Raw genomic sequence first — 142076 nt, forward strand, 5'->3', positions numbered from 1 at the left:
GGCAGCCAGCGGCCGGCACGGGGGTGCCGCGGCCACGCCGGGTGCCGGCACGTCTGGGAGCATCCCGGCGCCATCCGTGGAGTGGGGGGGCGACACCAGAGTGCCCCTTACCCGCTCGCCTTGCCGGGGACGCGGGTGGCCTGGCCCCGCGCTGAACCGGGACACCGGGCTCGCCGGAGCCGTGCCGGTGCCGTGCCGGTGCCGGCGGCGCTAAGCAGCAGATGGCGATTCCCGGGCTGGGGACGCGCCGGCCGAGCCGGGCACGCGTGAGCAAGCAGGACGGGCGTTCGCAAGCCAGGCTACTAGATACGAAAGCGCGGAGCCGCGGCGGCTCGCCGCAGCGCTGCCGCGGCCCCGCGCGCCCCGGCCCGCGCGGCCGCCCGGCGGAGAATCGATTTCCCTGAGTCAGAACGAGCCGTACTGTCCAAACGCATCGAGCTTTAAATGCCAACTTTCCTAATGCGATTTTACAATTTCCTATAATTGAGTCGCAGCGAAACTTCCCCCCCTTCCCTGGTAATTAGGCGGAATGAATTCAGCTCTCCTCGGCCTCCCGCAACCTCCGACGCGACCACAGGGTCGTGCGGCCTGCGTGACGGCCAAGATCCGGCTCGGCCGAGCCCCGGCCACGGAGCCGGGCCGCTCGGGTGCCGGCAGCCGTCGGCGGAGCCCAGCCCGGGCGCCGGAGACAGCAGGACGCTGCGGGGAGCCCGGCAGGCATCGCCTGCGGCTTGCGACATCTTGGCGCCCCACCGGGTCCTGCAAACAGGGCAAATTCAGCTCCCAAGCCCTTCCGAGTGCTCGGCCCTTTTGGGGGGGGGAGGAAAAAGCCTTGAAAACAAGGCAGAGCTTGGAAAGGCCCCCGGCACGGGCCCAGCCTCGCGCAGCGCACCGGGCCGAGCGGGGTGCCACGGGGGCTGGCGGGTGGCTCTGCCCTCCGAACGTCACATTAAATATTACCTGATCTGCAAGGAATTTGCTTATTCATTTAGAAGGATCCCATCATTCTGCCTTGCACTCACGCCAGCTGGGGAATCATAAATCAATCCCGGACGGAGAGGACGGGCTGGGGGCAGGAGGGGGCCCCTGCTTGCCGGGGCTGCGGGCGCGGGGTGGGGGGTCCATGCACGGCTGCACTGCCAGGGCTGCGGGTGCAGGGGGTCCATGCACGGCTGCACCGCCGGGGCTGCGGGTGCAGGGGGTCCATGCACGGCTGCACCGCCGGGGCTGCGGGTGCAGGGGGGGTCCATGCACGGCTGCACCGCCGGGGCTGTGGGTGCAGGGGGGGTCCATGCACGGCTGCACTGCTGGGGCTGCGGGTGCAGGGGGGGTCCATGCACGGCTGCACTGCCAGGGCTGCGGGTGCAGGGGGTCCATGCACGGCTGCACCGCCGGGGCTGCGGGTGCAGGGGGTCCATGCACGGCTGCACCGCCGGGGCTGCGGGTGCAGGGGGGGTGCATGCACGGCTGCACTGCCAGGGCTGCGGGTGCAGGGGGTCCATGCACGGCTGCACCGCCGGGGCTGCGGGTGCAGGGGGGGTGCATGCACGGCTGCATTGCCAGGGCTGCGGGTGCAGGGGGTCCATGCACGGCTGCACCGCCGGGGCTGCGGGTGCAGGGGGTCCATGCACGGCTGCACTGCCGGGGCTGTGGGTGCAGGGGGGGTGCATGCACGGCTGCACCGCTGGGGCTGCGGGTGCAGGGGGTCCATGCACGGCTGCACCGCCGGGGCTGTGGGTGCAGGGGGGGTCCATGCACGGCTGCACTGCCAGGGCTGCGGGTGCAGGGGGTCCATGCACGGCTGCACCGCCAGGGCTGCGGGTGCAGGGGGGTGCATGCATGCGTGCACTGCCGGGGCTGCGGGTGCAGGGGGTCCATGCACGGCTGCACCGCCGGGGCTGCGGGTGCAGGGGGTCCATGCACGGCTGCACCGCCAGGGCTGCGGGTGCAGGGGGGTGCATGCATGGCTGCACTGCCGGGGCTGCGGGCACGGGGGGTGCATGCACGGCTGCACCGCTGGGGCTGCGGGTGCAGGGGGGGTCCATGCACGGCTGCACCGCCGGGGCTGCGGGTGCAGGGGGGGTGCATGCACGGCTGCACTGCCAGGGCTGCGGGTGCAGGGGGTCCATGCACGGCTGCACCGCCGGGGCTGCGGGTGCAGGGGGTCCATGCACGGCTGCACCGCCGGGGCTGCGGGTGCAGGGGGGGTGCATGCACGGCTGCACTGCCAGGGCTGCGGGTGCAGGGGGTCCATGCACGGCTGCACCGCCGGGGCTGCGGGTGCAGGGGGTCCATGCACGGCTGCACCGCCGGGGCTGCGGGTGCAGGGGGTCCATGCACGGCTGCACCGCCGGGGCTGCCGGCGCCCTGCCCAGCGCTGCAGAGCACCAGCGCTGCTCAAGGTTAGTGCTGGCAATTAAGGACTGGAATTTACATGCAGCAAATGACTCCAACTAATTACAGGTTTAAAAGGAAAATGATTTGAGATAGGATTGTTTGCAAAACTGGGGCATGGCGGAGGAGCGCTGCCGCGCTGCTCCTGCGGTTTCCGGCCTTCGCCCAGCACCCGCGGCGCTGCCGCGCGCCCGCTGCAGCGGCGTGCCTGGGGCAGCCCGGCCGCGCGGGCACCGCGGCAGGGGCCGGCTGCCGGGGCCGCCGCGCACCCGCGCCCGCCCCGCCAGGCGCCCGCGCCACCGCGCACCGCGTGAGTTATTAACCAGAAAAAGAAAAAAGGGGGCGGGGGGAAAGAGGAGGGGAAAATGCCAGGGTGCTGGATTGATTCATTTAATTTTCCCTTCTCATTTGATCAAGAGCAGGGTGACATTTGGCAAAAGTTGCTGATGAGGGATTGAATGATTAATTGTCATGACAACCATCCCTGGTTAATGACAGGGATGAGATCGAGCCGGCGTGAAGACGAGCGTGGCCCTGAGCGCGTCGCGGGGAAATTACCGGGCACGTCACTGTTTGTGCTTTTGGTAAAACGTGGCCATGCGTTTCTAATGAGAGGTTAACTGTGTCCCCAAAGTAATTACAACTGATTGAAGAGGTAGTTAGTAATTAGAGGATTATCTGTAATGAGTCTCACCTGCAGCGGTTGCCATAGCTACAGTATTTTAGATGATCGGAGTTAAAATAGGACGGACGACTTGGTGCAGGGAGAGGAGGCGCCCGCCGCCGGCGGGGACGCTGCCAGCGAGGGATCCCCCAGCCCTGCGCTCCGGGGCCCGGCCGGGCCAGGCCGGGCCACCGGCGGGGCGAAACCTCCTCCCGAGCCCGCGGCGGAAGGAGCGGCCGAGCGCCGCCGGAGCCCCGCGGCTGGAGGAGCCGAGCTCGGCTCGCCCGGGCCGGGGGAGGCCAGCGCCCGGACCCTCCAGCGCTGCCCGCGGCGGCGGTTCCTGGAGTCTGTTAAAAAAGTCTTTTTAAATAAAGTCTTTTTAAAAAAGTGTATGTTTCTAATCCTGATGGGTGGCTTGACGCAAGCTGGCTCTTTCCTGGGGGCTGGGGAGAGCTGCCGAGGGGACCCCTGAATCCCCCCGACCCCTGCATCCCGTTCCCGCACCCCCATGAGCCGTTTCCACATCCCCACATCCTGTTCCCGCACCCCATGTCCCATTCCCACGCCCCTCCCTCCCCCATCCCATTCCTGCGCCCCCACATCCCGTTCCCGCACCCCACGTCCCGTTCCTGCACCCCCCATCCCGTTCCTGCACCCCACGTCCCGTTCCCGCCCCCCTCCCACCCCCCCATCCCCTTCCCGCGCCCCCCCACGTCCCGTTCCTGCACCCCCACGTCCCGTTCCCGTGCCACCGGACCGCAGCCCCGAATGCTCGGACAGGGGTCGGCCGAGTCGGCCAACCGGGGCAGTTCGAATCCTGCTTATTCCCACAGCTCACGATTTACAGCGCTGTGTAAAACCTCCAAGTACAGTGTCTTTAATTATTCCATCCATAAATGATAAGTACCATTCATTTCAAGGCTCTCATTACAAATTTATACCCCTGTTTAATGTGCTCGCTAACATCAGCCATCCCACAGCTATCAGAGAACTATCGACCGGTCCTTTCTGGAAGAGCGGAGCGGATGCGGCGCGCGCAGTTTCGGAAGGGACGGGCAAAGGGGCTGCCTTATGGGTTTTTAAGAAGAAGAGTAAAGTCACCCGAAACAAAGCCTGGGGAGGCCTGGAAGAAGCAACGGGCCGAGTTTGGCTCGAAACCGCAGAACGGCTCCTTCGGGGTGCGAGGCGGTTCCCGTCGACGCTTCCTGGGTGAAATTCTGCCACGTTTTCTTTCTTTCTTTTTTTTTTTCTTTCTTTTTTTTTTTTTTTTTTTTGAAATGGTACTGGCGCTTGAAAATTATTTTTTAATCTACCTATCTATATATGTATTTATATATATAAATGTGTGTGTGTGTGTGTGCGCGCGTGCGTGCACATCTTTATATATACAAAAGCTTTTGCAAAGGGTTAATCTGAAAAAAGTGTAATTCCCAAACACACCTAACGACACGGCTTGAACTGAAACAATATTTTTCTAGATTTTTTTCCATTGAAAACTTCAACCCCTCTCCCTGCTGACATGCAGAGCTCCGTTCCCTCCGCCGGCGGCCGTCATTCCTCCGAGGAAAATCCCTCGCTCCTTGCCCTTTCCGCGCCATTCCCGGGACTCGCTCCGAAGGGAGGAGAGAGCCAGGACTTCCCTTCGGATAAAAATAGCAGAGATTAGGGAGATTATGGAGAAAGTGGCTGTGGGACGTGGCCGGTGGGGGGGGGGGCCGGGAACATCGGCCCCGGAGCCGGGGGGCGCAGGGCCGCCGGGCCGCCCCTCAGTTTGGTTGATCCGCGCTCGGTCCGGGTCCGCGGGTCGGGGCTGGCGGCGGCTCCCGTCGCCTCTCGCCCCGTGGGAACCGTCCCCTTCCCCGCGAGCGCGGCGCCCCGGGGATGCGGAAACCCGGCCGCTTCCCCGCAGAACGCTTGGCGGAAATGGCTGCACTACGGTCACTCTCCCCTCCGCTTTTTCCCCCCCTTGCAAGTCTCAGATTTAGAGGCAGCTATTACCCGACAGGGCTCCTTTAGCCGGGAATTAACAGCAGCCGTCGGAACTGCGGAGGAGAAGGAGCCGCCTGCCGCCGGGATAAGCTCCAGGGAGCTGCGGCTGCCGGCGGCTCGCGGCGGCGACGCGCGGGTTAGTCAACGCGTGCGGTGGGGTGACCCCTCTGCGGGACCCTCCCTCCCGGCAGGGACCCCGCCGGCGAGCGGGCAGGGCCGCGGGAGCTCTCGGCAGGGCGCGCGGGCCCCGAGGATGCTCGCACGACTTGGGATTCGGGATTTGGGAGGACACCGCCTTGCCATGGCTCATTAAACCCCACATCGGAGCAGAGGGGGATGCTCGCCGGATGGGAAGCTCCAGGGGTGCTCACCCGATGGGATGCTCAGCGTTGGGGATGCTCCCCGGGTGCTCCCTGGACAGGAGGCTCCTGGGATGGGATGCTTGAGGATGCTCCCAGGATGGGATGCTCCCTGGACAGGATGCTCCCAGGATGGGATGCTCCAGGATGCTCACTGGAGGGGATGCTCCCAGGATGGGATGCTCCCTGGACAGGATGCTCCCAGGATTGTATGCCCCATGACGCTCACTGGAGGGGAGGCTCCCAGGATGGGATGCTCCCTGGACAGGATGCTCCCAGGATGGGATGCTCCAGGATGCTCACTGGAGGGGATGCTCCCAGGATGGGATGCTCCCTGGACAGGATGCTCCCAGGATGGGATGCTCCAGGATGCTCGCTGGAGGGGATGCTCCCAGGATGGGATGCTCCCTGGACAGGATGCTCCCAGGATGGGATGCTCCAGGATGCTCGCTGGAGGGGATGCTCCCAGGATGGGATGCTCCCTGGACAGGATGCTCCCAGGATGGGATGCCCCATGACACTCACTGGAGGGGATGCTCCCAGGATGGGATGCTCCAGGATGCTCGCTGGAGGGGAGGCTTGTAGGATGCTCACTGGAGAGGATGTTCCTGGGATGCTCCCTGTGCTGCATCCCACCTGCCCCCAGCAGCTCGGCTCCCACCTCTGCCCCGGGCTCCTCGACCTGGCCGTTCGGCACAGCTGAGAGGGTTTCAATTAGTATGAGCAACAGTTTTCATTGAAATTAAAAATATCATTCATGAAAGCCCTTCTGCTCATGTTGGGTTTGGTAAACGCTCTGTGCTTCCTCCCCCTCCTTTTTAATAAAGTCTAAACTGTGAAGCTAAACTACTTGACAGAGTCCTTTAAATATGTGCAAATATATATTTGCACTCATTTTTTTTCCTGGAGGCTCTTCCATTAGGTAATATTTGTTGCCAACATTAATTTCATTAGATTTGCATGGCATTTTAATAGGAGCCCCAGTGTTTTTTTGCATATATTAGCATGCACGAGGAAGCTCAAATCGACAAATTATAGTAAAATAAAAATCAGGTTTTAAGGCACTAAAGGGAACTTCTCAAAAGCGATGCGTGCAAGATTTCTTCTTTCCACCCTGCAGTCGGAAAGGGGGAGAATCCCGCTGCCCCGCGCGCACTCCCGGCCGCGGGGGCCAGGCGTCACGGCCGTGTGAGCCGCAGCAAATCCCACTCTCGGAAAGCTAACATCCGACCAAAATCTGACAGCTACTTAATGAAGAGACTTGAAACCCGATGGTCACACGCGCGCGCGCACACGCGCAGAGTCTGGTTACAGCCGAAGACCCGAGTCGAAGAACTCACAAATTAAATATGTGTTGATTATGCAAACTTGATCTTGTGTTTATTTCTCATAAATAAAGCATGAGCCGTGGCTCAGCTCGCCCGTGCACGCGTCCTACGGTGATATTTATTGTATGCAAATCGGGCCGAGGGCTGGGAGGGCAAGTAATCAACTGCTTATCGGCTGGCGCGTGCGAGCGGGCTGGAAATAACAACAGTTTTACACCTATTTGGAGTGAGGCGATACGGGGCGGGGAGCTGGCGGCGGTGCCCTCGCCCCCCGCGGCCCTGGCCCGGCCCCCGAAACCTCCCGGCAGGGCCACAGGCAGCACCTCAACCTCTGCGGCAAGGCGAGTCGCCCAGGCCGGGTGGTCTGCGCGGCGGGACCACCCCTAGGAAGGGACCGGCAGCGATGATGATAAATGCTTCGAGGGCGATTCTTCCTCTCTTTTTTTTTTTCTTTTTTTCCCACATCATTTTATAGGAAATACATGTTGGAAATGAAATTGAAATGAAAATGAATAAATATTTCATGGCATACAATTACCGTGGCTCAGGACCAAGACAACTGCAGCAGATCCCGCTGCACCCAGCGCGTTAGCAATTCAGCGGCAGCGAATTGCTCTGGCAGCTTTTAATCTGCTTTTTTGCTAACACAAACGATCTGCCCAGCTCCCCGGCGGGAGCGCGGGGACGGCACCCGCGGAGCCAGCACCCGCCGCGGGCGGCCCCAGGGCAACAGGGACCCCCCAAATCAGGGCAAACGCAGCTCTAGGCCATGAGAGCCCAGCGACTCGCCTCCCCTGGTTGAGTCCTCACCGTGCTCTCGGCATCGCCGAGGTGGCGGCGGCAGCAAGCTCAGCTGCAAGGATGCGGTGTGGCACGGCACGGCATGGCACAGCATGGTGCAGAGTGGCACGGCACAGCATGGTGTGGCAGGGCATGGACATGGTGCAGCACAGCATGGTGCACTGTGGCTCGGCACGGCATGGCACAGCATGGTGCAGTGCAGCACAGCATGGCATGGTGCAGCACAGCATGGTGCAGTGCAGCACGGCATGGCACAGCATGGTGCAGTGCAGCACAGCATGGCATGGTGCAGCACAGCATGGTGCAGTGCAGCATGGCATGGCATGGCACAGCATGGTGCAGTGCAGCACGGCATGGCACAGCATGGTGCAGTGCAGCACAGCATGGCATGGTGCAGCACAGCATGGTGCAGTGCAGCACGGCATGGCACAGCATGGTGCAGTGCAGCACAGCATGGCATGGTGCAGCACAGCATGGTGCAGTGCAGCATGGCATGGCATGGCACAGCATGGTGCAGTGCAGCACGGCATGGCACAGCATGGTGCAGTGCAGCACAGCATGGCATGGTGCAGCACAGCATGGTGCAGTGCAGCACGGCATGGCATGGCACAGCATGGTGCAGTGCAGCACGGCATGGCACAGCATGGTGCAGTGCAGCATGGCATGGCACGGCATGGCATGGCACAGCATGGTGCAGTGTGGCACGGCATGGCATGGTGCGGCACGGCACAGGCATGCGGCCGGCCCGCGCTCACCGGCGCTCCTCGCCCCGCGGGAGGCGAAGCAGCACTTTAATTTTAATGTTCCTTGAGCATATGAAGGGGAAAGAGAAAGAAAAGGGGGAAAAAAATCAACGCAACAACCTCTCTTCACACACGGTGCCTGGCGGCGGCTCGGCAACCACGGCCCCGAGCCAAATCCCCGCGTCGCCCTCCGCGGCCGCTGGGCGAGCGAATTCCTGCGCCGGCTTCCTGCACCCGAAGCTCTGCCAGGCCCCGCCGGCGGCGAGGCGCCGGCCCGCGGCAAGCGGGACGCCCCGGCGGGTCCCGGGCACCGGCCGTCTGCTCCCGCCGAGGCACCCATGGGCGCCGCGCGCCGAGGGGCCGAGCGCGGCTTTCGCTTTAACGTCCATCGAGCACGGAAAAGGAGGGGGGAGAAACCAAACGAACAACAGCAAAAAAATCAATTTAATAACCTATATTTGCAAACAGCGCCCGGAGGCTGCAGGCACCCGGCGCCCGCGGAGACCCGGCCATCGTGAACACGCACGCCTGCAGCCTGGGAGCGCGGGGCCGCCGCTGGCACCCAGCACCCAGCACCCAGCACCCAGCACCTGCCTCCGGGCTGCCGGAGCGGCAGGAGCTGGTGCCCCGATTGGCGCCGCGGCAGGTTTCCCTCCTCCGTGGTAGCAGCAAGGTGCATTGCTGGATTTTATCAAATTCTCCTTAAAAAAATAATAATGATGATGTTACTAAAGCCAAGCTGCAAAGCGAGAGGAAACGTGCTCGGCTGAGCGGCCTCGCCGCGACCGGGAGCCCGGGCTTGCGGCCGAGGAGCCGCCGGCGCCGTCCGGCGCCGTCCTGCGCCCGCGCGCCGGGCTCCCGGGGCGGCGCAGCCTGCGCCTCCACCCCAAAGCCTTTTTTGGTGTTTTTTTTTTTTTTTTTTTCTGTACGATTTGCTGCCGGCACCGAGGAGCCTTTCGGGGCGCTGCAAGGGGAATTGCCGAAAAGGCGGCCAAGGGGCAGGCTGCGAGGGCACCGCGGCCCCGGCGGCGCCGGAGCTTCCCGCCTCCCTGGATATTCGCGGCTCCGAAGGGATGAAATCCCGGGAGGTGCCGGGATGCCTCCCGCCTCGGTGCGGAGCCGGAGCCCGGGGCACGTGGCGAGGGATGCGCCCGGCCCCGGCGAGCGGAGCAGCACGGTGCGATTTCCCCGGAAAACTTCCAGAAACCGGGCAGGAGCGACCCCGGCGCCAGCCGCTTCCGCGGGCTTCGCGGTAACGTCAAACACGAAAGCAAAGCAATCAATTTCTTCAGATATGATTTGGGATTATAATGATTTTGCATTTAAATAATTATCCACTCTCTAAGCGTTAGCTCTGCTGAGTCGGGTGAAAATTTTGCATCTTATTTATGAATATGGTTTCCTTTAGTCATTCACTGTATTTCTTTCCCCCGCTCATTAAATGCATTTTCAGCACACACTTCAAATGGCACATTTCTTGCAACATGCCTGCCCCAAAGTGCATATTAACAACTGTTTGCTATCAGCTTTTGATTACATTCCTTTTTATCTTTACATTTCAATATCATTACAAATCCTAGTGTTATTCAAATTACATCAATTATTCAATTTCCACTGCTCAAGGAGTGAAGTCAGGCTTCACAATGGCTGAGCCGTAATGATCCAGCCCTTCTGCAAGGATTTAAAATTCAGATGGGATCCATTTGAGTTCCATTAACCTGTACTTTTGGCTTCTGATAAAACCAATGAATTGATTCAAAAACACTTTCAGATTCATTTCAGGAGACAATTTGCAGCGGAAATTATTTGAATAAACTTTCTGTTTACTTTGAGGGCAATTTTTCCAGCGCTGCAGGTTGCAGGTTTTTTATCCTGCTACTCCTAAACTGGGCCCAGCTGGTTCCCAGGCCGGCAGCTCCCCAGTTTCCCATTTCCCAGGCCGGCAGCTCCCCAGTTCCCCTATTCCTGGGCTGGCAGCTCCCCAATTTCCCATTTCCCGGGCCGGCGGCTCCCCAGTCTCCCGATTCCCCGGCCGGCCGCTCCCCGGTTTTGGTTTATTTCGGCGGCGGACGCCGGGGCAGGTCTTGCCCGCAATCCGCAGTGTCGGTTCGTTCCCGCGGGGAGAATGTTTCCCGCGGGGAGCCAGCGCTGCCAGGCGCAGACCCAGGGCTACTCAGAAATTGCCTTGGTTAAATGAAATTGAAATAAAATCAGAGCTGGGTCTGACATGCAGAGGTGGCGGCTCCAGTGGCTCCGGCAGCTCCGGTGGCTCCGGCGGCCCCGGCGGCTCCGTTGGCTCCGGCGGCCCCGGCGGCGCGTCCGCCCCGTGCGACACCGGCCGCCCCGCGCCCGCACCGGTCGCCTCCCGCTTTGCTGTGCCTGGCACAAGTATGATTAACACATCAGCAGGCTGCTGTGCTTTGCTTAACAATATTATATGCTTAAGCGCTTCGTTAATTGAATCAGGGCAGCGTTTGTTTGTTCAGGTTGGTTCCCTTGTAACGACTCCATTTTATTTTGACTGGTTTTGGGTATTATTAGTGTTTTTAATTCCGGCTCTGTGTGCGTCGGCGGGGCTGGGCAGGGAAGCAGCCGGCTGGTGGCCACGGCACGCTCCCGGCTTTTTAGCCGTGAAATCCCAGCTCCCCGGACTTGCTTGGGCTGGCCGGGCCCGGCAGGGAGCCGCGGCTCACACGGAGCCCGCCGGCCCGCGGCCGCGCGCCCGTCTCTGCGCACGGCCTCATCCTCCCCGTCCCCGGGCCACCAGGCAGCGCGCCCTGGCCTCCAGCAGCCGAGAGCATCCCGCTGCCCTGGGTGCCCCTGAGCATCCCGCTGCCTGGGGCACCCCAGAGCATCCCGCTGCCTCTGGTGCCCCAGAGCATCCTGCTACCTTGAGCCTCCCTGAGCATCCCCCTGCCTGGGGCACCCCAGAGCATCCCGCTGCCTCAGCCTGCTCCAAGCCCGGGCAGCGGTGGGTGCCCGCTGCCTCCAGCACCGCGGCGTGCCGGGAGCAATTTTCCTCTCCTCTCCTACCTGGCAGGAAATCAATGGGGGCCGTTAAGTGGAGGTTTTTTTAAGACATGTAACGCCGTGAACAGGAGCATAAATTTCCGAAGGGGAGCTGCGGCGAGGAGCGTAGGGGGAGGGAGTGGGGAGCCAAACCGGCACAGCACAGCGGGGCCGGGGGGCAGCGGGGGCCGCCTGCGCTGCTCCTCTGCACCGTGGGCACCGGCCCCCCGGGCCCCCCAGGCACTGCAGGTGCGCCCCACACCAGGGGCTGCTCCCCTCGGCTGCGCCCGGCCCAGCCCCGGGGGTCCTGCGGAGCCAGGGGGTCCCATGGCGTCGGGGGTCCCGGCAGAGCTGGGGGATCTCTCGAGGGCTCGGCCGGCGCTTGCGTTAAAACCGCCGCCTGGCCCACGCAGCGACGCCTCCGCGGCCCGGCGCATCGCCCGGCCCGGCTAGCCAGGAGCCTTCGCCTAACCGGCACGTTCCTGCCCGGCCCGGGCGCTCCGCCGGCGAGGCGCCCCGCGGCCCCCGGCCGGGAGCTGCCCCGGCCTCGCTCCCCCCTCCGGGGACCTCTCAGCGCGTTTCGGGTGCTGCCGAGAGCAGAAGGGACCGTGTGGGTGCCTGGGGGCCGCCGGCCCCCGCCCGCCCTCGCGTCCCCGCGGACGCCGGCGCGGCCGAGCCGGGGCTGCCGCCGCAAACCTCGGCTGCGGCGCGCTCCGTCGAGCCGCGTTTCTCCCCTCCGCCCTCTCCCGCGGGGGGGACGCGAGGCTTCGCTGCGCTGCGGTTCCCTTCCGCCTCCCCTGCCCCGGGTGCCTCCTCCTCGCCAAAGCCGCGTTTTAGGGGGGAAGACGACAAAAGCGGCTTTTCCTCGGTCGGCGGCGCCCGCGAGGGCTCTGGGCTCTGCTTCCCGGCCCCCGCGGCTCCCAGCTCGCCGCAAAGCGCCCTCGGAGCCCCTTGCCGCGGCTCGGGGGGCGATGGCACGGTGCCTCCAATCACAATTACCGCAAATAAATCCTATTAGAAGAACTTTTACTACAGCATGCGCCTCATTACAATACGCCAAACCCCTGGCTCCTGGGAGCTCCGTTATAATGAGGCCGGGATGTATGTATGCCGGAAAATTAATGTTTATACAAGTTAATTTGTTTTTATTAGCATGCATCGCCTGGCAGCACGGAGATCGGGGGTGGGGGGAGCGCCACCAGGGTGCTGGGTGCGCCGGAGCGGCGCGGGAACCGGGGCACCGCAGCGCGGGAACTGGGGCGCCCGAGCAGCCCGGGCGCGGGAACCGGCCCCCACGGCCCCAGCCCCCGCGGCCCCAGCCCCCGCGCGCCCCGGCCCGGCTCGTGGGCAGCGAAACGTCCCCTAACCCGGCGCTCGGGTCGTCCCGCGCCGCGGCGGGCGAGCGCGGTGCCCGGGGCGCCGCGGCAGCCGAGGCGCTGGCAGCCCTACCTGGGGCGACGGCCGGTCCTTCCGCCTGCGTTAGGAAATATAGATCACACCGTTAATAATACATACATTTATTAAAATTAAACCAGCAGCAGATATTACATCCAGCAGCACTAAATTATGGATAGACCTCATCCCAACCTTTGTTTTTAATTAAAACCCCCCTTTCAGTAATTCCATTAAAGCAGTAGCTTATGTTTTCTTTTTCTTTCTCTCTTTCAATAATGCAATCCGACCGCATTTAGGTTGTGCTGATGAAACGTCTTTGAAGTTTCATGAATTGCTGATGTAATTGAATAAAAATAATATTAAAAAGAGAGAGAGAGAGAGAGAGGCTGCTCTAAACCTAAATCCTAATGAAATCACCTTACCGCACCGAGCAGAGTGACAGCTCGATTCTGGATTTGTGCGTATTCCAATAATCCTAAACCTATTAGCGATGAGACACCACACGAACCACATGTTGCGGATTATAACCAAAAAAAGGCTCCAACAAAAAACCTGAACCTCCCTTTAATTCCTGCTGGGAGGTGCCAAACGAGCCGGGAGGCGCACGGAGCGCGGTGGTGCTCCCGGCCAGCCAGCCCTCACTTCGCCCCCGCGCTGCAAAACCCGGGAGGGGGCTGGCCGTGCCCCGCGCTAACGAGCCGCGCGCTAACGAGCCTGGCGCAGGCCTGGCCCCGGCAGCCCCTTCCTCGCCCGTTAGCAGCGCCTGAACCACTTCGTTAGCGCCTTCCTGGGGAACCACGTGGCCTGCAATTAAGGCGGAGGGCTTTGCAATTATTTTGCTGTGTGCAGTTATTAATGGAAATATCAATTTTACAGAAGTGCCTCTTTCCGCCCTCCAAAAAAAAAAAAAAAGGATAAATGAATAAAAGGAGATTATCTTAAAACCAGTTTTCAGTCTGCAGCGGGGCGAGCTCGAGCGCAGAGCAGCAGCCAGACCTGGGCCGGGACGGTCCGCCTGGCACCCCGGGCGCTCCCGGCCGCACCGCGCACGCCCGCTGCCCCGGCCGCTCGCCCCGCGGCCGCCACTGCCTCCCGCCGAAGCTCCCGCGCCCCTCGCCGGCGCCCCTCGCCCGGTGTCTAAAAGCTAATTGCGCTCCGAGCCAGCGATGGCCCCGAGGATGCTCCGCAGCAACGGGGATGTGTCAGGAGGACCTTTGGCTCGGTTCCTCCATTAGATCTAATTGCAGCTTCCACCTTCGGAGCCGATGGCGCAGCGGCTTCCCGGCCTCCTGTTCTTTAATTGTAATCGCCTTTAATACATTGTACCAGCCGCCGTTAACAAAATGGTAATTGCAACATCGATCTTGCAAAAATCACTGCAGAAAACACCGGCTCCGGCATTGCAGCACCAAGGTGAAGGGCAGCTCGGCCCGGCCGCGGCGGCGCGCGCCGAGAGCATTTTATCACCCGCGTCTCCGCTCCCCGGCCTCGTCCCCTCCAGGGCAGCAGCACCCTGATCCCAGCTGTGCCCGAAAGGCTGGATTAAGCTCGCGGAGCTGCCCCCGCGCAGCAGCCTCCGGGAGGGCGGCGCAGAGGGAGAAGGGACAGACGGAGCTGCGGGACGTGTCGTGGGCAGCCGGGTCCTGCCCGCGGGGATGCTCCGCGCCGGGGAGGCGACGCTCACCCGGGAGGCGAAGCTCGGCCAAGAGGGGAGGCTTGGCCAGGAGGTGATGTTCAGTCCGACTGGGAACTGTCGCTCGTCCGGGAGGTGACATCCAGCCGGGAGGCGACATCCAGCCGGGAGTGATGCTCAGGAAGGCTGATGCTTGGCCGGGAGGCAATGCCCGGCCGGGAGGCGACGCGTGGCCTGGAGACGACTCTCCGGGAGCCTCCGGCGGCTCGCGGCGGGCAGACCGTGGGCACGGCCGGCCGTCCTGCGCGTCGCCCACCTGCAAGAGGCCCGGGCCCAGGGGACGACCTTGCCTTTCCTGCCTTCTCTCTAATTTCTTTCTTTCCAATCTAAACTCCTCTCCAGGATAATGCAATAAAGACATGAAGCACCTAATTTTCATTGGGGGACAACAGACGCAATGGTATATTTACCCAGTCATACCATTATGAAATCCTATAATTAAGGCTTCAATCAGATAAATGCAATTACATAATACGATCTTATACGATATAATTAAAAACATCTGCAATCAAACTGAAGCCGATGGTACAGTAATCCTTAATCAGAAATTACCCACCAGCGGCTCCAGTGGAGTGGCTCCATGCAGGAATCCAGCAGGACCCCGGCGCCGTGGCCCCAGGCTCGGCGGAGCGGGAGGCCGCCAGGTGACGTGGGAAGGGCGCGGGAACGCCCGGCGCGGCGCGGCACGGCACGGCATGGCAGTGCCCACGTGCCTCCGGGCTGCGCTCCGCGGGCGCTGCTCCAGAACGACCATGGAGACGCGGACGGACGCGCTGAGCCTCGCTGCACTGAGGATTTGCCCTTGCCGTCGGCCCCGGATGGGGCAGCTTTGCGCCGCGCGCGGGAACGGGCCGGTTTTGGTTGCACCGGCGTCACTAGCAGCCGGGGTCCGCGGTGGGGTGGCAGCGGCGGCAGCGATCGGCGCCCGGCCCTGGCTCCCGGCCCGGCATCCTGCTGCCTGGCACCAAATGAAGACAAATGGGCTCGGTGACACATTAGCATCCATTAACGAAACTCCCGCGCCGGCGGCCGCTGCAGAAGCGCGCCGGCAGCGTCAGGAGCAGCGACGGCGCGCGGAGCCGCAGGGGAAGCGCCGGGACCCGAGCCGGAGCCTGCCCGGGGCCGGCGCCGGAGCGGGCCGGGGCGGGAGACGGCTGCAAAGGCGCGAGCCGGCCCCGGCCACGGGCAGCGCTCGCCCGGCCCCGCCGCCGCCTCCTGAGCAGCCTCCCGCAGTGCAGCTGGAGGCTGGAGCCCAGCTCGGCTCTGGGGCGCGATCCGGGGGGCGAAGAGTAGCCAGGCCCGTGCCGGGAGCCGAACGCATCGCGTGTTCGCAACCGCGAAGAGCTCGGCCGTCCCGCTGCCTTTCCTCTTTCATCTGAAAGGGAAAAAGCGGCAAAACCGAGCGTTTGCCGGCTCTGACCGGCGGGCGCTGGGGCCAGGGTGGGCGGCCGGCGCGGCCCCGGCTGCGGCCGGCGCGGAGCAGGGCTGGCGCGCGGCCGGCCCGGCCCGGCTTTGCCGCAGCAGCCTGGTATTTCGGCGAAGGGAAACCTTTTGGAGCTGAAATACCAGGCGGTCGTTAGCGCGCGGCGCTCGCAGGGCCACGCACGCCGGGGCCGTCAGCCGGGCTCCGGAGGGGCTGCGGGCAGGCGGGAGCGAGCGCGGCGGCCGGCCGCCCCCCGCCAACCTTTAGCGTCCTCTGACCTTTCCCGAGCCCCTCGCCGAAATGCCAGCGAGCTCCTCACCCGGCCGCACGAAATGTCAGGGGAGGCGCGTGTCCGCGCCGCGCCGGGCGCCCACAGCGCAGGCTCCGCGCTCGGCGCCCGCGGCGGCACCGCCGAGCAGCCGGGCGCTCTCGGTGCTCGGCTGGCTGCGAGCGCTTAAGCAGAATCGACTGTGTATTCAGGCCCTTTCAAACACAAGTAATCTTCATCTGGGAGACGGAAAGTGAAATATGTTATTGCCGGCCGCAGTAAATTACCCGTGCCAGCCCTCGCGCATAAAACATTGCTGTCGCCGGCCAGTGCACTCACTCACCCGCGCCGCCGCCGCCCGCCATCAATTACAGAGTAAACGGCCGCTGGGCAGCGCCGACGGCGCGCCGCAGCCCGAGCGGGCGCCCCGGCCCCGGCCCCGGCCCCCGGAGCGGAGCGCAGCGGAGCGGGCGCCCCGGCAGCCGGCGGGGCCGCGACCAGCTCCCGCTCGCCTGCATTTTTGCCGCCTTCAGAAAACAAAACCGAAAGCATAAAATAAATAAAAATAATAAAACAAATTCCCGCAACTTTAACAATCGTTGTGCTGGATTTGGGAGATGTTATTCCTAGTGACAGACAAGGGCAATTATCTGCTATCCGCCAGCAGTTTTAGCCTAATTTCATTACTGCTGTGCAATTCTTCCCGAGCCGCTAGTCTATCACTGTCTCGCAGAAAGGATTAGCCGGCACTTTCTTCATCTTCAAATAAATTTTAGCTGTCACGGCCTTGATGAATAGAAGGGGAGGAGCGCGGGCGCGGGCGCGCGGGCGGGCGAGGGAGCGGGCGCCGGCGCCGGGCAGTGGCCGCCCCGCGAGCCCCCGGCGGGTCCCCGCCGCTCGCGGACGGGGCCGCGGCTCCGCCGGCGCCGCTGCGCCAGCCGCGGGCTTCCTCCCGGCACCGGGGATGGACGAGAGCGACAGCATCTGCAGAGCAGCGCAATACCGCCCGAGCCGTCCTTCTCCTGCTCCCGGAGATGTCTCTCTGTCAACCCGGGCCACGGAGGAATAAAGAAAAGCAGTTTAAACTGCAGAAGCTGAAGCCCACGAAGCTGCCGAGGATACGGCGCGGCCCCGGCGCCGCGCGGCGAATCGACGCTGCGGCTGGGGAAAAAACAAACAAAACGGACGGCCAAGCGAGCCCGTCTCGACGGCTCGGCTCTCGGCTGGCGGCGGCACGAGGGACCCCGGGCGCGAGGCAGCGAGGCCGCCGGCGCCCCAGCGGCGCGCGGGGCCGCTATTTTTATAAATGTTAATTCCCAACCAGCGCCTCGTCCCGGCAGAATATTTTAGCACCTTTAATGCAATTTTCCTACTCTCTCTGAAATATCATTTTAATACAGCCCCGCCACACCGTATACCTGCTCCCTAATAAACCTCTGCGACTTTAATGAACTAAATAGCAAATTACTTTTTTATTCAAGAATGAAATTTCATCATATTCATAATTCATATTTTATTTCAGACATCTGCTGCTGATTACATTACATTTAACTAAAATTAGATGATGCTCAGAATGTAATTAAGCCCCTGCCAAATTCTCTGGCCCACCAATACCAGCCTTGCTCAGCGGGGGCCGCTTGGAACCTAATATGTAATTAGGAGCTATTTTCTAGCTGTTTTTAAAGTCTGAAAATTAGCTGCCTTTATTAATCACACAGACAAATATAAAGCGGAGCCAACGCTTGCTGAAATTTCTAAAAAGGATTTTTTTTTAATTATACACCACATAGTGCTGAGACTCATTTTGAATGTTGATTTGTTGTGCACTGACATTTTGACAACTAGTTCTCAATTTGTCTGTCGTAGTTAGGCAACAACAAAGCAGACAGTAATACTTAACTTTCAAAACCTTCAGCGCGCCGGGAGGGGAAGGGGAAGGCAGAGACGGAGGGGAAGACGCGCGCCGCGCGCCCGGCCGGTGCCCGCACGCCCCGGGGCGCCCGCGGGCCCAGGCGTCCGGGGGGCCGGCGAGCGTCCCCGCTCCGTCGCTGCGCGCTGACATTTTCCCTCTATCGCTGACCCCTTTTTTTTTCCGTTCTCTCTGTTATCTCAAATAATGTCACTGCCTCTTTAGGATCTACTCATCAGAGCAGAAAGAAGCCGGTGCTGACACGGATTAGAAAAAGGAAAAATGCCATCCGCGCCTCGCAGGGAAGGCGAGCGCCCGCCGGCGCGGGAAAGCGCCTCGCCGCAGCCCCTCGGCGCCCCGGGCCGCCGGCGGGGACCGGGCCCCGAGGATGCCCCTGCCCTCCGGAGCCCCCCGCCCAAATTCCTCAGCTGCTGGGGAACGTGGCCGATCCGTCGCACGGGCGGAGGAGGGAGCCGGGTCTCCCACGTGGGGCTGGCGGCTCGGCCGCCCTCCGCCCGCAGCCGCCCACGCCAGGGCCACCCACCGCGGCCACGTTCCCAGGCGCCCGCGTGCGGTTTTTTTTTCTCCCTTTTGCTAAAGGATGGAGCCTCGCTTCCCCTCCCCGTTCCCGTGCTGGCTATTAGAGGCAAAACTGGGATCGTTAGTCTTTTTGCAAAGCTCATAATGTGAAAAATGAAGCTCAAGAAAAATTAGCCAAATTACCAGGCTAATCCTTCAGCAGCAATCGTTGCTCCACGACACATCCATAAAACGAGACAGGAGAGAGGAGCAGGGGCAGCGCAGGGGGGGAAGCAGCGGCTTGCTCGCAGCGTGGCCCGGGGGAGAGGAGGGAAGGGACCTGCGGGACGGCACGCTCCCCGGGCTCGCTCGGCACCAGCGCTGGGCTCCTCGATCTGCAAACCGCAGCAGGGCCGGGCGGGCCTCGTCCCGCGCCCGCGGCTCGGGCTCGCGTCGCGGGAAGCACGGCCGAGCCGCAGGCGACCTGCGGGACTTGCTCTGCGGAAGCAGGACCGCGCACCTCGAGGAGCCGCGGGAGACGGCGGCAGGTCGGTGCGGCTGAAAGGTGATTTCTGCGCCCTGCGCAAACGCAAGTGCCAGGTACGTGCCAAACCCTCCCCGGTAATCAGGCTGCTTGTAGCGAGGCTCCTATGAAGCCTCCCTGATTGAGCCTGCAAGGGAGGGAGGGAGGGAGGAATAAATAAAGGAGAGAGCGGGCACTCCAGCGCTTGCAGATGGATGTTAAATCCGTGCTTACTTCTAACAAATTGGGACTGGCTCCAGCTGCTGACTTAGGCAGTTCTGCTCCCCGCGGCAAAGGGAACGACTCCAGCGAGGCCCAGGCATCCTCCTCCTCCTCCTCCACGCATGGGAGCTTCCCAGGGGAGCTCCTGGGGCTCCTGTCCCACCAGCCTGGGACTGGGGCGGTGCAGGATGAGGCCCTGCTCCCAGCCCCTCGCCCCAAGCCTGTCCGGGAGGGCAGGGAAGGCAGCGGATGCTCGGCGCGGGCAGAGCCGGTCTCCACTCCCCCCTTGCAGCACGCAGCAGGAACGTGCTCGGCCACCCCGGTGCCGGGGGTGACCCTCCAGCCCACTCCTGCCACAAATCCCCTCCGGCAATCAGGCCGGAAACTTGCACATCTCCACTCTGCCAGGGATCAGAGAAGCACAAGAAGTGCAAGAGCAACAGGCCTGGTTGCGCCTGCTGCGGTGGCGGAGACCGAAGGAAACCTCCGTAGGCCGCTGGAGCCTCCCTGGGAAGAGGCCGTGGCCCCTCGGCACAACCAGGCCACTCGCAACTAGCCCGGCGCGCAGCCACCCTGCACCCCGCAGCGCCCCGCTGCAACTGCAGTCGCTCAGCACCGCAGCCCCGGCGCTCTGCCACCTCCTTCGCGCCACCTCTGCGTCTTCACTCACGAAGGAACCAGAGGGGCCGGCAGGATGAGCGTCACAGGTCTCGAATTTCCGCGGAGCGGTCCTGGGATAGCATGAAGCCCCCCAGCTACTGCCCTGCTGCAGTTAGAAGATGAAATACGAAACAGAGATGGTGCATTCAGCACGCTCCGCTGCGTCCCGAAGCACCGGCACGGCTCAGCGGGCCAGTAACAGCCGGCCACCGCCTAGCTACCGCCTTGAGCTCAGCCTCCAGCACTAGCTGGCTCCTGTTACTGTCAGGTGGCTCTTCGGTAGCTGAGACAAGGCCAGCACTGCTGCTGCTCGCACGGCCACATCAGAGAGTAACACAGCACTGGCTCCCTGAGGATCGGGAGTCTCCTGTTTCGAGGGATAGGAAACACGAGGCAGTTGGCCCATGCTTGTGTTTGATTTGGATCTAGGTGACACTTGGCACAAAGTGGACGGAGACAGAATTACCCTCAGGACAGCCTACAGAATCGGCTGCTGTTGGCTCCAGCCACCGAGGGTCAGCTCAGACCACGGCGGAAGCGAACGGCTACCAGCCAAGCCCATGACTTTCACGGCGCTGCCACATCTGCAGCCTAAGCAGCTCAGCTGCCCCCGAGCACCAGCGGCGCTGGTGGAGGAGCAGGGCCGGGCACAACCCACAAATCCCAATATTGCTGCAGAGGGGCTCTGCACCGCACCGCACCGCAGTTCTGTTTTCAGCACAGATCATTTCAGCAGCTGCTTTCCTGAAGGGCTCACGTGGCCCCTTCCCTAACTGCTGGTAGAAGGGAAAGTTAAACCAAGCTCACTGGGACAGAGGGCACCTACAGCCCGGCCAGGACGCAGCAGGAACCACCAGGAACGCCGGGGCAGCCTCACTTACCGTCTGAGGCGAGCCCCGTAGCCGCTGGGCTGCAGACCAGAGCAAGCCCAGGGAAGCCGAGTGCATACACATTCCTAAAAGACATTTACACAAGGAAACCCACTGGCTTAACTGAGATCATACCTTTGGTTCACCCTCTCCCCCAAGCAAGCTACAAAGACCTACAGTCTACACCGGGGCCAGGCTCCGAGGCGACCCTGGGAGGAGTCGCGGTTAAGGGGAGAGACGCTTCTCCAGCACACGGCCAGTCTGGCAGCTCCCGGCTGCCGACGGGCATCCTGCAGCCCCGAAGCAAGGGGAGGCGACGCACAAGCGGGAGAACCGCTCCTCCGGCGCCGTGACCTCCACCTCGCCCGCCCGCCGGCGCGAGGCGCGTTAGGACCCCGCCGCGGCCGCGCCGGCAGCGCCGAGGCCCCCCGGGCACCAGCCCGTGGCAGCGGGGAGGCACAGCGAGAGTCGTGCCGCGGGGAGCAGGGAGCAGCCCGCTAGCACAGGGAAGGGAACGTATTTCACTACCAGACAAACCAGGTCGCACTCCTCTGGCACCAGCAATATGTTCATTTCAGTGGCTTTTTAATAATTAATTTCACTGCACTGGCTAAGGGCTTGATCTATTTAAATGGCCAATTTTAATTATAATTTAAACCAGCAAACCAAAATTTTTATTCACTTCCTTTAGTGTGTACTCCTTCAGCACTTGTACTGTGACTGCTAGGTCTTCTTCTAAAGAAAACAGCTAATGAGGATCAACAGAAGACATGTTTTTTTGAAGTTAAGTTTCCTCGCACTGAATTTGGCGTTTCTTTGTGCTAACCAGGAGAAACTACAGACACATTTAAGCAGTTTTAGAGTCAACATGCAGTCAGATATTCACATTGATTACACTGTATTAGAAAATGGTAAATTATTTATTAGGCTTTTTGACTTGTGATTAGTGTAAAGCTGTTCTTGGATGCAAATTGGAATTGTAATCAGACATGTAGAAAACCAGCATTTGAAACTTGTTTTTATTGAAGCAGTGTAAGGTACTTTTCTCCTTTTGTATCCAGCATAATTATCAAAGAACACTTTACACTTAAAAAACATCAATTTATTAAAACCAGAGACAGTTTTATCTCTGATCAGTGAACTAAACCTGGTCATCATGACGCCAAGATTTTAGAGCTAGCAGATCTCAGCTTCTTACACTTGGCTGTTTACTCCTATACTGGCAGAGGAAGGCAAGCTTCCCCACTTCTGCCGACGGATCACTCGGCTTTGAACGATGTCCTTTTTGAACAGAGCTATACTTAAATAAACCAGGCAAACAAAACAAAGACAAAATGTCTTTGGCAGGTACAGAAGAAACCACAGCCACTAAAAGACAGCCTATTACTTCAAAATCCTCTGGCTTCAGACACTTACCTGCCAATTCCCTCCAGTTTAGTGGTACCGCTTATTAAAATTTCAAAATTATAAACTACATTAATGTAATAAGTTTAAATACAGTTAGGTTTTACAGTTTGTCAGTTGCAAATTATGGCCAGCTTTTGAAGAGGAAAAAAACTTATTCTACTTGAAAAAAATTATTTTAAACTAAAGCAAGTTTGTGTTTGCTCTTTTACCAAACACCAATTTTTACCTACCCTGATAGATAACATTTTACATACCCAACAACAGGTAGGGGGCTAAGAATGTGCTCATTTATGACTGAAGCACAAGAGATACCAAAATGGCTATTGCGAGTAGAAATTTTAAGGATTCTTTTGCTTTTACTACCCTCCCAGCAGATGACAGTTGTTTGAACCAGACCTAGAGCATGTGAACAGCAACTAGAGTTTCAGACTCTGTTTATCAGCCTAGACAGAAACAGAGATTATGGGAGAGAGTGAAAACAGTGATAATTACATTAGAATTGTATTGTTTCTTCCATTTTAATTATCCAAAACTCTTAATTAGTAGCAAGGAAGAGCTGTATTTAAAGGTTTTCTCTCCATACTCAACTGCAGTCCAGCAGGAATGATGGAGACCTGAGTGTCAAGCCCTGAGCTGCCAAGATGCTTTTCACCCCAAACATGAAAGCACTCTGCACACCCACCATGCCAGCCTTGCTGTACCCTCGCAGGATGCCAAGGGAGAAGTGAAGAGATACCACATGCATTTGAAGCAGGAGAACCAAGCAAAGTGTCATTATCCAAGCTGGAATCCAGCCAAGACCCTCTTCCCCTGCCCCTTGAGATTAGCTCAGCAGTTCAGTAAGTAAATTCAAAACAGGATCTTGAGAGGCTGGGTCAAATTCGCACCTAGTACAAGTGCAAGCAGTTGCTCCTCAGTCCTCACTGTAGTTCCCACTCCCAATCATACTATGTCTGCACTTGACTCCGCACCTGAGCTAGAGACCCGCAGCCACACAGAGAGAGAAGAGTCCAGAGAGAAGTTTCCAGGCGTCAGGGCACAAACATCTATCGCTCCAAGGATGCAGTGCCAAGAGCTCAGTTCTGCCACAGGCAGAAGCTTAACTCATGGAGAGCGCATGCAGCACTTCTGCTTTTAGAGATGAAGAGGAGTGCAGGGTCACTCCTGGGGCCCCGATACTGGTCTCCCAGCATTCAAATCCACAGGCGCTTAAGTCTCGCTTGGCTGCTTCCACGGCCAGTGGGGAGGTGTCTGCCAAGAGGAAGGCAAGAGCAGCCAGTTAAAAGTCAGCTAGGCCACAGCAGGGAGACAGAAATGGGCTACTGCACATCTCAACATGTGCCTACTGGAGCAGGGCCAATGCCTTCAAGATCTAAATAAGTGCACGGAATCACCTCTGTAAGGAACGCAGCAAACTATGCCTCCAGGCTGCTCTGCTAGACACCATCCCACAGCTTCCTATCCCACCATGGCCATGTAGGGAATAGTGTTATATCCGTCTGCTCCCAAATCTGACCCCACCGGCAGGACCGCGCGAAAAGGCAGGATGTGCAGAGTAAAGCAAAGAGTTACTGACCTGGTCTCAGCAGGGTGACGCCACAGCCGCCCCCTCCGGCCCCGGTCAGCTTGCTGTGCAGGCCGTGCGAGGCCGTCACCCGGCACAGTCTGTCCAGGGAGGGATGGCCAACTCCGATCACGTTTAAATGGTGTTGGTTTATATCAAACAGTTCCTAAAAGCAATCGCATACACAGGAGTTGAGCACATGTGGGGAGGGCTTCCTCAGCAAGGAGCAGAGGAACTGCTCTGCCTTCCCAGCCACCCCTGAAGAGCCATCTCACTTCCATGAATGCATCTCAGGACCCAGCAGCGCTGACCAGCAAGGCCAAGGCTGGTACCTGAGCACCCCGCACTGCTCATCCGTCCCTGTGCGCCTTCCAGCCTGTGCTAACCACCACAGTGACAGTGGTATGACAGCTCCCGTACCTCCTTGCTCAGCTCAGGCAGGACAGGGAAAACCCAGGTCGCAGCAAGCTGCCTGCGGGCATGCTAGGCACTAAATCAGAGCCTCCAGTGTGTCCTGGCTGTTGCACCTCTCCCCTGTCAAACAAGTGTTGAACAGGACACTGAAAATGCCTTCCTGGCCATGGGAAGGGCACGGAGCCAGCATCTCTCATTCCTGGCTGTCACCCTGCCCTGCGATCCATCCAGCGTAGCTAAAACCAGGGACTTCTGACAGCCAAGTCAGAAACGGCACTGCTGGAGTGGTGATGTGGAGTGACCTCCTCGTTTGCCTTGTGCAGCATTTCTCCCTCCTCGTGTGGGCAGGGTCTGGGCCACAAGCCAAGGGGCCTCTCACCAGCACCATGCTAGGAATCTGGCACCCAGCACAAGCAGGGTCAAGAGGGTCCTCCCTTCTTGGGAGAGCAGTGTGAGCCGCTCTCCAAGCTAAGCTGCCTGGCTCTGGTAAGCAGTAAGTGCATCTCTGCCATGCTGCCCCTGCCAGCCACAAATGCTGCTGCTTCTGGAGAAAGCTGCCATGGCAGCAAAGTCCAAATGGCCCAGGTAAGGGATAACACCACACATGGGTGGGAGTTACAGTTCCTCTCTTCACAGTATTTAAGATGAGGAATTAAGGAACGGAGAGAAATGCTTGGCCCACACTCACAGAGCAAGCCTGGAACAGAGCCAGGAATCAACAGCGGACCCACGAGGCCCACGACTACAGCAGTGTCCTCCCAATTCATCTGCATCGTCAGTGGAGGAAGCTCCCTCTCGACAAAGTCGGTTTGGCACCATAACTAGATCGCCTCCCCAGCACGCAGTTATTGCCGCTCCTGCTGCCCCAGAGGGTGTCACAAGCAGGGAGGCTGCTGAGACAGGACCAGTCCCAGATGAGCTCCTTAATGGGAGCCCTGTTCTCCCTCTTCACCTAGGGCCAGCTTCTCCAGACAGTGCCACCAGGCGCCTTTCTGACTGCCGATGGGCCCAGGCGGCACGCAGCGAGCTGCGAGAGGTGCTGCGCGTGCGGAGCAGCGGGAGCTACGGTGCACTGTTGCACGTGTCAGTCACATCTTTCTTCCCCAGCTTCACACAGGTCTGCCAACACCACGCAGGAGGAAATGATGCAGAAATAATACCTCTACCCCCCTCCAAAGCATTTCTATACTCTGTTTCAAACAAATGCAGGAAGATGAATTAGCCACTTGCATGCAGAGTGGATATATCAAGTTCTTTGTGCTGTATTGGACAGGCGTCCATCTAGAGGCCCCTTTATATGCCTGAGTGAGGGCACAGAGCTATGATGATCCAAGACACCTGTCACCTCCTGATCCAAAATCTGCTAGGAATCAGATGACAGCTTATGACACAGAAGACTTGCTCAATGGTTGAAATACAATGCTGTCCAGAATCACACATTTCAGAAACAGTCAAATATATTATAGATATATATTTACTTATATATAAAAATTAAAAAAATATATACAGTTTATAAGCTGCATATAATGAACTGTGCTTCAGACACAAGACAAACGAAGAAGCACAAGACAGAAACCAATTAACTGCAGTGCTGCTTCCTCAGGAACACATACTAGGCTTCTTCGGCATTTTTCATGTGGACATCTCAAAGCACTTTTCAAGTTAGCCTACACAAGCCCTCCTCTCTCCCATTCCCTAATACTTCTATTCAACAGCCAGACCACTGGGGCACTGAAGTAGAGACGAGCTGTCTGAAGTCACATTACAAACAGTGAGGATGTGGAACAGACTCCAAATCTCCCCCAGCCAATACCAGCTCTGCCCTCACTAGGACCAGCCCACCCTGCAAACAGAAATCCCACCACCCTCGTGGTGGAAACGGAGCAGGACTTTACTATAAAATTTGTGGGAACTTCCCACTAGCACACATCTGAGAGATTTACAGGAGATTACAGGATCACAGCTACTCAGTGAGTAGCATGACATTTCCTGCCCAGTTTTTCCAGTATCCCTCCCTCTACACCATCTCTACGTGCTCTGGGAGACCTCCTGGGTTTGCCCACCCACACACAGCGAGGTGCAACACAGCCTAAAGCAAAAAGGCTGTACCAACTGTCCCCTAACAGATTGGCCCTACACCGCTGCCCTGAGCTGAGCTGGGACAAGGAGCTTCTTGTCACATCTGAGAACTGCCCCTTGCACCTCTGGAGCACACATGTGGCTGTGGAGGAGACATCCTGTCACCTCCAGCAAGCAAGAGCAAGGACAGGCAGAGCACCTCATGAGAGAGCTGAAGGGTGAGATCCAGACACCAACAAGGAACTGTACTACTGGTTCCAAATAGTTCCTGACCATCCAAATCACTTGGCATCCAGGGCCAGGCCAGATTTGCCTCAGCTGGGGCATTGCCACACACCCTTACCCTACAGTCATATGAATCAGTATTACAGCGCTTTCAGTGCTGCAAAGTACTTCTTCCACTTGAAGGAGCCTTTCCCCCCACCACAGCAGCCTCTCCTACCTTGAACAAAGCCAAAACAAACACAGATCTTTGTATGCACCTCATGCATCAATGTCAGGTCAGCTCTGGGCACAACTCTGTTATTCTCTGGAGCCTGGATGAGCACAGCGCAGTGGGGGCTGGCTCATAACCAGTCCATCACAAACCCGTGGCTGATGGGTTCTCTGCTCTCCACTCCAGCCTTGGCAATGACAAAGCAGTAGCTTTACCCACAGCCACTGCCAGAATGAGCGTGGCTGGCCAGCAGCTCAGGGAGGCAGCACCGCAAACTGAAGTCACTCAGCATTTCTTAACAAAGGGAAACAAAACCTCCAGAGCTATGAATCCCCAGAGCAGCGGGCCCACTCCCTGTGCACAGCTGCAGAAAGGTACCAGCAGCATCTTCTGTCCCTGGCTCCAGGAAGAGTACTGAAAGCAACACACACAGGCCATGGTTTCACACTGAACTGAACATTTCCTGCTATCAAATTCTTTCTCAGACCTAATGTTCTTTAAATGACATTTTGATGTTCAACTTTAACAGTGTCTAAAAATACAGGCGAACAAGCCCCTTACCTCCAGTACAGGGTAATAGTCTGGTGATGGATTTCCAGGCATTGCTTCCAGAACACTTTGGCACTCCTGTGAAATTGCATTGATGGAGTCCAGCACCGGGTTCATTATAGCAGGGAACTGAGAAGGAGGGGGAGAGGCAAGACATGAGCTGACTGCTCCCCTAGACCTAGGGCTACTGTGGCGAAACTGGGCCCAGTCTTTTGGGGCTGAATTATTTCTCATCTCATTTGGAGGTACTCATTCACAGAGAAAACCAGTGCAGAGCAAGGCAATGGTAAGTTGCCCATACCTGTAGAAATTGGAGTAAGAGGGGGAAATTGGCCAGAAGAAGGAACAATTTTTCCATGGTTGCAAACTGGTGATTTTTGTGGCAAGCCCTGTAATGCTGGGGAGAGGGAAGGAAGCTGAACTCGCATTCCCAGCGCAGCCGAGTGTTAGGTTGTACGAGGCAGGAATGTAGCAACCGCAGGAGAGATCTTGCAAGAGATCTCCATGAGGCCAGCAGGCCCGCGCAGGGAGATCTAAGCTCACGAGGGTTATCTCCCTGCCCTGCCCCAGCCCACTTCTCTGCCATCTGTAACCATGCAGGCACTGCACCTTTAGGATTTTCTCCTTGACACCAGCCACCAGGACCTTGGTGCTTCGAGGGACTTTTGTATTGGTCAGCAAGATCCTCAACGTCGGCACCCTAGAAGCAACAAGAGACATCTCCTAGCCTCCTTCCTTCACGATACCCCAGCAGCTGCCAAGACCCATCACACAGCTGCTGTCCATTCTGCTTTGAAAAGCCTGTTTGAGCAAGACACCTAAGATAAGGAGTCCCATTAGTTTTCAAAAAGTTAAGCAGGTGCTTAAGCAGCCTGAGTTCAGGCTTGTTCCTCTTAGTTACAATGAACAACTGTTCCAGCTCCATAAATAGCACCGTAACATATTTACTGAAATCCATGTTTTTCAACTAAAATCTTTCCTTTAAAATACTATCTGTGAGGCTAGCCAGAAGTAGCCATTAACTGCTAATAGAGCAATTTCATGCACTGTGAAAGATTTTAATGGAGTCAGATTATACTTCATTGGCAGGAGGCAAAGGGAACATTTAGGACCTGGATTTGCTCTTTGCAGCTTGGTTTTCACATAGTTCTACCACCAGGTAAGCAAAAAGCTCCCCCTCCCCACAATGTCATTTGCTGCCAGGAGCAGACCTGTTCCTGCTGCCCATAATGCCATGAAATTAATATTGATCCTTTGTGCTCTGTTCATCTAGTGTCAGATAATGACTAAACATTTCATTGTGCTTGTCTGCCCCAAGCCAAGACAACACTCAAGCTACCTACGCCCATGGCCAACAGCAAGATCTGGCTACCAAACTCTTCTGCCAGACTCTTAGCAATCTTTCATCAATCTCATACCGTATAAAATCCATCTAATATATCTTTGACATATTCCACCCACTGTATGTAAGTGTTATTTTTAAACTCAAATATTACCTCTTTAATGATGTGATTTTTCCTGACTGGTATCTCAGGGCTCCACCTAAAGTAAAATACATGCATTGTCTCAGTACACTGTGAGCCCAAGATAACATAATGTCGTAAGAAACAGAAGGTCTTTCATCTTTAGAACCTCACCCAGAGCATATGACGGTAATTGCAAGAAACACCAGCTAAATGAACCATTTTCTCAGACAGCATGAATTTGCCTAACCCTGCTGACTTAATGAGAGGGTCTGGCTGGACACAATTAACCCAATGTCTTTCCCTTTGCTCTCCTCTACTGCAGGATCACATACATATATATTTTTATAATGCTGAAGAGTTTGGCCAATATTAAATCTTTCCTAAAAAAAAAAAAAAAAAGAAAACGAAGCAGTGATTCCCCAGGGTGGAGCTGAGCATGCAGGCTTCTAACTGGACTCCGGTCTTAATGTGCACGTTCACATCAACAGTCATCCTTCAAAACGGAGTTTTGCCGACCAGAAAGAATGTCTCGCTTCGCTCCTGCTTTTACAGAAGCACTGCAATTATGTCTCGTTAGAAAGATTATTAAAAGAAAAAGTCTCAAGGACACTTCCAAAACAATGGGAAGTCTCTGCTAACTGAAACTAAACAACAGCTGTCCGACTGCATTTTCCACTGCATTATCCTTTGGACTGGATTGAGTTTCTCTGTTCACTCCAGAATGTATAAGTTTCAGTTATTTACAACAGGTTTTCTGCACCATAGAACTTGCCTGGGAGACTGAGCTCTCCGAGATCAATGCAGCCAGTTTCCCAACACACTGTCTGGCTCCAACCCAAGCTTACATATGGGACAAACCAAGATAGAAAAGGGACTCCCTCCCCTCAGGTCAAAAGGAGGATCTGAATTTGGGAGTTTCTGGGCCCTTTCTCAGTGCAGTGAGGCAACCTAATCCATCTAGTTTCCCTGGAGCAACCCCAAGCAAGTCATCATCATCTGCAGAAATGCAATGCTGGTTGCACCTTCCCACAGCTCATGCACAAACTGCAATAGAAACTGGAAACGTGGCTGCTGCTCTGCCACACACCCTATCAGTCTCTCCTAGGTGCCCACACTCAGTGCCGGAGAGCAGCAAACATACACATACCCCAAGTGCCAACGGCATTATCCACACCCGAGGGATTGCCATGGATCACTCGCTCGCCCTGGAAGGCCCAGCTGTTAATTAAACTCAGCTCCTCTTCTGTCCACCTGGAAAGCAAGAAAACGACTTAAACACACAACTGAAAACAGCACACGCAGAGTGACAGCAGGAACCGCCAGAAAGCACATCAGATACAAAAGCAGCAGCAACCATACAGGGCAAGCAGGTGCTGTGGGAAGCTCCAGCGCCACGAATCCTTTCATTGCTGGTCACGCATTACATTCATTCAGGGGAGAGCGTGCCGTTCACAGCACCTAAATGGCACTCAGTTCTTCTCCACATAGTAGCAAACAGAAATACTTCCAGCCCTGCAAGAGGGAACTGGCACGGCTCCACGGACAGAGAAGCACAAAGGACGCAAGAGCCACCGCGAGCTTCCTCAGCACACCAGCAGAGAAGCAGATTCAGGGAGAAGTTTCTAACTGAGTGAATATCAACGTTAACTGAATGCAAGTCCAGACCTATACACATTTCCCTGACACTGTGTGTTACCACACATCCTGGTCTGTGCCCTTGCTCACCAACATGCAGGACAGTGTATTTATAAGTGTAGAAGGCATAATGTGAGAAGAGAATATTAAAAGTTGCAATTCACACATGCAATCTATGCCTCTAACTGCCAACTGCTCAGCTGCAAAAGCCTCACAAATTTGGTCGAAGGATGTAGTTAGAACTGATTTAATATCTCCTGTAAAGACTCTGGTTTTTAGAGACTAACCTCTAACCCTTCAAACTGCATTGGGTGATGGCGCTTATAACACAGAATGGAATCCAGTGTTGATCCTCAGGGCATTACATTAGAAACACAAAGAGATGCATGGCTTTCTGTTGTCTTAAAAGCAGGTGCCAGGTCAGACTCAGCGAGGATGAAGGTCCCTGACCAAATGTACAAATTAATGGGTTGCAGCAGTACAAAAAGCAAACAGAGCTGCCAGTTACAAAGCACTTGCTGGCTGCAACTTCACTGCAATTCCATCATAACGGTTTCTTCCCCAGTGACTCTCCAAAACCAGCAGCCCTGGGCTCGTTTGTGCAAAGCATGCATCCACACAACCCCACCCCAGGACTCACCAGCTTAAATCCAGCACTTGCTCCATGCCAAAGGACCAGCTCAAACCCAGCAACCATAGCGAAAGTTCTACGTCCTGCAGGGAGAACTCTTTCATCTGCCACCACACACTTAGGCACACAGATATTCATCTCTGTCCTTCCCCTTGAATATGCTGTTGTCCCCTCTGCACAGCCCACAGAGGCACAACACACATTCCAAGCCACCGTTCAAACGGTCTAATGCACAGTGGCATCAGATATCCCAGTATATCAGCTGTATTCTGCAGAAATCACAGCTAGTATTTGGTACAGTGAGAACATGCACTCAACAGGTTTTTAGAATGAGGCCCAGAGTAGAAACCACATGGTAGAGCAGAGGCACAAACATGACTTATCTTAGGTAAGTATCACATGGTCTTAGATAAAAGAAAAAGAACTGTCACTGACTGATGCTGAGGCAGAAATTCTGGCAGCCACCTGCTATCTGGCAACATCTTCCTTTAACTCTCCAGTTCTCTGGGCCTCATCTGAATTTCTTTATCCTTTGTCACACACCTTTAATTTCACTTGCCAATATTTAATCTGTGAAGCATTCAGTGTGAACAGTTCACACTACTGCTACTCAAAATAGAAGCGCAGTTTGCTGTAAACCACTTGTTTTTAATCCTCTTTGAGAGGCTGTGATTCTTCTCTACACAGGAGTCATTATATCACACTGTTCTTTTCTTGCAATGTTAAGCAAAAACCTTCTGAAGTCTGACACCCTCCCATCTCTCACTTACTCCTTTGCATGCCAGCTGGAAGAATATATATATATGCTGTATTCAAGCTGAAGCTAAGAAGTGCGAAAAGTAGGGAATAAAGGCATCCTTCCCGCTTGCTGCCTGATTTGGAACTGGCCTTTTATTTCTCTCGTAGCATGACTATTTGGGAGATCTGTCTGAGACAGCTCACAAAACAGCTCCACTCGAGGCATGTGTTTCTGGGTCAGTCTACAAACTCTGGTTTGAAGTAGAACACCGCCGCCCTCTCTTGTCGTCTCACTTTCAGGACGTAACAAAATCAGAAGCCGCCAAGCATAAAAGGCTGCACCTGGCACCGAGCAAAGAATAGAAGGTTCTGCACTCCAGCTGTGATACGCATCTTTAAACACAGCTTCCTTGGACGCAGAGCAGTTTTTCAAGCCCAAACATCAAATGACAGCAATACAGGACAGAAGTGGGTGGAAGTTAGAAAAGAGACTTCCTCTCACCAGCCACTGGAAAAGGGGAAGTTCAGGCAGAAAATCAGAAGGAAATGAGCCACATGCAGAAAGAAATCAATGTGCAAAGGCAGAAAAAACAGAAAGGATCCTTGACTCCTCAAAAAACACGAATTAGAACCTAGAAGATACTCAGAGATAAAAAGAAAACAGGCAAAAAAAAAAAAAAAAAAAAAAACTCCCTGTAAGTTAAAGCATATATCTTATTTTCTTTCCAAAATAAATCATCTGTATCTTATGCTAGACAAAAGAAAATGTGGATTTTTTTGTTTTTGTTTTTTACTCAGTCTCTGCATTCAGGTGCTTTACCAGAAGCAAAAGTGAATTGTAAATATACCACCCACAGCTCAGAGTCCAGGGGCAGGACAGACCTCTACTGCTGGGAACACAGCGACAACAACACAGGAAGGGAAAGGAGCTGGGCTCAGGGTACAACTGCTGTGACCAGAGTCACAACCAGACCCTGAGTCCAGGGGACACCAGACAGTGCAAGAGAGGTGCCAGTGCAGGCTCAGGTGAAGAGAAAGACGGGACACAACAGTCACGTTCCGGGATGTGCTGATCCGAAGTGCCCATTCTGGAGACCAGCCAGCAAGGACAGCTGTATGCTGCTGCGACTGTCACAGCCTCATACAAATGAGTATAACCTCCCTTCAAATTACACTAACAGCCTGAGCCATGCCAATTATAATCCTAATCTTAGAGCCCATCTCTGTGCACCTGCATAATTGCGTGAAACACTACCTCAGGCACCGAAGCACAAGAATTATATTAGGTGGGTAACAGCCCTCCCCATTCTAGTGTGCTGATGTCAGAGAGCAGGGTATCCCGGAAAAAAAGAGCCATCCCAGTGCCATGCATCCGAGGGGGGGAAGCTTCCCAGCTGCGTTACCTGGCTGTGGACTCCCCCTCAGTCAGAGGGCAGGCAATGGCTCCGCACGCAGTCAGCAGGGCTGCCGCCAGGCAAACAGAATACGCGGCACTTGAACCTAACCCAGCTCCCGCGGGCAGCTCAGACCACACGATTATGTCCACACTTGGAACATCTCTGAAACACAAACACACAGGCTACATACAATGACCTTGAATTCCATCTTGAAACAACATTTCAAAGGCAAGAGATGCCAATTAGGACTGATCACAGAAAAAGCTGGTTGAAATTTGGCAACCTCAGCACATGCATAAGCACCCGACAGACGTGGGTCTCACGAGCGTTCAGTTAGCACAGCTGAGTGACCTTGCTAAGCCACTGTGCTATAACAAAGCCTGGCTGAGTTGGAACTGTGATTAGCACAGCTTGTCAAGCTGCTAGCAGGGGCACTTAGTAACCAAATACTTGAGTAGCACCATAAAGAGACCCTTCAAAGACTGTTGCAAACGTGACCATAACTGCACAGTTGCATCTTACTAGAGTGGTGAAATGATGGGAAAAAATGAAATACAGGCACGTGTTTGTGTTAAGGTGCTCCTGGTCTCTATTGAATGCACATGGGTTGCATTACAGACCCTAACATCAACCCCAGGAGCTTTCCACTGGCTGGTCAAGGATACAAACAGGTGAGTTTCAGAGCAGGCTGATCACAGCACCAGTGCTATCATCAAGAAGCTCAGAGATGGTAAAGCAAAACACAATGCAGCTACAAATCATAATTCTTTAACTTTTGATTCCTTTACCATAAATATTGAATTCAGGCTCTGACCTTGTTTGCAATAGCAGGCAGTGCTGTATGACACCATACCCTTAGTAGCTTTTCAATAACTTACAATAATATCAACAGTGTTGGTCAAGTTTAGAAACTGGGAGAGCTGCAACCCCAAGTTCCCGTATTTTGGGAGAGATTCAGCCCACCAGAGAGACCAGACATAGCTCAAACATTTAATTCAAGTATGTTTCCATGGTAATTTCTCTAACTTAATTCAGGATGAGACAAACTGCCTGTTAGGGGTGTGGCAGATGTCTGTCTTTACCTCTGTTGACTGTACAGGAAAAATGGGACTTAAGCATCTCAATGGTAGATGCCTAAAGTAGAGTAAATGATCCCTCCCCCACCTGCTTGGGGCACTTGGCATCCCCCTCCCCAGGTGCAGCTTAGCTCTGAAGAGCTGCTCCCAAGGTGCTTAAAACTTAAATGTCTGAGGTGAAACAAGAAATCAGAGACTCACACTTAGTTTCTTTCTGTGACCTTCTAAAAGCAATTAATGATGCACAACACACAAGATAGCATGTTTATTTTGGTACAGGAAGATAGTCTTACCCATACTTAGCTGAAATAGCCAGGCACATATAGAGAAAAGCAAGAGTAGCAAAGCTCTCAGGAGTTGAGGATTCAGCAGAGATTCCAGCAAACTCTCTCAATGCATCCAGCTGTTCTACACTGGGGGATTTAGATTCATCAAAGTCAGCTAAGGAAGCAAGCAGGGTAGAATTTAAACACTTAGAAACCAGCGAGTTCTTAAACGTGAAAGCAGTATTTACAAGAACAACATCTCCCGTTACAGCAGGCATAACAGACCATGAGCCAATCAGCATGTTTCACATACAAACTTGCTACCTGAGGACTCATGATAAAATAAAAGCAAAACCTCTACCAACCATTCTGAAAAACTAGTGTTTCTACATCCCCACGCCCACGCTGTATTCTAGCAGTTTGCCCTTTCCCTGCACTTCTCAGTATGCCCATCCATCTCTATACACAGCCTGGCAATTCAAGAATTCTTTATTAAGTGAGGAATATTCTGATGTGCTTCACACAGAAGTTGGGAATCCAAACAGATATGAGCAGATACCAGCATAAGACAAGTTTTGGCCTGTGTTGGGAGATTACCACTGCGCTGACACTTGGCTCTGTCTTCTGCTAAGCAAAGAGTGCCTGTGAAGATCGCACGAGTCAACGCCAGGTCCTCCAGAGAAAGACGCACGTTTGGCAGGCAGCTCCTCCCAGCACAGGATACCGCAGAAATCCCAGCGAGGATTGGCACGGGCGGAGACAGAGAAACGAGCCCCACATCCCCACCCCCTCCCAGGGCCCTCGGCGCAGACCGTTTCGGAGACGCTCCCTTTAGGCCCACACGGGCAGCAACGCGCCTGGACGCGTGCCCGGCCGGGTCCCGACCGCCGGGGCAGGGGCAGCGCTACAGCGCGCCCCCGGGAACTCGGGCCTGCGGGCCGCAGCCACAGCCGGGCTCCCCGCAGCCTCACGCAGGGCGCCCGAGGCGGAGGCGCGAGCGGGAAACGCGCCGCGCGCGGGCGCAGGCGGAGCCGCAGGGCCGCGGCGCCGCCTCGTCGCTTGCCTGAGAAGCCGCTCCGCAAGGCCCGCAGCCGCGGCGTGTCCCAGCTGGCCGCCACGCCGACGCTGGGCAGGCGGACCGACACGCTGCCGCCGGCGGGCCGCAGCCGCAGGAAGGTGCGCAGGTCCAGGGCCACGGCCAGGGCCACCTGCGGGCGGGGAGCAACCGTCAGCCGCGCCGCGGGGGCCACGGGGGGGGGGGGCCGCGGAGGGGCCGCGGGGCCGGCGGGGCCTCCTCACCTTGCCGTGGACCACGGCGTGCTCCCCGTGCAGGATCACCTTCCCCGGGGCGGACACCACGACGCTCCGCTCCGGCATCTCCGCCTGCCAACGGGGAGCGGCGCCTCAGGGCGCTGCGGCACCGCGGCGCGGCGCGGCCCGACCCCAGGCTCAGGCCCAGGGGTCCCGGCCCCCACTCACCACTGCCTCAACCGCCGCCGAGCTACGTCACCGCCCCCACCGATTGAGCGACCTGCTGACCAATAGGCGCCGCGCCTGCTCCAGCCCTCCTCGCCCTCGCGCCAATGGCCGGGCGGCTCCCAGGGGCGGGGTTTCGGGAGGGCCAATCCGAACGCGGCAGCGTCCGGTGGTGCGGCGCTCGGGTGACAGCGCGGGAGAGCGGCGGGACGGCGGCCGAGGAGGGTCAAGGAGGTGGTTGCCCGGTCGGGCGGGGTCAAAGGCTGGGGCTACGGGAGCCGAGAGGGATGCTGAGGCGGGCGGCGGCGGCGGCGGCGGCCCGGGGCCTGCGCAGGCCGCGGGGACCGGCGGCGGCGGCAGCGGGTCGCCGCCACGGCGGCGAGGCGGCCAGGTGAGCGCCGGGGAGGGGCCGGGGCCGGGGCCGGCTCCCCTTCCCCACGCTCACGGCGCGTCTGTGCCTCCGCAGCCCGGAGCGCGGCCCCCGCAGCACTCCGAAGATCTACACGAGAACGGGAGACGCGGGTAGGGCCGGGGCCGCTGCCGGGTGGGCGTGCCGGGGGTGCCGGGCAGGGCAGGCCCTGCCAGCCGCGGGGCTCGGCTCCGCTGCGTCCCGCGCCCCGACCCTCTCCCCCCTCGGGTGTTTTCAAAGGCTTTTCCAGCACCTTCACCGGAGAGAGGAGGCCGAAGGGCGACCGGATCTTCGAAGCCCTGGGAACGACAGACGAGCTCAGCTCGGCTATTGGGTAAGCGCGGTGTCGCGCGGGTCAGGGGCTGCGGCAGACCCCGCGGGAGTCGCACGCCAGAATCCCCGCCGAGCCGGGGTGCTCTCACCCCGCGCGGACCAACCTCGTGGGCAGCGCCCGGCCTCGGGGCTCCGGGCACGCGCGGCCGGTGCAGCCGTGCTGGCCTGAGCCCCTTGCGCTGGGGGTCTTCTGGTTGTCTTACTTCTGTTAAGAACTGCTCCCACGCCCCATTTTCCTGCAGGAGGGAAGGGGATACACTGAGGACTATGCTTCTCTGGAAGGCTGCACTGACAAGTAGCAAGGAGCGTCCAATTTCCACGTTTTTCATACAGAAAAACGTGTACACACAGTTGCAGTAATCTTTTTGTCTCTGACTAACTCGACTTTTCCTAATCTAGGCTTGCTAGTGAATTTAGCAGTGAAAAGGGCCACACGTTTGTTGAACAGCTTCACAAAGTGAGTATTAACAATCATCTTTACCTGATATAGTAGCTTCATTTGTGCTACTGAAGTATATTAAGCTGTTTATTTTCAAACACAATGCTTCCATTGACACAGGAATTTAATAAACATAGCATTAAAGTATTAAAATGAAGTATCTAATAAATACTAGAGAGTATTTTCCTTAATTACTAAGTAATAAACTGCATCTTCTTAAACTGCAGAGGAAACTAGTAGACCAAGTTTAGTTATGGGTAAGACCATAGATTAGTTATGGATAGACAAACATATCTCTAAGAGATTTATTCAGACCTGTTACTGTACAAGCTCAAGGACACAAATTAAGCCTTTTTGTCACATTAGCTTCAGATTTGAAAGCAGAACAAAGCAATAACATAGCATGATGGAGGGAGGCAGCTCCCACCATGGCAGCCTGGGGTTTTTGTACAAAAGAACTTGAAAGTAGCTAATCAGAGGCTTCGAAAAGCTTTACCAAACTGCCTCTCAAATATCCTAGGCCATGGAGAGATGCTCGTCTCAGAAACAGATGTGACATCAAGTCAGCACTATCTCCAGCTGTTTGTCACTGCCTTTCTTTCAGGGGTTCCTGGTTGTGGTGTTCTACCAGTAAAGGGATCATACGAGCACTCCTCCCAGTCTGCTTTCTGCAAAGTCAGCCAGGGCAGTTTAATGTGCCAGTGAAAATGAGTACACGTGCTAATCTGGCTTCTCATAAAGCAATTAGGGAGCACTTATCTGATCCCTCCTGCCAGCAGACTAGGGGATGATGAACAACAAGGGTAGGATCTTCTTTAATCAGCACAACCAGCTGTCGCCTCCCAGAGCTTGCTGCAGTTTTACCAGAGCATCAAAGGCTGGATAATGAAAGCACCTCTTACTTTTTTTTTCCTGATTGCCACATCTAGGTCCAGTGTATGCTGCAGGATGTGGGCTCCAACATCGCAACACCTCTCTCCTCAGCCAGGGAGGCTCACTTAAGTAAGCTCCAAAGTACCTTTCCTAGGATAACAGTTCTGGAATTAATGCTGGCTGCTAGAGACTGTTACTGTATGGCTGTTATTGTTGTATATGGTGGTCAGAGCTGCAGAAGGGCTGCCCCACAGGCAAGGAAATAACATGCAGTCCCAAAAGCTGCTGCTGTGTTTTTGTGACTCGATGCGGCCAGACTGGGGCATTGCACCAAAACCTGCCTCCCCAACCACAGCTGCTGAATGGAGAGTCAGCCCCGCTCTAGCAGGAGGGACATGGAGGATGCTTTCTTATGACTTACTGATCCAAATATTATCAAAGTGGAGCTTCATCTTCTATAGATTGAATCGCTTCTGCATCTGCATTTCTTTTAGCTGATTCTTCTTTCCCCTCTGTAGAACGAACATCTTTTAGTGAGAAGCCGGTTCTGGAGTTGGAACAGTGGATTGACAAATACTCGGAACAGCTTCCCCCACTCAAAGCTTTCATACTGCCAGTAGGTACATCTTTTGCCACCTGCTTGCTTCTTTAGGGTAAATCTACCACCTGCCACTGGGAAAAAAAAACAACAAACAAAAACCCCCAGTTTGTAACGCCATTACTGGTATGGATCAAATGCCAAAAGGAAAGCTGAGAGAAGGATCAGATTAAGCTAAATTTCCACGTACTATTGCATTTAGATATTTCTTCACATCTGCCTAGCCAGAACACAAGGTTCAACTGCACGTACATATGAGATGTGATAAGCTTTGCTGCATTTATGCAGTGAGGCGGGTGGCTATCTAATGGCAGCAGGCATTAATGCCCTGTTTAATTGTTGTTTCAGTCAGGAGGTAAAAGCAGTTCTGCTCTTCATTTTTCCCGAGCTGTCTGCCGCAGAGCTGAAAGGTGGTGAGTGCTGGGTTGTTAATGTAACTGAATAAAATGGATGAAGGATGATCAGATTGCTGATTGCAAACCACGTAAAGTTGCAGTCAGAGTAACTGACCTTAGGTGTTCTGCACTTGGCTGGAACTTGAGTCAAGTTTGGTATGTTAGCATTGGTCTTCCCTTCCCCAAACTGTCATCTGAGTTAAGAAGTTTAGGAGGAACAGGCGTGTTTATGCCAGGATGCACTGATGCATTCTTCTAGCATCTCATTTGTTCAGTGTATTTTGTAGGCTAGCATCTGTCAAACCTGGGACACTGGCAGCCAAGACCCAGTGAAGTTTGTAGCACGATAAGATATTACTGCCCACCTTAAGATGTTACTTGTCCTACACGTCTCTTAGAGGTGAAAGCTCCCATAGTAAAGCCCACAGAAGGAAATAGTTGCCTGTACATTATATAAGTCGCTTCACACAAAATACCTTGTGTTAGCCTGAACTTGCTAATCAGCAGTTTTAATTGAGATGCTGAGTTGTTCCTCACTGAAGCAGCTGACAAGCAGGAGGTCGTTTCTGTGGACCTGCTCTGCTGCAAGGGGAACTACTCTTGACTGTGGTCAACAACAGCACCTTAAACTACTGAAACAAGATAATTCTGGAACAATGTGATTTTGGAAAAAATAACATCATAGTCAGTATTTCCTTGTCAAAAGGAAGCTTGAATGAAGGCTGTACACCAGTCAAGAGGCAAAGAACAGCTCCAGGAAGGGTCATTGTTTACCTGCAGGGAAAGGATAATGATCCTCCAGGCTAGTAATCACCTACAAACTGCCCTATTGTTCAGTGATACTGTTTATCAGTGTTCTTTAGAGAAATGGAACTGCAGTCCTCAAGAAGAGTTACAATGATTAGTTTTATTATGTAGCCACCATGATTCCTCTTGGAGAACTAGGTGTTGTGCATGCATGCTATGAAGAATTAGAATGGAGACTCCAGGTGAGGCTGGAGCATGAAGTTTAGTGCTCCAGCAAACTGCATTCATTTCTGCATTCAGAACTAGCAAGCTAAAAACAGTCACGATTTTCTTCTCTTGTTCTAGTGTGGTTCCATTAGTACAAGCAGGGGAAGCAGATCCAAATGTGGCCAAATATTTAAACAGGTAAAAACAAACAAAAATCCCAAACCTTTATTGTGTCCTATTGAAGTGTGCTTGGTGTCCTTCCTCTAGTCTTGGCATAAAACTCGACACTCATTTACCTCTCAGGAAGCTTCTTTCCCAGATTGAGATCTTTTAAAGTTTTAATAAACAGCTTGTTAAAAAGCATTTTTTGCATGGCTTGTATGTGTCTGCAGACACTACTGGGGTTCTGAGGGAGCAGCCACTTAACTTTCTTTTTGAAGGCCACTTTGAGAATCACTTGTTCATGCTCTTTGCCTGGCTTTCCCTGCAGGTCCTAGTGCTATAATCAAATGTGCTTTGTTGTGTGGTTGCCCACTGCTGGATACAGCTGCACCTGATGCAAAAAATGGTTTCACTGCTTTTCCCTTGGTTTCTAGATTAAGCGACTATCTCTTCGTTTTGGCACGTTATGCTGCAATGAAAGAGGGGAAGGAAGAGAAAATATATATAAAGTCTGAACCATAACTGGGAGCTGGGATGTTGCTTTCCAGATCACGAAAAGCTAAGTCCAACAGACTATTTTCCCCAGGCAAGAAAAGGAAGAGAATGAGTCTGGATTGGGAATGTGAACTGACCAAAAACTTCCAACTGACATAACCAGGACCTTGTTCATAAATGCTGTTAGGAACACAGCTGTCCACTAGGCCTTGTCTGAATGTCTTTCGTAGTAATGGTGGTGACTTCAGAATTAATGTTTGCCCCAAACTAGAACTGAGGCAAAAGATTTCAAATTTCTATAAATGTTTTAATTTGTCTGGGCAGTGACAGGTGCTATGGGAAGACTTCAGGACTCTGAGGAATGGAGAAGAGAAAATAATCAGCTTCTCTTTAAGTCGTAATACTCATACAGAACAGCAACTGTACAGAGATTCAGGAATTCTATCCACCAGCTCTGAAATAATAAATGTGATTTACTCGTACCAAAGGGCCCTTAACTGTCATACTTTAATGCTGAGCCCAGCTTGCTTTTCTTTTGTTAAGTTGCTTTCAATCCATCAGCCCTGACTGAAGCTAGAAGAAGAGCTTTGTAGATTTACAGGAATGTACTCTCTGGCACTGACTGCCTCTTTTCATGCATATGTGAAGAATTTCTCAGCATATCCTCTGCCAGAAGTGGGGCTTGTGCAGAAAGAGGGATTAAAGAAAGAAGGGCTAAATCCTACAGTTCATGTGCAAGCAAGATCTGTATAGCCAGCAGGAGTTAACTCCACGTGGAACTGCCTTCCCAGCGAACAGACCACACTGAGCACAGCTTGGTCGCAGCATTCCCTTTTAGCTGCAGGTATCACGTGGGGGATAGTCCGGGCCCTCCCATAGTCTGAGTCTCTTTATCAAATATCTACATACAGAGGACCACTCAGGGCACTGAGTCTGCAGATAGAGGTGTTACGATGAGCAGTAGGGGCCCCGGGCCTTTTCAGCTGACACAGTTACAGTCAGGAGAGGCTAGCACCTAAAAGTTCAGATCTCAAAAATTAGTGGTAACCTCAGGAGTTTCACTGCTTCCCATGGAGCCTGCACTAGAATAGATCTGAGCATGTGCTGAAGTCTGAAAATCTGGCTGCAAACATCATGATAGCAGAATGCAGTACTTAAAAGACATCCTCTGAGTCAGCGCTCACCTAGGTCAACTGAATGCTTAATCTTTCAGAACAGCTGTATGTTTTGCTGCATTTTTAAAAAACATTCCTTCACTTGCTATTTTAATGCTGCAACTTCAAGTGTATCAGTCTACATCATAAAAGCTCAGCAACCTGAGCTTCTAACAAGAAACCAAAGACAGCTTTGAGTAATTTGACAGAGCAAGCTAACTAAAATTCAAGAATCTTAGAATAGCTCTGTTAGAAGTTTTTCCAGCTGCCTGATGAAGACTGCTAGGAAAACATTCTGGATATGTAAATTAGTGCATTACACCAAGCCTAATGAGCTAATTCCTTGATGTTGTATTCAGAATAGCCAGAGAATTACAGTTTGTACAGTTAAGCCCAAGACTCCTACAGCTTGGAAACATAATTTGGAAGAACATATGTCAAGCATGTTGGTTTAAGCCCTCTTGTCCTTGCAGGAAGAAGCTTTACAGAAAAATTCTCCTGGCTGTATGGTGACTGTGTTTTGAAAGAGCTCCAATTTAGGAGTGCATGTTCTGCACTAAGAGTGCAGTTCTCAGTGCTGGGAGCTTTTAAGTCATGCAGCCTCCTCTGTTCAATTATTCAAGAAGGAACAACCTTAAACTTGCTCCCAGAAAGTGTCTGTGGCTTTTGTGTTAACTTTTTAATCAGAGCAGGGTCATAGTGAAGAATGCCCAACACTAATAGATACTGCTGTCTCATTATTCACCCCCCCTTTTTTTTTAAACAGATATTTCATAGCTATTGTTAATGCACATTTTTCACAGAGTAATTTTCCAAGCCTTAGCCTGTAACACATCCCAATGACAAATGCTCTTGATTTGGACTGTGCCGTCAGCTGCAATGTCACATCAGGCATTTTCTCAATGCCTGCTCCAGACAGGCCATCCAGTTTTATGATAGCTCTGTTTCAGTTATCACTATTGAACCTTAAGAATCTAGAGGCTTTTCAAGTTTAATTGAATAAAATTCTTAGCAATATAAATTCTTCATGAATACTATATAAATCAGCTCCTGGATGGATTTATAATATTTTTTTTTCCAGCTGGGTGGGGGGGGAGGGAGAAATTTGACTACTGTTTTGGGACCAAAGCTAGTATTGTTTTGATTGCAAGGAGAAATAAATCTAGCTACTATATTTTAACATGACATTGAGATTAAATTTATTAGGGTTCCCTCAGCTTCCAGCTCTGCCCCTCTCCCTCTCTATGGGCAATTTTTTCTATGCAGCTGAAGCTGAGGGAGGCTGCTACCAGGTGGACCCTGTTGTCTCAGATGAGGTGGCATAGTGGACCAGTGCTCAAATTCAGGAGCAAGCATTGGTCAGGCTGAGAGCAGTCCTGGCCCCATGGGCTGCTGCAGTTTAGCAGAGCAGAACCCTGTGGAGGCCACACTTTGCTCTTTACAAGTTCAGTGCTTGTCCTATACCTCAACACCTAGTAAAGTATTTCCCAGTGTTAAAAAGGATTTTTCTGTCCTGAATGCTACCCCACCTCTGAGGGAGCTGCTGGTCATTAAATGCAGGAGGGCTTGGATCCCCCGGCCCCAGTGCACCCTGTGCTCTAAGCTGGGAGCAGAGGCCAGCAGCAGGGGGGCACCAGGGCTCTGAAGCAGAAGCCTTTTTGCGCTGAGCTCTGGTGGCAGAAGTGGCATCTCCTAATACGCAGGGAGGAGCGTGCACCAGTGAGCAAGAAGCTAAGCTGCTCCTGCTTGGCTCGCCTGTCCCCTGTGTCAAGTGTGGCATCAAATCCAGCCTTTAAAACAAATAAACTTTCCATGCTCTGGGTTAGCATTTGTTTTGCAAGTCCTTTGGCCTGCCCAGCAAAGCCATCTTACAGCCTGGGGATTCCAACGCCTGCACCTCGTTAATATAGCGCGAGGAAGGCAGATGCTTTGTCTGTGCTGACCGTATGCAGAGCCCAGATCCGTTTCTGCCTAGCAGGGTTCCTTATTTATGATTACGTTGTAACTGCCAGCACAGACATATGTTGCTAAGGGTCGTTTATTCTTGTTTGTAAAATGTATGGCTGCTCCTAGCTTACACACTGTCAAAACTGGAAGAACTAGCCCCAAAATCTCTTGCTGCATGATTGGATCAGACGCCTGTACATCTGTTAACGCTGTAGGAGCTGTAAAATGAAATAAGTTTCACTATAACTCAGGCACCTCTATTACTGCCGCAATGTGTAAGCAGCAGAGCTGGCTGCTGCTGTTGCAAAAATGGCAAAATGTATGTTTGTGTCAAGTCATATGTAAATTTACACATGGCAGCATTTCTTCTGCTAATGCAGAGGAAAAGGAAGGGCTGGTACACGCGTGCGCTCCAACCTTAACAGGGTGCACCGGCCCCTGCTGACTGGCACTCAGTGCTGTGTGTGCAGGGCAAGCTTTGGGGGGCACACACCACCAAAATTAGAAGCCAGCAGCACTCTTACTCTCCTCCAGTCAAGCTTGAGGACCAGAAAGGATCATCTCTGCCATCAGGTCAAGTCCTTTGCAGTTGCAAGTCCCTGAAAAATAAACATTTTGCCTGGAAGGGGTCAGACAAATCCCTCCCCACCCAAACACCTTGATGTACAGCAAGGTAAGCATGGCTAGAAAAGGGCGGGAATGCAGTTAAGCATCCTGGGCAAAGAGCACATCACCACCCCGGCACTGGAGGGAAGCAGATTCAGCCCAGTTTGTATCCAGTAAAGGAACATCTTGAACTCACAGCTCTACCTCCGCTACAGCCTGGCAGAAAGCGCCCAGCGCTGCACCCTGTCCCTGCTACAGCCGCTCTGCGGCACGCGCACGGAGGAGCGCTACAGCAGGAGCTCAAAAAACCCAAAGGTGGAAGAGCAGAGGGTGAGTGCATTACAAAGCCACCACAACTAGAACTTGGTCTTAGAAACAGCCACAAAAACTTATTTCTGAACAGCCAGCTTAAGTGCTGCTCACCCTAGAGGCTGTGGGCATTGGTGCCAAGCCAGTAACACAGCTCAGACCACTCCATCACCTGTGCAGGTCACCAACGCGTTGCGGGAGTCGGCACGTTTCTCAGGACAAGTGAGCAAACATAAAAGTAAGCCGCAGGAACTCATTAGCTATAGTTCTGCTCAGCACCACGGGGACCAGCACGGAAGCAGAGCACCCTCTCCGTCCGAGCGTGCACTGGACTGCCGAGCACCCAACAGCCCGACAACGGGAGATGCCTGGCTCCCATGGGAGGACCTGCTGCAAGGAAACACAGTACGGCAAATCCAGCCCAGGAAGAGCAGCAACACGCAGCACGCGGTCATGCAAAACCGCGGTATCGAACGGTAGGACCAGCTCTAGTAAAAGAGCGCCAGCTTCCCGGCAATCTCCTCAGCTCTCCACTGTGCAAGGGCCCAGCGTATGCTCAGTCCAAGTGTCTGGCTTTGGCCACGATCAGTCTGCTGGACTGGCTAAGGGTGACACAGAGGGCTACACTGTCTCTCCAAGTAGTCAGGCACGGGACCCGCTGGGACCCCTCCGTCCTGCTCAGGCCAGCCCCAAGACAGGAGTTTCCCACGGGCAGCAGTGGGTTGTTTGACCCCCGCAGGCGTGCAGGCAGTGCTGGGGCGCGCGGCTGCTTCCCTTCCGGCTCGGGGCCGAGGTGCTGCCGCGTACAGAACCGGCTCCGGTGCCGGCAGGACCGCGACTCGCGGGCCCTCCGAGCAGCGACAGAGAAGCAGGCATTTCGCAGGCCTGGCTGTTTCTTGCCAGCTTTCTGCCTTTGCAGCATCTGCTGTAGGGTTTCTTTTTGCTGTTTCTAACTGTGCCATATGCCTCAGTGTCAAAACAACAGTGCTTGCACACAGACTGCGAGCCCTCGTCCACGCTCCCACCGAGCTCCTCCTCCCCACGTAAGCCCGTGCTCCCACGGGGCTGGCCCGGAGCACCACGCTCCCTCGCACGCAGGGCCACGGGCAGGCGCGGAGGGACCAGCCGGGGAAGGCTGAAGCCCAGCTCTGCTTACCAGCTTCCCTCGGCTTCGCGAGGTGGCCGTGTACCAAGCCTGGGCTTGGACAGGCAGCCGGATCGCAGGCAACAGGCTCAGCTCCCCGCTCCTACAGAAAGCGTTCCCGGAGCCAGCTGAGAGGAGTAGCACGACGTAAAGGTCCTGCAATCGCCTGCTTACAAAGAGAACAACAAATCTCACATCAGTCACCTGAGGGCTAATGCACACGTGGCTGGTCCTTAAGACAGGTTTTAGAAAAGAAAGCAGAGCCTTGTCCCACAAATCCACGTCTCCCTGGTGTCTCTGAAAGCCTCTTTTCTCCTGCCCAAATCAGGAAGCATCAGATCTCTCAGTAGAGAGATCCGGAGGGTCACATCCCCTCTTGGCCTTCTGCAAACAGTCCCATCGCTCGCCAAAGAGCCCGAGTGCGACGAGCTTTGCCGCAAGCCCCGACGGCTGCCAACGCGGCGCAGGAGGAACTTCCTGCGGCCCGCGCTCCAGCGCAGGGCTGCCCGTCTCCGCCGGCAGCGCCGCACTGGCGACTTTCTTCTCTTCCAGCGAGTCCTGGCAAAGCAAAGCAGACTTCCACCCAACCGCCATGAGAGCGCAGAACCATTTCCCCACGACCAATCTGTGCGGCAGCCCGCCTGTTCTGCGCTGGCGTTTGGTCCTGGTGCGTTTGGGGTGCAGCCCCCGTGGACACTGTCCTCCACAGACTAGAGGACTACTCAGGCTGGGAAGACTCACGTCGAGCAGTTGTAGCCCCTTTCCAGAGAGGCAGGAAGCAGCAGAGCTCCTGGGAAAGGTGCTCACTCGACAGTGCTGCTGCACGGCACACGCGGGGTCACACGCTGCCCCGCTCCCCTAGGCTGGCGGATCTTGCGTGGTTCTCCCATGCGGTTCCCTCTCCCCCGGCTCTCTCCGCGTGGCCCAAGTCACCATTCCCGGTGACCAGACACACGCACAGAGCACTGCTAACCCTGGCCGGCGCTGGGGCAGGGCCCACCGCCCCTGCCTCCAAAGAACACCTATGCTCTCTCCTTAGGGTGCCAAGGACCTAAGGCACAGCGTCACAGCACCCCGTGGGACCAGGCAGCATTTCTCCAAGCATATTCGAAGACACAGGAACAAATCCTACTTCAAACGACCCTGCCAGGTCCCTTGGGGCTCACGGGCACTTCACGTCGCTACCAGCAGCACCACGAGCCCTTCTCTCGCACGAGCGCGTGCCGTTTCCCAGGGCGCGCCAGCCCCAGCCCGACAAAGGGTTTTGCAAGCGGCCAGCAGCCTCCACCACCTGCCTCCGAGCCCGGCAGAGGTCTCAACACCCCACAGCTCCCCACTGCTGGGGGACGGGACGCGACGCGACGGGTGCTGCATCCCACTGCGGCCGCTGCCACGTGCTCCAAGCAGGAGCACTGCACCCACCAGCTCCTCTGCTCCTAGGGAAAGGAACAGACATCCAAGTGTCTTACCACACCAGGTTTATTTTCTCTTCCCTGCATTTCTCATAGGAGGGATGTACCGAGGTCTCCACAGCAGCAAGTCTACTATAGAAAAAATAGTCATTAATCTCCCATGGTAAAACCTTCCCTGCCCTACAAAGAACATCCACGCAGAATACAGCAGTGCAGGCAGGGACCAATACACATTCATAGCCTTCTGCTCAGGTAAAAAAAAAAAGTATTAAAGCCTCTCAGTCATACAAAAATTAGCTACTCAAGAGAAATACTGTTGCGCACACAGCCACCAGGGCGTTTACTACACAATCGCATTTTACACGCTATCTACAAAATTGGATGTAGTGTCTCAGAGTGCAATATTTCCAGATTGGGAGGACCTAGCTGAGAAGACTGCATTAAGATGTTTGCTAAGAATTGTACTCCTGAGGAACGAAGAGAAAAAAAGAGAGCAAAGATTTTATTTCACTATGTTGAACAAATTGTTTCATTGAACAACCATTGTGCTCTATTTAGACACTGCACTTTCCTAGAAGGAAAAAGGGAATCCGTGTAATAATTTAAACTATGATTGGTACAAGTCAGTGCATAAGCCTTTCAACTACACAATCAACAACTGGTTAATCTGAAATCCTCTCTAGGTTAAAAAAAAAATTTTACTAACATCTTTAATTTCTCTAGACTCACACCTTTCAGTAGCTTGAATTCTGAGTGCAGATATTCCTGTCCTCACTAACACTTCCAATCACTCCCATTTAACAGTTCTCACAGATAAAAGGTCCCCAGCAACATCGTTTTCTAGATGCATTTCCAAGAATTGCTTCTAAAAGAAAGGTTTTTTTGTGAAAATCATTTAAAGCAAGACAGAATGGAGAAAGATGAAACAAAGGGCATTTCTGTACTCGTGGCTGAATGGTGCCAAATATTTTCCAATGTTTGAAATACGCAACAAATAATGGTTAAAAGGGCCTTTCAGAGAGCCAGGGGACATCTCGGTGTCGAGACCTGTGCTACGCAGCGCACGCCTGAGGCTGCAAAGCCCGTTCGATTGGCCAAGGCAAGGCAGAGGATGAGGTAGGGTACGGCAGCCCGGCCCTGGGGGGCTGCCCCCGGGGTGCCGGGCAGCGCGGCCCCGAGCGGGGCTGCCCCCGCGGCGCAGAGGGCCAGAGCGGGGCGAGCCGCCAGCACCACGCAAGGGGAAGGAGGGGAACGGAGGGCAGAGGGAGGTATTAGCAGCCTCTGCGTGAGCTTGTTTTAGTAGTGAGCAGCAACAGGTGAAGGGGAGAAGGTGTCCGGCTTTTCCTCCTGTCCCAGGACAGGAGAACGTACATGGCTTTCTTCACGCCAGAAACTCACCAGGTACAGAGCAGCCGAGGAAACGGCAGTCTCTCCTCTCGGCCTGGGCTGAGGCAGGACTGGCAGCAGCATGAGGGATCAAGGCTGGGAAGCTGCAGACCAAGCTGCAGACTCTGCAAATTAGGCTCTGCACCTCATTATAAAATGAGTAGGAAGGGTCCTCACCTTCCTGACATATATACAAACACACACACACACACGCACGCACGTGCACACACACACTCTCACTTTCAGAACCACCTGAAAAACCTGCCTGCTACAGGCAAACAGCAACTGTTAAAATAAGGCTAAAGAGAGACAAAGCAATCGAAATAAATAGTTTGGCAACAAAGCAAACGTGGCTGTCACACAGAGGCCAAGTCTGGGCTCCAAACAGCCCATCTCCCTACGGAAAGAGACTGTAGACTTGAAATGAAACTTCTACTCCAGCAAGAGGAACTTTGCCAGTGGAGGTTTCCAGAGGCTCTCAGCAGCTTGACGCGTTCCCCTTCCAGAGAGGGTAGGGGGCACCTGCCCCACATGAGCACTGTGCTGGGGCACAAGGGCTGCCCGAGCTGTGTGCCAGCTCTTGTACTCTGGAAGTAAAATCAAATTAAGTATTTTCTGCTCCTGAGCAAATTCAAACAACCCCTTTTGTCCCAAGCGCAGCTCTGGCAAGAGCTTGGCAGACGTGCAGCTGGCTCAGCACGCTGACCCCACGCCTGCTGCTTGAGCTCTTAACCTACAGCACTCCGACACCTTCCGGAGAGTGGCAGCGTCCATCTGCTTGCATTTAACCCGCTGCTTCTCGAGTCTGGGCAAGTGGTTCATTCTCTGAGACAAACGCAAGGGCCTTCTACAGCACGAAGGCATCAGGAAGCCCCTGAGCAGTACCCGACCTGAGCAGAGTGCACATTCACTGCACCCTCAATATTGCAGCCTCATGCTCATCTCTCTGTGGGCTCAGCCTTTGCGAACCTTTCCACAGACTGGCTTCCACCCAGTAAAAATCCAGACTATCTCCTGGGTTTGGGAAAGGAAACCCTTCCACAGCAGCCGCTGCCCAGACTGCGCAGCCTGCTGGGGGTATTATGGCCACTAGTCTGACTGGCACTTTTACGTTCCTTTCATGCTCCCTTGGGGTTTGCTCTTAAAGATGATTTACGTGGTGGACAAGTGAAGTATATCGGGTCAAGCTCATCACCTCTGTCATCCTGGAGGAGTGCCCAAGCAAAACCAGCCCCATCTAGCCCAGAAGCTTTTCCTCATAAACCTCTATTACCAGCTGCATTTCTTCAGCCCCAGAGTGAGCCACCAGGTCCCCACAGAGCTGATGCAACCTCCACGCATGGAGGCCTGCACCTCCAGCAGCAGTCAGCAGCTCTGAGAGCCTCCATTGCAGAGTCCAGGGCCACGGTAACTACGACAGCTCAAAGCCAGTGTTCATGCTGATGGCGTAGCGGAGCTTCTCCCGCAGGATGCTCTTCTTGCTGTAGTTGGGAAGCTTGAGGAGGTTGAAACACGTAGAGGAGGTTGGGAGACGCCCACCGGGCTCTTTCTTGCGGATGGTGAAGAAGCCCCGTAGCACACTGCCCAGTGTGTCACCAGTGTCCTGGAAAGGGGCAGAAATGCATCAGCCCTGCACTTCTCTGCTGTGCTCCTTGCAAGCAGGGCACTGAGCTCCTCTTCCCTATACGCAGGGCAAAGGGGCTAGCTGGGAATGCCCTGGGAATCCCCTCTGCCCATTTGCTGGGAAGAGTGAGAGTCAAACCCAAGATCCCTCTCCTCCAAAACTGTTAGAAAGGAGCTTCATGCAGGGTGCCTTTGAATGGGGCACAGGGAAACAGGATCAGAGGTACAGGGCACAGGAACATCATAAGGAGAAAACACGACCTGGTGATGAGCTGTGTGGGAAGAAGTGGATGCAGCCTTGTGCATCCTACTAGTGTAAGGAAATTTTCACCTTGCCCCATAGCACACACTTCTTTATGCCTTAAAACTTCCCAGTCACAACAGGGCAGGTGAGGAGACTGAGCAGGGAAGGAGGCCCACCAAAAGCTGTGCAGGGAATGCGTGACACTGGAGCAAGTAGGCTGCCTACCTGATCATCAGAGACTTCCACACAGCGGATTGAGAAAGGAGGCTTGAGGTAGGCAAAGCCCAGAAGGGGAGGCCTTGAACAGCTGGTAACAAACTGAAAAAAAAGTGATGGACAGTGAAAGACAGCAGCAGCGAGCGAGAGCAACCTGGCTAACAGCGACACATGGCTAATGCCAGTCCAAGCAGCTGTTCCCTGCGACTACATCTGAGCTCCCACAGTACAACGCTGCAGTGCTCAGCCCTGCTAACTTGTGACAACGACCATCTACACAGGACTATTCAGGGCAATATAAGAGCACTTAAAGGAACTCTGCTTCCCGGGCGGCCTCTCTGCAGGGGAGCAGAGTGTAAACTCTGAGGCATCAGGCATTCTGATGCATCTTCTATTACAGCAGAAGGCACGCAGATCACAGTAAGAAAACAGCCCTGTCCCAACCACCCCCAGATCCCAGGCTGGGCTGAAATGACTGTATTTACCTTTAGAAACATAGCTCTCTCCTCAGGGCTGAAGTCATTGGCTAAGATATCCCAGAGCCAGATAATGACCCGATGACTCCCATGGAAGCCCCCGTAGTACACTGTGTGTTTTCTGGGAAGAGAAAGGACACGCTTGTGTCTCACTGCAGCAGCAGGAAGGTCACAGCTGCCAGCTGACATGTCCTGGAAGGATCACAACTGCTGCCACAAGTCAGGGTTCATTGCTAGAGCAGATGCTGCCAGCACTGCCTCCCCACCAGTGCTTGCCAGGCACTTGATCAGAGTACAGGGAAGGGCAGAGAGAAAATCTGCTCTCAGGAGACAGTGTAAGTGAATGGAGGAAAGACCCTTCCTTTTTGTTAGTACTTTATCCAAGTTAGCTTTAAGCGACATGCTCTTCAGCTCCATTAGTTTCTGTCTGCTCCTCAGATTTCAATTAGGAGCAGAAAATTGGGAAAGGGTCACTTTGCTGCAAGCCTCCAAACATCTACATAACATATTGGGTTGGTCTGCTGAGTGAGAAGACCAGCAGACAGAGCTGCTCACTTACTTTAAGTCCTCGAGGTCAATCTCAGCGTTGTCACCAGAGATCAGTCGCTGTAACTCTGGTGCAGAAAACATACGAATCCATTCAGGCTTAATGATCGACCTGAATCCACTGATGAGTGCTGCTGTTTGACTCCTGATTTGTGTGTGCATCCGAAAGTGAGCCATGAGATGGATGTAGCTGATCCTGTGTGCGATAGGGAAGGTAGCAGTGAGGGGGTTGCAGGGATACCCACCTCTCTGGTGCAGGAATGAGGTTGCAGGCTGCTGACCTGCCCCTCCCGCCCAGGAAGAACCAGCACCACCTGGAAACACGACATCCTTCCTCCTCCAGGGCACTGCTTTTTATTCAAACAGAAAGCGTTCTACCCAGAGACTTTCTCCTTCCCACCTTTGGGTCTGCCTGCTCATTTCCTAAATCTTCTTCCTAACCCAGGGACTCACTAGCTTTAATATTCAGGTGATCAACCTTGGCTGGGCACCAGCTAATTGTAGAGGGGAACATGTGCCCAGCTCCCCTTTAAAGGAGCAGATCCCCAGTGAGAGCTACTTCTCTAGGTTTGAAAAGCAACCACCAGAGCTCTGATGCTGCCTGCAATGAAGCCCACGACTGATCAACCTGTTAGGAAGAAGACAACATCCCTAAGTAAGCCAGCAAGCAGAGATGGTTGAACTGGAAGAATTCTACAGATGCTTTTGTACAGTTTTCCACGGGTCTTTCAGACAAACCCAACTTAAGAGAATAATTTGATCCTGCTGTGTGCAGCTGTGCAGACAGAAGCACTATCAACGCTTCACACTGGCTGTGTTTTCTGTTTTGTTGCAGTTCGACATCTTTCAGACAATCCTTGGAACACGTGAATTGCTATGCCGTGCATGTGAAAGCACAGACCCAGCACCTGCTCACAATCCTTAGAAACACTGTGCATACGAAATGCTTTGCTATTATGAAAATACAGGCCTTATTCAATTCCACAGGATTAACCAGTCATGCTCTGTAGAACCCTCCCTAGAGCTGGAATCAACAGACTAAAAACACTTAAGAGACTTCCACTTTCACCCCAGGGAATAAAGGAGAGGTCCACCGTTTATTAGAGGGAGCCAACATCAGACTTCCCCTACTTATGAACAGCCACAACAATCCAATTCGCTAACTCTTCTTTGTCAGCTCCCAGACAGACACTATCACAATCATGTTGACTCTTGTAAGTGAGCAGAGCGACATATAGGGGTTTCAACATTCTTCCTGGGCTGACTTCAGACAAGCCAGAGAAAGATCCCTTTCAAATGCAAACTCCCTAGTTGGAGCTCAAGAGAGGGAGCGACTAGGATCATCACACTGCAAAGCACAACTAACACAGATGAATCTTCAGGTAGGATCCACCTTCCATTTGCCATTAAAGAGAACAACCCCCATATTACCAGTTCAGACACACACCTGCTTAATAGAGATTTTATCCTGCTTTCATGATCACTGGAGGGGATAGCAAAGAAAAAAAAATGAAGGGAACAAAAAGGTGGGTTTGGTTTTCAGGCTCCAGAGTTGACATTTACGATAACTATCTAAAAGCCGGTTATCTGTGAAAATAGCTGCAGGGCTTAGTGTCTCCTCTGATTTCCTGTGTCTAAAGTATGACTGTCGACTACATTTGAATTCACCACTGCCTCTTCTGAAGAACAGTGCTTTATACAACTGCCACATGTTATCATTCTGAGAAGATCTGTCTGCTCCAAGGTGTCTTTGAGCATCTGTGCCCTCTATGTTCACGACTGTGTGCCTGAATTGCTTTGAATCCATCTGTCTGTATCTATCACCATCATTAAATCCTGCAGAATCTCACAGACTGTGTGCCTTTGACCTCAGAAGCGCTGTTTCAAGAAGTAAATTGTCAATTTTTATTTTGCAAATCGAATTTAATACAATTTCTGCCAATGAACTGTAACCAGTAAATTCTATTAAGATATTTATGGGCTCCTTCTACTCCAATCTATCTCAATTCATTCCAGATGCAAGCCCAAGGAACCAGAATAAAGTATTTTACAGTGGTGACCTTAAAAATCTAATTGCTGTACTTACTTATTTTCATTGGTAACGGGAATGGTCTTCCCTCCAGGAACAAGTTCATGGCAAACAAGCTGAGGGAAGAAATGATTGTATTGCTAATTACTGCCTGGAACCACAGTGGAAAGAAATGCCATGCTAAGCTGTTACTTCCCCATAAAACATTTAGTTTTACAATAAAATGATAGGATTTAAAATTTAAGTAAAATTCTGCTTCTGCCTTGAACCAGTTTCACTTAACTATTAACACTGTAATTGAACAGTAGGGAACTCCAACTCTGCCACAAGTGGAGCCAGCCCGCCCTCAAGGAAGCCTCCCCTCTGGTCTGATCCATCACTGCTGAACCGCACACGAGTCAATTCGGAGAGCCCTAGGGGACTGTCACACTTGCAGAAGCCAGCAGCTGAACAGCCTCAGAGCCCTCTCACAGCCCAATCTAACCGCGCAATCCAAAGCTATCTGCCCCACAGGTCTCACCCAGGGACATCCAAGTGACAGAGCTCCCTGGAGCTCTCTGTCTTTCAAGCTGGGCACTTGATGCAGAAAATGGAGAGTGCTCAGAAAGCAAGATTGCTGGGAAGCTCTTCCCTCCTGCCCCCTCAGGCCAGGGCCTGGTGCTTAAGCAACAGCACTGCTCAAACCCAACATCAGGGACCCTCTGGTGCTTGCTACAGCAACACTGAGTCATGACTCATCTTTGCAGCAACATTAAGAAGCAGAAAATCATTATTCATATATTACAGTGGCCTCTGTGCTTCAGTTCCCCAAGGTCAGAAGAGAGCCCAGCAGAAGAACGTGCTCAGCTCCCCTGTGGCCAACATCAAGCTGCAGCTAGCAAGGACACACAGTTCGTTGGGGAAGCATGGGGATTACCCCATCAGGCTGCTTCAACACTGCAAAAGCACAAGGCAAACAGGAACCCCAGGTTTATTTTGAAGCTCCGCATGCTGCAGCCTTCAATATGTTACTACTAGGCTCTCATGTGCTATATCCTGCCTTTATTTTTAAGATGGAAAAACCCTCAGAGTTGAAAATCTCAGCTGTTCTGAGGCAGCAGCAAGGCATTCAGCCACTACCTCCTGCTTTACCCACCTTTCCATAGCATCTGAGCAGCCTCACGTTACCCTGCCCTCACCTGAGCAGCACAGCTGCGTCAGTACTCTGCTGCCTTACCTTACCAGCTCTGCAGGTGCACTGAAGCTGCAATTACTGCAACTCAGACATATGCAAGCCAGGTCCAAACTAGCCAGCTGAGCACGAGACAGTAAAATTGCTACACACACCTCAAGGACTAGCTGCCCCAGATAAATGCTTGGTGACTTAGTGGTCTCTGAGCAGGGTGCCACTGGGCCTATGCTGGGCTAGCAGTGCTCAAGCTGGCTAGCTTTGCACTAGCTTGGGTCTAGCCATGGAACTGGCAGTGACCACAGGATACACAAACAGCACAGGCTCTCTCATCTACACGTATTTTCCAGCTATGCACACAGCATCACAGTAACATCAGTGGCAGAGTTATCTTACTGACCACAGGGCACAAGTGTAACCAAGTTTAAGGCTTTACAAGGGACTGTGACAAACAGTCTCTTCTTCTGAAGGCCTTTCTCAAGTGTGGCTTTCTGCCATACTTCAAGTTTCTGTGAGAGAAACTGCTACATTTAAAGAAAAGTGATTCTTCCTTCCCGCTCCCACAGGCGCTTCTTTTAAAGAGTGGAAAATCAGGTATGCAAGGAAAGCACAAAATCTTCTTCAACTAAAAAAAAAAAAAAATCATAGTACTAGAAAATTCTTCAGGGACAGACAGCAACCTCTTTGTAGAGAAGGTTGGTCTCTGCCCACAGCTAAATATTGAGTCCAGCCACAGAACCCTGCTGGTGAGTTCAGGGAACCTCTGAAGCTGATCCAGTCTTAGAGCACAGGCATCTTTTTATAAAGGGAGACCAGAGCTAAGCCCTAACCTCAAGCAAATCTGAGGCTACTTATCAGTCTCCTCAGGGTTTTGGGCCAGAAGGGCCACACAGAGCATCTTACATGTCAGAAACACAGATACCAGAGTAAAAAGCACTCTGTGTGCTTTTTGGACAGATTGGCTGACTTCTAGAAACTCAAGAAACTCAAGAAACTCTCAAAGCTCAGTAGAGAAAACATTGTATTCTGCCAGCAAGTCAGACTGCAGGTGTGTCTCTTTAGTCTAAGGACACCTTATAAGAACTAAGGTACCCCTGTTCAGGAGTCAAACCTAGTTCCTCTGCCAACTGCTTATATTCAACTTGCCACTTCTGGTATCAAAGGCTTTCCCAGAGCAATGGGCAGCAACCCTCAGCCTCCCTCTCAGCAGAAGGCTCTTGCTGGTAACATCAGCAGATGGGTGAGTACATAAGGAGAGGGAGATGCTCCCACGCAGAGGAGCTAGTGCCTAACCTGGAGAAATAGGAAATTGCCTGGGTCAAGCTTGTGGACTACTAGGGCCCAGAATTCAGTTGTTCACCAGCTGGCACAGGGAGGGCATTTGGAACAAAGCAGAGACAAGATCCAATAGAGTAACTGAATAAAAGCCTACCTGACCCATCACATCTTCATCATAGGACAGTGTTAAGCCCAAGTCACTGATATCACCATCATAACGCTAGCAGAACAACAGAAAAGGGGAAAAAAGGTCAGTAGTTAGCAGCAGGAACAGCAGCTCTGCATTTTTCTATTATTCTCCCTCTACCTACTCCCCAGTAGGCACTAGGCAACAAAGCAGAACAAATACACGATTTGCTCAAGGTTACAGAGAGATTGCACAAGAGCTAAGGCTAAAACTTAGGAATTCCCAGTTCTGGGTTTACGCTTTCAGGCTCCCCTCTTACCCCTGCTTGCCCCAGGAACAACACAAGACAGCTACCTGCCAGCCTGCTTCAGAATTAGCATGCAGCTCTAATAACACAACTATTTTCAGTGTTTTTAAAGATAATCAGTATCCCAAAGGCATTTGCAAACCTAGTATTTCTAACAGTAGTCAGTGATAAGAGATTTGAAGAACAAGAAAGGTAATGCTCAAACCTTAATTGAAGTGAGATTTTTATAGAATTCCGAGTCCAAGGAGGGAAGTTCATCTACAGAGCTGTAGAAGACACTGTGGTGGTGCCCAAGGAGCTGACTCAAGAAGAAGGAAGCAAATGGTACATCCACAACTATTCCCTACAAACAAGAGGGCATGTGCAAGTTTCTATGTGCACTTGTTAAGTGCAACATCATCGGTTACCTGTGAGGCCTGCAGGACAGACTACACCTTGTGAAACAAGAATAGAGATGCAAAACATCTGTAACATTTTTCATTGGAATTAGCTAAAAAATCACATCCTCCTAAAATCCACTAGTTAGTGGAGCAGGTGCAAAAAGGCAACCACAAATAGGAACTCCAAGGTTCCTTTAAAGAACTACCTATGTGGAGAGGGTCATTCTGCCTTTCCATCCTCCTTTTAGCCACATAACACTTTTAGCGACATAACACTTTAAGGCAACTAGGTGTTTATAAGTTGTAACACCAAAACAGTAGAGCATTCCAGCCAGCATCCACAGCACCAAGGAGCACAAATGAGTAATGTCCCAGGTCATGTCTCCAAAATGGGTTTGAACATACCCTTGAACAAGTGCTAGGCCACACTACCATCGCTATATTTACCCACACCATTTTTTCAACCTCACCTCCTCAGTTAGCACCTCCTCAAGCACATAACTGATATTCTCATAGAGCTAGACCTGGACAGTGCTATACCAACAGTGACAGTATGCAAATGCAGTACTTCTGTCTCACCTCATATACGGCCTTCCCAAGCATCTTCCCCACAAACTCAAAGAGCTGCAGGTAATTCTCATGAATGTAGGATGTCGGGGATGGATACAGCCTCTCATCACCGCTGGTTGTCTACACAAACAGAGATAAAACTATGACAAACTAGTATGAATCTGCTTGCAGCGTGCCATCAAGATCTGCATCTGCAGCCCCGTATCATACCTTGAACAAGTTGAGCGCAGGGTCAAACACCTTCTTTATTATCTCCTCCAGAAACTCTTTGAAGACACCATCCTGATCAATACCAGCCTCATCAACACCCAGATCATTCACAAACTTCACTCTGATCACCCCCTTCATAGCATTCTGGGAAAGCTGCCGTAGCTGTTCATATCCATCCTACACAGACCGGAAGAGCCACAGACCAGTCATGCAGGAAGATGTCAAACACCCATGCAGACATACAGCAGAGAGAGACGGACAGAGAAATACATTAGATCTGCATTTGTCATTGAAATTTACATTTGAAAAGACTGGCATTTTCATTAGACAAAACGCCAGGTTTGTAGATGTATGAATTGAACAAAGGCCCATCATTTTCCTGTAACATCCCTTCAAATAAAAGTTGAAGGCAAACCCAGGATTTCCCAAAAGAAGGCTGCCTTCTGAGGCAAAGCATTAGAGACCTGGAACCTCATGATGTGGGAAATAATTCTGCAACTCCAGCAAAGGCATTACCCTTCAGAAGGGGCTAGAACAGGCAGGCAGAGCTGGCCAGCCAACAGTTATAACTGCATACCAATCCCAATGCATTTCAGAATCTGAAAGGGACAGGCTGAGATTTAAAAGGCACAAAAAGCAGGAAGAGAAAGACCGAGGTGCTTATTCAACAGTTGCGTTAAAATGTGTCAGTTGCACAAAGGAGTTTTTAGCAAAAGTACATCCTCTGATCGATACAGCAATATTTTAAGAATATAAATCACAAACTGCCTTTTGTTTAAATACTACAGTAAACAGACTGCTGCATCTTACAGAAAACAGTGCAATTTGGCTGATCAGATTCTCTGGCAAATCAAACAAAAATCTTGTACTACCCTAAAAAAAGTGCAAGTTCAAAAGAACACAAAGAAAAGGAACAACGCAGCCAAACACAGCAGGTGGCTGAAGACATATGCGCTCTCCACTGCCCCCTACAAGAGTTTGATCTACAGCAGAAGCACATGCAGTGTATCTTCTGCCCTTGAGTTATGTCTTGACTGGAAAGCAGGGCCCAGCCTATGAATAGGGGAAAACTTCAACAGCAGTAAGATGAAGAGCGTCAATTAAAACTGGCATTAGAAAAACAAAAAAATGCACCTTCTGTCAAGAAAAGAGTTCTTGAACTGAAGAGAGCCCAGCATGCTTCTGCAGCTAAAAGCAAGGAGGAAGGGCCCTTCAGAACCTGACAAATCCCCAAATGTACAGATTCAGATGGTGGTGTGCTTCTGCATGAATAAGCAGGCATGTTTACTCTCTCACACTTATCAAACCTTGACATTTAGCTGCAGACATGTCAACATATGCAAGATCATTTGGCAAAGGAACAGTGTGTGCATGTAACTCAGATGGATGTCAAATCCTAGGGTCTGATCAAGGCAAAAAGGGGAAAACTTTCCTGGCTTAACATAGCTTAACAGTAAAGCAACAGCATCCCTTCAGTCTCCACTAGAAGAGCGTCTTTTGAAGGATTCTGAATGAGATGAGCAACAAACTAAATGCCAAGGAGAATTACAGTATGAATAAACCACAGAAATGCTGACAGCGTCTTTCAGCCCCTTACCTCTCCAAGTTTTGCACTATGCCTGTCTCAGAAAACATGCAGTTCTGAATAACTTCCAACAATGCTCATCACCTTCAAGAATCACCTCCCTGCCCAGGCCTGCCAGTAGCAGCCTTATCCAACTGAACGGGGAACTGTCACCAACAGAGTCAGAACTGGCACTGGATTCCTCAGCACTCAGAAAGAAGATAAAAACATATTCACTCCACATTCTTGTCAGGCCATATTAGTGGCTTGCTGGTTGACTTCTGCAAGCCCAGTCACTTACCTCCAACATCCGTGAGCGACGAATAGTGATGTGTGTGACATGAGGCGATGCAGAGCTGGTTTCAACAAGGCCAAGCTTCTCCTTCTCCTTTGTAACCATGTTTCGGAAAAGAAGCACTCTCTTAAAAATAAAAATGACTTGTAAGTCTTCATTCACAGTGAGCCTCATCCTCTAGCACAGCAGGGCTTTCAGAGGCTTCTGACACATGCCAAAACCAGCTCTTGGTCGTCCTGTTCCCAAGGAGGCTCACTGATGCTACTATTACCTATTTATTAGAAGTAGTGGGAGCTGCTTCCTTGTTCCTCAGTTGGCCCCAGAAACTCCTGAAGCCCTGCTCTGCAAGGGACAGGATACCGACAATGCTGAAAGGGAAAAGCTCCTCTCCTATCACCATATAAAAAGCCATCATCTCTGCAGATTTACTATACCACCAGCCTTCTGCATGCAGACTCTTTCCAAGGTCACATCAGGCACTGCTGGCTGAGTTTAAGCAGCTCCCCATATAAATAAGCTCTCTCCCAGTGAAAGAAACCAAGACAATTTAGAGGAGATATGTGAGAGGAAAGAAAAACCAAAAACAAAACAACAAACAAACAAATAATCCCCCAAAACCACACAGACCCTTGTCTAACTGGCATTTCAATCATGAGCTCCAATCCAGGAAACACTGAAGACACGTCCCTTCTACCGTAGGACCACCTAGGTCACTGGCTTTTCAGCCTCCATCCTCTGTCCCTGTACCACTCACGTTCTTGTGGGGAATGACATGAGGGATGTACTGCAGGAGCAGCTGGGCTCGTTTCTTGTCCTTGTCCAGCTCCTGGAAGAGCACGCTGGGTTTGAGGTCCCTTATAAAGAAAGGCACAGATTCAGAGATTCCTGAGAGACATCCAGGCGTAGTAAACCACCAGTGGTAAGAGGAAACCTGTAATGCTCCCAAAGATGACCTGAGCTTGAAGTGCACATCTAACAAAACCAGAGCCACTCAGGCTGTTAGGTCCTGAGTCACTTTTCAAAGCATCACTCTCCATGAGCAGCAGCTAATTACAGCATGAGCAGCAGCTAGTTACACTGCAGAACAGAAGTAGAATAGGAGGGGAGTCCTTAAATCTAAGCAGGTAAACAATGTAGGGAGCAATTCTGATCATGATCTCATGGACAGAATGAGAGAGACCAATTTAAAGGAAGGGATCCCAAAAGAGCCCCCTGAAAAGGAGCTGCCACACTAGGACTACCACACAGGTGGACATGGCCCTTGCCTTGGGCTGGGACACTTACTTCCGTAACCAGTGGTCATCAGGAGCAAAACGCCTGCGGCAGTCCCTTTCGTACAAGACCATGAGCCAGCCGTGGACAGAATGAAAGAGCTCCAAGGTCTCCCCTCTGGCATTCTCTGAACAAAAGGAACAAAGCAGTAGTGTCTAGGGCACCTTAGACAACAGGAGTGCCAAGAGCAATATGCTGATCATCAGTCCCACACTAATAATAAAGGCATGTTTCTCCTAACCTGCACTGCCTTCAGAGGGAAGGAAAAGATTGTGTGTCCCCCAGAAAACACAAACGCTCTTCTCTGATCAAAGTGAGAAACCCTTAGCCACATGAAGCCATCTCAGCCAGCTCCAACAGAGCCATCACAACAGAAATGGACGACATCAGCTGAATGCAGCTGTCGGAACTGAACTGTACTCAAATTGTACCAGCATATAGATCCAAAGGGCCTTTCCAACCTCAACCATTCTATGATCTACAGACAATACATCTATGGGGACTCCAGCAAGTCAGCTCTGCTTTGTCAAAGCATTACATTACATTCTTGTCCAATATGTGGTCCAGTCATGCGAGACTTAGTCTTTGGATGGCAAAACTAACATTCCCATCGTGTCTGGTACACAAATTCTCATTTGAAACAGAACAGTGCATTGTATTTAGTGCCAAACATGATAGCAGTTTCTGGACACCAAAACACTGGAACGCATTTCCAAGCCACACATAATGCATTATGGTTTTGAGCAAAGTATTAACTAGCAGAAGCTTCAAATTCCAAAATTAATGCCATTTATTGTTCAGTAGTATCCTCAATTCAAGCTACTGAAAACACTTACCCACGATTCCATCCCAGATCATCTTAAACACAAAGGAATTCAAAAAAGATGAGATGGTAACAAGCTCTTCCAGTTTGAATGAAATCTGCTCTTCATAGACTTCTATGTCATCAAGAATCCTATCAGAGAAAGCAACCCCAAATATGCAAATGTCAATTTAATTCCCCTCTGAAATTTTCATAAGGCAACAGCTCTTATTTCTGTGATGACATGAGGAACTAGAACCATAAACAACTAAACCTTATTTATTGGTTTTGATCAGTATCTGATCCTAACAAAAGACAGTATGAAAGGTCTGAGATATGAGTGAAACCAATATTTCATAGCAAAAAGAACCTGTGCACTAATTCCCAAAGAAAGCTTTTTCATCAGCCAAGCTAAGAAAAACTGTTCCTACTGACAAGCAAGGCTGACTCCCCCTACCCTTTGTGCTATGCAAGTCAATGATCAAGACAGCAAAGGAATTGTGAAACAAAGCTGGGGAGGGACCATTCCTGCAGCAGCACTATACCACTGTTCCTCAATGCTCATCTGGGTTCATCAAAGTGTTTGCTTTGGACTGAAGCAATCATTGCCCACAAGCAATCAAAGAAATTTTATTTCTACTCTCCCTAGCCAGTGCTGTAATATTTCATTACCAGGTCAGGCAGCTGTATATCCCTTAAGAAGCAGCACAAGGTTGACAGGACAGTTCTTTTGAAGTCCCTTTCTCTTTCTTAGGATTTTATTAGAAAAGTCTTCTGTTTACTCTGCCTTGTCTAGTTATCTCTATGCAAAGGCAGTAACACCTTAACAATTCCTCTTGAAACCTAAGGAACATTCAAGAGTTTCACATTACAGATCCAAAGAGCAACCTCTGCTTGCTACCTACGTGATAAGGTGGCGGGAACAGTCACAGAAGAGCATCAACATGGCCAGCAGCCTCTTAGATTCCTCCGTGTCATTATTCAAACACTCCAAGAAGAGTTTTAACCCACCCTGTGGTCCCAGTTCGCAGATAAAAGCCCATAGTTTGGGCAACAGGTCATCTAGGTAAGTGAGGCCTAGCAATGAAAAAATACAAAGCACACTCAGTAACGCTTGTTCTGCCTACTTGTTCACGCAGACAGAAACAAATGTGACTTGGAACTGACAAATCCGTTTTTCAAAGCAACCCTTTTTCTGAAGGGAGCACATACATCAAGCTTCCAAACTTGACTGCATTAATAGAAGTTGTACAGTCACAAGGGAAGCAAAAGCAAGCTTTTAATCAGGCAGTAATATTCTGCAAATCTGCAGCCCCCTCTCACTAGTTATTCTGTAATTTTAGAAAAGAATTAACTTCTGTGGCCCAGTCATCATTACAGCCATCTTAGAGATGAAAACACACCAAACAGGGTTGTACCTGTAGTCAGTGCTATAACCAGAAACAAAGCATCCAGAGCTCTGGACTCACTCCTCTACTCTAGCCGCTAGACCCAGAGAGTGCTTATCTCCTCCTCCACCCACTCTTAGACAGGTAATTTGTTTTTAAGATATATGAAAGCACTCACACAGCATATAAAGATTAATATTGCTAGCCTTCTTGAAAACACTGACCCAGTCTTAAGGTTGATACGGAATAAGCAAGCTTTCATTACAGGCAAACTTGCTTCAATTCATATTCTGGAGAGTTAATATTTGATAAAGAAATGATAAATGTTATTGATCAGATGTACGATTCAGGGTGGAACAAGCTTTCCGCCCAGCCAGTGAATAACATGTTGTCAGTAATAAAACTACCAACAAAGTCAAGAGAATTTAATAAAAAAAAAATCCACTTTTTCTTCCCCATTTGAAAAACACATGCGCCCAGACCTGTAAGAATCTGGAGGCGGATCTGTGTTAGCGTTGTGAGCGTGGTTTGGTACAGGACACAGATACTGCACACTTTCTGCACCTCTGCTGAGTCCACTCGCTTGCCCCCTACAGGCTTGAGAATGTTGCGGACAGACGCAGACTTCTGGAAGGCTCGCTTGAAAAGACCTGGTAACAGAGAGAAGTGCATCGAACGTTGGCTCAGCAGACAAAAGTTCTATTCCAAAACATTTCTTACCCTCAGCTGCTTGGCAGCCCTACAGCGAGGAGGATTTTAGCAGACAGGTCACTCCATGCACGGTAGGTTTTCACGGATCTTTTTGGTAGAACACGTATAGCTGCTAGCAATGCAGAAGGTGTTTCAAGGGAGCCATTACTCCAGAGCTTAAAACCTAACAGAACTGCAGTACCTAATAAGCCACAGGATCTAGCCTTATGTGCAGTAGCTGAAAAACAGCCAAATTACAGCTGTCTTATTCCAGACACTTTTCTGCAGAAACACAGGCAGACCTATATGCCAGCTTCCACCTGGGAATCTGGTCTCCCCATCCTGCCTTCAGAAATAATATGCTACGCAGTAAGCAATCCAGCGATTTGGGAAAGAATGGGGGAAAAAAACAATACTAAAATAAACAAGTATTTTCATGACACCAAAGAAAGAGACTTGCCCCAGCTCATAGAGGCAGTTTGAGCAGGAATTACAAATAGGAGAGATCATAGCCCATCCCCACCTAAGCAGCAGCAGCTGCTGCAAGAAGTTACTCAAAGCTTTCAGACTAGTGGGATAGTCAGATTCCTGTGTGAGAGAGAGAGACCCACACATATGCATGCACACACGCAGACAGACACACACACACACAAGCAATCCTCCAGAACTGACTCTTCACGGGAAGGCTGTTCTGAGGGGAAATTGGCTGTGCCGGCAGCTGAGCCATTTCCTGATTCTCCAGCAACTTCTTGCTGAGCACATCACTGAAGAGGATGCGGATCATATGGACTCCCCAGAGATGCTGCAGTTGCTTGGTCAGCAGAGGCATGGACTCGTTCAATCTAAAAGGTAAGTTAGAGACAGGTTAGAAGGGAGGCTAGAAGAAAACACAGTGCAGCAGCACTTGGATACATCTAATCAAAGCACCCACCCTGCAGTTGGTCTTCATAAGAAGAACTGACATACAGATGCTATACTGAGTGTGGCAATATCGCCACTGCTTGGCAGTCTAACCCCACTTCACTGAATTTCCTCACGTAACAGTCTGTGTTGAATGTAGCAATTTAAACAGCACAGCTATAACCTGAAACACCTATGGAGTTACTCTGCACAGGGTCACACTGTTCACCTCATAAAGCATGAAACACATTGCCGCTTAAAAAATATAGATACAAGAGCTGGACAGAGAGGGACAGACAGGGACTTAACGCTTATCTGTCACCATAAGGTTCTCTCCACTTACCCATAATCCACAGTCTGGGAAAACCAGCCCAGAACAGGATGCCAGTGAGTGAGGTTGGATTTCTTCTGTGAAACATACTTCTGGCAGTAGGAGAGCATGTGAATGAGCACACCAACAAAAAGAGTTGTTTCCTCCTCAAGAACTTTATCATTCAAGGAGCCCAAGTACACAAGGTTACCTGGAGAAACAATCAGCATAGAAAAACTTAAGAGGAACAGATGCTGCAGGACAGTGGGTACAGACAATAAGGGCACTGAGTTCATTTTATCTCTTTTCATGTCTGTGGAAGGGTTTCTGAGAATAACAACTATTGGAGGCTACCCCACAGCAAGCCACTTCCAGCACACATCAACCACCAAGGTGATGTGTCACTTTGGTATCCTGGAGCTGTCTCAGCTGCATCCCATCCAAGCTACATACAATCAATGGTTATTTATTTCCTGAGTTCCAAGTGTTCTTCTTGTTACCTTTTACAGAAATATGACCTTAATTATTTTGGTAGCACATCTATTTAGGTAGGTTAGGTCTGCTACACTGCAAGATTCACCTGGAGCCCAAGTGAAAAGCTAAGAGAGAAAATGCTTCATAGGTAGGCATGATGACATGTCTACAAGAACAAGTCTCTGATCTTGCTGCCACTTGCAAGTGCCTTCTTAATATGCTTAATGCTAAACCATACTTGCAGTATCCTAATATAAACCTGAATTATTTTAGAAACCAGCTAAGTAAGGATAAAAAAACCCAGCGGATTGAAGGCAATTCTGACCCATGGAAAATGAAGATTTGACACAAGGCTCTCCTCCAAGCACAGTAAGGGAGAGGTTTTACAAGTGCTTACCCAACAAGCAGAGTGTGTGGCTCCCCTCCAAGCATACACAGACATCTCGGCACTGGGCCTCGCGACTTAAAAATAGGATGAACTTGCGGAAAAGTTCGTGAGATTCTATCACTGCCAGACGCTGAAAGACAGAATTTAACAAACTGCAAGTGAGATTGAGGAGCCTCACAGAAAACAATGCATCTGACCTGTCACTAGCAATTTGGATTGCCTATTCTTTCCAAATAAAGCAGCAACTTTTAACTGTTACACTGAAGAGAGCAAGTCTTTGATATGAAGCTGGTCTAAGAAATAGATTCCTAATATCATAGGCAAGTGATAGCCCACGCTAACCAAGAAACTCTTAGAGGTGAATATGCCATGCTGTAGTTGTAGACAGACCCTCAGCAGTCTGTCTACAAAAACACGCACGTTTTGCACAAAGCTCACCTCTGCCTGCTCTGAGCTACACAGAGGAACAAACACATTAAATCAGATTTATAGCCATGATCCTTTCCCATATGACAGACTGACATCTGCTTTGGCTACTTCTATCATAACAGAGACAGAAGGATAACAGCATGCAAGAATTCCAGCCGTGTGTCACAAAAGACTTGCTTTACGATGGACAAACTGGAGGTAAAAGTGTACTCGAGTACACTGCACAAACTGGAGGTAACAACTGAAATAGTAGTTTGGGCCTAAAAAGGAAGCTGCAGCTTTCTCTGGACACACTCACTATAGAAGCTGCTGAAGTAAGTTTCTGTGACAATATCTCACTTTTATGTCTGTCCTGCTACTTTTGACTGATTTATTACAGTCATCACCATTTTTACCCAAGCAGAAAGCGTATTTGTGACCTCAATTACACTGCAGTTCTGACTGCACCAGAGAGACAGAGACAGCACGCGTGTGAGGGAGAGAGCAAGCGTGTGCGCGTTTGCACACATTCTAGAAGTCCAAATACAAGCAGCAGCTGTGCCATGATAGCTAAGGGCCTCAACAGACATCTGGCCCTAGGATCCAGATGTTGGGCTGAGTGAAAAAAGGAGTCCCAGTTCTCCATTAAAATAAACAAAGGATAGTAGCAAGGAGCATCACTTGCATTTTATAAGCCAGGGAAAGTGAAAAGTGCATTAAATGACCCTTCCCAAGCCACAGGGAGCAGCCTGTGGAAAAACGGAAGAACCCTGATTTTCAAAGTTAAACCAAAGGCGTAAGAGCAGCCCTCCTCACTATGCTAAGACAGTTAAAGGACACTTCCATCACTGGAAATATTCTTCCAGTGTTATTACTAGCATGGCAGTCTAGCCCATGAGCCCATTGGCATTAGTAACTTTTGTGGTATTAGAAAGCCAGGCAATGCAGAGAGTAGAAGGATCAAACACTTCCAAAAGAGAAAGTTGAAACTGAGAAAGAGAGAAATGCTAAAGCTCTATTCTAAGAGCTGATAAAATGGAATAATGAGTGGCCTTATATGATAGTCAATGAACTTTTGGTACTATTACATCATGCACTTACCTCAGGTGTTAGAGTAGCAAGATGAGTCATTATAGCAGGCACAGACATGACATGTATCAGAAACGATCTCAACAGATTGTCTGAAAACTGTGCAGCAACCACAGGGCTACAGAAAGAAAAATACTTCAGTACAAAAAGTCTGCCCTAGCTGTGTACGAAACAGTCATTCTAACTGGCTGATGATTCTATCCTCATGAAGAAGAATTGTGGGGAAAAAAGTGTCATGACTCAAGGGAACGTAAGCCGAAGAGTTCAAAACATAATATTCTTGCATGCACATCCATTCTACCCAGAGCACCCTAAATGTTACCCAGTTCATCTACGAAGTTTCCCCTTTCCCCACTGTCATCAAATCAGTAATTAAGTAGCTGTTTTCATCAGGCAGAAGTTCAGTGACTTATTCAAGGACACCTATTGTTATGCCCGCGAACATCACATACTCATGATCCCAGCAGTGACAGCTATGGAAGGAAAGTGGCACAGAATTAACCACTGTAGTCTTAAAGAATGTTCACTACTGGCTGCAGATTTCTAAAGTGAAGAGATGTGATCTCTGATCAGAACTGCACTCCGACATCTAGGCTTACACTAACACTTATTACTGACCTACAGCTTTTTGAGATGAAAAATGACTACAGCGAAATGGGCTATTTGCCTAAAGCAGCTTCTTTCATCCAGGTGATATACTCAAAGGCACAAAGAGAGACTGGCAGAGTGAGAAATCTTCAGAAACACAACAAAGACAACTTTGGCTGCACATCACCCCAAGCAGTTCTGGCTCTCTTACCGCAATGCAAGAGAGAAGATGGCAGTTAAAGAGCCTTTGGACAAGGATGGTCTGGATCTTGCCAAGCCATTAGTTAGCAAAATCTGGAAAAAAACAATAAGAACAACAGAAAGACTGCAGAGCTCAGAAAACGTTTGTGACTACTCCTGAAGGACATTGTGCTCATTTTCAGAGCCAAGTAAACAACTAACCAGTAAACAACAACAAACAGTTGCTACAAGTCATTTGGCAGAAGTAGAAGAGCTCCAGCTTAGTAGTGGCATAACAGAAACCACATTAAAAAAAGTACAAATTGCCAGTGCTCCACGTCCACCTCCTGCCTGGCATACGCCCCCAGAGATCATAGACATTTCCTCAGAACAAGAACAGCAGCACAGGATTGGGGGTTGTTTTTGAATAAATAGAAGCACTAACTGCATCAGCCTCAGACTAACCTGCAGCACTGAATAAAATCCTTTCTGATTGAGGTGTCCCATGATATTTGCACAGATGTGGTTCATGGCAGGCCTCAGGGTTTCACCTTCAAGGATAAAACAGTGATGTTGCTAAAAAAGTATCACAGCTGCACTGTTCATTCCCTTACGTACTGTAAAACAGTTTGTCAATTCCTAAGTCCCTCTTACCAAAACATCTTGCCCTTCTATGCAAAAACCCACTATTTTAACAGCATTCCACATCAAGTTCCCGTAAAATGGATCATTTACGCTGAGTCACATTTCTTCACTATACATATCTACCTCTTCCATGTGCACTTCCAACAAAATCCCAGAACTACAGCCACATCACATTATACTCTGAATGCTCTGGTGTGTGAGACTTTGGAGAACTATGAGAAATTTGTAACACTGAGCTGCTGCTGTTTTAAGAGAACTACCTTCTCTAATCCCAAGGGGATCCTTACTACCTTTTCTGCGCTTTGTGCAAACACAGAAGCATAATGAATCTTTGTGGAAAGTATGGGGAGGAGGCAAGATGCAGAAATCATACGCAGCAGATTTTAAAAGCAAATCCCAAATCGGTGATTTGATCCCAAATCAAAGTACTGAGATGACATATTGAATTGATATACCCACCTCTTCCCCGAAGGATTTTCCACGTAGAAGTATCTGTGAAGGTGACAAGCATTGTGAGGTGCAGATTGACTAGTTTGGAGTCTTGTAAGATGTCAGGCTGCAATAACAAACATCAGTGTTAACAAATCAAGTTAGTTCTGTGCCAAACTACTGAACTACTAGATGTAGGGAGACAAAATACAGTGAAATTTATTTCTACCTTAAGTTGCTTGAGAAATTCACAGCAAAACCACAAAATATCTTTGATCTGCTTGATCCACAAGAGTGTGAGATCCTTAGAGAGTGCCAGTGACACATACCACACCTGAAGATTGCAGGAAACAGATGTGAGACACGATAGCTATTTGTGCTACCGGCTGGCAAATTACTAGGAAGCTTTGTAAAAAAATGATCTCAGCGCACCGCTCATCCCAGCAGTTATTTCTCTCCCCAGAATTGCCTTGATCAAAGCATACAAACTGCCTTTAACCTTTTATAGCTATTCACAGACTACAAATTTCAGAGGGGTACAGAGGAACTTGTCTAAGCATTCCCCATGGAATCGCAGCAATGCTTGGGGGCTTTCAGAAGCTAAATAATTCAAAAATCACTAACCTAACTCCCCACAAATAGAATGAAGGGGGGGAGGGGGAAATCCTACTGACCTTGGGTTCATTCTCAACATCCATACTATTAAGAATACAACGGCACAGCTTTTCAAATCTCTGAGGAAAAAAAAAAAAGAGTGTCATATCAGTTCTAATTACATTTAAGAGTTACTTGGGAAAAGCATTACGAACGGCTCAGAAGAGAGTGCAAGAAGCAAGGTACCTCTGTTTCAGAACAAATGCTCCAAACACATTTTCCCCATGGACTGTGCCAGCAGCTCCTTCTCTGAGAGCACATCTACATTTCATGCTACAGCTCTGCAGAAGAGCTCTCACCTGGAACACAGTTCTCATCAACAGTAGGAATTTCTCAGCCTTCCCAGCTAAACTGCCTCCCTTGACAGCATGGCCTGAAGCCAGGAAAAGGACTCTCTTATTGGTGTTCCATTCTTCTAGCTGGCTATCACGGCTCTCAGCTGAACTTGGGCTCATATCCAGAACTCCTTAATTCCTATCTCAGTCCAGTTATATTTACTGCATGCTCACAAGTTACAAAGCCTTTTTGAGCTACAGAATTCTGCTGGCATCTCTGTCCTAACAGGAGTACTCTCCAGAAATGAGCACAGTCTATTACTTGGCCTAGCAAGGGACTGACTTGCTGCTGGAATGGGAAGGAGAAGAGGAAGTAGCATCTCAGTGATGCACTTAGTTACTGTAATGCAGAACTTCAAATGGATGCCAGGCAAGCCTGTATGCAATGTACACATCTATTTTTCATGCAGTAACAACAGATGAAAGCATTTGTTGTACTCATACCTTCCTCAAAGAAAGAGATATTAGCTGAGACAGAGATTAAAAGAAAAAAACAGTGAACCAAATACCCATTTCCTCTGCCAAACCAAACTCCAACTGCTCCTGCAATTTAAATATGGCCTTTCATTTTCCAATTGTTTTACCTATAATTAGCTCTAACATGTCCCTGGGGCAAATACCATCTTCTCACAGAAGAGACATTACAGCAAAGAGCTCTACCCTGAAACCATGAATTCAGGGTACAGTCAGAAAAGCAGCTGTAGTATAAACAGCTCTCATCCTTTCCCTACACCCTGCCAGGACAGTTCTGTGAGCTTGCCACAATGTACCCGAGTGTGGTGCTGATGCAACTCACAAAAACATGAACTGTTGAATTACCAAAGTTGGTACGACCACCAGGGAAAACATATGTCAAACTAAGCCCTGAACGGAGAACTGCTAGGAAAAATTCAAGGGTTCTTTGATTTGAACCCTACAGTCCTTTCCAAGAAGCACTGAGAGACAGATCAAATTTCCGAAGCCAAAACGTATTGCAGGAGCCTATATGGTCACTAGTCAACAATTAAACACATTTAAGATGCTAAACGTGTAATCCAAAGAAGGAAACCATTTCAGAGGAACAATCTTACCTCTTTGTCCTCTTTAACATTAAATACAAACAGCAGTTTCCTAGCAATTCTGAAGACAGAAAGAGCACTTCTTTTATTTGAGCCAGATTCATTTGCCTCAAAGAAATCCTCAACTTCTCTCCTAGGAAAGTGAGGAAAATTAACACTGGAAGTTCAAAGTCAAGAATACCTCTCCAGATAAAAGGAGCAAAGCATGGAGGGTAGAATTTCACACACCTTATCTCCCTCTGCAGGCGGCATCGACAGAGAAATCTCCTGATCAAAGCTTGGATCTGAATGGCGGCTCGCTCTCTCTCTTTGAGCTCTCTCCGCTCCTCCCGAGCCTGGCGTGCTTTATCAAGGAACTGGGCTTTCGATGACTGACTTGCACTGAACATTTTTACAACCTACCAAGAGATAGTTTAAGGAAAAAAAGAAACATTGCAGTAAACATCTGAGGAACTGAGAGCGAAGAGGACACAGTACACAGTCAAGGGCAATTCCTCAAAGTACTTCTGCACTAGCCGACTCGATCACCTGCATCCAAAATTTAAACAGGGGAAGTAGAATACCCCACAACACAGAAGAAATGCCTGCACAACACATGGGAAAGGCCAACACAACTTGGCAAAGGGACAGTGATGAGAAAATATAAAAATCCGTATCAAAACCATTCCATCAAACAGTTTGCAACCTACTAAATTTTAAGAGCAAAAAACCAGTGTCCTGTCATTGTGTCCTACTCCCTGTATCTCAGCCTCCCCTTCCCAGTCTGTTACCTGTAATGCTGACATACAAGAAAACGAAAATAACTGAGAACAATACTATATGTAAGTAGAGGATGGAAAGGGCACGAAGGACACTTAGAAACTATTGTATTGCCACTTATCGAGATGAAATGTATAGTCTCGGCAATACCTTCATAAATACTGACAATAAACTCACCTGAGAGTTTGCTTCCCCCAAAGAAGCGGCTTCTAATCATCGGCACCCAGGCACGATCCGCCTCCACCGGCTTCCCTCAGCTCTTGCTGGTAAGTACCTCACCTGCAGGAGGTTCGGAGATTTACTTTTTAGCTTTGCAGTTCGAGGCCCATTCGGCCGAACCTACCTCTGACTGCCCCCCCCAGGGAAGGATAAAGCCAGAGAAGTTTCAGGAGAGGCGGCAGCAGCGGTTAGGCGCGATCACAGGCGCAGGCAGCTCCCGACGCTTCAAAGCGGGGACGAAGCGGTGCAAGGCGCGGCGGAGGCGAGGGAAGCGGCCCCGGCGCAGCCAGGCCGCAGCGAGCTCGCCCCCCGGCCCCGGAGCGGGGCGGGCCCCGGCACTGCCCTCCTCTCCTCCCCGCGGGCCCCCCAGCCCCGCATGCCGGCTGCGCGGCCCCCAAGCGCCCGCCCCTCACAGCCACCTGCGCCGGCGGCGGCCGCGCCGCCAGGCCCCGGCCCCGGCCCCGGCCCCGGCCCCGGCCCCGGCCCCCGCGCCGTGCCGCGCGCCCCGCGCTCCGGGCCGCCACCCGCCCTCCCGCTGCCGTTCCGCCTGCCCACCGGCCCCGCGCCGGCCGCAGCCCGCGGCCCGCCCGCTGCCCGGGCCGGCACCGACGAAAGGGCGGGGAGAGGAGGGGAGGGGAGGGGGAACGCGGGATCGCGCGGCGCCGGCGCGAGCGAGCGGGGACATCGGAAGGGTTTCGGGGGAGCACCAGGGAAGGGGCGGCGGAGGCGGGCCGGAAGTGATGTACAGGGGGCCGGAAGCTCCCCCCCTCCCCGGCGCTTCCGCTCGGTCGGCCGTGGGGCTCCGCAGGGCTTTTCATGGTGAGGCGGCGGCGGCGGGGGGCCGCGGGGGAGCGGGGGGCCCGCGGAGCCGGCTCCGGGCTGTGCTGCGCGGCTAGGCCCGGGGCCGGGGGGCGCTGGGGGGCGCGGGACCCCGCTGCCCGCGGTGTGAGGGCGCTGGCTCTAGGGCGTGGTGGGGCCGGGGGGGGATCTGGGCCCTGGGGGCGCGGGTGGTGGGAGGCAGGGCAGGCTGCGGGGTCTGGGGCGAGCCAGGCCCCGGGCATGGGGCGCTTAGAGCGTGGCGGGGTGTACCGGCTTTGAGGGGATCCGGCTCCCCGAGGCTGGAGTCCCCCGGGACTGATTTTTGGGTGTTCTGGGTGTTTTCGGGGAGAATCCTGCCCCCCTTCCGCCCCAGTTGTGCTTTGGGAGTGCTGGCACATTGCTCAGTGGTGGGGCGGTTCTGGGAGAGCAGCTCTGGGGCTCCCCGGGGGATGAGGCCACACAGGTGATGAGGTGCTGGGCTGGTCCTGGTGATTCGCATCACGCTGCAGCTCAGGTGCCTCTCTGGGGCCCAGTGCAGCCCGTGGCTGAGCAGTGAGGGCGTTCAGCTGCCTGCTGGCAGCTGGAGCCTGGGGCTGGGGCTGACACCTGTGTGCTCCCGGCAGCCGTGGGCAGGCTCTGTGGTCGGAGTAACATCCCCTGTGGCCACCTCTGCCCATCCCGCTTTCTCACTCCTTGAAATGCAGTATCGGCGTGTAACTACAGCTCTGTTCAGATTTGCTGTAATAGTTTTGCTTTCGGTGACAGCAGATCAAAGATTGTTTGACACAGTAATCAGCCAGTGTACTCTGAAAGTTGTAGGACGTGGATCTCCTTGAGATGGCTGGGCTTTAATCTTCACATCCTGTCATGTTCTGTGACAACACAGTTAACCACAAAGGAGCCTTCTGATGGAGGACTGATCATTTGCGGTTCCCAGAGCGTTCGCACTGCTGGACTGATTTGTTCTCTCTACAAATGTGTGACCTTGTTAGCTGACTTGAATCAACTCTGTCTCAGGGCTCCAAGCAGAGGTAGTGAGCGATTCTGGACATCAGGTTTTGGTGCGCTGAGAAATCTGGAAGTGCGGGAAAGAGAGCAGGAAGGTCCCATATGCCTTTGGCAGAGCCACATTTGCTCTAAGAAAAAGCTTTTCAAGAAAATCCATAGATAGTTTATGTTTAAACACACAGAAAGTTTCTTGAATCATTTGCCTTCTGTATTAGGGAATTGCCCAGTGACATACCAGATTACAGATGAAGTAAGAATGTAGGCTTTATAAGTTCTGAAAGAGGCAAACACAGCTTCTCTTTTATCTGACATGGGAAAGTCCTGATTTTCACAGTGTAAAATATTGCCCAGCATTCTCAAAGTTCCTCACCGACCGAGTTAATATACATTCTTTAGCTGGTTTGTCTCACCATCAAAAAGAAGACAAAGTAAAATGATGAAAACAATTGAGAACTTTTCAGAGAAGGAGAGAAGAAGTGAGGCTGTTAATCCCAAGCAGGGGAGGCCAAACAGGGCACTGTGTGGATGTGTTCAGATCTGCTGAAACCACTGTAGCTAGCTGTACTGGATGCTGGACAAGGCGTTTGGGAGAATGGAGATGTTTCATGTATTGACACTAAAGCTCACAAAGTTGTGAGCTCCTTCCAGGAGCTGAAGAAGAACACAGTGCTATTACTTGTGTGTAAAATAATCTGAGAAGTTAACATGAAGTTTAGCGTCATGTAGTGGTACCAGTCTAACTGGTGGTTCCTTGTTTGCAGGAAGAGATGTCAGGAGAAAGCGTGGTGAGCTCGGCGGTGCCAGCGGCTGCGACTCGCACCACTTCTTTCAAAGGGACCAGTCCAAGCTCCAAGTATGTGAAGCTGAACATAGGTGGTGCTCTCTACTACACCACCATGCAGACCCTAACCAAGCAGGACACCATGCTCAAGGCCATGTTTAGTGGCCGGATGGAGGTCCTCACTGACAGTGAAGGTAAGGGGTGCTCCCTGCGTTCCTCGCACCGACTTGCCTTCATCTGCAAGGATGTGAGGTTGGGAATGAGTTGGAGAAAAATCTGGGGAATAAACAGGAGGAACACGTGATGGTTGTTCCAGATACTTCTGCATTTTATTACTGTTTCAACTGCTATCTTATACAACTGAGAAACCATGTGGAACAAAAGACATGTATCTTTTGACAAGAGGATAATATGAAATCCACAGGTCCTTGTCAGTGCCAGACAGAACAGGCTATCTTTTTCTTTTGAAATATTAATTCTAAAATTCTTAAGTTTATGCAAAATGGTTAAGATAATCGTTAAGAAACTATGAGCCAGAATGTGCTTGTTTATTTTGAAGTTCAGAGGGCAGTTCCCTTGTCCTGTTTCCTTAACTGACATATAAATAGAAAATTTACTTTGAGGACTGTAGGACTTTTTGAGTTAAAAGCTAATCTTTGAAATGTAAGTTTGTTTTCTTGTGAGAGTATTGACTGTTGGATTCCCTAAAACAAAAACAGTTGTGAAAATTTGTTATAAGAATTACTGGCAGCACGTGGAGCTCTCTAGTTAAAAGTGTCTGGAAAGACAGAATCTACAATATGTCAGATTACCATCTCCTCAAGGAACTGTGCTCAAATACTTTGCTTCCTTATGAAATACATTGTCTTTCTCTTCTGCTGTGATTCCTCAAAACATTAGCTATACTATTAATCTAAACTGCAAAAATGTATTTATATGATGGCTGTTTACAACTTTGAAAGTAATTTTATATTGGCATTCTCATATAATGGGAGTGTCACAGACCTTGATTCAAAACACAAGTTTCCATTTATGTGCTGGCATTTTGCCCATAACTGTTAATTGTGAACTTTGTTACATTGTCTTTAACAATAGTTACTATGCTAATCATCGTAAAGGTCCAAAACACCTTTCTAGCAATTAATCAATTATTTGAAATTACTGTTTGAACTTGCTAAAAGCATAGAAGTTGTACTACTTGGTTGATTCATTGGACCTGGTTTTGAATGCTTTAGCATGTATTCAGCCTGTATTTAGGGGTCATGCAGAACAAATGATGGATTTAGTAGGCTTTTGTGATGAGCTTTCTTTAGCTAGGAGGAAATGAATTTGAAGAAAAAATTGAAAAAAAATACAACCCAGTTTGCCATCTGAATATTCCTTTTTTATCTAGAACTGTGTATATTTAAGCTGGGGAGGGGGGAGTTTCATTGTTCCATTCTGTTATACGATGGCTTTTGCAAGCTTTCAGCCACTGCGTAGCATTACCCCTAGAGCTGCGGTTTTTTGAACTCCAGATCAAAAGGCCCATGAGCTACTTGTGAGAGGTCTGTGAAGGTTATGTAGAGAAGCCTGTCTGTGGGTCAAACTGAAAAACTGCTGTCAAATGGGAAACAGCTCCTGCCCTGGGAAGAATGGACAAGTGGAAACCTGTGAACTAGTGCACTGAGGGACCTCTCTCCTTGCTGCTAAACTTTGGGCAATTCCAGGGAGACACAGCTTTCTCCCATTTCTACTTGGAACTGCTCTATATCTTACAAAATTTGGTAATTCAATGCTTCCCTGCTCCTTCATTTTGGAACTTAATTGGAAGTTCCAAGTTAGAAACAGTCCCTGCATGGTCTCAGCACTTTCTTTGGGCTTCTTGGGCAGATAGTGTAGGAGTGCTGTTACACTGTGTTCCTAAAGCACGGAATTTACTGCTCTGCTAAGTACAGGTACTTCTGCCTGGAGAGCAGCTGTCAACATTACTGCTAATATGAGGCTAACTGGAATTTAATTCATTAAAATATCATGCTTGAGATGTATGATCACAAGCTTATTTTGCCGTGAATCCCACTATGTCTGCATGTGATTATTCCATTTAGCCAGTTTATGTTTTAATAGGAATTTGATGCTTCCTGTATGTTGTAAGTGAGACACTCCCATTGCAGTAGTTCTTGTTTTATCTCCTGCGCCCTGGCATGTTGCTGGAAGCTGGGACAATAACATCATAGCTGTTAAAGGAAACTCTTTTTATCTGAAATTCTTCAAAATGCTGTTAGTTGGTTCCACCCAATATCTGGCACAAAACAAATTGTTTCTAAGGAAGAGCAGCCAAACTTGTGGCGAAACTGGAAAGAGCAAAGTTTCTAAACAATCTGTGGAATGTTTCACACTGAGTTTCCTCCTCTTTGGTTAGATGTATTCTTTTGACCCCAGTGCCATCTCCCAAATTCTTTCTCAACAACTTAACAACTATAACATGCTGCTACTTGGGGCTATAGAAGAAATAGCTAGACTTCTCTGGTGGTAGATAGCAGATGATGATTTTCAGCTTAGATGCTGTTTGTGAATTGTAACAAGTCTGCACATTATGAAAATTTTATCTCATTTTAATAGGAAGGTGGAAGAATGCAAATTTTTCGGGTCCCTCGGTCTATTTCCAGACTTCCCTTTCTGTAAAGTGCTTTTTTTCCCCCTTTCTCTCCACTGCTCTTAAACAGTTGATCAAGGTGTGTGCTTTTTGGTTTGTTGCTAGTAAGACCAGAGCGTCGGGTAACCTTCAGTGCCAGGATAATGCTCTGTTAAGACCTGGTCAGAAAATGTAGTCTGTTTTGGTTGCAGTGTTTGGGCACTGTTCTGTGACTTCTTGCAAAACAGAAGATTAATTTCCTAAAAATCTAATATGTGTGCATATAGTTCAAGGATTATGTATTCCTGCCTCAGTAAATGGATTGCAAATCATTTTTAGAATACTACAGTTAAAAAAAGACTTTAAAAGACAGTAGCTGAAACCCAGTTCTTAGGCTCTGCAGCACCATAACTAAGTGGCTGCAGGGTCCCTTTCCTGTGAGTCATCTCCTTGGCTGTATAGTTAGGCTGTTTGGTTAAAACAGAAGGTTTTTTGAAAGCTGCCTTAGCAGCTACTTGTATTTTGTAATACAGCTCAAGATATTTTCTCCTCCCCCACCTCCACCTGAAAGAGAGCAATTCTGCTTTGGTTTCACCATCTGTAAACATGAAGTTGCAGCAGATTTTTACAGCCTACAGAGGGAATCACAGCAGAGAAGAAAACAAAGGAGTTTGGTGACCATAATTCTGCCCTCCGCTTCCCTATGTGTCTGGGGTGCTCTAATAAACTTTGTCAATGTTTGCATGTGAGGGATTTGGGCGTTCTTGTTTCGTATAGTATCCTGTGCTGCTTCATCTTGTTAAAATGGGAGAGCTTGCTTTAAATACCTCTGCATTGAGAAGTTAGCTTTTTTTCCATGCTCTGGTTGGATAAGTATATTGTGTTCATTAGCTTGTATCAATCTTTTGCTCTTTGATTTTTCTGTCTCTAGTTTCCCTGCCTCCAGCTTTCTAGTTTGTTGTTAGAATCTCTGCAAATTATAAATGTGAACACATATTGTATTTTGTGTAGACGGAAGCGTAATGAGGGAGATGGAAAGCCTGTAGTAAACTGCTGGAGAACATATCACTTCAATGGAACAGCGTGAAAGGGCTGTTAGCTTTCCAAATTTAACCAAATATTCAGATTTTATTAGTATTTCCATTCATGCAGAACGTACAGGGTCTGCTTTAACCTACTTTCCTTATTTGTTCAAAATATGACTCCTTCCCCACAAGCGTTTCCTCACTGCATTCCTGAGTTGCAGCCTGTAAGATTGGCCTTCTGTTCGTTTATGGAAACTTGAGCTTGGACGTTGCGTAATATTTTTTCATGGTCCAGCTTGATTCAGGCAGCAGACTGGCAGCAAGAGGTGATGGATAGATCCTTTGGTCACCAGCTAACTGCGTAGCATTTTGTTATAGCTCTATTTTCTTTTCTTTCCACTATTCTCAGTAAATAGCAGTGCTGGTGAGCTCCAGGGCAGGGGCTGTACATTACATTCTGCTTATGCATCCTGTTGCATCATGTTTTTTAGCAGTTTTAGACATTCTGCTAATAACCAGTTCTACCAAATAATGGTCTTTGGGACTATGGAGACTGAAACAGGATTTGCAACCACACTGCTGAAATCTGTTTTCTTCCTCTTTCCAACCTTTTTGCACATCTGCTGGAGATGGTGGATCATAGTGGCTCCCAACACTGTTCAGGTGTAAGACTCCTCAGCTGGTCAAGTCTGGTTTGCTCTAGTGCGGTGTCTTCACGTTAGCTATAAGAAATAGCCGTACGTGAATGTAACAGGCCCTGGGATAGAAGACAAGAAAATAATGTGGCAGGGATTCTAGAAGCAGAGGAGGAACTGGTTTGAGAGTGAGAAGAAGTGTTTGTTCCTCTGTTTCAGTTCATCATTTGTGAATAATTAGGGAACTCTGAAAAACCAAATGAGCTTCCTACCTTTCTGCCACATATGCATTTGAAGAAATACAGATGGCACATTCCCTGTGCAGGTACAGCTTTCTGCCAGCTCAAGCAAAAAATCGGGGTTAGTTTGTGTTAGCAGGAACCTGTTGATACAGCAGTCCCAGGCACCTAAAATCCTGAGACACTGCTCTTTGGGACACTCCAGCCTGACACACAGCGCTAATATTTTCCCAGATGGTTTCTCACTGGGAACTGGAGGAAGCCAAGGTGAAGTGTTTTCCTCCTCTGCTTCTGCTGTATTGTGGTCTTCTTTCCCTAGGCTGGATTCTGATCGACCGCTGTGGGAAACATTTTGGGACGATACTGAACTACCTGCGTGATGGAGCTGTGCCACTCCCTGAGAGTCGCAGAGAGATAGAAGAGTTGTTGGCTGAAGCCAAGTACTATCTGGTCCAGGGGCTGGTGGACGAGTGCCAGGCAGCCTTGCAGGTAGGTTGCAGAGCTGAGGAGGAGCCCAATTACCCCCAGCACAAGGAAAGGCCAAGATGAGGAACTTGTTCTGGTTGGGAAACAAACAGTGGGCAGAGCTTCACTGTACACAGCAAGATTTTCTGCTGGTTTTCACTGGGTGCTGTTTTGAGGCTGGATGGTGGGCAGGAGTTGAAGTACTTCATGTCATTGATCTGCTGGAGTTTAGTCACATCCAGAAAATCACATCTAGAAAACCATACCAAGTTGTTATCAGCAGGCAGTGCCACCCAGTTACTGTGAAGGAAGAACTCAGTTTCCCTCCACTTGCTGCTGTGCAGGGAGCAGAAGCCTGGATCCTCCATGGTGTTCTCTATGATTGTTCAGGGTCTCGTATGGTAAAATGACCCTGGGTTTTTCGTCCTCAGTGCAAACTCTTGTCATATTTAAATACAGATATAATATTCAGTCCCTGGGTTTCAGAGAGAACACATATGAGCAGCTTGAACTGTCCCAGGGGGATGCTGCCTGGCAGCTGGAGTGCCAGCCTGGCACAGGACACAGACCAGAAATGGCCTCCGACTGCAGCGTGAGGATGGACACTGAACTTGTGTCACTTGAGCTGTAGCACAGAATATGCAGGACCTTCACAGTTAATATGGATGGTGTCCTAAGGTCCTTTTACATTCAGCTGTTGTTTAATTATTGTTTCAGCAGAACAAAGATGCATATGAACCATTTTGTAAGGTACCAGTGATCACTTCTTCCAAGGAAGAGCAAAAGCTTATAGCCACTTCTAATAAGGTAAGAAAGGTCAGACTGTGCTCTGTCTGGGCTGAATGTTGGCCTCTTGTCCTGAAAGTTGCATGGGACCTTGACCAAATAGTCTTTAGAAGGTTGTCCTTAGTTTTTGATAATGGACTTATCCTAAAATGCATGTGCTTTAACTGCTGTAAATGTACAATGTTGAAAACCTACAGCAGACTAAACATTTCTGCTGAATTAATAGTCAAATACTGCTCAGGATGGGCCTATCTATGTCTTTCTCCACTTTACATATTAAAATAGAAGGCATAGGCAGTAGCAGGCTGATCGGGCAAATCATCAGGGCTATCAGATCTTTCATTTATTTGTCCACACTCATTAGTAATGACAAATACTTACTTTAGATAAAGTGAATTAATGACTCTTATTCCTGGAAGCTTGCTAGTTGCAGTGGGTGGAGGGGTGGAGGCTGGTGGTAATGATTAGCCTTGGCAAAAAGACAGAGGGAAGATAAGAATGAATTATGATCTAGTCACAGAAGAGATTAGAAGGGATTGCTGCTCCATTGCCAACCGGTGCATGACAGTTTTGCAACAACAACAACAAAATCCCACTTGGCTTAGGCCTGATGGTGTCACTTCATGTTGCAGCTCCTCTACTGTATGGTCTTGGGACTGAGCTGAGATTCCAGCTCTTTCTGCACTGCCTGTAACTGATCTGCTTTGTTTTTTACAGCCAGCAGTGAAGTTGCTATATAACAGAAGCAACAACAAATATTCATATACCAGGTAAATAACTTAAACTAGACTTCTTTGAGGATGTTTATAAACTAAAGTCCGTGATAAGCCTTTGCTTTTTCTTCAGTCAGAAGAAATGGCAGATTGGTGCTAGCATGCACCATTTTTTTTCCCAGTTAATTTCAAAATTGAGTCAAAAAGGAGCCTAATGTCATCAATAGAAGTCTAAGTATGTGCTGTTTCTATGACAGAAAGGTTCCTGTAGTGCTTAGGTGCAGCTGGCAGAGGCTGCTGACCGACTGCTGGCCTGCATTCCCCACGGGCTATAGTACATGAGTTGAATACAGGAAGCCTTCCATGGTGCAGTGTTTTCAGTATGTGGTAAAATTATTAGGTCTGGGTCCTTATCCTCTTTTTTGCTAAGTTGGTAGAAAAGTTGTGTGGCATAATGCTGTCACCCTCCAGCTGATGCTAAACTTGAGCAGAAGAAATGATTTAATTTGGGTGATAGGCTTTTGTACACATATGCAATGCCCTCGGACAGTATGCACAGTCCTGTTGATGTCATGTTACTGCTTCTTCGGCAGCAGGGTATCCTGCTTGTACTAGTCACTTGAGTTACCACTGCAGTCCTGGATATCAACTCTAAACCCTACCTTGATAGAGACGCAGTAAGTCAAAGGAAACTGGGCATAAGGGCCTCTAAATGCTTACTGTCTGAATCTCCCTTCTTTTCTGTGTGCTGTCTTCATTACCCTTACATGACTGCTGCTCTCCTTGATCTCTCGCAGTAACTCTGATGACAACATGCTGAAGAACATTGAGCTATTCGATAAGCTGTCCTTGAGGTTTAATGGGAGAGTGCTCTTTATAAAAGACGTGATAGGAGATGAGATCTGCTGCTGGTCTTTTTACGGGCAGGGACGGAAGATTGCTGAAGTCTGTTGCACTTCCATTGTTTATGCTACTGAGAAAAAACAGACAAAGGTACAAGTAAAACCCCTGAATGCTCCCAACAGCAGGTCCAGCTGCCGTCAGGCTGGCCTCCTGACATCTGTTTTGTTTTGAACACTCCCTTCATTGTTCAGCATGTCTGTGGAATAATTGATGCCATTCAAAGCAGGAGCAGCTCAGTGGAGCTGATCCTGTGAGTTCCTTAGGCCAGGCACTGTGAGACTGCAGCACTTAGCACAGGGCAGTTGTGATATTCCAAAATGCAAGTTCATTCCAACTCTGGTCTTTAGACAAATTTGTGTACTTGACCAAGTCTGGTTTGCATTCCCGTGTAAAAACAGTTTGTGAAGAGCAACGGCATTCTTTCCCCATACCTTCTTACCAGAGAGAACTGTCCAAATCTGCCCTGCAGACAGACCAGCTCAGAGAAAACTGGTTGTTGGGCCTCGGGGTTGAAAGCAGATAAAAGAACAAGAGCTTCTGTGCTAGAAAGGATTTGTACAGCCAGAGTGCAATTGGGAAATTAAAAATAAATAGAGAGAGAGGGAGGGAGGGGTATCAGGAGCAAAAAGTGAGGTATCCTGCTGTCTGCAGCGATTGACAGTAGGTGAGGGTGACCTTATTTCTCTTGGGTGGCCAGGTGGAGTTCCCAGAAGCCCGCATTTATGAGGAGACACTGAACATTCTGCTGTACGAGTCCCAGGACGGGCGAGGACCTGACAATGCGCTCTTAGAAGCCACAGGAGGGGCAGCTGGCCGCTCACATCACTTAGATGAAGATGAGGAGCGAGAGCGCATTGAAAGGGTGCGACGAATTCATATCAAACGTCCAGATGACAGGGCACATCTGCATCAGTGAGCTGAGCGACAGCTGCGGACTGCACAGTCCTGTCTGGAAGGCGCTGCCCTCGCCTGATCCACTGTCTACAGTAAATGACCAGGCAGCTTAACTTCTATTCAGCGAAGTCTGTAAATTATGTTTTGTAACAAACTAGAGTATTTGGAGTATTTAAGTGAAGTAGTTTTAGAACAAGAATAAAAAAGGTTATTGGGCATATGATAGATATTGTAAGGTCCTGTTGAGCATCTGGAGAAATGCCCTGAATTTTTAGCACACTCATCTTTGCTATTGTATGGCTAGTGAGGAAGAGGGCTGGTTTCCTTCAGCTTCAGTAATTATCCTGCACTTAAAAAAAAAAAAAAAAAAAAGAAGAAAGGAAAAGAAAGAAAGAGTCAGTCAGCCAGCCACATCATACCTTCCCTCTAGGCACTCACTGACCTTGTCTGTCCCCTCCTGGGCCTTACGGTGTGCGAGAAATGCCATTTTCTAAACAAACCAGAGCTATTGTAGAATTCTCTCTCCTCCAAGCTGGTAGATGATAAGGTTGGTAGCTCCAGAGTACCTCAGTGTGACTTCTGGAAGGACAAATGGCAAGTGCTGGCGAGATTCCTGTAGTGCTTGGGGGCAGAAGGAGCCTGTGCAATGCCAGGCTGCGTTGGTGGATGTGCTCTCAGGGCAGATGGAAGGGAGCACGAGGAACGGTCTGGGCTCAACTTGACAGGCAGGTGGCTGTGTGCTCCCAGCAGCTCCCGGGACCTGCCCTCGAACGGTTCAGTGAAACTCCTGCAGCACTGAACTGTGGAGACCAATCCCTGCTTTATTGGTGCAGTTCATGGGTGGAAGATGTTAAAATTCCTCCAGCAGAAGCAAATTGTAGTTGATTGCTTTTCCTTAAAGGTGGTGTTGCTACCAACTAGTCAGTGCTTAATACCTTTGCTTCACCCTAGATCTCAGTTGGGGCGTTTATTTTCCATCAGATTCTGGATCTGTGAGCTGAGCTTTCTTTACCTATGACAAACATTGTAAGACTTCATCACAGGTTGCTAACACTCCATGCAAGCCTGGTGTAAGTAGGAGGCCAGTGGATGTATTTCAAGTTCTGTAACTGCTACAGGAGCATTGTCTTGCTTTGAGTGAGGGCAGCAAGATCGCTGTGGGGAAGAGGAACAGACAGTGGCACAGAGGGAGTTATTCCTTGTTTGTCTCTATCCTGAGCATATTCCAAATCTCTTCAAGGAAATGGCAGCTGTGTGTGAAAGGGCAGAGCTAAGATGTTGCGTGAAAAACTATATTCTAGTTTTCTAAGAGTACTTTTCTATTATAAATTAATATTTTATCTACCTCCTAGTCTCTTGTTGCCTACTATGGAGTCAAGTAGCAAGATCATGTATTATTCAATGGGATTGGATGCTGAAGGATAATGAGAAGAGCCACAACTGTAATGGTTAATATAACAAATCTTGGGAGGGAGAAAACAGCTGCAGTAGCAAGCCTTAAACTTAAGTCAGGGTGACACCTTGGCAAATACCAAGTTATTTTTGCCCATTATAGAGTTTTTTGAATCTTCATCTGGAATATTTAGGCCTGGCCTTAATGACCAGACATCCCATACAGAGTTGCAACTTCATGTTCCTGTTATTCAGTGAAGTGGTTGGTTGCTTTTGTCAAACTTCCTGCTGCAAAGACTCCTATTCTTGACTCAAAACTAATTATGGTATATTAACACTTTAAATACCAAAGGTGTTGTCAGCATCACCAGCTGTGTTATGCCAGGACTTGTATTTCTAATAGTGGTATACAGTGTATAGCCTGTCTTCAGCAGCTAAAATAAAGCATTAGACCTTTTGTTTGCTCAGTGGTACAATTTTGGAGCATTGTGTGAAACTTTAAAAAAAAAAAAAATTACAGTTAGGTTGAGGACTTCCTTCTAGTGACCAAAGAATCTTCTAGTTAAAGACAGCTGGTGTCTATGTGGCAGATGTGGTCATTGTACCTGTCTACAGTTTTTCTTCAGATACCGATTGATATGTAAGAGCTCAGCAGGAAATGAAGTGTCAGTTATACGGTAGTTTAGTAGCTTGAGCTATGTCCTGACAGTTCTGGGCTTCTATTTTAGCTGTACTGATGTTTGTGTTTGTCACTGATATGACACGTCTTAGGTTTGTGGAAGTTCACAGTGCAGATTGTTGTTGTAAAGGATCCGATGCCTCTCCCTTCTTACAGGGGGAGGCTGAGTGGAAGGCAAGTCCTCTGAATTGCTGTCTCTTCAACACTGTGTGCTTTGACACTTACTTACTGGCATATTAATGGGCTCTCCGTGGGTTTCTGAGAGCCTGTGACTGACCTGCTGTGCTCGGTGTGCTGTACTGTTTAAAGCCATTCAAAGTCCCTTGTCTCAGCCGTCCATCTGTGCTCCTGCAGGATGTTAGAGAATGAAAAGGAAGCACTGTCTGCTTATTGTAGAACACAGTTATAGTCTGGAGAGCAAACCCTGCTTGCTTAAATGCTGTAACAGTGGCTCCGTCCTGTAAGATATGAGTGCTGGACCATCTTTGTCCTCCTGCTCAGCTGGAGATTTAGCTGTGCCAATTTCCCCAGATGGTGCAGAGGAGACTCCAGCAACCCAGCAGTAGTTTTCAAACATCGTCTAGTAGCTCATTGTAGTGTAATAGCAGGTTTGGCTCTAGGAGTTGAAGTGTGTTGACACCAGCACTAAGTACCTGACAGATCACACCTAAATGATTAATTTCTCTGTAAATAGTTTCTTAACTGGCTTCAGCATTTCCTCTTCCAGTTTTTACAAACTTAGTTCTTAAAAGGGGGAGGAAGGGTGATTACCTTTATAGTCTTCATATAGTTGTTTGTAGAAGTATTGTTCATTTTAATAAGTCACTCCAGGAGATTTGAGGCACAGGCTGGATAAATTGGAAATTGTGTTGAATTTATGGACAAAAGCTCTGCCTTAACACACTCCTAATTTAGCCCTCTAATTGCTGTCGTTGTGTAATAGAGATGTACTGTTGTCATGTGTTACAACATCCTTTGCTGAGTGGCCAGTTGCCCTTGGTACAGGTTTGACTGTTCTGTCAAGGGAGACTTAGTGCACAAAACCAGCTCCCATAGCCAGTTAATGCCGTTGCACAACTGCTGTCAGATCTTGAGCCTTTTTACTTTAAATGGTTTTGCCTCTGTGGCTTTTTCGTTGAAGACAGGCTAGTGAACAGCTATCCCAGTCACAAGCAGCTCTTAGCTTATCTAGTACTGTGTGACATTAACAGCGCATTTGATTCATGCATATTACTCTCCAGAACACGCACTAATACTAACAGTATGGCAGAGCAGACTTCACTAAAATCTTACTCACTGAAGTGCTTTTATCCTTTAAAGGGAAGCAGAAAACCTTGCCTCAAGACTGCAGCTTGTGACAGTTAGGGCTGCAGGGCAGGCAGGAGTAATCACCAGCCCCTGGCTTAAAGGTAGGTTGGATGTGTTTACACTCAAGTACATCAGTGTTGCCATAACACCACAGAGCAGCTGCATCTGTATTTTACACGGAGGCCCAGGCAGGTTCTGGGGTCCATGCTGGGCTCCCCCTGCTGCAAGACACTGCCAGTTCAAAGCCATTGTATATGTTTCCAAGCTCTGGTCTTCCCTTTAATGAAAGGGCAGGTAAAATCTTTTTAGTCTTAACAGAATTGCTCCATTTCATGGACAATAGTAGCAAGTTCATCTGTTCTATACAATCATTCCCTACCATTTTATACTTATGCACAAAAAAGCTTATGTGGGATATTAATGTATGGTTTGTGTTTCCAATATGTACTTTTCATTTTTTAATATAATGCAAAATAAATTAGAAATTTCATATTTACATGGGAGTTGCTTTATTACTTGCTTGAAGTTCAGTGCCTATCACACTAGCCTTATGGTCCACAGAGTTAGAAAGTACTTTCAGGAAGGAATATCAGACATTATTCTCCCCCTGGTTATTAGTTTTGTCTTCTAGCCACTGCTTATGACTGATGTGCCAGTGACCTGACTTTTGGGATGCTGCAGGCACCAGGATATAAAGACAGCAAGTCAAGGATCCCCAGGCTGTAGTTTCAGGCTAGCCTAAATAAACTGGAGCAGGAGCCACACAAATTTGCCTCAATGTGAGGCAGAAGAGTAAGCCTTATGAACACAGACTGGCAATACAGCTGCACCTTCCAGGCAGGAGGAAGCAGTGGGAAATTCTTGTCTTCTTCCTACCCCCTCCTCTTGCAGCTGCCATAATAATAACTCCTACTACAGAGCACTCAGCCTCTCAGGAGGGAGCAAAATCTGAGCTCTCTGGAGAGAGATGAAGGTTCTTCAGAAGCAGGAAGAGACTGGCTGGTTCAGAACTGGATTGCAGCAGGTTGGTGCATCTCTCAAAGCTAAGGAATTCTGCTCAGCTTTCACAATGCCAATTCCATTGCCTCAGTCTGACTGCATTGTGCCTAACTGCTGTGCAGGGAAAAGCAAGGACAGTGTTACTCCAAGAGGAAAAATCTCCTTACCCTATATCACAGTACATAACAAAGCTGTGTGCTGAGATTCCCAGACAAGCAGCCTCAAATGCTGATGCACTGACTTGAAGATCAGTGCCAGCCTTATTCTTGCTGTTTAAACACCTCTGCACACTAAAGGACTGACTGCTGGTTTTGAGGATTTTGTTGGTCTGCCCGGGAGAAAAGGTGTTTTCAGACCACAGTTAACATAATTGATCAGCACTTTATGCAATTCTGGTTAGTACACCAACTCAAACTTCAGCTAGAGAAGCTACTTTACTTCTACTGGAATCCTTCCTGACAGGTCTGAGTTCTCAGCTTTAAGGTTACTGTGTGCACAAGGACCAACATTTTACAAGTTGAAACTTCAACATCTGCTTTAAACATTTTCCTGTGACAATGAGCAACTAGCATCAATGCTCACTGGAATGTCATAGCAACATAATGGAATCTACTTAGCTACAGTTGAACAGTTTTAAGCTATTAAAAAAAGAACCTAAAAGATGCAAGCAAACTCTCAAATCACAGCAGCCCTATGGCATCAAAGGTTCCAGTGGAGAGGTGGGTGCTGATCTCATCCTGCAGGCTCCTTTCTGTTCCTAGCCAAGACAGGGACCAGGAACAGTTCCTGTTTCTCATCAAGCCTTTATCTGGGTTGACACCTAGGATGGAAAAGGAAGGAGTCATTAATTTCTGTACAAATATTATGTCTTCCAGGTTCCCTGTGTGTGGTAAAAAGGGGTTGTGTTGTTTCTATTTAACTATTGGCACATAAAGCGACCAACTTTTCTTCTCTGGGGGATGGAGAGAGCTAACCAGTGCCCTGAGCGGTATTGCACTTTGGTACCTAATTTTTCCTTGGAGCTTTAGATAACTAACAAACATGCTAGGGTCACCTCTGAAGCAACATTAAAGATTTATGTCTTTTTTTTTCTCTCCATCCACACTTGCTTACTGCCTTGCAGCCAGGAGCTGGTAGAGGCAGGGTTCTCAGTTTTAACATGTCTCCCTGCCTGAACAATGAGCAAGAACAGGAAAAAAAGCTCCACTCTAGCCCATTTACTGCAGCAACATAACGGAGTCAGAATTCATTCTCTCCTCAGTAGTAGTACTGCTGAGGCTGCCCCTAGAGCAGACAGATCCTTCTCAGACCTTGGTTTACAAGAACTGCTTCCCCCACACACACTCCACAACAAATTTCAGATACAGTTTGGCTATGGGAAGCAGCAAGAGGTAGAGAGAGGAGACTAAGTCTGCAGGAGCACGTTGAATTCAGGCTTAGACTGAATTCTCCAAATTAACAAGCCAGGAGATATTCTTACTTCCTCTCCTACGCTAGCTTGGCAGAGTAAGGAGGAGTGGAAATTCACAAGCAAGGTGAGTAGCTGTGACTCCTCACAGGATGATTACCATCTATTATGCATTATCTTATGTAGGTCAGATGCTGACTGGGTAGTTTTGTTGTGCACATCTCTGCTCTCTGAAAGAGGAATTGAGGCCTTTTTCTGAGGAGCTTATACAACAGGCACTTGCAAGACAAAATTAGCTGTGCTCTCTACAAGGGCTGAGCATCAGAGGAGAAAGTGCAGTATTTAGATGAAGCCTTACCACTGTTAGTTGTCCATCTTTGGCTTTAAAGATCTGAGGTTCCTGCCCAACTGTGAAAATCATCGTCCCCTCCTTCCCAGAGCCAACACGAAACTGAAGACTGCATGTACACAGAGAATTACTCATTAGATTCTTTCCTCACAATAGGCTTTATTCTAAGCCCCCTTTATTTCTGTTCCCTTAGCAAATCTTGTTAGATGAGAAGATGAGAACCCTCCAGCTTAGGTAAATTTCCTAAACAATTGCATTATACCACACAACCCAGAAGGATTTGATGAATGGAGCATGCCTGCCTGGTCTGGGCATTAGAATCTTTCCCGGTGCAATTAAGCTTTAGAAGATAAGCAGATCTGGCCTGGAGAAAACTACTGAATACACAGAATCTAATTACAATTGAAATGCAAAGGCCAGAGAGAAAAGCTGGAACAGAAGCACAGGTTTCATATGACAGTTTCAATTTATGTATAGATTTAAGAGACAGACCGCATCCACCTGTCATTAGCTTGGTAGTGTGGCTAAGAAGGTTCCTGCATTCAGCAGTCACGCTTTAGGACCTTTTGAATCTAAGGGGAGGAGCGTTTTTCCTGAAATGACCTGCAGGCTTAGCCCACCAGGCTTTTCTCATAGCTGGTTCTGATGAGACCTGTTGTAAAACCATTAGTCCCACAAACCTCATGCACAGGTCACATAAGCAGATTGGTGGGTACAGTCAGATCCAATGGATCTGCTTGTAATGTTACAACAGCAGGCGGGGGGAAGCATTTTCAAAGTACAGCCCCCTAGTAACAACTTTGTTTTTCAGTAGATAGATCATGGGCAATTCTCAGAGCTGCACACCTAACTACATGCAATCACAACCATCACAGAAGCAAGCTTTGTTAGAATTGGTAATGGGTTGTAATGATTTTTAATATATTATCTTCCAGGGTGTCCCACCTTGTTTTCCCCCATGCCAATGAAAAGAAATCACCAGAACAGCTGTGCTAGTGCAACAGCTCTCTAATCAGCTTACAGGGCAATGTCTACTGCTGAGACATAAATAGCTTTGACCCAATCAGTCCAGACCTAGAAGTCTTCAAAGCAGATTCTTACTCAAGATAGAGCATGCACAATTCTATCCATTATACATCATTTCTTACCTTCCCTGCACAACTTTAACAAGATTTTGCTTATTGGCCAGCATGCAAAGCTTAGTGACTGTTTCAAAGATATGCTCACATTGAAGTATCACATCTCCCTGGAAACAAGAAAGAGACATAAAGTCATCTGGTGTTATACCAGTAAGCTAGTCAACAATTCTTCATTTGGGGAAGCTCCTTTCTAATGCTACAGTAGTGACTGTTGTACAGAAATGACCAATATCAATTACAAATGATCATATGCAAGTTCAATTTGTTAAAAAAAAAAAAAAAAGTCTTTCCTAGGGCTATTTAGGATTTAGGATTTATAGCAACTTTCCTTCTAACAAAGAAAGTGAAAGCTTTTATAATGAGGCAACAAGAATTTAAAGGACTAACAGATCTTCAGTATTAGTAAACATCAGTAATGGCATATCTGAGTATTTCATAGGAAAATATTAAAACTGTCAGCTACAAGACCTTGTTTCTAACCACAAGCACACAGATAGCTATATTTCAACTTTCTACCTTCTGTTTGTTGTCCTCAGGAACATGAATGACTACCATTCCATCACTCAGATTGCTGGTAGAAATGCCTTCAAAAGAAGCACAAGAGTTAGCGGAAAAACAACCAAAGGCAGTTATACAACATGATCAGCATCTACTCAGTTAAGGAGGGCACTCTTCTTGCAATGGCAGTGACTCAGGCTCTGTCCTGTTTGTAGAAGGAACTCGTATTCCTGAAGAGTAACTCTATACATTTGTACGTGTGAAGGAAACATATTACACAGCTTAGATGCCTTCAAAGAATTAGCAAAGTTTTACTGCAAAGTTTTACTACTACTGATTCTGTAGATCTCTCTAAACTGTCAACCATTTACCCAAAACACATTTGCATTTAAACATGATTCACTAAATGTTTGGCCCAGACCTTTCCTTATCATCTCTGCATCCATGAAACCAGCATAACCAGTGTTCTTCTCATGTGAAATTTCTATTCCCACTGAAAAAGTTTCCCTGTCCCTCCCCAACCACCATTTGATTCTAGTGAACAAATCTATTTCCCTAATTCAAGCAAAAAGTGACCGTAAGAGTGCAAAGATGATAGACTAAGACCCATTACTGCTGAATACTTATGAACAGAATGAAACAAGACTTGGTACTTACTTTTCAGATAAGGCTGTGTATCTATAAAAATGTACTCTGCTCTAAAACACAGCAGTATATTGTTACAGTAAAGGAGGAGGGATAAAGTGCAGATTCTAACCCTGGACTATAGTTAGGTCTAGTTGCAGGATTAAAACAATACCTAAGAAAAAGGGCCCCCATTTCAGCATAAAAAGAAGTCCTCATACTCTTAAGTATTTCAAGGTACTATGTCCTCCTGATCTTAAATATTTTAAGAGACTGCATGCTGATCTGCAGGCCCTTCAGCCAGCCCACAGGAAAGAATGCTGTCAGGTAGAACACTGCTTCGAGGGTCTTTGAAAGACCAAGTTTCAGAAGTTTGTCTTTTCACCATCAAGGAAAGGAAAGGAAAATCCCACAGTGACTTGCACCATTACCTTTCAAAGTGGCATAGTCTATTTTTTGCTTGATCTTGGCCATTTCTACCACATAAGCTGATGCCTGGGTCAGAACCAGTAGCCGTTCTCGTGCTTTGAAGCCATTCCTGTCATATTTTACCACGGGGGTCACGTACTGAAAACAACAAGTTAGTGTTAGAATTTCTCCCTATAGCAGGACTCTGCACTGAAGGAAGTTCAGGAAAAAGCAAGCAACACTGCTCTGCGAAGCTGCTATCTACAGCTTATAGTGGCCATTGCCACTACCTGCTTATAATCTCATTTCTTAGAATCATATTCGGAGAATACGGTTTGCCTGTACCTTCTATGCCATAATCACGGGAAGTGCAGTGCACACACCTGCACTTTTACTACCCATTGTAGTTCAATCAGGAATGATGCTTGTTAAGCTGTTATTAAAGATTTAAAATAATCTTTTTGTCTCAGTGTATTTTGAGACCTGTCTCCAATTTAAAAGCAAAGACATTAATTGCTACTACACTGCTACTCAGCTCTCTGCCCTGCCACCTGGCAATGGCTTCCAGACTGCTGCACGCATCAAGACTCGCTCTACATCTCTGTGGCCAGCTGCCAGGACTCTGGAACACAGCTGGTTCAGGAGCACCAGCGCCTTCCGACAGGCTGCTAAATTCCAGTTTTCTTTACTTACCTTGATCTTCTCACCATGGATTAGCTGCAATACTTTGGGGTTTATGTCATTCTCTTCTGAGAAACAAACCAGAAAGACACAAACTGAGCGTAGGCAATGGATTGTTCACACCCTGCCACAAAAAGCTAAACAGTTACATTAGTTGTCCTAATCTTGTTAATCTGTGTCTCATTAGTCCAGTACTCTCCCTTCTAAATTGAGTGTTCATATCCAGCTCCTCCTAAACCTGTCTCAGTGATTTTTCTGCCTGAAAGTAAATTGCAGCATGAGTTAGTTGATTTTTCCAATAGTGAAACCAGACTTTCACCCACCACCCACTGTCCTTGCACTCTACCAGAACTTCAAGAGCCTTCTTTCCCCCTTGCAATGTGCCATTAGGACTCTCTTCTCATACTTTCTATGTGCTTAACGCTGACAGTACAGATTCCCAAAATTCATCCTTCCCCAATAGCTGTAATCCTTGGGATTGGATCCCCTACAGCTAGCAACGTAGCACTACAATGCTTTAGCTCAGCGTCACTGCTCCAGTCAGCATGGTGAAGATGGGTCCCAGATCACACCCAGCCCATGTGGGATTTCACCCAGGTTTATGGCTCTCTGTCCCAAGAGGGATTCCAGCTACCTCCAGCTTGTGACCGAAGTCTAGCAGATTGAATGGCAATGACCACTAAACACAACAGGGCAATGGAATTTCAATGGTATGGGCTGAATCCAGCAGGAGCGGCTGCCTCTGACAGATAGGGGTTCCTCTTGGAAACTGAATCTATTTTATCAGACAGAATTTTCTGGAACAAGGACCACATTCTTCAGGAAGTTTGTATACTCACTTAGTCGGGTATCCATGAAAGGCTGGTTTATGCTCTGCAGGTAGCCCTCCTTTTTCCCTCTGAAAATGGCACTTGCTACAACTTTTTGCTGCAACTGTTTTAAGAAGGGACGCCCTTTACCATCTGACGGTTTCTCCATTAATAACATCAGCAGTTAAAATGCAGGCATCATTGCTAGACAACATTATCCATTGACTCATGCAATACCTGACTGACTCATGCCACATTTCTTCATCTTTAGTTTATTCCCGTACTACAGCACACAGGGAGATAGTAGGGGCAAATAGTCTTGCAGATCCTTTCTTATTTATGGATCTATTCTATTTACATGAGATGCAATTATAATGCCATAAGATTGAGACCTGCTCACTGTAGAACTGCACTGCACACTTCAAGTGCCATTGAAATGAGAACAACGGACTCAAGCCTTAGAAGTGTTTGTTCAGTGTAAGGAGCAGTGGCCTATTAAAAGTGTTTGTGTTTCAGATAATTCACTGAAGAACACATAAGAGGCACACAGTATGTTTTAACTTGCATGTTAAACATTCCACATATTAGTTACCTGTACTTTCTTCTCAGCAGTAACTCCTCGACAGTATTTTCTTACTAGGTTCCTAATACAGATTTTCTGTAGCATCTGAGATGTCTGGCAAAAAAAAAAATAAATAAATAAATAAAAAAAATTGGGGCAAACAGCTTCTGCTGCAGCCCTAAAAATAGCTTGCAACAGACAAACATGTGTTAACATCTACTCAGAAATCCAGTAGTCATTTGACAGGACAGTACATTTCAGCTCTTGCAGCCTAGAACCCCACCTACAGAATAGCTTTCTGTTAGTGCCTACATAACAGCTGAATGGCAGGACACCAAGCAGCTGAATTATTACTGGAGTTACTGAAAGCAGCAAACAGCATCTGTCACCAGCATGTGAGCCGATAGCACAGAGTAGGTAGCATGCCGTTAGCATTGTTCTTCATATTACCTTCAGGTTTGGCTTTTCATTTTCCTCTACCCACTTGATCATCTGAGCAGTGGCTACAGACAGTGTGGGAATGATTTTTCTATTCTTGATCTTGTCTAAGAGCAGGATCAAAGGGACGGTAACAAGTGTCGGCAGCTTTTCCTAAATGAAAGTTCTGCCGGGAACAACTTAAGTTTGTCCAGCTTGTGCACTGAGGATGCCTGTCCTGCCAAAGCCCAGACATAAGATGAAAGGCTACAAGTTTCTATCATCTGAACTGCAAGTTTAAAAAGTTGTAGGATTTTGTATTTAACCAAGCTAATTTGTTCACTTTTTGTGATGCTGCACCTTCATTCCTGTTGCCAAAAACAAAGCGTTAAGCTCCCTCTTTAGGAACTTAAGTGACAGTGACATTCCTCCCACTCCCTTCCTCCCCTTGCCCATACAAATGATCTTGGGTCTTTCAAAGGATCTGCACTCATGTCTGAACAGAGGACAACCCAGTACATCACTGCTCTTTCATTCATGAAGTATAACAGAAGCTATCTTCACGGCTCACCAAACCTGCAACGAAACTCACCTCTTCTAGGATAGAAGGAGGCTGAAGCCAGCTCTTATCCAAGACATTTTTTGGAACATGGTCCCTGAGCTTCATAAAGTAGGTATACTGCACAAGCCGTACAAATTCAACGTTCTCTGGGCAAAGAGGGTTTTTTCGATTGATGAAGCCATTTATGAATCTACAGAAAATATCCCCAAACAGAACTTACATGCTATGTTCAGAAATCAAAGAAAATGAAAGGGAAATCATAAAAGGCAGGCAACACACTAACAGATCACTGACACTTGGGTACAGTCACCTGTATTACAGTAATGAAATCTTAAGCTTTGCAATATGTTAAACATTAATAAAAATTTCCAAGTTCCATTGATCAAAATACAATGATTTAGAGTTTAAAAGGAAGATCAGATCCATTTCTGAAGCAGTATTCCAGCAGTGGGCTTAAGGGAGTGGAGAGGGAAGATCATGTATAAGGAGACCGGACAAGCTTGCAATGATCGGTTTGGAGATCCTCTGGGATATACCACTGAACTACTAGAGTAACGGAAACTTGCACAAGCAGGTCAGGAAAATCATGAATAGGTGACAGGCATTTCTGATCAAACCCATCTAGCAACCATCCTCTAACTACAACAGTAGCTTAGAAACAGGCATGAAAACAGTGATTTTGATTCACCGTACTGTCAGTACTCTGGGCTTGCTGTCCAGAGACAGTCACCATGCTGTGACCCTCCCCACAACCACCATACAGTGATATTTACTTCCTGATTATCTGAACAGCCCATGTCCTCCTCTTGGCCTCTTTCCGTGCCAGTGCCCCTCGCCAGCAAGCCTCCAGCTTGATAGCTGCAAGAATTAATCAGGTCCTTGTATTAGTATTAGAGGTCCTATGTCGCGGTATCTTGTGAATTCACAGAGCAGAAATTATAACTAGCTTTTTAGCAGCTTTTCTCATCGGCTATTCTTTACAGTAAGAAGCTGAGAACATTTTGTTCTCCATGGTAACTGGCTGATCCAGCACAACCTGTATTGTAGAGCTCAACCTCATGGCAGTGCCCAACCTTGTTGCCATTGAGGTTCCCAGTGATCCTATATACAGCAAGCAGCCTATCCTAGGAGGCCAGTCTTTTAACCGGCAGTATTATATAACAGCCTCTCTATTTGTGATCAGGCAGTTTTATTTCCCTAGCTTGCTAGGGAAGCTCTTAAAACATACGAAGAAAAAAATAAACAAACAAGTATCTTAAAATATTCCCATATGCACAGCAGAGGGTGCTGCTGCCCCACAGAACTGGCTGCAGTTCTGAAGAGAGGCCAACAGGAATACATGGTGTAAGGAGTGGAGTAAGGAGAGTTCTTGGAGTGTTCTTCATACTGCTATGATCTGCATCTGAACCTAACATTCACAGCCCTGTGCAGAAGCTGAAAATGCTGTCTGCAGCAAAGTGGATTCATGACCTCCCAAAGCTGCAACTCTGACTGGAAAAATTATCCCTAAGAACAGAGCCCTTGATTTCAAGGCCTGTACCTGCTTCTCTCTTCTTCTGGTACTCTCTCTTCCCAAGGCATCCTTTATATTTGGCCTGTAGTCTTGAAACTGGAAAAAAAGCAGAGACATTGCTTATATCTACAGGATCAGAGTATTTAGGAGCTCTGCTCCTAAACTCATAGTGAGAAGTTCCTTAAGACACCAGGTGCCAGTCACTGCCATGGAGGGTCCTGCACAATCACTGCATACAGAACTAAGGTGCCAAAACCAGTGAAACAGGAACATAAATAACCCTAATAAGAAAATATGCCCTTAATCTGCACTATGCATTTCAAGTAGGTACAAAAAGGTAACACCAGGATGCCCAGTTTACAAGACAGGTGCTATCTCAATCCTGCATGAAAAGTACTTACTGCATCTGGACTTGCACAATGTTACTAGTATGACCAAGGGGGTGAAACAATGAGGAGCTCTAAAGGAGTGATGTATCCAGAACTCGAGTAATGTAGCTAGTGATTTTCCCCACCTTGAGAAGAGACTAACACAGCAAGTTTCCTGGGACTCTCTACGGCTATGCAGACTAGCAGCCTCAGCTCTCAGCACGGTGCATCTGTTACATGAATCTGGAGCCCAGAATCCACAACATAGTTCAGTTAGGCTCTGCTTTTTAGTCTGTATGATAAACAGAACTGAAACCATACCTAGCAGATGCTTTCTGAATTCAAACGCATCTTCAGTAGCGAACAGAGTCTTTGGGAAACGAATGAATATTTTGGTTCTGAAAAAGAAACCGTGAACAGCTTATTGATAGTGAGCCAGCACAGTTAGAGCAGCTGAAATGGTAAGTGCTCCAACTAGTTGTAGTACTGAGAAGTTAATATCTCTTTTCGTAACTACTTCTCTTCATTCACCTAGCTTGCACATTCTGTCAAGCCCTTTTTCTAAAGGGCAGCAGGGAGAAGGAAGGAAACAAAGCAGGAACAGTTACTGTGCAAAATCCCAATGGCCTTAGATGGAGTAGCATGGAGAGCTCTGCTTATATATGACATGTAATTTTCAACACTGGGATTCTTGCAAGTTTCTGAGGAGTTGTGGTGCTCAGGATAAACAACTGCAACCCAGCTAAAATGAGCTTCCTTTTATTAGCTAGAATTATAGCTAATTAATTCACAGATTCTGCTGACCACAGGTTATGCAGAAGAACCCCGACCGGCCAATGTCTTGTCTGGAGGGAAAAGAACAAGGTTGTGGTTCCTTAGTGGTTGTAAAGCATTAGAAAAGTTCCCAGGCCTAAGACAGACAAGTTGCCTCCGACTGGCCAAGCATGTACAGGACAGGGATGTAGGAAGACCTGGAATTGAAGCAAAGCAGCCAACCTCTCCTAAACAAGAGACAGAAGTAAGTAGGCTAGATTCAAACTTCCATGGAGATACAAAGGAGTGAGTAAACAGGAAATTCATGCATATAGATATAGATAGTATTTATACCCTTGCTCTGTGCCTTGTATGCTTTCGGAATTAGTCTACTTTGCTTGTTTTAAAAAAGTCACTAATTAGAAGTTGCAAGATTTCCAGACCCAGGCAGATCTCTCCAGTTCATATGGTCAAACAGGAGCCAAGCTTAACGGGTCTGTCCACACAGTTGCATCCTGCAGCTGCCAGGAAAGTAGGCCATGGTGGCCTGCATTCAGGGACAGAACAGACTACCAAACACAGCATGCACTATGTAGCTGACAAGTAGAGATCAAAGTCAGAGAAAGGAAGCTTACCTTCCTAATTTGTATTCCTCAGGCTTGTAACCAATATGCTTTATGAGCTTCTCCACACCCTCAGCTGCTGGCCCACGCCAGTGTGGCCAGGTTGCTGGACACAGGGACTTATACCTAAAAGATCAGCAAGACAGCAACACAAACCAGTTCAGGTTTGAGGGATGCCCTCCTCTCACAAAGCATTCCTGCTTTATTTAAGGTAGATGATGTCAAAGCAGATTGAAATGGATACAGAAAAGAAAAACAAAACAAAACAAAAAAAAAACCACCTACAACACACCTACAAAAATAATGAAGCCAAAAAAACCTTTGGAGATTACATGTTTTGAAATGGGGGCTGGGCGGGGGGGGGGGGAACCACACATCTGCAGATATCTACACATCTCAGATTACTGGAACTTGACATTTAAAAAAATCCTTGCTCTGTAGTCCTCATGGGAGCACCGTGAAAGGGATCAGAGAGGGCAGGTTCCTATTGGCTAGAGGGTAGAACAGCTGCATTTACCTTTGCAAGAAGAGTTCATACTTCCGCCGGTATGCAAAGCCAGCTCGTCTCACCCTCAAGTGCTCCATCAGTCCCAGGTACTTTACCTGATGTCGGATCAGGTAATCATCAAACTTCCCTGCAGCAAGCACACACACAGTCACTGGTAAATACTATCAGTAAAAGCTCACGCACTGTTCCACATGCTGGGACTGAAAACAGGAGACAGGAATTAAATACATGATCACCCAAGGTGACCTCTTGGCTGCTAGCTTAACCAAAAAATAGGTTTTTCTCTGCTGTACCAAGCTACAGCTAAACTAAGATCTCTCTTCCTTCATTCCTTTATCTCAACCGTGCATTCAGCCCAATGCCTTACCAGGCTCCTTGTTTTCATTAGGTTTAATGCATCGAACATAAGACGGCTCCTTGGACATCAGTATTTCTATTAGACTTGTAAGGCTGTTTTTGAATTGAGTTGCAACCTAAAAAGACATTGACAACCTCTCTTAGCTTTGGAATCAACCACTACATTGAAATCAACTCATTCACTGCACCAGTCTTAGACTCTAATCTTAGAGTAAGTTAAAGGCTGATCTATGCATTATTACTACAAAGAGTACTAGAAGCACAGCTAACTAAGTTATCCAGACAGGGTGCTTACCTGGAATATCTGAACCCCTGCCAAGCAGCTGGACATGCAAGGTTTCCTTCAGAAACTAAAAACTGCTGGATGCTATGCATAGAGCTCTTTTTGGAATGATACATTAATAACATTAAGATGTGTCACATTGCTAGCTCCTGTCTAAGCAATATAACTATTCAGCAAGCTAGCAGGGGTGTAACACCAGCAAAAAATTCCACTGACTTCTGGACTGAGGACAGGAATGGAGGTTAAATCATGTGTCAGGAAGTTAAATTTATATTTAAAGTTAAGACTAAAGATGAAACTTACTGTTTCTGGCCTCCTCCTGTTGTCTAGTTCTGATAGTAAAAAGCAGTCTCTAATGATGACATTTTTAGAGTTGCACAGCACCTGAAACAGGATAAATGAAAAGCTGCCACATTTAGCACGCATGATATTCCTAACTGCAAAGCATCTAAGCTGAAACAGCACAGCTGTAAGGTTGCTCAGCACTAGAGATTATTGCTTGAATTTCTCCGATAAGAGTAATAAAAATCTAAACTAGAAGTTTAGCAAACCAGTCATCCGTTTTGACTTCTTTCACATGCATGGCATCATTGCTAGATGTTGTGCATCTCTCTTAGAGGGACAATGAATTCTGTATTAAAGACTGATCTACAGAATTTAAGGCCAGAACAAGCCTAACTTCCTACATCCAAGTCCTCTTAATTTCATTAGCCCAGATCCAGCCCAGTCTACGACTAAACCATGTAGTTGCCATATCTCTGTCTTACAGATATTCAGTAACAGCCTTTTCATTGGTTTTGATTTCAGCCAAGGATAATCCTCTCAGATCTAGATGGCTCCATGTAAATACCTAAAGAACACAGCTAATGGGAAATCTACCTCTGTGGCAAACAGGAACATAAAGTACACAATCTGCAAAACATCTCTGCCCCAAGAAAGACAGTTTACAAGAACAGCATCCCTTTTTTGTTCTCACCTCTTTCAGGTTTCTGTATAGGAGATCATTATTCTTCTCAAGAAATCCTGAAAGGAAAACAAATTCAGCTCTTCATGCAGGCCAAACTCTCTAACACAGAAGTTTCAGAAGCTTAAAGAGGAAATCTCCAGTCTACTTCTACATCACGAACCTTAACACATTAGCAGGTCTGCAACCCTACCCACAGCCCATTCTGGCTCTCAGTGGATATGGTTAGAACATGATGATGAACTTCATTTATTGACCTAATGAGATATCACCATTTCCTGTAGCCATTATCAAACAAAACTTGAAGAACAGATATTTTCTTGAGTCTAACTCAATTCAGTGGCAGCCTCGTTGCTCTAGGAGCAGAGTCAAGCCAACGCACTTCAAATTTATGTATCCACAGCTCAGTACATATAAGTATCAATCCTGCAAAAACATCAAGATTCTGCAGCAAGAGAACATTAATGTATCTAAATTTTCCTTCTGAAAACGTAGATCCTGGGAGTTCACACTGTATTCACATTTTAGACTATTGAGTAAGAGTACCTTTAAAAGGCAGGTGTTTTATAATTCATTTTCATATCAGGTTAGGATTTCCCACATTGGTTTAAATGCTCGATTTGAATTCAAATAACTTCTAGACTGACATTCTGTTCACACTCACCGACAGCACAATAAGTGACTTCTCCTGCATAGTGAAGGAGACGGAAATCCACCCAGTCAATTGATTTCCGTGTTTTCTGATCTGCAAGTTTGCGACTGCAGAAAGAAACAAGAAGAAAAAATGGCAAACAGATTTCTTCAGCTTGTAGAAATTCACTTACACAAAAAGCAGCTGTAGGACAGATAGGAATAGATTTTAAATAAACTTCTGCCAACATGGCTCTGACTATACAGTTATGGCCCATAATCAGAAAATTATCCACATGTCCATTCTGAACAACTAAAAGCAGAAGTCAGTGCTAAAGAACAGGAGTCATCTATTACCACAGAAATAAAAATATTTATGATCTATCCATTGTTGTTTGGAAATGATCACTCATTCTGAAGGTATTAAGACTTCCTTTTATAACATTCATTTAAATATATTCTCATCTCATACATGCTAAAAATATCACCAGCTTCCTTAATTTAAAACTGAAACCAGGAGAGAAGGATTGCTTGAGATCTTTTGCCCCAGAACAAAAATGGAAGTTTTCCGTAATAGAAGAGTTTTAGAATGCAAGGGATCCTGGAGGAGACAGGAGAGAAGGTGGGGAGAGGAGTTAACTTCACAGTTTAAGTTTCAGCTGTGTAATCCACAGAGTTGTGTATCACAGTAATACAGCAGTATATTAAAATTTCCTTCCAAGTATATTGAGAAATACAGATCCTGTATAAGCAAGTAGCTCTAGCACTCCTATTTAAAGTTTTTAATCAAAGAGAATTGTAATAAGACACACTGTGGTGACAAGGAATTTGGCTACACATTTTTCCTTTAATTGTAATGAACTTCAGAGATCTAGAAACACAGTGTATTGTTAACAGTAAATTCAGTAGCTTGACTCTGAACTGACGACTAGTCAGTTTTTTTATTAGGCTTCTGTTAAGAACTGCCAGAATAACCTAGAATTCACTAGAACTGAATCCACAAATACCATAAATCAAACATTTACTACAATGCCACATGTTTGGGAGATTCTAGTAAGAGCATATTTCTTCCCTAATCCCTACTCCTCACACCTATCAAGTGGGACTCTAGAAAGATACTTATGTACACCTCACAGCCTAGGCCCTTAGCTCCTCTCCACAGTATATTCAACTTTCGCTGCAGTCACTGGGTCCAAGGTCACCTATGATTCACAGGATTAATCCCTAATTTTTATACAGGACACAAGTGTAGAATGAAACCAGACTCAAAGATCATCTACCCACTGGTAAAAAGACAAAAATTCCCCCTCCTATAATACCCCAAATCATACTCTACCAAGGTAGCTCATTACAGTGGTACACAGGTTGCTCATCTTGATTTTCTTTAGTGTTAAGAAAAAGTGCTCCCTCCCAATAACAGTATTGGGGAAGTCTTTGGGAAGAGTTTCTTTGTGGTAGGATACAGAGCATAAGTGCATACGTCACGAAGTGGGCATGATCTCCTACTTTCTCCTCCAGCTTTTCCAAGAAGCTCAAATCGGTTGCTTCACCAGGCCGTAAACATTCTTCATCCTGAAACAGCAAATAGCAGATCAAAATTATGTTCTGAACAACCTGCAAATAACAGCCAGCTCTCCTCTTTATTAATATTTAGTATAATATTGTTACACAAAACCAAAGACCATTGTTATTATTTGAAATGAGCTCCACTTTATACAAGCAATTTCCTTGTTAAATTCAGAAATTTGTTTTTCTGTTTCAAGTAAAACTGCCAAGTTAAATCAAATTTAGTCAATCTTCCCCCCCCCCAAATCAGCAATGCTCTGCCTCATCCTTTATTCCTTACAGTCCATTTAAGCAAAAATGACCGTGTGAAAGAAAGACTTATTGGACACTAAAATCCAGAAGGACCTAAAGGACTCTGTGTACCACAGTTAGATTCTGCTTACAGAATACTCTCTTCTAACTCAGGAAACAACTCCTACTGCTCCCACAAATATTCTATATGTAGAAAAGCTTTGCCTGAAAGAACAGTCATTGTAATATGATACTAAAGCTAAGCTTTAGTAACACCCTCTCTGGCTTAGTGTCCTTTGTCTTCTGTATTGAGGCGATGAAAATTCTCCTCTTTGTCAGCAAGTTAGTGGTAGTGGCAAGGCAAAGTTTAATTTTGAGTTTGGTTACAAATTTCTACAGGAAGCATACTAGATTTCTTACTAATTAGAGTTTGCATTCTCAAATGTATCGTTGTAATTAGCTTTTGTGCTTAGTCTCCCTGTGCATATTTAATCAGAGCAAAAAGGATTACTCTGCACTGCAGAACAGTCTCCTTAGAGAAGGACCTGGAGAGCTGCATTCAGCCTCTCCTATTTCTCCTCCCCTCCCTATGAAGGCACAAAGAGGGTCTCCTTTAGACCAGTGGCTTAGAAGCACTTGTCTGCATCTAAAGAGCAAGGACACAAGGGTAAGATCAGTAGCTCAGGAGGTAGGCAGCTCTCGGGTTTCTTTTTCCTAGCTGAAAGCTTCTGAGTCAGTAGATATCAAGCCCAGCAAGTCACGTAAGCAAACAAGTGTGTTGAGCTGTCTTCTTTCATCTTTATAAGAGCCAGGATATCTGGCTTCAGATGTCACAGAAAAGCCATAGCTAAGAAGTATTCCTGGTGTTCTGCAGTCCTCTAATGCAACACAGGCCGTCAGGAAGGCTGTGTACAGTACTCAGAAGACTTGGGTCCCATCCCTGGTACTGGCTATGGCCAGCTAGGTAGCTTTGGGCACCTCACTTCTGTCCACTACTGCCTCAGTTTGTCTCTAGGCAAAAAGTGAGGAGAATGGTCTAAATCTCCTAGTAAGCAGTACGCTTTCTCCAAAATCCATAACACATTAGCAAGCAAGTTTTCTGCCCTAATCTTCTGGGTCTTTGCTTTCAAGGTCTGTTTGTTTACAATCTGAATAATGCAGACTCCTCACATAATTAGAGGGAAAAAAAATATATACAATTGTGAGATATGCACAATAAGGCATAGGCAGTAAATTATAAATAGCACAAACTCCGCTCTTACCAGAATGGAGATTATTCCTTTATATTTCTGCTCAACCAAGTCACAGATGATCTTGTTGTTAAAATACGGAATTGGTTCCCACTGAAATTAGGAAGAAAAAGGAAGAACAATTTTAGAGATGATCTTTTTCTGTGCAGTTTTTCAGTTCTTTGGAGCTAGATTCTCTGGTTCTACTGAAGATTAGTGTAGGGAACTGGTACTATCTAGGCTGCTGGAAGAAAGATGACAGCGTAGTGAATTATCACCTGACCACACAGTTTCCTCCCTTTCAGCAGCCCAGACCATTCCCTTATTCCCTATACTAGTGCACTCAATCCTTCAGTGTCTTTTGCACTATAGATCTCTTATTTCTACAGGGACATTTTTACTGCTGACCTTCTGAGCTTTGGGGAATGTCCTGTTCTTTTCTTAGATAGTGTAAATTAAATCCAGGCTAAACTACACTGGAGAAAAAGGGTTACAAAGTAAGTTCCACGGTGATCTTGTACTTCCCACATTAATAATGCAAAGATGAACTACCCAGATTTGGAATGAAAGGGTTGCAGGGTAGAAGGAGTTCAAGGTATACTGAAGCAGAACAGATTCACAAAGGAAGTAGTCTTTAAAATGAGAATATAAATATACACAGAAGATAGTTTTACACATGGGCAGAAGGGAACAGAGCAAATAAAAAACAAGTTGTCATTTTCATCAATGATCAACAGCATTCAGTTTAATGACTGTTCAAAAAGAAAAAGGGAATAATAAATTACCTCTATTCCTTCCAGCTCGTATTCCTCCTGCTCTGCTTTCAAGGTCATCTCAATCAACAGCTGCTGAAGCTTCTCATTACAGTAATTAATGCAGAACTGCTCAAAGCTTCACAAAACGGTTAAATGAGTATTACTCCACTTACTTCATGGGCATAGTTTTATTCCTTCTCCTACACACCACCTGCTTTTTTCCAATCAAACAGACCACTTCTATACAGATTAACCCCCCTGATGTTTTACAAAGAGAGTTATAGGATTTTTTTTTTTTAAAAAGAATCCACTTCCTTTTCCCTATCCACCCCTTAAAACTGTAACCAGATCAGAGTGCTCTGGGAAAAAAAACAAATCAAAACAAATAAAACCCCACCACGGTCAGGACAATCTCCTTCTCTGCTACACATGAATCTTTACTGTGCTATAATCCTGAAGCGCCAGCACCTTCCCAGGACGTTGGACCAGATATAGGAGAGCTCACTGAGGTCAGAAACACCAACAACTTTGGCAGCTGAAGTTATAGCTGGCATTTCTGCAATACTCCACATTGGTGGCCTGAAATCCTCAAGACTGACTGAACTGTGCTTGACCAAAGAAAGCTATTTTCTATGTGTTTGTGGCTTTCAAAGTTTTGTTGTATTGATAGCTCAAATCCAGGCAAGCAATCTGAGCTAAAGCTTTCATCACAGAGCTGAGCTAATTGGGTGCATTTCAGATTATGCATTCACCTGTAGCTTGTCTTGCTGGGGTAAGACTAAGCTCAAGGAACCACGTGCTACTTCAGGACACACGCACACCAGCATGAAGACAGATTACCCCAGCCCCAGAAGCCATTACCTGTTTGTGTCCAGTACTTCAAACCCATAGATATCCAGGAGACCAATAACAGTTTTCCGTGTTGAATCCTGTCAAAGATACCATTTTTCCTTAGTGAGCTGCTGCTTCAGGTGATGCTCCTTCCCTGTATATTTGATATCATTTTCTTCATTTTAAAATTTAATCTCTTAATTGTCCTTCTTTTGACAATGTGCTTCATGTCATGTGCCAATACAGTAAACATATTCAAGCACGCAATGTATTGCCCAGGCTATTTAACACATCTCCCACATTCCATACCTAGCTAGACGCAGTTTTTCAACTCGGTGCTCTGGAATGCCCCTGCATCAACTACCAAGTGTTTAAGATATCTGGCGATGAACACTGCCAGGCCTCATTCTAGAAAGACTACTCTGTGTGTTAGAAGTACACAGGACATGAGACAAGAAACCAACCTTGTTGGCTAGAGAGCCATTGATTTTGTTGACTAGCCAAGTGAAAGTCCGCCCATAAATCGCCTTTGCTACTGCATCCCGAGCATAGAATGCCAGGTCCACATTCAGTGGGCTTAGGACCTAGAAGAAATTAAGGCATGTCAAATGTGGGAAATAACACAGCTGATCAGAGTCAATTTCTGCAAATACAGTTCACAGTTCCGGAGTGGAGAACAGGCAATCACTGTATTCTACAGCACAGTGTTCAGCCTATTTGAACTGTAACTATCTACAACCTTATTTAGCATCAGCGTTATTGCAGTCTGGTATATCTCCAGCTTTAGATAGTTTCTGTTCCACTAGGAAAGTTTGCACTTGGTCCTAACACATAACAGCTGTGAACACCTCCCACTCAACTGTCCATATAAAGCAGTTTTGACTGGGTCAGAGATTAGTTCTTAGTCCATTCTTTTCCAGAACTTCACAGATTACTTTATATCCCATCCTTTGTGGGATAAGAAATCACCAATCAAATAATAGGAATTAATGTTTGCCCTAAAGTATTAACATCTTTTATCCTGTAATTTGAGGAAACTTTCACCAGTGTATATGACCCTCCAGACAACGTACAAAGGCAAGATAGAAAGGCAGTCACGTGCTAGCAGGATTGATTGGAGACTACCAAATTTAGGAAAGAAGGGAGAATTCCTCTGACTTCCTTTGATTTCTTCCTTTTCTTTTAATCTTATTACAAAATGCTCAAAAAATAGTTTATACCAGTGCTTTCCTCTGTTTATGCAGCCCAGTTTCTGAGGAAGAACTCTAGGGACTAAACAAAAGGAAATTATTTGGCTCAAACACATGGCTACCTGACTTTTAAAATATGAGATTACCACCTTATTCATTAATAAAAACTCTAATAATGGGAATATATTTTTAGTTTAAAGTATCAGACTAACAAAGGAAGGTAATACGGATGAGGAGAAAGACACTCAGAGTGATCTGGTTTTACTGTGACAATTAAGAACAGAGCTCCTCATCTGTCACTAACACTAGATGAGGCTGACTTCCAGCTGGCTGCAGTTACACTGATCCAGTCAATACCTCTTCAGATCTGGCTTCAATCTTCCGATGGGTGAGAGCTTCCTGCAGAATTGACAAGTGCACACCCAGTAGCTGCAGAAAAAAGAGATACTTGTACTCAAAATACAATCTGTGGTCTCCTGCTTAATTAAGTAGTGTGGTGTGGCAAGGAAACGGTTTTCCTATGAATTAAAAACACTTTCTGTGAAGGCATAAACCCCCCATTATCCATTCCCATTCATTTCTGGAAGGTAACAGCGTTGGTAGATTACAGTTGTGCTCATCATTGCATGGCAGCAGGCAAAAACATTTCAGAGAGATGCTGATGCTCATCCAAGTGTTCTCTCAATCTGGGCTATGGAAAAAAGGGGCCCTACAATTCAAGATAATTTATATCAAGAATGGATATTTATACAGCAGTTATTCTGCTTCTAGGAACAGATTTTCTTTCCCCCCTTAGAAGACAAAGAAACAGCAGGATTAAGGCTTTCTTAGTAGCACCTGTAATACTGACACTATCTGAGAGGAGAGAGATACCTTTGAGATCCATTTGATCTGAGTGCCGTTGCGAATAATGGCATGTCCATTGCTATCTTCTTCAAACTGAATGTTCCCAAAGTGCAGGACACTGGCAACAATTCCAAGGAGATGCTAATAACAAGAGATGAACCATTAAAAAACGGTTTCCTACAGCTCTGTGGAATGGTACTGATCTTCGCTGTTCATACTGATAAAGCAGGGCTAGGCTGAAGGAAGCGAGTTAGACAACTGTTTCAGAGACATGCTACCATCAAATGTCATCACGCTGTATCAAGCAATAGAGCTCTTCAGCCACCTGTTCCCCACCTCCCAAAAAAGGCTGTGTAATTCCATTCTTAACACTTCTCCCAAGCAAGGATGCTTCCATCACTTTTAGAGAGAAACAGCAGTGCTTTCCTTATTTAAATCCCCTTTAGTAGGCTCTTTATTGTGTATACCTCTATATCTTTTTCAGTGAAGTCAATGATAGAAAAAGCTTTGCGAACTATTTTCCAGTCATTCTTGTCATTAATAGAAAACACTTTGGCACATCGACCCTATACAGTAAAAGAAAGATAATTAGTACAATTCACTGGTAAAGCAATTGTATCATCAACAAGCATAGTCTGGCCTAGGCATAATGCTTTCTCCTCCAATTTTCTCAGCTTGTGTAGATGCAGCTTGGAACTGTTAAGCTATAGCAATCTGTTTCAGTTTTGCTAATCTACAATGTGGCTCATTTGATCACATCTTTCCACAATAGTTACTTGAAATATGGAGTCTAGACAGTGATTACTATAACATAGCTAAGATCTGTGAAGAGCTTGGGCTTAAAATAAGCTACTGTGTTTGTAGTATCTTTTGCCCAAATAGTCTTCTTCACCAAGGAAGAAACTCCAACAACACTACTATGAACAACATACTGCATTTTATGAACCTGTACAATATGAATGAAAGCCTAAGTCCTGAGAAAGTCATTTTATACCAGAGGACCCATAGAACAGGTGCCTTTACTCAAAACATAACTTGTTGTCATAAAAAAGTTATTTTTTTTTATTCTGATGACTGTCACTGGGCCATGTTGGCCAAAAGCTTGTTTCTAACCCCACAGGTATATCAGTGGATCCAGTGAAAGATATTATCCTTTATAAGCTGTTTATCACTTGCATTCTTAGACCATCACAGCTTGAACAGTTACTGCTACAAAAATAACCGGGCTAGAATGGTGTACAACAATCCTACAGCAAACATCTTTGCAAAGAATCTGTCTACAAGTTGTGCTATAATAGGATGCACAGAGGGTTCTCTCCTAGCAGTTCACCAGTGCATAGTCTTAACAAGTGAAGAAAACTGCATTTTCAGATCCTACGGTTCCAGATGTAAAAATGCAGAGACAGAGACAAATTCTCACTAACCTGTATGAGATAAGAGTACTTCTGGGGGTTACGCTCCAGCCCAAGCCAGCAAAGAAGATCCTTGTCTCCACCCTCCAGTAACTGGTAGAAAATATGGAAATTCCTCTCTCCATGGTTTTGATGGACAACTCGAGATTTCTCAATTAGGTAACTGAGGATGTGCCCTCCTACTGGAGCTCCCTAGGAAAATAAACTAACCAGATCAACACCAAAAAATATAAGTAACATTCTTGTTCCTAAGTATGGAGAAACAGTCATCACAAGGCACAGTGTCAGGAAGAGTGTATCTGTTGTCATCTGCATATCTGACATATCTGCTTATCAGCATATCTGCTTTTTCTTTGTTTAAAAGTTTCCAACAGCAGTACATGCTGTATCTAAGGAGTTTGCTGTCTTTCTAATATAACTTGTGCTTTACAGCAATCCATATTAGCTTTCCACTGAGTACAGGCTGTGTTGCCAGTAATACTGAAAGCTTTCAAGATACATAACTAGCCACCTCGCTCAAAGAATGCGAGACCTGTAAAAATGAGGTCAGAAATCTGCAATGTTGGGAACCCTTAATTAATAAATCTTATGCTGCCTTGTAAGCGTCCAAGAGGTTCACCGATACAGTTTGTTCTAATATTGGTCCATTAAGTTTGTTCTCACCTTAAAATCAAATTGGATATCCATATATTTCCCAAATCTACTTGAGTTGTCATTACGCAGAGTTTTTGCATTTCCAAAAGCCTATGGATAAATAGATAAATCAAGTCACTTCTCATTTTTACTGAGAACCTCATTTTACTGAGAAGACAGGACAAAGTTCTAGTAACAAAGATTTGCTGCATCAGCTGAGTCCTAGTACTGAATCTAGTGGGATTAAAGAACTATAAACTACTGTATATTTCTCTAGCTTTAATCTGGAATTCAGCTACACCCATTATAGCTCTTCTTTGTATCTTCTGTAACTGAAGCCAGGAGGAATTGGTATTGGTGTACGGATTTCTGGTACTCTCAAGTTTCAGCTACCTTGCTCATTAGCCTTGAAACCTGTGAAACTGCACTTTGATATTTCTGCTCCATTCACTAAATTGCCTTTCTAAAGCTCTACCCATATATTCCACTGATGGTTTCCATCCACTCACATGCCACACATTCTGTACTTTCAGATGTCTTTGCCTGCTGGTTCTTGGAGTACATGTATGTATCAAGGGCTTACATTAAGTTATTGTCACTCTTGATAAGGAACATTTCAGTCAACCAGTATAAGATACATGAGCGTAGAGGACCAGCCTAAGAACAAATATTGGCAGGTCAGTCTATGCCAGCTTCCTCTTCCCAGCCAGAGAGCTCTGACCACTCAGGGCAGGATTTCAACAATAACTGCCTTCAGCAGCATTTCAGCTGCTCACCTTATTACACATTAAGCTTGTAATGGGACAGGCACAGGTGCTCAAAGAGGTCTTAGTAATTTGTACACTCAGACTTATATTAAGTGATCTCTGTCATTTCCTATTTCTTTAGTGGAACTTGCTAACTATGTCCTGTTTATATAGCATTTGTCTTATGGGAAGGGAGGAACTATTTAATACTATTGAAGACATAGCATAAAACCCACCAGTAGAAAAACAAGTTTGAATTCCTGAACAGTGACATTAAAACCTAAGAACTCTGTCAGAGGTTGTGCTACAAAGAGGCTGAATTTCTGTTCCCTGCAAGCACAAAACAATGTAAAACCGGAGGCCATCTGCGAGTGCGAGGGTATACACATACATCACAGATGCCCACACTTCTGCATTGTGAACTTATTTGTTTACCTCCAGAACAGGATTGGAAAGTAGCAGACGATCACGGACTATTTGCAGCTGTTCTGTAGTTGGACAAGTTACTGCATAATACTGCAAGATCTTCTTTGAAGCTTCTGTTTTACCAGCTCCACTCTCCCCAGAGATAAGGATGAAATGATTGTTGTATTCACTGCACATTACCCGGTAGGCATTGTCAGCTATGGCATATCTGCACAAGAATCACAAGAAATATTCAGATGAGAATTACACATTAGAAATGGTGACAGGAAGCTGAGCATCAAAAGCCTGCAGGTTTTTCAGAAGTACAGACTCCTTGGCTAACTAACATTACAGGCACTGGACATGACAAGAAAGTAGTGCTCAGAACAAAAGTCTGCAGCTCAAGGTCTCACAGTAAAAACTCAGTTTGTATTTCAGGGGCAGAAAAAGCTTGTTCTTTCTCCACTCTTGCTATAGGATTTATGGGCCACACATATTTCTGATGAATATTGTCTACACACAGCAGGGATTCCCTCCTCTGAAGTAGACAAGTCAGTTTTGATTTCTTCGCAAGGAAAATCTCAACTTCTGCATAAAAATACAGATACAAAGTTAATCAATAACAGAGCCTTCACCAAATATGCCAATAGGGCAGGGAATCAAACCAAAACAAATACCTCCAAACACACCCCACAAGAACACAACAACCTCCTGCCACCAAAAGCTGAAATTCTGGCTCAGAATTCCAAAGTCTGTACTTCTTCCCCTCCCGGAAAGTCCAAGCGGAGGCAGCTCATGAGCACCATGCTTATCTTTTCGTTGCCTGCACTGACACAGGGCCTCAGAGGGCAGGGCAAGACAACTTTGGTTTTGGACAACTCAGAGAAAAGATACCGGACTTGCACATGCACACAATCAGGCAGTGGCCAAAATAGACCACCTACAGTAAGAAGCCCCTGTCGGGATAGTAACTTCAAGACCATCTCTCAGAGTCTCTTCAGCTACAACTTCCTGACATCACCTCTGTAATCCTTTGATCCCCTTTCATTCTCACGATAAGCAGCAAGAGAGACACAAATACCTCCCTACCTACAGAAAGATAGAAATATCAGCATTCACCAATCGTAGGGACTCTGGACACACATCCTTGTTGCTAACGCATGACATTACAGAGACAATTCAGGATATTAATTTATAATGAAAAATGAACTTGAGTATCTCTAAAGTGTCAATTAATGAGCTATCTTCATGTTTAAATACATGTGCCCTTACCTCATGGTAACTAAATTGCTCAAAATTCTGAATGATTTGCTTTTGCACCACTTCTGAGGTGAATGTGCTATTCTTTCCGTTCTACCAAAGAAGTGTAAGAGGCAAGTCTTAGCTTGTCAAAGGGTTCTACTTACAGATGTGGTGGCAGTTCAAAAAAGTTTACCCCTCGATAAAGCTGCATCTGTGTCATTGTGTAGATATCCAGCTCTTTGTAAGGGTTGACAGATACAAGAAGGGTACCAATATATGTCTACAGGGAGAAAGAATAACAAACAGCTCCTGAAAATCGAGTAAAGTACGTCAGAACAACCTAAAACAACCAGGAAAGACGGCATAGAACTTGTTATGAAAAATCTACAAGCTTCACTATTCCCAAGCCCCAAAGCCAATGCTAAACTTCTTTCAAAACTTACCCATTTAAGAGCGGAGTCAAATAATGAACGCAAGCTTAGAGCCTCACATTTTTAATTAAAAGGTCTTGATATCTCATGATGCTTATGGGATTTTTTTTCCCCTGCTTGGATTAAAATGAATATAATCATGCATTAACTACACCAGCTCTGTTATACTAAGTCTTTGGAAATGATCAATACCTAATACTCTCAAGGAAAGCTAAACAGGATACCCTATTCCATAAACAGATGTTCAACATAGAAAATTCCTTGCTGACTGTGAAAGGTGATCAAATAACACATTTTAGGACATAAATCACCCTTTCCATAATTTGTATACAATTTCAGCATGTCAAAGTAGCCCTGTTCTACCTTCACCACTCTCCTTTAATGCCTTCCATTAGTGTCATGCGAATATCAGTCCTTAATTACAAAACATGTTTGGAAGTTGTTGTCCTGTCCCTGTCTCCCCTCTGCCTCCTCCTCAGCTACTGCTGTAAATTAATATATAACTTTAGGGCTGTTGAGAAAGTGAAGATGGCTGTGAAGGCTTCTCAGGTTACCCTGTGAAGTACTCAGCACTTCTGAGAGGTCAGGTATAACATTCAGTTCTGCTTTGCTTTCAAACATGGTGTTTCATTTTCCCATTCCTTTACTATCTAATGCATATAATTTGGATCTTTGTAAGGAAACTCAGAACAAGTTGAGACTGTTATTTTCATTAGCTAAACCAGACACACTACTATGGAATAACCACTCTGCTTGGTACTGCAAACACCTAAAGAAGGTTTATTGTCTCAAAGCATGCTGGGAAGTAGATTTATTCTTTGTATCAATATTCTTCCTGCCTCTGCAGCATTACCTTATGTCCCACCTAGATGTGCAACAATTCCAATATATGTATCTACAGCTCTTCTTAGATTGACTAGCAAGGCTACACTTAAGAGACATTTAATTTACAACAGGCTATATGAATTCATAAGATCAGCACTAATGTTAAAACATGCAGACTTACATAGATGAGGTTCTCTTGATATCGTTTGCGAAGATTGTTCAGGAAGGCAGTCTCACTGGTGTGAGAATCCAGAAGCACGAAGTCCTGCACCCCAACTCTGTCTCGGGCTATCAGAGCCCCTTCCATGTTTGTGTCAGTGTTATCTTCCACTTCTTCTTTCTACAATACAAAGATTATATGAAGAGTTCACAGCATTAGGAGAGAGCTGATAGTGACCTTTAGGGTCAGTTAAGTGACTTCCTTCCTCACTGCTCAAGGCCAAATCAAATTTGCAGATTACTCCCAAAAGACAGTTATCCAAGTTGTTATCAACAACTCTCCCAAAGATGGGAGTTTCACACCATGCAAGTTTGCACTCTAGCTTTACAATCAAGAAGTGTGAGGCTCATTACTACAACAGAAAGAAAGACTAAAATTTCTAGGTAGTCTGGGATATTAGAACAACCGTTTTAAATGAATCTAGCTCTGACGATCCAGTTATGATCTCAGATAGTCTAGTAACTCAATTTAGACAAAGCAATTTCACATACAAAGTTGACAGGTAACAGTGGAAGATACCAGGCAGGTTGTTAATAACATCTGCAACTACTTAACACAGATATAATTAGGAAAATGGAGAGTCTCCACATAAAGCTGCATTTGACTTGATCTTTTGGGAAAAGAAAAAAAATACTATGCTGAATAAGACTGTTTCATTATTATTAATGCCATTCACAAGCAGATCAAAGCTGACTTTCAGATCTGGGCAGCAGATGTCTCTGCACACCAGCAAGAGATCCGTGCATTGAGATGCTATTCCATCTGTTTGATAGAACTGCAAGTAAATAGCGATTTGGTATGATAGTTACACCTTTACTGCCTTTCTCAAAAGGCTGAAGGTTACAAAAAGGAAGTCACTGACAAAATATCATAATTTCTTTGTGTGCTCCACTCCTGACTCTATCATGCAAGTTGACTTTACGTTGAAAATATTTCTCACTGTTGAAGATCAAGCTCATGTTTCACAGGCTATGTTAACTGCATGTTAACTATTGAAGTAAATCAAGCTGATAATTTCATGCTAGCAGAGAGGCAAACAAGATATTCTTTATTCTATAGTAATAACTGCATCATGGTGTATTATTATTAGTAGTAGTAGTAGTAAACAAAGATTACCTGGTTAAGAGAAGACTTCTTATTCTAATGCATAAAATACTTTCCTTATGACAGGAATGAAGGCAATATATTTTGAGCAACTTACCTTTTATCAGTTCCTGGACTTTGCAAATTAGACGAGAGAAACTGTCTAAGTGATCATCAGCTGAATGTATACAGCCGTTCTTTAGATTTGGGGATGTGCATAAGCCTAGCATCTTTGCTATTCCCATACTGCCCTTTATGACATTGGGTTTTCACATTTTACTGCTCCACTGCTCAAGAATGTCGTGTGTAAGATTTGGAACAAGCATTAAAAGGACAGTGGTGGCCAGTGCCACACTGCATTTTTCTTTTTCAGCAGAAGTTTTGCAAACTGCAAACAGGCACAGTGTAAAACGTGTACAATAAAATTTGGCAGACTGACTTTGTAAGTGGGCTTTTGAGAAGAGTCTGTGTAGTAACAGCTGAAAACACCACCACTTTGGACACTAAGTCTTGCTGGATTTAGAAGCAGAATTTTGCTAAAATGAAAAGCAAACAACCCAGCCTCATAGCACTCTATGACCAAAATAAATCATTTAGGGAAGCTCAGAATAATTAGCTCTCAAATAGGAATTTTAATATGTTAATCCAAATTTTAGTACAGTTTGTTCTTCAGATCAGTTTATTTCACTGAGCAATCTGAGCTGTGCACATTTATATTCAGCAGTAACATTACAATAATATTCAGAAGAGAAGGGGTTCTAACCACATAATATTTAAAGTATAGTTTAAAAAACCAAATCAGAACAAACAGCTATACCCACACTAACTTCCTACTTTTTCTTGCCTTCTATATTCACTAACTTCAGCTAGCTGTCTTATTAATTCCAAGTCCGTTGGAAGTAGCATTCTGCATTTTTGAGCTACTGCATAATGTTACTGTCATCACTTATCTCTGCTGCCTCAAATTATCATGTTCAGATTGCAATAAAACAGGACAAAGTGATCCTGATTAAAAAAGGATCCAGGATCCGGATTAAAAGTGATCAAGCTTAGAAGCCAGGGTTGTTGGACGAGTTTTCAAAGTATGTCTTACCAGGTAAGAGGCAACTTTGAATTTAACTGCAGACCCCTTTTTAAAACAGAGGCTGGTGCCTGGCTGCAACATGAAAGATTCAGAAAAACACAAATACTACTAATATAAAGAACAGCCATACTGGATAGGACCAGAAGTGTTTGTAGCCCTTTATCCTACATCTCTAGCAGAGGCCACTAACACTTACATAGCTAGAGAATACCAACCCCATGTATGCAGAGGGATCATCCCACATGTGTAATAATGCACCAAAACCAAGGCAAACTTCAGCATTAGACGCTATATGGCATTACTCCCAGTTATCCCACAGTTTGCTGCTAACACTAAGCTTCGTGCTGCAGAAACACGACCGTCCAAAATAATCATCACTCTATGCATGTTCAGTGGTTACAGAACATGCCAGCGCTTCTCTCTAATAAGCAATCAAGTTACCTATTCACAGGATACGTGGCAACAAATCAGAGTCAGCAGCCACTAGTATCAGACCATTGTCAACACACCTCAACTATTCTGTCCCGAGTTAGACCCATCTGGATATTTTTATTCTATCTTGGTCATTTGTCAGTTGTACCTAACTGCCAGACACTGAGGTCCAGTCCCTGTGAGTTAGTGCACCACATCGAAGTGTATTCTCTTCTAGAACATCCCACACAACCTCTTTTAGGGCTTCCTGCATATGAACCCACTTACCTTTCTCTATACTGTTGTTTTCTTTCAGCCTGCATAAGGTTTTCAATTTATTCCTGATGGTCTGAGTAAGAAATCACCAGAATTTTGTCCCAGGGCAAAGCAGCAGTTCAGCAGAATTATTAGAAGCAAAAAGAATGCCTGAATGACTTCAGTGCTTACAAAACCTATACAATATTTATCAAAATAAGAATGTTCTGAAACCTGTCTTCCTCTGCAGATACCCTGGGTCAGGCCAAACAAAGAATTTAAACTATACACCAAAAACTTTAAGCTAAGGCTGACCTAAGGAAATACAGAACTGAAACCATATTTCCCTTTATTTTTTCCCCTGAACAGTTGATACTCATTTTTCACTCTGATACAGTCATAACACAGTGGCTGCCTGACAAGGTTAACAGAGTTTATCATTTTACTAGAAACGTTTAATATAAACAATGCCTGCTTGCACTTACAGTTGATTTGTCATTCTGAACAAGAACTCAATATAAACTGGACAAGAACATCTTACCTTCTTTCCAAGCCTAGAAACATGAAAGAATAAGCCTGAAACCACAGTGGCTATCTAGCTGATCAGGTTTCCTTTGCCTAATTCTTTCACCAGTATGTTAATTGGTAAGTGACACTCTGTTCCCTGTTAGACATAAAACACTCTCATTTCTGGGCTATGTTGTGCTCAGATTTTCTCAGCATTTTGCTACTGTTGAGCCAAAGGCTGAGGATGGCCAATTGTACTATCACAGCCCTGGTTACCATCCTGTCCCCCACCACAGTTCTCAGAGTTTACCGGAAGTTTTGCACTCACCTAGTATCATCATCACCTAGGTAAGAGATACCTCAGCAGGATTCACCATTATGCATTACCCCAGCAAGACATTGCTGACTGCTCTTTTTAAAGGATTGTTTTCCTTTCCTCATCATTTAACTATAAGAGTCAGGAGATTTCTTTCTTGCCTACTGAGAAGCAAGCTCTATCAGAAAATCTATTCCCATCTACAATGACAGTTTTTTCTTTTCCCACAAGGATTTGTTTATCAATGCTGAAAACTAAGACAAACTAAAAATCAGATCAAAACACAAACTCATGAGATGTGCACCTCCTGAAAAAGGGCTAAAAAGGTCAAGAGCAACAGACTAGCTTGCTTCATGTAGTTTGTACCAGTTTATAACAAAGAAACAAGACTTGGCAAGGAGGGGCTGCAACTTTTCTTAGAAACTTTAAAAACATTACTTACCTTTGCAAGATGCTCAGAATTTAATTTTTCAACATGGCCCAAAGATAGTTCTTGCCATTTTTTTGTTTTTAATATCATAGAATAGAAAAGATTAATGTGTAGCAGGGGAGAAGGATCAGTTATGATACCACTGCTATTTTGTAGCATGTGTTTCAATGCTTCCATACTACACAAGGAAATAAAAGATCAGGGCTTCAGGTGGACACTATCTGACACAGCATACCTTTCAAGCAGTCTCATACCCATCTAGCCAAGCAAGCACCCTCAACTCTTGCAAAACACCATGCCAATCTTCAGACTCCAGATTTACTGGATCCAGCTGTAGGGACACACTTGCCACCACAAAATCTGGAAATCTTCTCAGGGATCCTCCACTCAACCCCAAACCATTCCAACCTGCTAGAGCTGCTGGATTTCCTTAAATTCTACAAATTCACAAGTGATTTTACTTCAAGAGTGTTTTTACTTTTTGCTTTGTGTTTTGCTTTCCTTCTTCCCATTTTACCTCTATCACCCAAGCGGCAAACAGTGAGCTATCTCCTGCCATCTCCTTCTCCAAAGCATGTTTCTTCTAGAGAGTTAACAGAGTCAAAGTTGTGACCCACTAATTCCAAGTGTCACATATCCGGTCTGTTTGCTTGCCTTCCTCCTTCGGCAGAGATCATAACATCCCTGTTTAATGAATTATCTAATATGCTGTCAGCACTCACATTGTGGTGGGGTTTATGTTTACGGCCTCACTTGATGATCTGAAGATATCAGCAAAACACCAAATGCTGAGGTTTAAGATAAAGCAATAAACTCTAAGCCTCGAACTTCTCCCCACTAGAGGTCACTACAAAACCCATTTTAATTTGCAGTATGAACTTTCCATGGATTTTCCCCTTTTTCATAAGCAACAGGCAGTTTTCAAATAACAATTTTTCAGGCTGGACTAGTACATCTCTGATTGTTGCCAACTCTCCCATGATGCCAGCTGTTGCTCTCTCCCTCTGCCCAGTTCTCAAGGATAACCAAAAATAAGTACTTTCCCATGATTACTTCTCTGTGTAAACAACTGTCAACAGAACGAAATCATTCCTTTCAGGTAGCCAGTGACCCATGAGCAGATGCAACAGTGATCTGTCAGTTCAAACATGCACTAGGTGATGCTTTCGATCCTGTAAAGAGCTCTGTATTTATGAAACTTCACACAAAAGTACAACTTCACTGAATGATAAAAGTGTCCTTCTAAAGGAACTCATAGCGAGATTAGAATCTAGAGGAGTGGAAGAAACCTAGCTGCACTGCAAAATGTCTCTGCCTGGTCTTACAGCAACATTAGGAAGTTAAATATCTTGCTTTGTCGTTCAGAATCATTGAGGAGAAAAGGAAAACAGTAAGATCCAGGCAGCTGAGAGAGCAAAGTTATTTCTGACTTTTTATCTGCTAATAAATACTGATCATGAACAGAAACATATAAAAATTTAAGAAAATCAGTAATTTAGAGGAAACGAAAAAAATACAGCTATTTAATAGACAAATAGGGTCTATCTGAAACCATCCTTTTCCCAACAGGACCAGCTTTTGCTAATAGGGTAAGATAAATCTTACTGAGAGGAGCACATTTGTGTTACAATCTCTGCAATAAAGCTCTCACTCCCTCCAAATCAGAGCCTTAAATAAGGCTGAATGCTGTGTTCAGCATGTTTGTTCAGTTCTGTTCCCAGCTGACCTCCTAGGAAATCTGTTGTCATCCTGAACACTTACGGCCTTTTTGCCTGTTCTTTTGTTATGCCGTTGAGATATAAGCAAATAAAAGGCAACTGACACAGCAATACAGTGCAGGAACTGGACCTCTCTGGTTTAAAACAGAAATGAAAGTCTTGGACCTGCTCAAGATATATGATCTTAGAGCAACATTGCTAATGCAGAGTCCTTTTCAAGAAGTCCCATTCTGGAAACACTCTTTCACTGTGAAAGGCAATACTTCTTGATGTGGTCCTGCTCCCCTTGCACTCAGAAAGTTGCTCATTAGAGCAGTATCCAGGCACCACAACGATAATACTAAGGAAACCCTTCAAGTTCTACTCCAGCTTCTTCTATCTAAGGCTCTTAAAAGAGGTTGGCCAAAAAGGCAGTGACAGAGCTCAACCATAGGAGGTGGGCAAGAAAGACCTTCTACAAGAGAGAAGCAGCACTGTTGTACACAGAATCAGCTTGCTGCTGGTTGGCGATGTCAGCAGGAGAATAAGGATTGAAAGGCCCAAGCAACCAGGTTTCCTCCCTATACTCTGGCAGCTAACCCAAGGTCAAGACGAAAGCATGCTAGAGGGCTGCTGGAAGAGGCCTGTGCAGCTGCTTGTACCATATCTGCTGAGAGATGGCAACTAGGACCCCATGCCTTCCTCCCCACTGGGAAACTGGATTCTGTGACCATTACAGAGCCAGCACCAATGTATGTTTGAAAATAAGACTTAGAGCAATATGTTACCACCTTACACCAAACAGCAAGCTCTGTGCAATAGGGAAACTCTTCTTCCTACTCTGGAAACTTTGGCATGGCTCATAAGGATTAACCTTTTTGGAGCAATCTTCTAATAAACTAGAATTACACATGCACCAATTAAAGCAAAGCAGATTTGCACCAACCGACCGAGCTAACATAACCAACACAGCAGAATTTTAGAAATTGTAGTCAGATTAGCCCCTACATTTTTGGAAGCTCCTTACACATTTGTATAAGGAAACTGAAATGCTACATATCAGCTGTCCTTGGAAACACTGGAGCATTGCAAAAAAAGAAAAAAAAAACATGATGTCTTAGGCCTGAAACAAGTAGCTTAGAACATCTTTGAACTACTGTACACACTTTTCAAGGCAACAGAATTCATAAATACAATTATACTGTGGAAAAATTTACACATTGTAACCTAATTTCTTTCAAAAGAATACAGAATAAGAGGGTTTTAAGGTTAATCAACAGCCTAGGGAAACGCCAACAATTCTTCAGGCCTCTTGTCTGTATCTAGGGAATAGTCTACTATAGACTTGTTAAAGGGTGACTGTCTGTCTTTCTCTATAGAAAGGAGGTCGAGGTGAACTACTCCACTTTCATAAATCAAAAGAAAGAAAAAAAGTGAGAAAATCTCTAGAGTTCAAACATTTCTTTAAAACCCAAACTTTAAATACTAAATGGGCTTCATGGCTGCCATTTTGAAAAACATTGGTTTGCCAAAGGACCCTTTTGATTTCTATTTGAAATGTAAGAGCTCACAGATAATCCATTGAGAATCAACCCCGCACAAAAGGCTTTCTGAAACAATCGTGGTGCTTGTGAAGGACAACATTTTTGTGCGCAAAATAAAACATTTTAATGCGCTACAATCCATTACACATATATTCCTACATTTCCTTTCAGTAATTATTCATTAGAAAACATTTAACGTCACTGCAGATTTCACACTGGGCAGTCTGCACACAAAGGAGAAGAGTTGGCCCATTTATAAGGGACTGAGGCCTTCTTTTCTAATCTGAGAAGCTCCAAGGAGGTGGGGCCTGCTGGACACAACAGGCAGGCTAAATTGTGCGGTTAACGGTCAAAGCCCCCCTGCCTACTTTGACACTCATTTAAAGATGACAGGGAACAATAGAGATTTGTTCTTAGCAACTCTTTCTTGTTATGCGGTCTACATCGGCTAAGCTGGGCGGTTCAATACATGAAACCGGTACTGATATGCTGTTCCACCTGCCATCTCTCGCCCTCCCTCAGTCTGTTCTCTCCTCTTTCCCCTTTTTCCTTTCCCCACTTTAACACAATGAGACAGGTAAAGAATATCATTAAAGAGAGTCCCATTCAGCATGTCAGCTTTAATAAAACAATTGCCTGTCAGGTTAATATGAGCAGCTCAAATTTTGGTTTAGTGCCAGTAATCCCACTCCTCAGAACCAGGTTAGTAAAAACAGCCCTTCCCTCCCCATATTTCCCAGGGCATCCCTGGAATTCCTCCAGCCCTGTGTGCCCAGCTCACAGCACAGCAGCATGCACCAGCTACCTGCCTTGACGGGCAACATACTTCTGCACAGCCAGGAGAGAGCATTTTGCTTTATCAACTTGTTTGGCATTCAGCAGATACCATCTGCCTAAGCACTGCTGCAGTCCCTGCACCCCAGCTTGGTAAGCCAGGAAAGGAATGGCAGCTGCAGCTTCTTTGGGAGCATACAAGACTGTACAGAAGCAAGCTACGTATCTTGTTAGGCCAGGACGCAGACAGCTAAACTCTGCCCTCTCTAAATCACTGCTTTTTGTACATAAACACTAAAGTTTTCCTCAACACTGACATGCTTAGATTTACTGCTGCTGGACCAGAGGCACCTCCTTGATGAATCTCAAATTGTTATTATTTGCAGAACAGGACATGTTAGTAGAAAGCACAAACTGCTGATCAGCTCCACAAAATGCATTCCCTAGGCAACACAGCACAGTATTTCCAGCTAGAAACTAAAACTCACAGTTACAACTTCTGGAAGGAGGGGAAAGTAGATTTATGCAGTTCCTAAGACAGATGAGCAGTCTTTGAACATTCATAAATTACAGGGAGGTTAGCATTCAAACAGTAAGTTAATGTACTTTATAGGTCTCGCAAATGAACAGAGAAAGACACCTTGCTACAATACCTCCTATGTTGGCCAGAGTACAGCTCAGTCCTCAATTTAGCTCTAATAACTACATAAGAATATCTACTGCTTCTTCTGAAAAGTTTTTTTAAAAAATAAACTATAGGGAAGAGGTAACAACTATTTGTTTTCTCTGGATGAGGTTGCAGTCCCTCTGTATTTCCATTTACTCCTTTTCTGGTCATAGTCAGGAGTTTAGCTATTCAGAACAAGCACACCATTATCCTTACTTGTCATAAGAAAATAGGGAGATGAAGTAACTTCTCCCAGCTGCATAGTGTTGGAGTCAGAAGTTGCAGTCCTCCAACTGAGCTGCAGATCTGTGCCAGAAGCACAGAAATCTCAAAGACCAAATGCACCTTCTCCCCCTCTCACTGTTCGAGCATTCTAGTTTTCACATCACAAAAAAGCCAGTCACCACTTCTCAGCTTCTAGAACCCCAGCTTGAACAGTGACAAGCACAGATTGTTTATCCTTTAGTTTGAGCAACAAGTAAACTAGTAACTTGGCTAGCAAATTGCTCCAAGTCCTGTGGATAGTCTTTTCCCCCTTCATTCCCATATGGCTTTTCAAAATACACCTAGAAGTACAATGAAATCTTTGCAGAGAGGCAATTTACTATGAACATTGACTAGGAAACCTTTTAAAGTCAGTTTGGCAAGGGAACTTACGAAGTAAAATCAATTTTTATCTTCATTCTTAAGCTAGTATTCCAGGTAGGGGGAAAAAGCCCACCACCACCACCACACAATTCAAATACAAATAAATGCACCATCATGGCATTCAAAAAGTAAGCAGAGCATGACTGTGGAAAGTCTTCAACACAGTTAGAGGAGAGAACAAAAAGAAAATGCACATAAACACAAACCACAGGACCTAGCAAGAAGGAGACAGATAAAATGAGGTATTGGTATCACGCTGCTATCATATTTCAAGCATTCTAATGCAAACTCTGATGGCAACACTCTTTGGACATCAGAAAGCAAGGAGAAGTTGGCCAGCATAAGCAATTCTCTTCCAGAAGAGGTGAGAAGTCGGTGTGGAAACTTAAAGCAGACAACATGAATGATGCCCAAGACAAGACATAGCTGTCCAAAACAGGGTTGCAACTAAAGTTCCTTAGAAAAGCCAATCTTTATCTCTGCACTAGAGCCCCAAAATCATTGCTTTGACAAGCACTACAAAGTAGTCACCTGTATAGGCTGCAACATAAAGATCTAGTCCAGAAGAATTATAGCAAAGGTCACCCGAATGGTTGCACTAATTTAGAACTTGCACTTGTTCCAGGTCTGGTTTGTCAGGCTTGAAGTAGCATCAAATGCTAAGACTGCAGTTTTGTACACAGGTAGAAAAAACTTGAGAGAGTTTATCTGAAGGGGCTGCAAGCATTAATTCATTGATCTAGTTGCAAACATACTTGTAAGTATAGTATTTCAACAGACCCTAGACAGGCAACCACAAAGCAACAGGGAAACATTCTTGTGAATAAATAGCAAGCCTCCCTCAAATCAATTCAGAAGATGACTTTAACTGACCTTCCTTTGTTTTAATTTTCTTAGACCCCCTTGCACACAAGGCACTTCACTAGCAAGCCTTTCAATTCAAGTGTCAAACACAAAGACATTATCAACAAGGCACATAATTACTTCATTCTGGGAACTACTACCTGAAGCAACAGGATAGTATTTTGCAGTCTGCCCACCAAATAATCTAACACAAGGCTTAACAAACAAGACTCGCTGTCAAAACCATTGTATCATTAAGCAAAGAACAGTGTGATGGGACTTACTAAAAGAGAAATTTGATTAAAGGAAAGATAAGGTATTCTCTTCAAAAGACCTCCCATAACTACCTTTCCTGATACTCTACAGTGTATGAAAGCTATTCTTGAGGCTAAAATATGTTTGCTCCTAGTACCCATGAGGAACTTCCAGCACTATTTGCAGCTCTGAAAGCAAGTGAGAAGAAATGAAATACTCTATCATTAACTTGGTGCCACCATGGGGGGCAGAAAAAAAAAAAAAGAAAAAAAAAAGAAAGAAAGAAAAACCCAAATCACCACCACCTTAAACACAAAACTAACCCCAGTGAGCATATCATGTATTGTTGCAGCAGTGCAGAATGGAGGCAGAGGTGACTCAGCTGCTTGGTCTTACAGTTAAAAGGCTACTTAACAGCTATCATCTGAAGCAGGAAAAACCTGTTAAAATAGGTAACTAAATTGACATGTTTTAAAGCAGCAACAAGATATTAATTACAACATCTTAGCCTTGATCTTTAATAAAATACCACTGTGGTGCAGTTGCAGCAAAATCTCTCCCTTTTTCCTCAGAAAAAAAGAAAAAAGGAAGGTTTTCATTTAGTAAAACAGTAGTACTAAAGAAGAAAGTAATGCATTCAGTATTCAATTATTTTATTTGTGTTTAACAGCAATAAAAGAGGGAGGAATATGGAAATGTGATTCCTACAAGCAGATTTTTATATGCAATACTTGATTTTTTTTTTATAATAAAGAATCCTAATGGAGTATTATGAGTAACTGCTTAAAAGAGTTAGATTGTAAGGTTGTAAGGACTAACAAACGCAAGATTAACATATGAGCAGGTTTTCTATTTTACTTTATTGTATTTTAGGAGATTACATGAAACCCTCATATACTTGTTTGAATCAGAAAGCGTTACTATCGAAGTATATCTTCCTGTAGTACTGAAAAACAAATCTACCTAAAATTACCAATTTCTTAAATGAGTTTCATACAAGGGATAAGTAGCTTTATACATTACTTAACTTGATTTTACACTTAAAGCTGAATGTTACTTGTAGAAGTAGAAATATCTATAGTTGAGTTAGAAGTAAATGCTTTGTATGTCAAAATAAAAAAAAAAAGGATATGGTTTTGAAGGAGAGAATGTTTAGTCTTTATGAATCTGTAAGTCTTTCCTGTAAGAACTCTTACTTACAGAAGTAAGAACTTCTCACACAACATTACTACAGTGAGTTAAAAGTATCTTGTTAGTCAAACACAATTTCCTTTTTAGTAGGTAATGAGTGAAGAAAAGAAGTTGAAGAAAAACAGCCTAAATCGGGAGAAAGAAGATAACTCTTCATGCATTCTGTTTGTAACTATTGGTCTGTTCAATGTCAGTGCTTTGCACTGTGCTCGGTTGTCCCAGCTCAGTATGAAACAATGACAATTACTGCAGTAATGAATGTGCTCAGCTTGTTTGCTGTAATTCTCTCTTGTCGTTAATACAGTAAATAACTAGATAGGAAGTCCTGTCTAAGGAGAAAAATAAAGACAAAGACGAACCATATTGAAGTTGCTGTTTGCTCCTCACAATTTACTTTGTACATAATGTTTTCTTTGTTTTGCCTTTCATTACGTTTGTAAAATCTCCATTTCCATGGCAGGTGGCCACATCCCGCCCCCAGAGCAGAGCCCCATGGAGAGCCCTGGCCCTGCCCGTGCCTGCTTGCCCTGCCTCTTGCTCTGTCGGGTCGGTGAGCCCAGTGCTCGTAGAGAGCAAAGAAGGGTTATTTTAAAATATAAGACATTCTTCTTTCATCTCTTGAAAATCCAGAGTTAAATGGTTAGCAAATAGGACAATGTTGCTGCTGTACCCAACGATTACAGCCAGAAACAAGTAATATGAGACATACCAGGAGGGCCTGGAAAAGCTGCAAGATTTATCACAATATTAAAGCTCAGGAGTTTGTGAAACAGGGTGAGGATGCACAAAGGGTAACTTTGCCTGAGGAATTACTCGTGTATACCATTAGGATTACTGTGCTGATTTTATGGTCTTTAAAGCTGACCTTCAAAAGGACAAACTGAGAAAAAGGAACAGGAGAATTCTGCTTTGGAAATTTTAAATGAGAAACACAGGTCTTATTCATCTGTTTTTTCCTGGGAGGATGAATGAAGAAGTAGCAATTTTAATATCAGTAGGGCCAAAGAAGTTGCACTGGGTTATCTGATAACGGCAAATGATTTTTTCTTCAAGCATTTGTTTTTGTTTGATAACTGTAATTTATGTCAAGTGCCTGTCAAATAGTATAACAATGGGAAGGAAAACTCTCACTCTAAACAGAGTTGCAAAAAAGCTTGCAGCTATTAAAAGCTGTTAATAAGCCTGGATCTGTCAAGCAAACATACATTAAAAGAGGGAAAGATAAGAACGGAAATTAAAAAATGAAACAAAACAGAATAAAATATTTTTCCTAGGAGGAATTGTTTTCTAGTTATCTACAACTTTTATGAAAAAAGAAATTCCCCTGTTCCTGTATCAGTCCAAAGCCTTGACTGCAAGGTACCTATCACATCCTATGGGCTACCCACATATTTATGCCTAAGTATGGGCCTATTTAGATCACTGAACAGGGGTCTCAGCTGTCTCTGATTCCTAGTTAGCCTATATACTTTCAGTATCACTGAAAATCACATGCGAACTGAACTAAAACAAACTTCATTGTTGCAATAAGCAACACTCAATAAATTTAACAGGATCACTGCACACCCAGATATCTACAGTCTCACAGAGATTAGTAATCAGTACTCCAACTGACTAAAATACATTCCTTTATCACCCTCTCTCCAAGGTAGTATGATACATTGAAGCAAAGCCGGTATTACTTCCTTTCACTGGGTGTTCTCACCACAGATGAGAGACATGGAAGGAATTAATTATGGTTAATTAAAAATTAAATCTCTGCTTTGCCTTTGGTCACTATATTTCTCTCTCTGACTCAGAATATTAGCTTAAATACTCTTTTATGTTCTGCCTCTGTCACCTTTTATTTGGGAATAATTTGCTTACTTCTTGGCTTCGGCATCAAGCTCTGTCATTTGGTCTTCACAGTGTCAACTGCACAGTTCCAGTCCAGCTCACACCTCTGCTCCCTCTGTGCTGCTGCTGCTGCTTACAGCTGACCACCTTTGCTTCAGCATCTCTCCCAAATGAGTCGATGTCATTCTTTACTTCAGGCCTTCCCCTAGCCGGGGAAGGGCCTCCCTCTCCTTATGTGCCAAGCTGACTCTCTCTCTCTAGTCTAATCACTTGATGGAGCCACTCTCTGTGAAGCTTTTCAACTGCAGTTCCTCCTAGGACATCATCTCTACTCACTGACCTTCGTAATATATATCGTGAGTGTGAACTCTGTTGTCTCAGTCAACCATAATCTGTAACTTTTTGAGGAAGAAGAAAGAAAAGGAACTAGTTTTCCTTTGAGCATCCTCTAAGCACACTGATGCTCAGCAAATAAATGGAGGATTAATATAGTTATTTTGCAGTGTATTGTTTGCCAAATAGATCACAAGAATATCACGATGTCATTCATTTGTTTACACGTCAGCTCTGGACCAAGAATGTCAACATTAGCTGGAGGTCCTACAATTCAAACACTGAAAATCTTCACCAGGTTTCGTGATGAGATTTGAAGGAGACCCCTGGAGGCAAAGTGCCACATCAAAGCTGTGACCAAACAGGCTACCTTCAGAACTTTCGAAGCATTGAGGAAGACTAAATTAGACTATTTAGGAAAACAGTCTTTGCTAATGATGCAGTACAGCTACCGATGTCTTACAGAACTTTCCCTGGAAGTTTTGCTACAGTCTATGGCAAGAGAAAGTCATCAGCATATACCTAGAAACATGCACATTAATTGTTATAACCTTTAAATTTTAATATCTTGTTGAAAAAACATAGCTGGTTTGATCCTGGAGTTCCATCTGTCATCTCCTCTGTCAAGACATCATTAGCATGCAAGTGAGATGTCACTTCAGCCACAGCTTACAAAAAATTTCTTTGTCAAAGTCCATTAAATTACATTTCCAAGCAGAGAGAGAGTGTGTGTATATTTATGAATACACAGGTGTCAAGGATAAAAGTAGTTCTTACTGCTGAAGGCGTACTATCCAAGATAAATGCAATACATACTTACTCTTGCACCATGACGTTTTTGAAATGATTCTCAATATTTGTGATTGAATAATAGCAATTGTGTGCTTTACAAAAACATTATTTCAAAATCATTATACCGTCATCTAGCCTATGGAAATGCTCTATCCAAATTTTTGCTAAAGCAGTTAATAGAAATGTCACATGGAACTCCATCTCTACCTAGTTGCTAATACATCTATTGCTATAGCCACTAATAATTAAAGTTACCTGGGTATCCATCTTGAATGTTGTTAAAGCCAGCTGTTAACAATTATCCCAGCTAAGCCATTCAAAAGGTGCTTTGAACTTGTTTACGGTCCTTCTTAATACTGTGCAGCTAAGTATGAGACGACTTTCTCACCCGAATAGAATACCATTAATAATTTACAGTGCAAGTCAGGGACCTTGTCCTATGGCTACTTGTATATGCCTAGTGGCTGCTTTCAGAGATAAGAACTAGAAACTTTATCTTTCTTGAGATTATATTGCACACATCAGTGATCTTTCATTAGTCATTATAAACTTTTTATTCTAATTATGAACTATCAACTTAAGTGAGTGCATTATGTCTGCTGTATTAAAACCACCCCTGGAGTCAGCTCAATCCAGTACAGTGCTGGTGTTGCAGACCTGGTGGTTTGTGCTCATCTGCATGTTCCGAACCCTGAAATTTAGAAGCTGTAGGAACTGTCTCAGGCTGGAAGCTTTAAGGTTAATAATGTATATACTCTTGGTTATAGTATCTCTCTTCCCAGGCTTAGGCTAAGACATGCTTAAAAATTAAAAGTGCAGATACCCTACAAAGGAGGAACAGATGCTAAGACTACATATTAAACTTTAATGTGATTCCAACTCACATAGTAAATTTTACTAACTTCCCTGCGTCACTGCAACCTCTGTGATCTCTTCATCCCACTACCCAATGTGCCACTCACTGTGGCAGGGCAGAGATGTGGATTCAGACTTATACTAAATAAAATAGAAGCACAACAGTATTATAATGAATGAATATTCAACTCTCACATTCACATATTGTATTCTCCACTTTTTTTCTACAGGGTCCTGACGTACTGTAACCAGATCTAAGGAAAGGTAGTCCTACCTCTGCTGGCATCCTCACAGCACTATCCTCGCACTCAGTCCCACACACTTTAGCTGATGAAAAAGTAGATCTTGAGCTTCAATTGATTTCTACAGCTTGCTTAAATAAAGAGAAAGACAGGGAGAAAAATTACTAGATTCATTCAGGTTTATACAGCAATTAATTCCCCATTACTTAGCACATACAGTGAGCAGCATCTAAAGTGCATGTGCATGTTTAAGTAGTTATCTCTATGCTTCTCTTATAAAGCAGCAGTGTACATGGCTATGCAGAATGAGGAGAGTGACATGTACTGACATCTAAAAACTGAGCAAACAAAAAGATTCATACTAACATTCCCATTGACTAATTTCTGTAGCTTCTGGGTGCATCTAAATCACACAAAAAAAAGGTGATAAATACCACAAAACTACTCATGTTTAGCTCTCTAGGCATATTCCAGCAAAGGGAGAGGAAAGTAAAAAATAAAACAAAACAAAATAAACATGAAAAGTACATGAACATGCATTACTGACTTCAGTGGAGAAACCACTGAGGGCAAGTCATTAGCCTATGTAGGGCTAGACATCAGAGTGGAGATAAGTATATCACTAAATGTTGTAAGAGATGGAAAAACAAAGAATTTTTGTGCCCAGTAAAACTCTTGGAAGTAAGTAGTATACATGTATTTATACTTTTCAATCACTCTGCTGACAGAAGTTTTTGTGCCCATTCTGATCCAAACAGCACTGTCTTTGCACAGATAAGGCCAGTATATTTTCAGTAAACTGGTGTGGACTGTATTTCTTTTAATGGGCTATGGGGCTATTAGATTGACCATCAACAAAAGCGCTGTTACTCTTTCAACAGTTACAACTTTGAAGGTGTCAGCATATGTAATGCCAAATAGATCTTTTCATGCAGCCCTTTCTCAGTAAGGAATGTTGAACAATTACTTCATATGGGGCAGGAGAAAAACAGAAATGGAACTGAGAGACAGCAGGGAATAATCTTTCCTGGCAGGTGTAAAATGACAATGAATTTTGTACTTGGAATCAAGGTACTCTAACAGGCAAGTGTGGCTGTGGGAATTCAGTGTCCACGTTGGTAAAAATAGAGATGAGCATATTGCACTGCATTCCCACCTGCACAATGGAGCAGTAAGTTCATTTCTATGGACAGTTCATGGAGATGACTAACACAGGAAATCATTTTAGTATGTGGTGTTCTTCCCCTGGGTGTACTGCAAACACAGCACTTGGGTAACTGGCCTAATTACAGAAAGAATATTATAGAGCTTGAAAGCAGCTTCATGCTACAGTACCTTTGTGTAGGGAGATCACCTTTAGTGATTATTTATTTCAGCAGTTCAGATTCCTGCCTTCCTGTGACATAATGAATGACTTTTAAGTAACATAATATCTGGTTTCCTCCTCTTTCACACACCCATTTCATTGCCAGTTGTCTTTTGTGACTAGATCTGAAAGGATTGTTTGCAGTCAAAAGGGAAAAGAGAAATTCTTTACCACATGCCCCAGCTTCTCTTGTTCATATTTAATTGAATCCTTGCTTGCGTTAAAATGGTTATCAATTATTCACCCCTAACTCATTAATTCCAAACATCACAAGTAATGAATAGGTCTCTTCTACTGCTCTGTTACAGATTCCAAAACACTTTCTTTCTCCTTTGTAATCTCTTCCTCATGTGACTGCAAACTAGTGAGTGAATTATATGGGGCTTACAAGCATATTTTATTTAAAGAAGGTGGCAGGCTAATAAGCAAGGTACAATAGTTGTGCTGTCTCAAAAAGTAGCATGGAGCAGATTTATCAGTTTACGCCCTGAATCTCTTCCATCATTGTTGGGGCCAGTGATGACTAAATAGCACTGAGAAGACAGTCTTGTCCTTTCAAAACAGCAGTTCAGACCTCTCTTTCAGCCTCAGTTTTAACATTTGAAAGAATATTTTGACCAAATAAATTAAATCCTCAACATGTTTTGTCCGTAAACCACACTCTTTCTCAAGGCAGTGGAGAAGAAACAGACAAAATCAACAACAACAACAACAACAAAAAAAAAAACTCCAGGGGAAATGGGAGACAATCTAATCCTGGTAATATATAGCAAAATTGCAACCTGCTCTGCCTGTGAGGATCTCCAAACCATACCGCACTTGATAGTAATAGTATAATCACACAAGATCAAGTATTTCAAGAGGCAAAGACTCTTCTATCATGGTAAGAATAGAATACATTATTCTCACATTGCATCTAAGGTCTGAACAGCAGTCTCAGCACTGTGGAGCAGGAGATGTGCCATCTATACACATTACTACCTGACAGACGCTGTGCAGTCACTCTTATAGTCAGCAGGCCATAACCTCTAAAACCTTGCTGAAAAGAGAAGCAGAAGCCTTTTTCTCTGACAGTTCTTTAATATCAAATCTGGTATGGCTATGACAATCCAGGAACCTTATATGGCAACAAACTGTGTTGCACAAAAAGGAATCATCAATGTATCCAACGAAAAAGCTCATCTTCACAAGGCGAATGAGAAAGAGTCATACTGAATAATTCACCGAATGCCTCAATTTTTTGTACCTGTAAAATGGGACTCATTTTACCTTTGAGTTTCTTTTCTTACAGGCACTGCTCAAAAAGGTACTTGGAAGCTTTGAAAAACAGGAAAATCCACCTTCTCAGGGTCTGGATCTCATGGTCTCTCCTGGATTTGTTCTCTAGAAAAAAAAAATTGCCTGACAAAATGTTGTCTCTACCTTTTTCATTGCACCATTCAATACAATAAACACTTCTTCTTCTCACTTCTTCTAAAACATACACATATTTGCCACATACATATACACATATAAACATACTTCTTCGCACTTAAAATTAAGAGGAATTTCTTAGAACAAACTGGAAAACACGCAGAGAGAAATTTAACAAATAAGCAATGAGGTGTCTTCACTGGAGTCCTGGGACATACAGGAGTTAGTTAGTACATCAAATGTAGTAGTAATATTTTTGTTAATTTTGCTATTCTGATAACAACGGAGAGGGTGACACATGAAGCATTTCAGCTCTGTAGCTGAAAGGGATCATTATTCTTTCAGAGAAGGTGTTGTTAATGCATGGAAGCTTTTTGCCTGTTCCATGCATGTCAATTCAGAAGCCAACTGCTATACAGTGAATCACTGTGCTCGAACTCTAATGCCTTGAACTCTCAGTATGGCTCAGCATGGATGACATCGTTTTGTGATGACGGAAACAAAAACAGGTGGCTTAAACAAACCAGCAAGATCTTACTTTCAAATAGGTTCCAAAAATAAATGGGAATGATAAATCAATTTATTATGCTGTAATATATGAATTGTATGAATTTATAATTGACCAATCTAGGTAGTCTATGTTTGCACAGAAAGAGAGCTGATACAGTAGTTCAGGATTTGTGAGACCTGGATGCAGTTCCTTGCTCAGTCACAGGCCTCTAGCACGAATTTACCCAGAAAATGCCTTCTGCACATACAATGATGCTGTGCAAAGCAAGCATGGATATAACCCCACCCCCCAAACTAGACTGCTTTCTAGGATACAATCCAGTGCACTTAACTTTACCTCATCTAGATCTTTCTATAGCATTGTATTCTATCATCAGGTAAACATATATGCAAAACTTTATTTCCAAATCTGTAAAATGTGGTTATACTTCCCCTCCCTTGCACGGTTGTTGCAAATACTCAGGAATTGCTGTGCAGTGCCCATATGCTAATGTACAGGAAAGACAGTAAAAGTTCCATAGATTGATACAAGGTTTCTAGGGGCATATAACGCTGTAATAAATCTATTTCAATCTCACTTCTTATGCAAGTCTCTAAATCTGTGCCTATAATATTGGGAGTGTGCTGACTAACTGGCCACAAGCTATACAAAAGCCTTTTCTCTCCAAGTTCAATCAAAAGGACAACAGCATATGACAGACCTCTTGTATCTTTTGGTGTTTTAGCCTGTCACAGCAGGGACCTCCTGCAGTGCTAGGAAAGAGGGTTTTTTTGCTGGCCAAGCTAAAGCTAACAAAAATACCTAATGAGTAGAAGAGCTGAGAAGCTCATGTATTTAGCTATGTCTAAAGCAGTATGTGAATATTGAATGCGGACGTGAAAAATTAATTCCAGAGATCCTACTGGATGTACTTTCAATCGACTGTTCTGACTAAAAAATACTGTTTTCTGTAACAAGTTTTACTTCATTTAGAAAATATTTTAAGTAAAAATTATGCCACCATCCCCCCTGTTTTCTCTCTGGAGCACAGGAAGGGAATTGCCGCCCTACAGCCTGAACGCATCAGTGACTTGCATCCTGCAGGCTTCTAGTCCTACTCCTCCCCTCCCTGGCCTCAGACTGTTTCTTTCCCTGCTGATAACCTCCATCCCTCTCACCCACACTACCTTGCTTCCTATGTGTCGGAGATACTTGCTCTCCAACACTCCATCGCTAACTGGTCCCGTTGAAGGGTAAGAAGAGGAAGACAGGGCAGTTTGAGGGGCTCAACACACTGTGGCTACTCATTAGGAGAAGGAGCCACTGAGAAGAAAGTCAGAGAAGCCCTGTGTCATCATGTGCAAGGAGAACTGAACGTGACAGAAACTCTGCGCTCGCTCCTGCAGCTGCTGGGCCTGCAGGAGTGCCAGGGTGTACCAGGGTACACAGGAAATCAGTACAGCATGGGCCTGGTGCGCAGCTGGGACAAGCGTTGTGGCACCGAGTCCTAGTGCTGCATGCCCTGGGGAGGGATGGAAGCACTAATCCTGATGTGGGTACTGGACATTAGAAAACACAGTGCGCTGAGGTTTGGGAATGCAGTGTGAGTCACTGGAGTGGGGGAGCATCCCTGGAGAGCTGCAGATGGGAGAACCGGGTGACAGCGTGTCCTCCCACCAACATTACCCAGTGCCACAGCGCTCATCATAGCTGCACAACATTACCTAAGATTGCTATTAGACTTTCAGCAAGGAAAATATTCCCTACTGTTGCTATAAAATATAACATGCTTTAAAGTGTGTCCTCAAATGAAAAAAAAAATGTCAAATGGTGTTTACCACCTGAAAGTGATAGTCACTCACCCAGGAGGAATGAGGGTAGAGCAGATCTTTAACCTGTGATGTCACCCCTTTTTCCCCAAAGGTACTACAGGAAAAAAAAGTTAGAAATTATGTCCAGTATAACAGACAACAAAGCACTCATACAGATGCTAGCCTACGCTACAAGTGTAACATATTTCACAAGAAACATTACATGCAACTAAGATAAGGCATAACTGAGATCTAGTCTGGAATGGAAGCCTGTAAACAGGCAAAGAAAAGCAGTTAGAAAAGTACAGTAACTGCAGACATATCAGTTAGTCTTTTTCTTCTCTATTTTTCTCCAGGGCAAGCCCAGCCTACAGGTTTGATGACATACAATTTCCATGATTAAATATCTATTAATTAAACACAAAACATGTAATTATTAAATACAAACTCTTTGAGCTCTTTAGAACACTAGTAGTCCTGCTGTTGCAAACCAATGAATACTTGCTTTGGATTTACATCTCCTAAACTTAAAAATTTTGTGAAGAATGTCCAATTTGGTTATGTTTGTCATGTTCAGTTACAAAAGTTGTTTCATTTATTTATTTGTCCTTCACGCAAAGCTGAAGGAGCAAATGCAAGTATATTAAAGAAACTAGATATTCAAATAATTATCCACTAACCTCACCTGTTAAGAAAACAACTTGCACCTGAAAATCCAGTATTTAACCAAAGCCTTTTATCTCTGTAATTAGGGACCTTAGCTTCTCAATCTTAAATCCAAAGAGAGGTATCTGATTGATTTGATGGATTACTTGCTTGAACAAAGTATTCTGGCACAGTTAAAGATTCAGTAAGTAGACTTTGTTTCACAGCAGCAGTTCACTCACTACATGCTGCAAGTAAAAAGAGCACAAAGAATCATTTTGCAAACTCTTATATGACAGAAGACTACCAGAGTAAGGCTTGAGAAACTGGCTCCTTTATCAGCATAGATTGGTGTGTTCCTTCCTATTGGAAACTCCACAAATTATCATTTATAATATTTAGAGCAACATGCATCTGTGTAACAGGATGGTTTATTCCTGGGTGTCTTCAGAGAAAAGCACCACTGGTTAGTAACAAAAACACTGGTTTCATGACAGAAACAGCATAAATGCTCTGTTATGAAGCATTAAGGGTACACTAACTGACATATACGTATGTAAGTTAATTTTCAAATTCTAAATACAACTCCCAGTTAGGAGTTTTGAGAAAACTTTCAGGAGTTTCTTGTATTTGCATGACCACTGACTGCAAATCTGTTTAAAACTATCTTAACCATTCTGTATAATCCGTCACTGAGAGATCTGATCTTATAGGAGAATAAGGAGTTGTTCATCACCACCTCACCTTAAAGAAATAAAGAATGCCTATATTTTGTATTTCAGTACAAATGTATATTTAGTGAAAAGGCAAAACAGGTGTATGATCAGCTCAGATTCTAATTAACGCATGTGTCATCATGCAATAGGGAAGTTTTAAATAAGGCAGAGCTCAAAGCAGTAAAACTATACAAAAACAAAGCCTGGAAACAAAACCAGTTGTTTCATTAAACTTAAAATACAATTTGACTCTGCCATACCAATGTATATGAGCTATCTGCATTAAATTGTGTTTAATTTAACTCTAGAACTATAGGGCCCAATTAAAAATAATGAGGCCTGTCTCCAACTGTCAGGCTCAATTAGAGATAATGGGAACTGATAGCTCCTGGAATAGATTCATTTTTGTCTGATAGACGAACTGGGGCAGGGGTCTTGGCAGGGGTCATAGGAATAGACCGGGCAACAAAACATGGGTCATTCAAGCTTAAGGAGTCTTAAGGAACCTAGTTATTAAATAAGGAAGTAGGAAGTAAATCAAATCCAAAAGCACATGAATAACCTCAACAGATTCTTTTTTTTCTGTTACATACCCATATATTGCTATTCACCTAATCATTAAACTGCCCATCTTAAAACAAAGAAAGATATAATGCCTAAAGGTTAAATCTATTTTACAATATGAAAGAAAAATAAGCACCGAACTTCATATTCCGTATCAGTTTTCAGGAGTGTAAGAGGATTGATATTTTTCTTACATGATGCTCCAAAGATTTCAGTAAAAAGGCAGAGCTTTTATTTTACATGATGAAAAAAGAAACAGGAAAGATAACTCAGATATATTAAGAAACCTAGCTGTCTTCATAGAAGGAACATATGATGAACAGATTACTTCCTTTTCAGCAACAGCAATAAAAACAGGAAAAACTTGTCAGCTTTTGCTAAGCACTTTCAAGGATGTAACTGAACAGTCAGACAAATTCAGAAATGTGACTGAGAGAAATGAAGCTACTTGTCCTTGAAGAAAAATGAATGGGGGATATGGCTCCTGACAACTTTTAGACACTAGATAGTAGCTGTCATTTTAGATGAGTAATTAATCTTGAATAGAGAAGGAGATGCAGAGTATTGTTGACTATTTATTCGCCTAGAATGACAGCCAGCGTCTGCTGGCACCACTTTTACCCTGCTCGGAATTTTTAACCTCTCCGAGGCAAAGCTTGCCTGCGCATCTATTGTCAACAGCAATGACTCTGAAGTTCGTGTTGGGCAATTCTGACGCGCTGTGCCTTGGCTCGTGCCTTTGTTTCTCTGTGAAGACACATTTTTAATCTAATGATATCTTTCTCAATGTCTAACGATGCTCCTGCAACGTGCTGCCAATGGCACTTTATCCCCTGTTCCCCTCCCCCCTTACATGTATCAGCCTGCAAAGTCATGCTTTGCATTTTAAATCTGTTCTCTGTGACTTCTGAGGAAAGAAAGAATAGCTGAGCATTTGTGCTTCTCTTCTATGCGACTTTTCTTGTCTTTGTGCTGAGAGAAATGTGCAAATTTGTAATCTGATCCATTATTTTTCTTCATACTTCCTTCTTGTACATTAAGGACCTCAAGAGGGAACTCTCTATGGCCAGATCTGGACATCACAACACAATTGCTAAAATACAACATAGAGTTACCAGCTACACAAGGTGCCAGTTTTGTTCCTTTCATTCAGTGTCTTCTCCAAGTTGAGTGCACTGAGCCATTCCAGGCTCTGGACAAAATCCCGACTGACTTGACCTAAACATCTGTTCACACAATTGCCTGGAAGGACTGGGAAGTGTACGGGTGGGAATGAGCACAGGCAGGGAGATCTTTGGAGCCTGCGTCCTGGTTATCTGCACATCTGTGTAGCACCTGGAAGAACAAGGCATAGACTCCTATTACACTCACTAGCGATGTTATATATTAAAAAAAAAAAAAAAAAAAGAAAAAGAAAAAATGTATACTCTTCCTCTAGTATGAAGTATACCCAGCTCATGTCATGCAGCAAAACAGAGGTACTGAAAGATTTGGAAGAATTCTGTTATTCATAGCAGTATGTATCACCTGCACTTAGTATAGAAATTGCTATTAAGAGTACACAGCAGTGCCTCTCTGGCAGGGATTTGGACGTTCGAGTACAAGGCCCCAGGAATTCCACATTTAGTTTTCAGTTTTCCATACTCAATACTTCATATAGGTACATACACACAGGCATGTATGTATGTATATGTATTTATATATTTTTTAAACAGAAAACAACAAATATCATTAAATATATTAATTGTTGCACCCTTCAGTTAGAGGAAGCAAATGTTCTGCTAGCTTAATTATCACTGAGCCCTATGATTTTGATTAGTGCCAAGAGGCATATCCTGTAAAATTTTTATATCCCTCTGTCTTGTTCTTATCCTGTGACTTTCATGGGTATACAACCTCAAATGGACAAATGTAGCATCATGGAAAAGTATAAAAATACATCATGTCAGGTATTATTTAAAGCGAATTAGCAAATTGAAGTATTTAGACATGTGGTAGACTTAAATTCACAACTTTGAAGGGAGCTCAAAGTGTTCATAACAAAAATATATATAGTTGATCTAGAGGAGGCTGCTTACAGTTCAGTTTCTGCAACTTTTCAGTGTTAGAGCCTATTTTTCTGCAGTGTGATGACTAGGATTTGTGCAATCAGGCCAAGTTGAATTGGTATACATTCCATCTTCTTCTATAAGAAATTTAAAACTTTTCCCTTCATTGCAACATCAAAGCATTTCTACAACCTCTTCCATCAGAGTATCTGAAAGCTTTATAAAAACTAATGATTGAAGCACTAGCATAGCAATGGAGAGGAATATTATCTCTCTTTTACAGAAGAAACCAAGACACAGATGACCATGTTATACTACTGTCTGCTGAGCAGAACTCACCTTATCAATCATCTCATTGACTAACTCTGAATAACAAATTTTTGAGGAACTGAAATTTACATTTTCAACACCATTCATTAATTTTGATTGTTCCTGTTTTGTATATCTTATTCAACTTATGGCTTGGTATTCAGTAGATCTTGCACTATGATGAAAAATGGGTTAGTAATTTTTTTTACTGCTTTACTTAGCAAAGGGATCCAGTATTAGTAAATATTTAGAAAGAGAGGAAATCTGTGACTAACTATGCAAGGCTATACACATGAAATGGTCTGTGATAGCACTAGGAAAAGAGGATTATCTTCAATTATTTTCTAACAATGAGTTTTAACCATGTGACTGATATTTTATTATGTTATTCACAATCATTTAATTAAAAAAATATTTGTTTCCAGCTTTATTTTTGCTCTTTATTCAAAAGCTCATTTCTTTTCTCCCTAACCAGCTTCCCCTACCTCCCCTTACTCCTAAGCTACTCTTGCAGAGGCAGTGGCTTCCCCCAGGATGCATGGTAGTGCAATAGCCTGGAACGAGCAACAGGGGATGTTGCGAGATCAGAGCAAGCAGCACAGCCAGCTACGAGGCAAGTCGGCTTCCTCTGAGCTGTAGCACAGGACAGTAGTCCAAATTCTTCGAATTCACATTTCACACACAGAACATCAGAACAATGAGAAAGAGTGAACTATCTGACTCCCTCAGCTTCTTAAAAATGATCCTCTATCATACATATTTGGAAGGAATAAGTCATAACCTTTGGCATCAATTGTCAGTATTCAAGGGAAACAGTAAGAAAAGGCTTTTGGACTAGACTTCTCTTTAAATTACAATTCGAAAGGAGGTTAATGGAATCCTAATATTCCACCTTATAAGTTGCTTGGTAAACACTGTGGAATTTCTTAGCTTTTAAGGCACACTAAAATGTAAACATTTTTCAATTTAGAGAAGAAAAATGTTTTGTTACATTTCTGCATTAGTGGATAAAATATGACAATATATATTCTAATCAGAGTCCTGTGTAATTAACTGAAGTACTTCAAAAATAATGCGCACTATGATGAATAAAATATTAACCAAAGATGTAGATGTATATTCAAAACAATGCCTACACAAATACTTATAATTGCTTTATATATTAATCTTTTAAGTTGCAGCATTGCATAGATCAATTGAAGTATCACAGTACCGCTATTAAAGACAGTTACAATAATGAAGTAACAACTCTGACAACATTTATGAAAGTTAACCCTGAGAAAATTATAAAAGCCAGGAAAATCAGTTTTAATGTAGGAACTCCCTATTCTCATGCCACTGAACTACTTTCCTTTGACTGTATGGCACTGTCTTATAATTTAAAATTGCCTGGTATTTATAAGTTAGATACTTAACTTCATAGAAGCATACACAGCATTTAATACCACATGTAGGAAAATGCTCAAAATAATCCACACAGCTGGCATCCAGTCAAGAACTGACACACCAAACCTCCTTTTGCCAAGTTGGCCAGCCATACGATTCTGACGCTGAATAAAGAAAAAAAAAATCACTTCTTCATTCAGCTTGCACAACGGTGCTACACTCCTGTTTATATAGCACTGAAGTAAAAGCAAAGCCAAATGCCAACTGCTAGATTTCAATTTGCATTTACATGTATCAAATCCTACAGAGAAGATCATTTTATTTATGGCTAATTCTGCTTCCCTTGTGAAACCAAAGATTCTTTTGACTTCAATGGCCAGGACTAGTCCCTGAGTTTCTTTTCAGTTTCACAACAAAATCAGGCCGCTGATGCAGCCACTGTAGCTTGACGTTGTAATCTCTCCCAAAGGGCTCAGAATATGTTAAGACTGACTTTCTTGAGCAGGTGCATCAATTTCTATTGCTCCACAGAATGCCCTTTATTTGGAATAAAAAGGGAGATGTTGCTGTCATTTAAATCTGAGGACTGTTACCACTAGAATAATCGAATGTTTATCTTACACTAGCATGTGAAGAGGTTTCAAAATACAAAGAAACTCATCAGACAGCCTATGAATCCCCTCTGGCCTCACCTTAAAAAAAAAAGTTATGGAGAGGACAGAAAGAGCCACATAATTCATCTTGAAGATACCGGAGATTTTCTTTTTCCTGTTGAGTGGTTCTAGTTTTGAACGGCTGTACTGGAGCACATCATAGCACTGGGGCACTTCCCATCATTCAGCTGGTCACCTACGTACTGTAGCAGAAACTGCCAAACAATTGGTTTATTCTCTTGTGATAGTAACACAGGAAACAAATCTATGATGACACTGTTACATGCATTCGTGAACTTAGTGGCCTTGTAGGTCACTGGACAAATCTCTCTAAACTGAACTGTTGACAGTTCTTTGCAGGGTTCCCCACAGGAAACTCAAGGTTAATTGACCATTTTCTCAAACCATGAAATGCTTTTGAAAATGTTAGTTTTAAGTCTCGTAGCCGAAAATCTGATGAAACAGCGTGCCTTTAGTTTGGTGTCTTCTAATTACTGAAATTAAGAATTTTGGTCAGGGAAGGTGCAGAAATGGTTTAATTAGATTTCTGAGTCATGTAAACATGAAACAACACTTGTCTAAAATGTGATATTGTTTAGAACACAGATGGCGAGGTAGCAAGGTATCTGCTGTACAAGCTACTCATAAGTAGAAGTGACTACTTCTTGATTATGTTAATTTGATTATGGCCTTATTAACAGAAGAGATCTAAAATTTTCAGTCATAGATCCTTAGAAAAATATGTGCGTTCTTATCTTTACTCATGTGAATAGTCTCACTGACTTCATAGGAATCATCATAGTGATATTTTCTGTAGGGTACTTCCACCTGTAATGTTAAAAGTTGTGCAAATACTCACATACTCAGAATGAGAAATTCCAGATAATACAGTCTTCTTGAATGACTGGCAGGAAAGAAGATTTGTTTTTATGAGGCTTAATACATGCTTAGAACTAGTTACATATTCACCTAAGGTTCACAGAAGCCACGAAGAAAATGGAAATCAATCACTGTCCTAATCGCGAGAGTTTTGTCTGTTGTCCTTTACCACATTGTATTTGGGCTTCACACATTTACAGTGTTACACTGACATCCAAGTTTTATTTCTTGTCTGAGATAAAAATGTGTCAGTTTATATGCTGAAAATATTGCAGCAACAGAAATCAAGAAAAAAATGTGTATTTGGTATTAGCATTTTTCTCCAGAAACCTTAACAAATACTCTACTTGAAATATTTCTAGCCACGGTTCCAGCAACAACATACAAGGTAACAGTCAAAACCAGACCTTACCAGAGATGAAGGTAATCTGTAGCACCTGGATCAAGATTTGAGTTCTGTAGAATTTTAAACTCTAAACTAGACTTTGGCCTTTCTTTATCTGTTGTATTTTCACTGTGTTTCTACACAACAGACATAAGTTTTAATGTGGCCAGATTGCAATCTTCAGATGTTTCCTGTCTCTCTCTCTCTGGCTCAGAGAGTAACATACTGGAC

The 142076-nt window shown here is 46.4% G+C and overlaps 5 protein-coding genes across 12 annotated transcripts; 2 read left to right on the plus strand and 3 right to left on the minus strand.

Moving 5' to 3' along the window:
• Window positions 1–21669: 21669 nt before the first annotated feature.
• Window positions 21670–35930, minus strand: MVK (mevalonate kinase). The gene is made up of 11 exons (XM_062590049.1): window positions 35906–35930; window positions 35726–35809; window positions 35490–35634; window positions 34454–34601; window positions 33091–33246; window positions 29831–29934; window positions 28714–28759; window positions 27827–27917; window positions 27230–27346; window positions 23752–23905; window positions 21670–23426 (listed from the first exon to the last, which is right to left on the minus strand). Exons 2-11 carry the CDS (start codon window positions 35801–35803, stop codon window positions 23275–23277), a joined length of 1191 nt encoding a protein of 396 aa, XP_062446033.1. The 5' UTR covers window positions 35804–35809; window positions 35906–35930; the 3' UTR covers window positions 21670–23274.
• A 244-nt stretch (window positions 35931–36174) lies between these two features.
• Window positions 36175–41047, plus strand: MMAB (metabolism of cobalamin associated B). The gene is made up of 9 exons (XM_062590050.1): window positions 36175–36293; window positions 36369–36424; window positions 36552–36645; window positions 37044–37101; window positions 38013–38085; window positions 38475–38572; window positions 38903–38967; window positions 40042–40101; window positions 40500–41047. The coding sequence occupies exons 1-9, from the start codon at window positions 36190–36192 to the stop codon at window positions 40585–40587; spliced, it is 696 nt and encodes a 231-aa protein (XP_062446034.1). The 5' UTR covers window positions 36175–36189; the 3' UTR covers window positions 40588–41047.
• UBE3B (ubiquitin protein ligase E3B) lies at window positions 37210–72778 on the minus strand. 6 transcript variants are annotated; one of them, XR_009960161.1, is made up of 29 exons: window positions 72695–72778; window positions 72098–72199; window positions 71390–71559; window positions 71174–71294; window positions 69789–69848; window positions 69344–69448; window positions 69145–69241; window positions 68506–68591; window positions 68072–68154; window positions 67285–67390; window positions 65785–65905; window positions 64947–65124; window positions 64376–64545; window positions 63496–63663; window positions 62531–62702; window positions 61660–61778; window positions 60836–60950; window positions 60306–60405; window positions 59558–59677; window positions 57693–57869; window positions 57492–57602; window positions 56738–56875; window positions 56253–56318; window positions 53710–53768; window positions 51637–51819; window positions 51087–51198; window positions 50611–50703; window positions 49792–50121; window positions 37210–38622 (listed from the first exon to the last, which is right to left on the minus strand). XR_009960161.1 is itself a non-coding variant. In XM_062590045.1 (28 exons), the coding sequence occupies exons 3-28, from the start codon at window positions 71548–71550 to the stop codon at window positions 49930–49932; spliced, it is 3213 nt and encodes a 1070-aa protein (XP_062446029.1). In that variant the 5' UTR covers window positions 71551–71559; window positions 72098–72199; window positions 72695–72778; the 3' UTR covers window positions 47619–49929. The 6 variants fall into 6 exon arrangements, 4 of the variants coding, with proteins under 4 accessions (XP_062446029.1, XP_062446030.1, XP_062446031.1 ...); XR_009960160.1 differs by having other exon boundaries at window positions 37210–38628; XM_062590045.1 differs by lacking the exon at window positions 37210–38622 and having other exon boundaries at window positions 47619–50121.
• Window positions 72779–72891: 113 nt separating this feature from the next.
• On the plus strand, window positions 72892–86896 carry KCTD10 (potassium channel tetramerization domain containing 10). Of its 3 annotated transcripts, none has more exons than XM_062590170.1 (7): window positions 72892–72958; window positions 74728–74941; window positions 79580–79749; window positions 80443–80532; window positions 81229–81281; window positions 82022–82217; window positions 82825–86896. In XM_062590170.1, the coding sequence occupies exons 1-7, from the start codon at window positions 72956–72958 to the stop codon at window positions 83041–83043; spliced, it is 945 nt and encodes a 314-aa protein (XP_062446154.1). In that variant the 5' UTR covers window positions 72892–72955; the 3' UTR covers window positions 83044–86896. The 3 variants fall into 3 exon arrangements, with proteins under 3 accessions (XP_062446154.1, XP_062446155.1, XP_062446156.1); XM_062590171.1 differs by having other exon boundaries at window positions 80446–80532; XM_062590172.1 differs by lacking the exon at window positions 72892–72958 and adding an exon at window positions 73825–73989.
• Window positions 86897–88079: 1183 nt separating this feature from the next.
• Window positions 88080–113531, minus strand: MYO1H (myosin IH). Its single transcript, XM_062590343.1, has 32 exons — window positions 113379–113531; window positions 112106–112221; window positions 110730–110928; window positions 109579–109659; window positions 108928–109107; window positions 107971–108069; window positions 107531–107644; window positions 107015–107086; window positions 105932–106051; window positions 105498–105565; window positions 104667–104772; window positions 103915–103995; window positions 102336–102427; window positions 100890–100984; window positions 100238–100284; window positions 99565–99645; window positions 98989–99094; window positions 98631–98748; window positions 98126–98239; window positions 97059–97135; window positions 96397–96465; window positions 95630–95714; window positions 94887–95046; window positions 93908–93991; window positions 93346–93439; window positions 92519–92574; window positions 91849–91984; window positions 90812–90879; window positions 90305–90402; window positions 89166–89265; window positions 88513–88570; window positions 88080–88219 (listed from the first exon to the last, which is right to left on the minus strand). Exons 1-32 carry the CDS (start codon window positions 113502–113504, stop codon window positions 88080–88082), a joined length of 3240 nt encoding a protein of 1079 aa, XP_062446327.1. The 5' UTR covers window positions 113505–113531.
• Between the last annotated feature and the right edge of the window lie 28545 nt (window positions 113532–142076).

Source organism: Rhea pennata, chromosome 17 (assembly GCF_028389875.1).
Source record: "Rhea pennata isolate bPtePen1 chromosome 17, bPtePen1.pri, whole genome shotgun sequence".
Taxonomy (NCBI): domain Eukaryota; kingdom Metazoa; phylum Chordata; class Aves; order Rheiformes; family Rheidae; genus Rhea; species Rhea pennata.

Excerpts from the sequence above, each read along its gene's own strand:
- KCTD10 (XM_062590170.1), top strand. Across the intron at positions 79,750-80,442 it reads AGTGCCAGGCAGCCTTGCAG|CAGAACAAAGATGCATATGA; the intron begins GTAGGTTGCAGA and ends TTATTGTTTCAG. Across the intron at positions 82,218-82,824 it reads CTGAGAAAAAACAGACAAAG|GTGGAGTTCCCAGAAGCCCG; the intron begins GTACAAGTAAAA and ends TTGGGTGGCCAG.
- MMAB (XM_062590050.1), top strand. The coding sequence starts at position 36,190 with ATGCTGAGGCGGGCGGCGGCGGCGGCGGCGGCCCGGGGCCTGCGCAGG. Across the intron at positions 36,294-36,368 it reads CACGGCGGCGAGGCGGCCAG|CCCGGAGCGCGGCCCCCGCA; the intron begins GTGAGCGCCGGG and ends GTGCCTCCGCAG. Across the intron at positions 36,425-36,551 it reads CACGAGAACGGGAGACGCGG|GCTTTTCCAGCACCTTCACC; the intron begins GTAGGGCCGGGG and ends GTGTTTTCAAAG.
- UBE3B (XM_062590045.1), bottom strand. The coding sequence starts at position 71,550 with ATGTTCAGTGCAAGTCAGTCATCGAAAGCCCAGTTCCTTGATAAAGCA. Across the intron at positions 71,295-71,389 it reads CGCCTGCAGAGGGAGATAAG|GAGAGAAGTTGAGGATTTCT; the intron begins GTGTGTGAAATT and ends TCACTTTCCTAG. Across the intron at positions 50,704-51,086 it reads AGAGAGCTATGTTTCTAAAG|TTTGTTACCAGCTGTTCAAG; the intron begins GTAAATACAGTC and ends CTTTTTTTTCAG.
- MVK (XM_062590049.1), bottom strand. The coding sequence starts at position 35,803 with ATGCCGGAGCGGAGCGTCGTGGTGTCCGCCCCGGGGAAGGTGATCCTG. Across the intron at positions 34,602-35,489 it reads CTTGCGGAGCGGCTTCTCAG|CTGACTTTGATGAATCTAAA; the intron begins GCAAGCGACGAG and ends TTGCTTCCTTAG. Across the intron at positions 23,427-23,751 it reads CGTCACCCTGCTGAGACCAG|ACACCTCCCCACTGGCCGTG; the intron begins GTCAGTAACTCT and ends TCCTCTTGGCAG.
- MYO1H (XM_062590343.1), bottom strand. The coding sequence starts at position 113,504 with ATGGAAGGGGCTCTGATAGCCCGAGACAGAGTTGGGGTGCAGGACTTC. Across the intron at positions 109,108-109,578 it reads ATATCCAATTTGATTTTAAG|GGAGCTCCAGTAGGAGGGCA; the intron begins GTGAGAACAAAC and ends TTATTTTCCTAG. Across the intron at positions 100,285-100,889 it reads AGTCACTTATTGTGCTGTCG|GATTTCTTGAGAAGAATAAT; the intron begins GTGAGTGTGAAC and ends TTTTCCTTTCAG.